We start from the raw sequence: 144,179 nt of genomic DNA on the forward strand, positions 1-144,179 counted from the left end.
GGCGATATGATCACAATTTTTTATATGAATCAAAATGTTGTACTTAAGGAATCGAAATGCTCAATTTATTTGATTAAAAGTACCGCTTTTTGAAAATGCCAATCTTAAAACCAAATTAAGGCGATGACGTCCAAAACTAGACATCATCGCCTTAATTGGGAGGCTACGTTCCTTGGCCGTTAAAATCGATCCACAATTATACTGTCTGTATTAAATTCAAACTCATTGTTCTGCGTTCCGATAAAACAAAACAACAAATAGTCTCACATTTCATGAAATAATTATCACAAACAGCTTCTTTTTGATTTTCAGTATGACAAAAATTAAAGTTTGCGAATAATTTTCTGCCATTTCTCTCTAAATAAGAGTTCAAATAGACAAACAACCGCTTCACGTCTAAAACAAACATGAAATTGCAGGATGTAGACGAGATTAGTTTTCAGGAGACCATTTAGACTGAATAAGCTGAGAAAACTAAATAGAATAATTTGATGGAATTTATATTACAAAATACAAAAGTACGTAATACTTTGTTAGGATTTTTCGATATTGTGATACTCTTACTTTGGTTTCATGAAGAACATTAAACGGCTAAAACAAAAACCAATTATCTATAGGTCTGTAACTAACACCAAGAAAAACATAATAAGACAACGGCTATATTAAATGGGCTTTATTAATTTATTATATTTTTTTGTTTTCGTTTTTGGGCATATTAAATCCAGTCACTTCATGTTGTTTTGCATAGCAACTGTTCTTACTTTTACGACTGTGAAATCTAGGAGAAGAATTAAACTATCCTGAAAAACTAAAAAAAATCACGCAAAAGGTTGGAAATGCGGTAAAGGAAGGCAAAACTGGATTTTTTCTGACAACATTAGTTAGAAAGAAATAATGCACTAATGGTCTGTAAGGCAAATTTACTACCAAGATTCGCGATAATTTTTCCAAAAAAGTAGCCATTGTTGATCCAGTTATTCGCTTTCAGACTATTAGAAATATCATTAGCCTTCATTTGTGAGATTTTGGATTTTTCTCAGCATAATTTTTCATTTATAAACAAATTTGTTCAGAATTAAACTTGAAATACTTTATATTTATGATATCAAGTTGTCTCTGCGAATATTCCAGACATGCTGGATTGACCCTTTGTTTCGGAGGCAACCAGAATTTTGCATAACAGCGCAACAATTTATCGTTCGATTGTATACATAATGGTTTGCAAAAAAAAACATTTTTAAACAAAAAGATGAGAAAAACGATATTGTTTCACTCTTTTAGTGCAAATTCTCAATTCAAATTTAGTTGTTTTTGCCAACCGTTCCATTATTTTAATGTGCTTGGAATTTAAGAAACTTCTGGATGCAAATTTAATTCCATTAGTTTCCAAAGGTAACTTTAATTAGCAATTTGATATGGAGGATTATACAGCAGATAAGATATTCGAAGCGCGCAATTGTAGCAATTTCGAAAAATTGATACAATTCTTTTTTCGTCAAAAAATTATAAATTTGGAATAAACTTTTAACCATCCATTTAGTTTTTATGGAGCTCAAAAATTGTATTAGGTTTCTATCTCGCCGACTAAAATTGACTGCTAGGTTAATATAATATTACATTCAACGGCCAAAACTGACTATTAGGGTATCATATTGTTCCCTTGCCCATTTCGTGGATGTCCGGGATAATAGTTGTCTAATCCGACCACTGTTTGAAAATTAATCTCTATTTCATTGGCTGAATATAGGTGTTATTTGCGAGCCATGGCCAGGCGTTAGCGGCCGGTGAGACTTGATTTGAATATATCACAACCTTACAAAGAATTACAGCCGAAAATATTATAGGCTGTGTAAAAAATGAGTGCTTGAATCTGATTGGCCAATATGCAAGTTGAATAATTTTATTTTCTATTTATTTTCCAAATTTTGGCTTTCGATTTACTGTTTTTTGGATCTATTTATATATTTTTATACTAGATATAAGCGATAATGAAATGTCAGATGTTGACATTACTAGTTATACTATAAATACTTTTGTATAACAACATATAAAGTTATAAGAAAGGCAGAAGAAAGATATATTGCTAACTTTAGCTGTATAAAAACATATAAATAGATGCAAAAAACAATAATAGATCGAAAGCCAAAATTGGGAAAATAGATCAAAAATAAAATAATTCAACTTGCGTATTGGCCAATCAGATTCAAGTGCTCATTTTTTTCAAGCGCTCGTTGGCAGTCCACGAAGTGGAACGGCTAACCCTTTGGATTAAAGATAATGGGGGTGAACGAAAAAGCAAATCTGCATTGTCAAATTTTAACGGATTGAGAAATGATGAAAAGAGTAATATCACAAAGTAGGAAGAATTAGTGACTGAGGTTGCGTGAGAGAGGGGGAGGTGGCTGGTGGGGGAGAGTAAGTTAGTTTAGTAGATGGCACCTATGAAGCGGGCGTGAAGCAGAGGTGGGGTAGTGTTCTTTAGAACATAGAACATGCTCTTTAGAACCCTTTTAGTAGTAGTAGTAGTAGTAGTAGTAGTAGTAGTAGTAGTAGTAGTAGTAGTAGTAGTAGTAGTAGTAGTAGTAGTAGTAGTAGTAGTAGTAGTAGTAGTAGTAGTAGTAGTAGTAGTAGTAGTAGTAGTAGTAGTAGTAGTAGTAGTAGTAGTAGTAGTAGTAGTAGTAGTAGTAGTAGTAGTAGTAGTAGTAGTAGTAGTAGTAGTAGTAGTAGTAGTAGTAGTAGTAGTAGTAGTAGTAGTAGTAGTAGTAGTAGTAGTAGTAGTAGTAGTAGTAGTAGTAGTAGTAGTAGTAGTAGTAGTAGTAGTAGTAGTAGTAGTAGTAGTAGTAGTAGTAGTAGTAGTAGTAGTAGTAGTAGTAGTAGTAGTAGTAGTAGTAGTAGTAGTAGTAGTAGTAGTAGTAGTAGTAGTAGTAGTAGTAGTAGTAGTAGTAGTAGTAGTAGTAGTAGTAGTAGTAGTAGTAGTAGTAGTAGTAGTAGTAGTAGTAGTAGTAGTAGTAGTAGTAGTAGTAGTAGTAGTAGTAGTAGTAGTAGTAGTAGTAGTAGTAGTAGTAGTAGTAGTAGTAGTAGTAGTAGTAGTAGTAGTAGTAGTAGTAGTAGTAGTAGTAGTAGTAGTAGTAGTAGTAGTAGTAGTAGTAGTAGTAGTAGTAGTAGTAGTAGTAGTAGTAGTAGTAGTAGTAGTAGTAGTAGTAGTAGTAGTAGTAGTAGTAGTAGTAGTAGTAGTAGTAGTAGTAGTAGTAGTAGTAGTAGTAGTAGTAGTAGTAGTAGTAGTAGTAGTAGTAGTAGTAGTAGTAGTAGTAGTAGTAGTAGTAGTAGTAGTAGTAGTAGTAGTAGTAGTAGTAGTAGTAGTAGTAGTAGTAGTAGTAGTAGTAGTAGTAGTAGTAGTAGTAGTAGTAGTAGTAGTAGTAGTAGTAGTAGTAGTAGTAGTAGTAGTAGTAGTAGTAGTAGTAGTAGTAGTAGTAGTAGTAGTAGTAGTAGTAGTAGTAGTAGTAGTAGTAGTAGTAGTAGTAGTAGTAGTAGTAGTAGTAGTAGTAGTAGTAGTAGTAGTAGTAGTAGTAGTAGTAGTAGTAGTAGTAGTAGTAGTAGTAGTAGTAGTAGTAGTAGTAGTAGTAGTAGTAGTAGTAGTAGTAGTAGTAGTAGTAGTAGTAGTAGTAGTAGTAGTAGTAGTAGTAGTAGTAGTAGTAGTAGTAGTAGTAGTAGTAGTAGTAGTAGTAGTAGTAGTAGTAGTAGTAGTAGTAGTAGTAGTAGTAGTAGTAGTAGTAGTAGTAGTAGTAGTAGTAGTAGTAGTAGTAGTAGTAGTAGTAGTAGTAGTAGTAGTAGTAGTAGTAGTAGTAGTAGTAGTAGTAGTAGTAGTAGTAGTAGTAGTAGTAGTAGTAGTAGTAGTAGTAGTAGTAGTAGTAGTAGTAGTAGTAGTAGTAGTAGTAGTAGTAGTAGTAGTAGTAGTAGTAGTAGTAGTAGTAGTAGTAGTAGTAGTAGTAGTAGTAGTAGTAGTAGTAGTAGTAGTAGTAGTAGTAGTAGTAGTAGTAGTAGTAGTAGTAGTAGTAGTAGTAGTAGTAGTAGTAGTAGTAGTAGTAGTAGTAGTAGTAGTAGTAGTAGTAGTAGTAGTAGTAGTAGTAGTAGTAGTAGTAGTAGTAGTAGTAGTAGTAGTAGTAGTAGTAGTAGTAGTAGTAGTAGTAGTAGTAGTAGTAGTAGTAGTAGTAGTAGTAGTAGTAGTAGTAGTAGTAGTAGTAGTAGTAGTAGTAGTAGTAGTAGTAGTAGTAGTAGTAGTAGTAGTAGTAGTAGTAGTAGTAGTAGTAGTAGTAGTAGTAGTAGTAGTAGTAGTAGTAGTAGTAGTAGTAGTAGTAGTAGTAGTAGTAGTAGTAGTAGTAGTAGTAGTAGTAGTAGTAGTAGTAGTAGTAGTAGTAGTAGTAGTAGTAGTAGTAGTAGTAGTAGTAGTAGTAGTAGTAGTAGTAGTAGTAGTAGTAGTAGTAGTAGTAGTAGTAGTAGTAGTAGTAGTAGTAGTAGTAGTAGTAGTAGTAGTAGTAGTAGTAGTAGTAGTAGTAGTAGTAGTAGTAGTAGTAGTAGTAGTAGTAGTAGTAGTAGTAGTAGTAGTAGTAGTAGTAGTAGTAGTAGTAGTAGTAGTAGTAGTAGTAGTAGTAGTAGTAGTAGTAGTAGTAGTAGTAGTAGTAGTAGTAGTAGTAGTAGTAGTAGTAGTAGTAGTAGTAGTAGTAGTAGTAGTAGTAGTAGTAGTAGTAGTAGTAGTAGTAGTAGTAGTAGTAGTAGTAGTAGTAGTAGTAGTAGTAGTAGTAGTAGTAGTAGTAGTAGTAGTAGTAGTAGTAGTAGTAGTAGTAGTAGTAGTAGTAGTAGTAGTAGTAGTAGTAGTAGTAGTAGTAGTAGTAGTAGTAGTAGTAGTAGTAGTAGTAGTAGTAGTAGTAGTAGTAGTAGTAGTAGTAGTAGCGAAGTCTTTAGGGATATACCATGGGTTTTCACCCTTTATGTCATTATTGAGTAAGTTTGGAATGTTGGATACAGTTCCTGCATTGGCAGAGTATCCTCCAGGTACCAGACCTCACATGCGTACGATATGACGGGTACCACGTATCCTGTGTATGCGTTTAGTTTGGTTTTAGTCGTTGACTTGAAAAAAATGTTACGCTTGAGGAACCACAATGATTTCAGAGATTTAGTTCGACGCAGATTACAGTTTTCTTTCCAGGAGACAGGAGAGGTCAGTCGAGATTAGGACACCAAGGTCTTTTTGAACTTTAACAGGTTTGACAGCGACTTCGTTCATTTTGACCACTGATTGTTTTTTGAAGTGTATCAGACTACATTTGTCCATTTGTCATCATGGAGTTTCATTTTGTTTGCGACACACCAGTTATGTAAACTTATTAGGTCACTTTCTAGGAGTTCGTGAGATGTGCTTAACAGTTTTTAGTCATCGGCATATCCGAAGCATTCACTTTCACTTGCAACAGTGGGGAGGTCACTTATGTAGATTAAAGAGAGTAGAAGACCCAGTAGGGACCCTTGTGGGACCCCGCTAGTGACATCAAGGAATTCAGATCTTGTGTTGTTTATTTTCACTCATTGTTTTCTATTGTCTAAATAATTGGCAAATAGTTTTAGGGCTGTTCCACCTATTCCCATTTTGTGGATTTTCAAAAGCAGGAGATCGTGAGGAACCTTGTCGAAGGCTTTTTCGAAGTCTAAGTAGAAAACCGTTAGTTCATCAATTGCCAACAAATCGTTGAGCAGGTATACTTTATCGAGGAAGCAGAGAAGTTGTATAATGGCTGAGCGACCCTCTCTAAATCCAAACTGAGAGTCGTGAAGTTTCTGCCTTACTACTGGGTATAACCAGTCAAAGATGACTTTTTCTAGGACCTTTTCTTTCATCACTGTCTTTGTAGATTGGAGTTATTTCGCTTTCTTTCCAGTATTGTGGGTATAGACCTTTGTTGAAGCAGGTTTGAAACATGACAGTTAATGATTTAGCCAGTGTAGTTGCAAGTTGTTTTAGGCTCTCGTTTCCTATTCGATCGTGTCCTTTCGCGTTTTTTGATTTAAGAGAACTGAGTTTTTCCGTGACTTGTTTTTCGCAGCAAGTTATTTTGTTGAATGTATTTGGCCCGAAGTCAACGTTTGTAGTGTTTGTTTTTAAGTTAAAAACACTTTGGAAGTATTGGTTAAACATGTTTGCCTTTCCTTCATCATTTTCTGCTACTTTGTTTTGTAAATGCATTTCATGTGGGTACGGTGGTGCTTTTTTAATGGATCTCAGATAGGCTTGGATCTTACTGAATTCCCTTGTTCCGAAAATCTCGTTTTCGTAGTCGGCTTGGTCGTTACAGGATTCAATTCAATTTTGCTTTCAAGATCAAGAATTTTTTGCAGGTTTAGGGGTTGGGCTTTTCTGGCTTCTTTGCGTTTGAGTGTGTTAAGTTGGTTGATCAGGTGGGAGCCAGGTTTCGAGATCCATGGAGGGAGGTAAGATCGGTGGCTAGTAATTCTTGGTACGTTTTCGGTAAACAGTTTGATGAACCATAGGTACCATTGATTGGTGACTTCGTCTACATAGCTGTAACAGTAAAGTTCGAAGGGATTATCGACAATTGTTCGATTAAAATTCTCCCAGTTAGTTCAAGAGATTGCATATTTGACAATTTTATGGTGTTTCTCCGTTGCATTATTGAAGGTTAACAGGGATGAGAATGCTGAGTGGTTTGAGCACTTTTTTAAACTGATTGAATAGTTATCAGTAAGTGTGGTGTCAATTGTTGAATTAAGCAAATACTCAGGTTCATCTATTAGGAAGACGTCTAACTACGGTTTGCTGCAAAGTATGCATTGGAAGTCAAATTTTTGTTCATAGTTGAAATTCGCTAGTTGATCAGTGACTGTGATTTCATATTCGTCTGTGGACTGCATTGACTCCCAAGATTTATGCACAAAATTAAAATCTTCAGTTATTATAGAGCTTGAGACTTTCAACTGTTTACGTTTGGTTTTGAGACTTGTAAGGAATTGTGCGCATTTCTCAGGTGGCCATCTGTAGGGACTGTTTTTTGGAGGGCTATAGATACAGCTGATCAACAATTTTTATGCTTTGGTTTTGTCAGTGTGTAAAACAGTTATCGCGTCTTCAAATGTATGGTCAAGTGTCAGTTGTTTAGCGTTGATGTCTCTCCGTACCGCAATGAGAGCTCCTCCGTGTCTGGAGACATTTTCAGGTGATGTTCTGTCATTTCTGAATATTTGGAAGTTATTGAGAAAAAGAGACTCATTCGGGACAGATTTTGTTAGCCATGTCTCTCTGAGACATAAGACATCGTATTTTTGGGTTAAAATTGCATTTGCAAGAGTGAAACGTCTTTGCAGGTCGAGGACGCCGTGTACATTGAAAGTGAGTAGAGTAATTTGTTCGGTTCTGTTTTCGTTGGTGTTTAGTCACCATCCGGTAACCAGGGCGGCCTCATCCCAGGTGTTGCTTTGATCATCGTAGTGGAGTAGTTTTAGGATTTGGACCATGATCTTGTTTTTTGATATTCCCGTTTCGATGTATTGTCGTCTTTTTTTAAGTAGATCGTTTTCCAACAGTTGTTCTTCTTTTGATAGTTCTCTGCTAAGGTACACTTTTTATCATAGTTCCGCAATTTGCCAAGAGATAGTAAGAGCAGTTTTCTGTTGCAGTCATTACTGAGTTTGACTATGATTGTTCTGTCCTTGTTTTCGTTGTATGTTCCAATTCGCCTAGTCTTCGATGTTAGAGTCGACATTTAGGAATTTTAGTATTTTTTTATCTCAGCTTTGTCATGTTTAGCACGTTTTCTAGCATTGGTGTCCTTTAGCTCGGGTATTCCACGTACACGTACGCCGCTGGGGTGATCGTTTGTGGGAGTTTCGGTTTTTGGTTTGACTGTTTGGTCAAAATGTCTCCTAGGTCGTTGAGGTTACTTTCAACACCGCTCTTAAAGGATGTTATCTCATTTTTCAGTTGATTACCGACGGTTTCTTTAACAAAAGTTTTCATTTCCTCCTGATTTTTGTTGCTTGATTTTGTATTGGCTGCTGATAGCGTACAGAACATCCCGTTTGTTCGTTAATACGCAGTTGTTGCATAGTAGAAGTACGTTTAAATTTATCTCCTGGAGAGCGTTCATGACGGTGCCAAATAGCTGAGTACATTGGGTGGTCATATGCATAATCTTTTCGCATGATACGCATCGAAAGACTGTATATTTTTTAGTAATGCCAGCCTTGCATGTATTACAGTTGATTGTAAGGCCCATTGCAATTTTCGATTTTAAACTTACTTCTTTGTTTGTTATCGTTTTCGATCGACTTTTCGTTTGAGGCTTTTTCGTATTACTTCGCTACTACTCGAGGGTTGTTAGGATCGTAGCTGTTTCACTAGTTTTTTCTCGCTAGGAGAGATTGTAGTGAAGCAGCGCTTTCTTGCTGTCATCCTTTGTTTCTCGCGAGGAGAGACAGCGGTATAACAACAAACAGTTAAGTAGAAACTAACTATCGTTACCTGGTTGGTTCTCGCTGGGAGAGCCGGAGGAAACGGAGTTAGTAGTTGCAGTTGCAGTTCTTGAATGGGCACTCGAAGTAGTCTAGGTGTCCTTCCTCGTTGCACTTGTTTGAGTAATTCTTGTACAACACTCGTTTCTTCAGGATCGTTTTCACGCCGCTGATCCCGGACTTGCTAGGGTGCACGTCGTCGTCGCCGAGGTGTATCTGACTGAAAATTTCTTCTGTCACACCACGATATTTCCAGTTTCTGCTTGGCCTATTTTTGTTGTCCAATAGTTTATTAGTTCAAAATTTTCTGATTCAATTTATTGTTCGATCGAAGGGGGGGGGGCGTGGAGGTTTGTACGCTGTTCGTCTATTTAATATTCAAGTATCAGTCGCATTAACTCACAATGTTTATTACCAATTTTACGGCAACAAAGTAAAAAATGTTCTCTCACTTGATTTCTTGAATTAAGTATTCTCACTTTGATGTTTTAACCCTATAGTCCGTTTGGTCCATACCGGAGGTTGCGGACCTCATCCTGAGAATTATATATTTTACCATTTGACAATTTTTCACAATTTTTCTTGACGTCTGCTAATCCCCCTGTCGGCCAATACGGCGTCAGCTGGGGCTAGCAGATCCAACCCGAGACCTGGTTGGAACATCATTAAAGTCAAAATAGTGATCGAAAAGGCTGTCAACTGTTTTAAATACCGGTTGAGTAGAAAAATTGCTGTGCTGTAACCCATGGGCGATTACTACGATAGTCAAATAAAAGGGAGTAGGTAAATGAGCAGCTTCCATTTTGATGTGCTATTATTGTTAGATTATTATTATTATTATAAGTTGTCTAGTTATATGTGGTAAAAATTGGCGCTTGGGCTTGTGGGTTGGGTTGGCGCGTCGTGCCCAGGACATGGGTGCTCATTGAGATTACAGCTAGTTGAGACTTGGGGGACCAGAGATCGCTCTCTCAAATCATGAACCAGCTCGCTACTATGCTCCGAACCTGTCGGGAGATCTGAAGGGGACCTACCACCTAACTTCGGCCGAATCGGACAAGAGCACCCAATGCTCACCCTCAACGCATGAAAGTGGCCTAAAACGGATCAAAATTTGAATATATTGGCTCAAAATTAAAACAGGAAATTAATCCACTGCTTTTGGGAACTATTGGTTCTTGTTCAGTACAATTGTTGAATGATTAGACTGGTTGAGGTAAACTGTTAATAAATTCGAATTGATTTCTCCCTTCGCTCGTTTTCAGTCAGTTTTATAAAGCGATAGAACCCTGACTACGTTATACGCAAAAATGTAGCATTTATTATCTGCAGTTACTGCGTGCGTTAAAACGTTATATGTGTTACAGCTGATGTTCGTTCAACTGCGTTGCTGTATACTGTGACTAAGACTGTGGTTGTATTCTCTATTTAAAATAGTCGAGCGCAGTACGCAGAAAGTGCGGTAAGCATAAACTGACATTAAAGAAAATTATTGAATGTTATTATTGTAATCAGATTTGTTACGTCCGGCTAAACTTATTTGGGATATTTTCATCAGTTGCCCCCCCCCCCCCCCCCCCCTCCTCTTACCTAGTGGAAAGTCCCCCTATACGTTACCGCAATATTAATTGGCCTACAATTTAGACGTGATTGCGCACCGCTGTTCACGGCAATGCCTCTCATGAGCTGTGGGATGTAACCCGGTAATCGTGGGTCGGTCAATTGGAAACCACCGGCCCGCCACTCGGAAATTCTTATGGCTTATTATAAATTGCTCGATTAAACTCAATTTAGCAACCTCTTCCCCCCCCCCCCCCCCCTCGCAAGGGGGCGGTTTGTTGAAAATAAAGATCCATCCCTTATCCTTCATTCTTCACGCGAACGAGAACGATTCTTATAGATTTATGAGGGTAAGGTGCCCTGTATTGGGTTGGGAGGGGGTGCTCTGTATTTTGAAACATAAAATGCGGGATAAATTGTCAAAAAACGCTCAGTTTTTGCTTCTAATTTGTTATACCAATACGATGATCTCTTCTCGCTATGATTCTTTTCTTCTCTTCAAACGTTTACTGTTTTCGGCTTTGAACTTTCGGTTTTATGGGTGCACCTCATTCAGAGGGGTACGGTACAGATGAAAAGATGGGAAGTCAGAAAAACATCTCTAAATGTTAATATTTTTTGTCACCTGAGATAATTGTAAAAACAAACCAATGGGAAGAAAATTGGCAGCTGACAGTTAGGTTTGAAGTACATGTACAAAACTGACCATTAAACGGTTGATCGCTTAATCTCTAATTTAAGGGAAAAATCGAAATACCTCTGACTCGACGAGAAATTGTCATAATGGCTTCATAGCTGTATTTTTTTTCAAAAAAAGTTCCAAAACTGCTCAGAAGAACCAATAAAACTTTTTTCACTTTAACGTTTTTAATGGACTGCTTTGATTCGAATGAGCTTCTGATAGGTTGAACGGGCTCCCACATTAAAAAAATTGATTTGAATATATAGTTGAGGAGAATTTTTTCTGTTTTCGTAGGTTTTTGAGAACAATACGCCGAAGTCTCTTTTGACCTGAACAAAGTGTTTTCAACAAATTCTGTCTTTGAAAAAAAAGATCACTTGTTTGTTAGTTTATTATGTTTTGAGAATTTATTAAACCATATTTTATGGATTTTGGCGATAAATTATAAGAAATGTGAAGTCTGTGATATTTGGCCTTTTTTTGTTTTTTGTTCAGTACTCTATGACCCCACCAGAAATTCTTAGCCCTCCTAGCGTCTACAATGGTCAGTTTTGGAAAAAATTCAACTATGAGAAATGCTATTGTATCCTAAAAGCTTCACAGCAGCTCGTTTTGAGGCACTTATAATTAGGAGTTGGTGCTCAACGCTTAACTATTGTTCAAGAAACAATCAAAAATTTAAGAAATCGTCTTGTTATCTGACAAACAACACCTGTTAAATTCAATAGAGTGGGTTATTTTATTCATTTTAATTTTGCATATTGTAAGTCAAACCTTGTAATAGGATTACTGACCCTCGATTGGTAAAAAAAATTTGGGATTTTTTCTTTTTGGGGTTATTTAATTCAGATCCCCGTCATCGATTTGCAAGCCCAACTGCACATGTTTTAACAAATTATTAGGGCCTCATGCAACATCAGTTTTGGCAGTTTGACGATGATTCAACGACTTTAAGGATTGTTTTTAATAACGATTACATTTCGTACATCATATAAGCGTGAATTGAGTAATTCGTGTTTTCATAAAATTGACTTTTGGCTTCTTTCGATTTTACTAATTTATTTGTCTTACAATCAACATTAAAAGCACGTCAAAGCTCCACAGATACCAAAAATTTTCCGCAATCGAAATATAACTGATAAATGATTAAAATCACATTTTTTTGGTAAAAGTACAGGAAAAAATATGGAGTGGTTCAGATTTAAAAAAGTCTTCAGTTCCGCTTTAGAATTGTATTCAACGGCCTGCTTTTCTTTTCAAAAGTCTTGTCGATTATAGAGAAAATCTATTGGAACAGAAAATTAAACGCAGTAGTTTAAAAAATTAAACGCAGTAGGATAGGATTTATTGCAAATGAAATATGCCCGAGTCAAGTGCTACTCGCCTGACTATGGATATAACTTACACCACGATTATTTAACAAAATTTGTGTACAAAGTATACTTGTATGCAATCAAAAATTATCTTTTAACTTCTGTTTTTACTGACCCAATTATGTTTTTGTATTCTTGCACCGTTGATTGTCTCCCTTATTAGTTGATCCAAAATCAAACAAACTGTCAAAAACGATAAAGCAAATGAAATGTGAAAAAAATTTTGACCAGGAAAAGTATTAGAAATGCAGCAAGGCTCAGTGGTTGCAGGAACCATGAAACTAAATTTGTCATCATTTTTTATGAGGTACCATTTTCGTAACCCTCATTTATGGGAGAGACATATATGCAATTTATTAAAATTACTTCACTGGAAAAACGGGTTTGTGGTTTTGATTTAATTCTGTATGAATGATCAAAATAGGAAATGATGCTGAGGAGAGTGCTGATAATACCAAGATCATTCTCCATGCGGTACCTAGCAAGGTTCTGAAGTTAAATCTTTTGATGGGCCTAACTGAAAGCATAAAGGGAAGTCCAACTGAAGAAGGATAAAAGGAGGACACTGAAAAACTTAAGATCATTTTTCATACACCTTTGGTGCATCAGTTACCGATTAGACTAGGCCTTCTTTCAAGCAAACTTCAGAACAAGAAATGTACCCAATGCAATCTACTAGATTGGCTTCTCTTTTTCCTCTGAGTACAATACCAACAGCAGGTGGGAGGCTGCCCCCTGCGAATGAGAAGCAAAAGAACTTGAGAGAACCCAAGAGTAGTGTGAGGCTTATCAGAAGAGCTTGCTCTCGAGAAAGTGTTAGAGCCCGCAATATGCAATCTTACAATCCATGTGGATTTGTCCTCCTGATTAATTTGTTTTCGTTTTTTTAAAAGTAATGAGCTTCTGTTCATAAAATTTTTGATTTTTTTTTCAACTTATCCGTTCTTGCATAGGTTTGGACAATGTTGAATAGCATTTAAGCGATCGCTTTTTAGCCAAGCAGAAAGCACTATTAATTTTTCAATCACATTCATAGTGATTATGAACAAAAAAGAAAAAGTTAAAGCAAGATTTAACGAATTTTTTAATAAAAATGTTTGCCCCTTGGGGAGATTGTTGAAAATAATCTTGTTTTACACTAACAATAATTTGCTCAACCTGATAGGAAATAAGACTAGTCATTCAAAGGTACCGTTATGAAAAATAAAGATTATTTATGTGGCCCATAGACAAGACAACATTCAAGTCCAGCTTTAAGACTATAAAAAGAAAAAAAAATCTGGTTGATTGGCAGAACTATGAATTTAATTTACGGTGAAATCAAAATGTCAGTCTTTGAAATAATTACCAACATTGACCGTGATCATGCTTGAAATTTAGAAAAACGGCTGCTTGAAAAAGCGGAGGTTATAATGCTATAAAAATTGAGGTCAGGTCAACGACTAACTATGCGTGTTAACATTTTTATTTTGAACTCATGTAAGTGCAATTAAACTTACGCAAAATGAAATGCAACAAACATTTTATGCAAAACACTGAAAATTTTATTTGTGAGTTATTCAAAAGTTGCATCAGAGCACATACTTAAAATCAATATAATTTCTAAAGCATTAGTGCAAAGGTGCTCAAGAGGATCAAGCTTATGAGCCGATAAGGGGAAACGCTGAAGATCGTCAGTTGAGTGAAAGCATTTATATGTTACTTTTCTACTCAATGCCAAACGTCGCAGATGATGGATGCAAAGGAGTTGCATTATCATTGATTTACGTAAATAAATACCCAATCACGCTTTTAGGTTGCTCATTAAGCAGCATTCATAACGAATTCACATAAAAACAAATTTTCAAAATCTACAGAAAATAGGAATGAAATAAAAGAGATTTAAAAGAAATTGAAAAACGCGGATAAACAGAAACTGACACACTTTTCCGGAAATGCATTGATGAATTGATCTTCTAGTATTTACAAGAAGGCTTGTGCCAGACTGTACGCATCACGGAAATTTAAAACATATCTCGAGTGGCAAAAAGTTGTCTTACAAAACCTTAAAAACCTTAAACAGGCAAAACTTTAAATTTGAACAACAGCATCTGTCGCAAAAAATTTTTTGGGTAAACAAAAGGAGAGAGTTATTTATAAAAAACGATTTGATGCGACACTTTGAACGCTAGAATGAGCAAAAAATTAACTGACTTGAAATGATTTGGACAAATGTGTTGGATATCCCAAAGAGCATTATTGATTTCAAGCGTCTTGTATGCGGGTGAAATGCGGGTAGAAAATTAAATCAAGCTATAACCGTCGTTTTTGTATATCAATTAACTCAAATAACTAAGTTTCCAAAAATTTTTATTTTTCCAGGTTTTCAGCTGGGAAATTTCATAAATGTAACAAATGCAATTAAATCATCAGCAAATTGTAATGCGTAAATAACTGAAGAACATTGTTTTGGCTTGTTTTTTGCAGTTTTCTGGAGCAAAAATATTTTATTTCAAAAAAATTTCATCTGTTTTTACTGCATGATTTGAAATGTGAAATGATTTTGAAGAATTCTTATTATATCTAACTGCTTATCAGCGAGAAGTTACAAACTGAATAGCACAAGCGTCAAAAATAATTCAGTTGTCTGAACTCAAGATTCTTGAAAAGACTTTATCATTTTTTACAAAAGTTTTAAAAAGTTTTTAAGCTTTGTTTTCCATGTTTTAGAATTTGCCAGGAATTTTGCAGAAGAAAATGGTTTTCTTCTGAAAAACGTGATTGGGTATTTATTTAAGTTTTTTTTTAAAGTTTTCCAGATTCCATTTTAAACATTGTAAATTAAATTTGAAACACACTTGAATCCTCGTGAAAATTTTCATTTTTGTAAAATTGCTGTTCAATAGGAGACCATTGGGAACGTTAGTTTTGAAGGTCACTTGAAACATTAAAAAAATCTCAGCCAAAAACTAAAAATAAAACAATTTTTTTTTCTCATAGAATCAAAAGCTAGGTCAATTATATAAATTTTTATTCAAATATACTAAGATGCGTGATTTTCATTTTAGACGTAAAGTCGTTCAGAAATTGAAGAAAATTTAAAGAAAACATTTAAGGTTTCTCATTTCAAAAAGATAAGAACAAAAATGTTCCTATACTTTCTCCATTGACTCAAGTAGTCTGTTATATGCATACTTTTGCTGTGAAGATGTGTTTTCATAAAGCCAGAGCCAGAGAACTATTAATAGATGAAAGAATTGTTTCAAATTTGTTTGGTCTTTTTTCATTCTTGAGAAAAAAATCTTTAGTTGCCTTGTAGATATTGAGTGTAAACGTTGTTTATTTGAACACAAAACCCCTCAACATGAAATTAAACAAGTTAATTGCAATGTACTAAAAAGATCAAAATCTTGAAAGCGGAATGAAAAAGGAAGATAACTCGAGCATTCATTCTTTTTTCCTTTCGGAAAAGTTATAGCGTCTATTGTAATTACGTTTTAGCGTACCTCTTTTATTAATTATTTAGCTCTGATTGTAAAATTTGGAATAAAAAACTTAAAAAATGACTTCAATTGAAGAGAAATTACCCTTAAAATTTGAAACGAACCCTTTTATTCTATTTTTTTTAAAAAAGGTTTTTATAATATATTCATTTTGCTTTTAGTTTATAAATTTTTATGAATCAAAATAATTTTATTGGAAAAGAGTTCAAACATAATTGACAGTTCTCTGGAAAATTGCTGCATTAGCTTTGTAGATCTGCAATCCCCGAAAACTATTTTTAAAAACCAGACCGAAAAAAAATTTTCTGTGTTTTTTCAAATGATGAGATGGTTTTTTTAAATTTAGAGTTTTTATAAATTATTGCTGCTCTATACGCTGCTCCAAAACAGTTTTGTTGAAATGTGAGAAAGATTGACTTTTCCTCCCTGAATAACAGTAAAGGAAATCAAATTGACCGAATTCAGAATATCATTTTTAAGAGTGTCATAGATCAGGTGTGGCCAAAAAGTAAATGCAAATTGAAATTAAGAAACCTCGGTCTACTAAGAGTAACAATACTGCGGCTCACGCGATTTGTGTAAATTGGCACGAATGAACGGACATAAAGCAAATTCGAACTGATGATGACGTCGGATGGTCTTAATAAAGTTCCTCACGCAGAAATAAAAGATACGATGACGATTCCTATTGTTCATATCTACAGTACCAAAATGTAAAGCTAAAAAGTATGCAAAATTATTTTATCAATCTCAGGAGGTTTACTTGACCACTTAAACTCTAAAACACCAAAACAACTAGAAGGTTCTAAAAATATAACAAAAATTAACAAATCGTTCATAAAATTTTTTACCCAAAGGACTTCCAATCCAAATAAATCATCCCAGAAAAACAAAAAAGCATGTTGCCGTCTCGGGGAAACATTTTGTGGCGTGAACTAGACAAGCAGATGCAAGAAACGACCAGAAAATTTAATGTTTGAAGAAAACTATCAAAGATTTATTAAAAAGTGCAAAAAACTGTCGTGGCAAAAATCCTCAACAAAATTCCTTGTGGCCAAACTCTATCCCGTAGCTGAATTGCAGGCCATAAAAACTTCACTGGTGGCCAGCAGTCAGAACTGAAAACACGACAAAAGATTCCATAAAATCAGAAAACTGAAAAATTGACAACTGTTTCTCGTGTTTCTAGTGAAATGAGTGTTGAACCTGAGTTTACTAATTGAACAAACAACTTCAAGGGCAAATTAAACTGTAGAATTGGTGAGCACCACGACATGCAAAAATTAATGTTGTAGTCTTTTAAAGTCAAATCAGTTGTTTCAATTTTCTAAATTTATTTAGTCAGACAAAACTGTTTCGAAATTAAACTAGTGCAAAAGAGAATGTCACATGAGTAGTTTGCCAATGACTGAAAACTATAGCTGCATTTAAGTTATAGGGTTACAAAACATAGGGACGGAAACTCTTAAATTTGTTTCTTGAAATGAGATATTAATAAACTTTGACTGATCCAACTGAGAATTGTATTTGCTTTGTGTGTGAATGCAATTGATGAACAACACAGCTGAACATTTAGTCATTGCCCCACAGACGAGCTAGAAACTTTATCATAGGCGAGCTAAAGTCTGCACCATACACTTTTCAAATATCTTTTTATAGCAGTATACTGTCGGAAAATTATCACAAGTTGATTGAAAAAACCAACTTTAGAGATTTTCCAGTATGTTCTGTGTGTGTTTCCGTCCTCCTTCTTTCTCAACCGTAGCAATTACTTTACAAAACAGGAATGCGAAGTGAAACTGGCATCCAGAGGCTACAACAAACAAAATGTGAGCGAACAAACAATGCCAGCCCCCAAAAGCAAATCAAAAACCGCAATTCAAAATAGAAAAGCAGTTTAAACCAAGCTAGAAAAGAATAATCAAACAAAAAGTCAGCAGCAATTATGCATTTCGATCAAATCCAGCAGAGATCAGATTCTGTTCATAGTAAACAATGCGACAAGATGTAACAAAATTTGAAGAAGAATGTTAACGGTAACATAAAATTCTCGCTTTAAAAAATTTTATGATTTGGATCAACGCAAAAAATATAAGTCTTCTATCGACAGATTGGTTACATGCTAGATAAGAAAAATCCCGATCATTTAAAGCGCTAAAAAAACTTGTTTATTTTTCAAAACAACTGAAGTAAGCGGTGGAGTGCATAGCGTATTTTGATATTCATTGGCTTGCGTCTTTTAGTAAAATCACGCAATAGGCATGGAAAGCAGACCACGGCAACGTGAGTCAAGCAAAAAAGGAAGCATTGATAACGACAAACATTTAAAAGTCAAACAATTTGCTCAAACGTTACAAAAAAGCGCAGCAGCGAATGTTCAAGATACTTAAAACATTTTGAGAAAAAATTGGACATCGAAAATTAAATACAATTGCTTTTCCAACAAACAGGGTAGAAACGAACGGAGCTAGAGCTGGAAACTATTATATTGAAATGGAGGAACTGAAGAACAATTATCAACGACTGGAAGAAAAGCGTGGAATTGAGCGTAAAATAAATGAAACAGTTTTGGAAAATGATGCTTCTCGTTCTCCTTGAAGATTTTCAGGGGACAAAAAGTCTCTTACTGGATACAAGAAATATGTCTTGGACTGGGCCATTAGAAAAACAACTTTTTGACAACATAGAGATCAATGGCCTGCTCGAAGTAATTCCTCAAGTAACTATATACCTTCAATTCTCACTTTATTGCAATTTAAGCTCGATCACTCAGCAATTGCTGAAAATAATCTTTCATGAATTATCATTGATTATTCAAGAATCAGCATCTTACCAAAACGAATGTTGAAAAAAAAACATTTAATGAAGCCATCTTGAATGGGCATAATAGTCTGTCATGTACGTTGTCAGGGAAGATAACGGAAGAATGCGAGACTGGAGAAACAAATAGAGAAAATTCGGAACACTTTTTGTCATCATAAACACACAGCTGGAATGTTTTTGGAAGGCAAGTCACCTGATCATCTAGAACTCATCAAGTCTTCTCAGATTCTCAATTTTACTATCGAATGCCGTTAACGTGTTCTAATTGTACAAGCAAATTGATTATCTGCAAGCAATACGAACACAGTGTTAAGAATAAGATAAACTGCCATATTTTCTCAAAGAGCACTAATGGTTCGATATTAAAGATAAAGATGAAAGTTGGCCTGATCTGTTAAAAATATCAAAAAATGGTTATAAAAAGATTCATTCTTGCCTGAAAGTTCTCAAGCAATCGAAGTAGAACTAAAGATAAAAACCAGGGAGAAACGATTGGAGGCAAACCTTTGTCGGAGAAATCAATCATTAGCGAGAGTTTGAACGTGAAAATCATAAAGTAAATATAAAACGATCACTATCAGATAGTTGACGGCACTCAGTCCTCTTAAAACTGTCAGCTGTTAATCAGAAAAACGTGTATTGAAAAAAAGATATGCAGCATGGCTTACATTACAGATGATTGTGAAAAAAGCGTAAGAACAACAGTTAAAAATTCAAAAAATTTTGTATATTTGATTGTACCCAGCAGCGCAACAAGTTTTTATATTCAGATAAATGGATGAAAAAGGTTAATTATGCTTTTAGGGCAAGAGCAGCAACAATCAATAACAATCATTCTTCAATTCATCAATCAATGTGTTCAAGAGAAGTTACGAGCCCCGTAAAACGATAATAAAAATAACTGGAATTCAAGAATCAAATGATCTGAAGACTTACACTTTTTTTCCGAAAGTACATTGACTGAATTTAAACATGCTTCCAAACAAAATCCTTGCAAAACCATTAAAAAGAATGGGAAACAAATTTCAGGGTTACAACAAGCAATGAAAAACTCTTTGAGCGTTCTCCCAAGCAAGGGCTTCGTTTTGATGAAAGGTTGTTGTGAATCTTGCTCATAAATTTTATAATCTACAACTTTTTTTGGAATACTCAATAGGAACCCTCAGTGAGCTTTTCACAGCTCTTTATGAGTTGGACTGATTCGTCAGTGGATTCAAGAGTGCCAAAAGAAGCGACAAAATAACTGTCATTCCATTTCCAAGAGAAATCTGAAGGGGCTGAGAAAATCCAAAAATAATGGAATAACGAACTCATGCTTCCAAAATCAATGTCATCACTCATTCAAAAGCAAGCAGAAAAAACTGCAAAATGGGAGAAAATTTATGAGCAAGCTTTAAAATTGAAAATACTGCGGAGAACAGTTTCTTTCCAATGCAAACAATGCGACTAGACGTAGCAAATTTTGAAGAAGAAAGTTAACAGTAACATAAAATTCTCGCTTTAAAAAATATGATTTAGATTAACGCAAAAAATATAGGTCTTCTATCAACAGATTGGTTACATACTAGATAAGAAAAATTCCTGAGTATTTTCAGCGTCAACAAAATTTTTTTCAAAAAAACTGAAGCAAGCGGTGGATTGCATAGCGTTTTTTTATGTTCTTTAGCTTACGCCTTATAGTAAAATTACGCAATAGACAATGAAAGCAGTGCACTGCAACTTTAGTCAAGCAATAAAGGAAGCCTTGATACGACGAATAATTAACAGTGCAAAAATTTGCTCAAACGTTACAAAAAAGAGCAGTTGCGAAAGCTCAAGATACGCTAATCTTTTCACGGAAGATTTGACATCAAAATTTAAATAAAATTGCTTTTCCAACAAACAGGGTTTAAACGAACGGAGTTAGAGCTAGAAAATAATATATTGAAATGAAGGAACTGAAGAACAATTATCAACAACTGGAAGAAAAGGGTAGAATTGACCGTAAAATAAATACAACAGCTTTGGGGAATGATGATTCTTGTTCTCCTTGAAAATTTGCAGGGGACAAATAGTCTTTTACCGGACACAAAAAAAAGATGTTGGACTGTGATACTGGAAAAACACTTTTTATCGACATAGAGATCAATGGCTTGTTCGAAGTAATTCGTCAATGAATTAAATGTACTCAATTCTCAATTTATTTGGATTCAAGCTCAATCAATCAGCAATTGCTAACAGTACTCTTTCATGAATTAACATTGATTATTCAGGAATCAACATCCTACCAAAACTGATGTTGAAAAACTTTTAATGAAAAATCTCGAATGGGTATAATAGTCTGTCATGTACGTTGGTAAGGAGGATAACGTACAAATGCGAGAAGATGAAACATTAAATAGAGGAAATTCGGACGACTTCTTGTCATCATAAACACACAGCTGGAATGTTTTGGGAAGGCAAGTCACCTGATCATCCAGAACTCATCAGGTATTCTCAGATTCTCAATTTTACTATTGAATGCCGTTAACGTGTTCTAATTGTACAAGCAAATTGATTATCTGCAAACAATTTGAACACAGTGTTAAGAATAAGATTAACTGCCATATTTTCTCAATGAGCACCAATGGTTCAATATTAAAGATAAAGATAAAAATTGGCCTGTTCTGTTAAAAATTTTAAAAACTGGTTATCAGAAGATTCATTCTTGCTTGAAGGTTCTTAAGCAACCGAAGTCGAACTAAAGACAAAAACCAGGGAAAAACGATTGGAGACAAACATTTTTTGGAGAAATTGATCATTAGCGAGAGTTTGAACGTGAAAATCATGAAGTAAATGCATAATGATCACCATCAGTTAGTTGATGGCACTCAGTCCTTGTAAAACTGTCAACTTTTATTTAGAAAAATGTGTGTTGAACGAAAGATATGCAGCAGCGCTTACGCTATAGACAATTTTGAAAAAAGCATAAAAACAAGGATTATAAATTCAAAAACTTTGGTATAATTGACTGTAGATTGGAGAAACAAATAGAGAAAATTCGGAACACTTCTTGTCATCATAAACACACAGCTGGAATGTTTTTGGAAGGCAAGTCACCTGATCATCCAGAACTCATCAAGTCTTCTCAGATTCTCAATTTTACTATCGAATGCCGTTAACGTGTTCTAATTGTACAGGCAAATTGATTATCTGCAAGCAATACGAACACAGTGTTAAGAATAAGATAAACTGCCATATTTTCTCAAAGAGCACTAATGGTTCGATATTAAAGATAAAGATAAAAGGTGGCCTGATCTGTTTAAAATATCAAAAAATGGTTATAAAAAGATTCATTCTTGCTTGAAAGTTTTCAAGCGATTGAAGTAGAACTAAAGATAAAAACCAGGGAGAAACGATTGGAGACAAACCTTTTTCGGAGAGATCAATCAAGCGAGAGTTTGAACGTGAAAATCATAAAGTAAACACAAAACGATCACTATCAGATAGTTGACGGCACTCAGTCCTCTTAAAACTGTCAGCTGTTAATCAGAAAAACGTGTATTGAATGAAAAATAAGCAGCAGGGCTTACGCTACAGATTATTGTGAAAAAAGCATAAGAGCAACGATTAAAAATTCAAAAAAATTGGTATATTTGATTGTACCAAGCAGGGCAACAAATTTTTAAACTCAGATAAATGGATGAAAAAGGGTAACTATGCCTTTAAGGCAAGAGCAGCAACAATCATTAACAAAAAGTTTTCAATTCATCAATCAATGTGTTCAAGAGAAGATATGAGCTCCGGAAAAGGATGATAAAAATAACTGGAATTCAATAATCAAAGGATCTGAAGACTTATAATTTTTTCCGAAAGTACATTGACTGAATTTAAACATGCATCCAACCAAAATCCTCGCAAAACCATTAAAAAGAATGGGAAACAATTTCCAGGTTTACAACAGGCAATCAAAAACTCTTTGAGCGTTCTCCCAAGCAAGAGTTTCGTTTTGATGAAAGGTTGTTGTGAACCTTGCTCATGATGGTTATTATCTACAACGTTTTCTGGAATACACAATAGGAAAACTCAGTGAACTTTACACCGCTCTTTTTGAGTTGGACTGATTCGTCAGTGGATTCAAGAGTGCCAAAAGAAACGACAAAATAGCTGTCATTCCATTTCCAATAGAAATCTGAAAGGGCTGAAAAAATCCAAAAATAATGGGATAACGAACTCATGCTTCCAAAATCAATGTTATCACTCATTCAAAAGCAAGCAGAGAAAACTGCAAAATGGGAGAAAATTTATGAGCAAGCTTTAAAATTGAAAATACTGCGGAGAACAGTTTCTGTCCAATGCAAACAATGCGACTAGACGTAGCAAATTTTGAAGAAGAAAGTTAACAGTAACTTAAAAATCTCGCTTTAAGAAAATTACGATTTAGATTAACGCAAAAAATATAGGTCTTCTATCAACAGATTGGTTACCTACTAGATAAGAAAAATCCCGAGTATTTTCAGCGTCAACAAAGTTTTTTTTTCAGAAAAACTGAAGCAAGCGGTGGATTTTATAGCGTGTTTTTATATTCATTAGCTTACGCCTAATAGTAAAATTACGCAATAGACAATGAAAGAAGTGCACTGCAACGTGAGTCAAGCAATAAAGGAAGCCTTGATACGACGAATAATTAACAGTGCAAAAATTTGCTCAAACGTTACAAAAAAGAGCAGTTGCGAAAGCTCAAGATACGCTCATCTTTTCACGGAAAGTTTGACATCAAAACTTAAAAAAAATTTGCTTTTCCAACAAACAGGGTTGAAACAAACGGAGTTAGAGCTAGAAACTAATATATTGAAATGAAGAAACTGAAGAACAATTATCAACGACTGGAAGAAAAGGGTAGAATTGAACGTAAAATAAATACAACAGCTTTGGTAAATGATGATTTTTGTGCTCCTTAAAAATTTGCAGGGGACAAATAGTCTTTTACCGGACACAAAAAAAAGATGTTGGACTGTGATACTGGAAAAACACTTTTTATCGACATAGAGATCAATGGCTTGTTCGAAGTAATTCGTCAATGAATTAAATGTATTCAATTCTCAATTTTTTGGATTCAAGCTCAATCAATCAGCAATTGCTAAAAGTACTCTTTCATGAACTAACATTGATTATTCAGGAATCAACATCCTACCAAAACTGATGTTGAAAAGCTTTTAATGAAAAATCTCGAATGGGCATAATAGTCTGTCATGTACGTTGGTAAGGAGGATAACGGACGAATGCGAGATTGAAACAGTAAATAGAGGAAATTCGGACGACTTCTTGTCATCAAAAACACACAGCTGGAATGTTTTGGGAAGGCAAGTCACCTGATCATCCAGAACTCATCAGGTATTCTCAGATTCTCAATTTTACTATCGAATGCCGCTAACGTGTTCTAATTGTACAAGCAAATTGGTTATCTGCAAACAATTTGAACACAGTGTTAAGAATAAGATTAACTGCCATATTTTCTCAATGAGCACCAATGGTTCAATATTAAAGATAAAGATAAAAATTGGCCTGTTCTGTTAAAAATTTTAAAAATTGGTTATCAGAAGATTTATTTTTGCTTGAAGGTTGTTAAGCAACCGAAGTCGAACTAAAGACAAAAACCAGGGAAAAAGGATTGGAGACAAACATTAGTTGGAGAAATTGATCATTAGCGAGAGTTTGAACGTGAAAATCATGAAGTAAATGCATAATGATCACTATCAGTTAGTTGATGGCACTCAGTCCTTGTAAAACTGTCTGTCAACTTTTATTTAGAAAAAAGTGTGTTGAATGAAAGATATGCAGCAGCGCTTACGCTATAGACAATTTTGAAAAAAGCATAAAAACAACGATTATAAATTCAAAAACTTTGGTATAATTGATTGTAACAAGCAGCGCAACAAATTTCTACACTCAGATAAATGAATGATTAAAGGTATTATGCCTTTAAGGCAAGAGCAGCAACAATCGCTAACAAAAAGTTTTCAATTCATCAATCAATGTGTTCACGAGAAGTTACGAGCCCCGCAAAACGATGATAAAAATAACTGGAATACAAGGATCAAAGGATCTGAAGACTTTCAATTTTTATCCTACAGTAAATTGACTGATTTTAAACACGCATCTAACCAAAATACTTGCAAAACAATTAAAGAGAATGGGAAACAAATTCCAGGGTTACAACAAGCAATCAAAAACTCTTTAAGCGTTCTCCCAAGCAAGAGCTTCGTTTTGATGGAAGGTTGTTGTGAACCTTGCTCATGATGGTTATTATCTACAACGTTTTCTGGAATACACAATAGGAAAACTCAGTGAACTTTACACCGCTCTTTTTGAGTTGGACTGATTTGTCAATGGATCCATGAGCGCCAAACGAAACGACAAAATAACTATCATTCCATTTCCAAAAGAAGTCTGAAAAGGCTGAGAAAATCCAAACATAATGGGATAACGAAGTCATGCTTCCAAAAACAAAAGCAAGCAGAAAAAACTGCAAAATGGGAGAAAGTTTATGAGCAAGTTTTAAAAGTGAGAATACTGCGGAGATCACTTTCTGTCCATAGCAAACAATGCGACTAGCCGTAGCAAAATTTGAAGAATAAAGTTAACAGTAACATAAAGTTCTCGCTTTAAAAAGTTTTGTGATTTAGATCAACGCAAAATATAGGTCTTCTATCAACCCATTGGTTACATGCTAGACAAGAAAAATCCTGAGCATTTACAACGTTAAAAAAATTTTTTTTCAGAAAAACTGAAGCAAGCGGTGGAGTACATAGCGTATTTTGATATTCATTGGCTTGCGTCTAATAGTAAAATCACGCAACAGGTAATGAAAGCAGAGCACGGCAACGCGATTCAAGGATTAAAGGAAGCATTGATTAGACAAATATTTAACAGTCAAACAACTTTCTCAAACGTTACAAAAAAAAACAGCAGCGAATGCTCAAGATAAGCAAAACATTTTGAGAAAAAATAGGACATCGAAATTTAAACACAATTGCTTTTCCAACAAACAGGGTTGAAACGAACGGAGCTAGAGCTAGAAAGTAATATATTGAAATCGAGGAACTGAAGAACAATTATCAACGACTGGAAGAAAAGCGTGGAATGGAGCGCAAAATCAATGAAACAGCTTTGGAAAATGATGATTCTCGTTCTCCTTGAAGATTTGCAGGGGACAAATAGTCTTTTAACCGGACACAAGAAATATGTCTTGGACTGGGTCACTCCAATCATAATGCGAAAACAATCTCATGCTTCCAAAATCAACGTTGTCACTCAGTCAAAGAAACAAAAACAAGCAGAAAAAGGTGCAAATTGGGAGAAAGTTTATGTGCAAGCTTTTAAATTGAGAATTCTGCGGAGTGAACAGCCACCATGCCTATCAAACAACTGAGACATTGGTAATGTTGAAAATGTGTCTGTTCGGATAAAGGACGAATCTGAAGTGAAAAACCAACTTTTGAGAAATTTTCTGCCACACCATCCAGAGCTAAAACAAAACAAACCCTGTCAAGTGCGACGTGTTTGCAATGCAGCATTGAATTCAAAGAAGTATGCTTAAACAGCAAACTATTATCAGGCCCTATTCTACTAAGCATAGCCACATTATTTACGGGCACATGGTATATCATAAGGAAACGGGATTTCAACGAAATTGCTATTTGCTCCAAGCAGCGTATACTGTCATCATTCAGAAAAACCCGTTAGTATGTGAATGTCACATTAGTAGTTTGCTATTGACAGAAAATTAGGTTAACTGAAAAAGGCTGACATTTAAAGCTCCTATAACCATTTTGAAACAACACAAAAACTTATATTATTCAAAAATTGTATTACTCAGCCCAATTTTGCTGATCAGAACAAGGCATTGAGGTGAATATCACGCTGAGCCTTATCTGTATTTGCTTGAGCACACCTGTGTTGATTTTTTTTGTGTACAAAGCAGATGAAAAGCAGCTCGTTCGACAGAATCGTTCTTTAAGTTTTATTCACTACAGTTTAAGCGTTTAGTTTGAAAGAACTGAACTGCTTCCGAGCTTTAAAGACGAAAACTTAGATTTAATCTTCTCTACAGTCATTGTGCAAAGTCTTGAGCGAAGTCAAGAACAACCTTGGATCGGTGGAAGCAGATGGCGGAATTATAAAATCATATCTGTCACAAAATAATAGTACATGCACTGAACAAACAATAATATAACACGTCAGATCAAAGCTGTGAAATCAAAAGCACTAAATCACAGCTCACTATTATTAATGACAACCTTAGAAGAACCAAATTGCTTCCCAATTACATCTGCTAAAGTGTTAAAGTGTTAAAGGAAAATCACTCACGAAAATTGCTGTTCAAAGGAATTATTGAAAATTTTTGAAAAATCGTTCTGCCGAGCAGCTCCGATGCTCTTCGATGATGAGGTAACATACTCAAAAAATTGTAACTGATCTTAAATGAAAATTGGGTGGAAACCCCGAAGATCATTTTCTGACTCCTTTTTGTTCAACTAGTACTCCATCTAAAGTTTTTCAGATCCCTGGCAATTTTCAGGTCCAAGACTCCGTATATCTTTTTAATTTTACATTGAGATTATCAAAAGTCAACAATCTTACTGGTTTATGATTATTTTTGAATCGCCAGGAAATCATCCTTTTGTTCGGACGCTTCACTGAAATGTCTGATGATGAACGAGATTTTTTTCTATGAAAGTTGCCGTAAAATTCGCTAGCTTTAAATCTGCTTACAAGGAAATAAAAACATCTGCGATCGATACTTTTCAACTCTCTTCAAAAGGTATTTAAAAAACGAAAATTGATCAATATTGATTTGGAGTTTCTGAACAGGCAAACCAAAAAATAATAAAAAAATGAGCAACACAGATAATAAAAATCAAATGACGCCTCGACCAATCCACATATAAACAACGGTAATAACGGCAAGAGGACTATTGCAACAAACATCGCAATAGCCTCTTCCCCAGCCCTAGATGTTAACATTGTAAATGACAACAGTCCGTTGAGGACCTGTCGTTTGGTTTTTTCACAGTTTGGAAAACGCTTAAGACAGTCATTGGAAAATCAATATCGAACAGCTTGAATGGTGGGTAGATCAGCAAATTGCGTCCTATATCAATGTGACATATTTTGTTTGAATAACATCAAGTCATTTTTTGTGCGGATTACAAATATAAAGCAGCAAAAAAGGAAGCAAGTGTACTTTTTCGTTGGAGTCGATGCTGGCATTTCAACAATGTTTGACCTAAAAGAGGAATTTGTTAACTACCAAAAATAATGTACACATTTTTACACACTCGCATTCCAGCAGCCCTCAGCAGTCTTCGTACTCTTAGTCCCCTTAGATCATTTTGCGCTGATCAGAAATTTAAAGTTACCTAATTCCCGGGTCGAAGGGTCAGCAGCTGTAAGCTGATATTTTTGCAATAAATCCACTGAATGTGCTGAAATTATGTAAGATTTGTGCTGATTGCGCTGAAAATTGAGAATTTGGTGGTGAATCCACTGAAAAAATATTTCAGCACCTTTCAGCGCATTTCTTACATAAAATCAGTATATGATTAAGCACCTTTCTTACATAATTTCAGCACTTATGAAAGTGTTAAATTCAGCGGATTCAGCACTTTCCTTACATAATTGCAACACTTCTCTAGCAAATTATGTAAAGACTTCAGCACCTTCTCAGCACCTTTCTTACACATTTTCAGCACTTGTTAAAAATTCAAATTCAGTGGATTCAGCGCCTTTCTTGCATAATTTTACATACAATTTTTTTGCTCACTATTGCTTATAACGTAGTCAGCATGTAGGCTCCTTAACATTTGGCACTTCTGAAGAGCCACTAATCAGTCAAAAATCTGCGTGTTTTTTTAAATTGAAAATTCATTTTTTATATACTAACTGAAAAGCGTCACACGTTCATCATATCTAACGGAATGAAGATAATTATACTATTATACTTAAGCTACCTTTCATTCAACCAAGTGATTTGGTTTTGTATCTCAGCTGCAATAACTGCTTTAAGAAGATGCTGAATCAAATTAAGTGCTGATATTGTGTCAGATAAGTATTGGAAATTATGTAAGAAATGCGCTGACAGTCGCTGAAAAACTATATTTTTCAGCAGTTAGATCTTAAATAATTATCCGCTTAATGTGCTGAAAAAAGCTAAAATTATGTAAGAACGGTGATGAAAATTCAGCAGATTAAGTGGAGTAATGTGTAAGATTTATCCCTTGAAAAATATTTTTTTTCAGCGGTTGTCAGCACATTTCTTACATAAATTTTGACGAATTCCTCGACCCGGGTTGAACTAGAAAAACAAGAGGATTGCTAGAAAAAAGAAAGAACGTTAGGGAACCAGGCCCACAAAAACCGATTTCGACTATTTGTCCCCCAATATTATTAAACCTTATCATCTGGCCTCCATACATTAGAAAAGGGAATAAAATCATTAGAGGAAAAATCTCAAACGTAACGGGATTTCTATTCAAACTGCTAAAGGGTAATCGCGAAGCATGAGCAAACTTCTAGAACGCATGACTACAGTGCCATGCAGTACTTCAAAAACAGGTTCTGATTACTTCTCGAAACATACCGTTCATGGGCAGAATGTTGACTAGGTTAAAATGCAAGCTCTTATTTGCATCATATCCATTTCCTTCAATTTTTTCTGGTAACATAAGCAAACTGACTTTCATTAATACAGGATGAGTTTTTGATGGCTATTGTGTATCATTTCCTATGCTTACGCAAAGACACTTATTCATGTCAATCCCTTTAGACAGTGATATGAGCCAATTTTGTACTAAGTTGTGAATGTTTTGACAAAGGACGTTAACGAGAGAAATATGCACATTATAAATGAGTAAAAATTAATTACAAAAGCTTACTTACAAAAAATTGAGTTCTTTTTGGCAATAACAAATTCTTTGCATAACTAAGAAATGGCTAACTATAATCGATAATTTATCGATAGAGAAAACATCAAAGAGCAGACTTACAAAAAATTTTAGGAATGATCGCAACCCAAACTAACAAAATGGAGGCTTTGTAGATATTACTAAACAAAATTTCTGCTTCTGGAGTGGCAGACAACATATAGTATTTATTATGACGTCGGTCGAAGCACAGTTATTAGTGTTTTTCAGTGTAACTTGAATAAAAAAACCACCTTAACTCTTTTATAAGTTTTAAATTTTGATAATATTTATATAAAATAACTCTACTTATGCTTATCTTATACACCAAGGGCAGAGCCCCCTTCAAACCTTAATCAGTAGAACTGCTTCACAGATCAGGGGGAAACTGCTTGGCTTGCCACGAGCGGAGGTTGTTCGCGGATATTATATTTTTAAACATGTTCTCTAAATTGATTTCTAGTATGACCAAATCTATATCTATGAAATTAAATACACAATTTACTTTTTGCATTTCTAAATCTAAAGAAAGAAATATGTTTATTAACTTTACACATATCACAGGTTAAATGTAAATTAGGATTTCTATTGTGTTCCTCTAAACGCGCAATATAAAATTCTTTTCTTTGACTACACTCTCACATATATAACATCTATCTTCTAATTCTTTACATTTATTACAACATTCTTTCCAAGGTCTATTTTTGCAGTTATTGCATTTCATTTTTTTATTTTTGAAAAATTATAAACTTTCCCCTAATAAAATACATCATGTCTCGCTCAACTAATAGTATTGTTCGAAGTGTAAACTTCTGCGAAGTCTGTGATTTAGTATTTTAAACGAAGAAAGAGTTATACAAACAGCAATCATACGATATCAATAAGGAACTAATAGGGAAACTGCTTGGCTTGCCACGAGCGGAGGTTGTTCGCGGATATTATATTTTTAAACATGTTCTCTAAATTGATTTCTAGTATGACCAAATCTATATCTATGAAAGTAAATACACAATTTACTTTTTGCATTTCTAAATCTAAAGAAAGAAATATGTTTATTAACTTTACACATATCACAGGTTAAATGTAAATTAGGATTTCTATTGTGTTCCTCTAAACGCGCAATATAAAATTTTTTTCTTTGACTACACTCTCACATATATAACATCTATCTTCTAATTCTTTACATTTATTACAACATTCTTTCCAAGGTCTATTTTTGCAGTTATTGCATTTCATTTTTTTATTTTTGAAAAATTATAAACTTTCCCCTAATAAAATACATCATGTCTCGCTCAACTAATAGTATTGTTCGAAGTGTAAACTTCTGCGAAGTCTGTGATTTAGTCTTTTAAACGAAGAAAGAGTTATACAAACACCAATCATACGATATCAATAAGGAACTAATAGAGAAAATGTTTAAGTCTGATAATGACGATGAATTGATCTATGTTAGGTCTACAACTGAATCCAAAAACTAAAACTGTATCCAAAGCTAAAACTGAAACCAAAACTGAAACGAAACCTGAACCTAAAACTAAAACTATAACTGAAACTGAAGCTAAAACTTAAACTAACACTAAAACTAAAACCGAACCTATAGTCGTCTGCTGGGTCTGCGCTAATAGGTAATAAATTTCAGAATCAGATTGGTCTGCAAACTCACATGAATAAACACTGGAGAGAAAACCTTGTCTTAAACGATAATTATAATATTAAGTCAAGCTTTAATCAAAGGCAGTTACATGTTACTAAATCTAATAAAAGTTTAATCAAGGATATTAGTGAGCCAGTAGATTACATATTAGACGAGTTTAAAATGCCACCAGGTTTAAGAGATAAAACAAAATCGATTTTGAATATTAGAAGTAATAAATTTAACTGTCTACGATTATGTATTTTAGCTGCATTGCATCCTGTTACTGAACATGCAACTACAGAAAATAAATATATTGCTAACCTAGTCGATGAATGGGAAGCTAACGAATATGTACATAATTTTTTAACAAAAATCCAAAATAAATATAATATTAATATTTGGTTTTACAGGCCTGCTCAAGACGGCAACGTAGCCAAAGTAGAACGCTTAGAGAAATGCTCCAACTTTGTCAAAGGTAGAGACAATGTTAGGATCCTAGTTTGGAAAGAACACCTTGCCCTATTTAAAAATATAGGGGTATTATTAGAAAGACCTAATGCCAAACATGCATAATTCTGCTTTTGTGATAATTGCACCTATTGGTTTAGTTCTCAACATAAATATGAAAATCATAAATGCCGTGTACAAATCAAACCAAGGATTGTTTCTCCTAAAACAAAACAAATCAAATTCAAGAATCAACATAAACAACAAGAAGTGAAGAATGTTATCTTTGCCGATATTGAATGTTACATGAAAGGAACAGGTCAAAAGATTGGAAATAATACATATAAAATATCTGAACATTTACTTATTGCTGTTGGCTATAACTACAATTGTAATCACAGATCATATTTTGGTTCTAACTGTATTAAAGATTTTGTTAAAGATTTATTAGAAACAAAAACACAGCATAGTATTGAATTTAATAAAACAATGGTATTTACAGAAGAAGATAAACTGTATGATAGTACTACTAATACTTGTCATATTTGTAATAAACATTGTAATAATAAACTTAGAGATCACTGTCACCAAATTGGTAGATATAGAGGTCCCTCATGTAATATTTGTAACTTAAATTACAGACAACAAAACTTCATTCCTGTAATATTTCATAATGGCAAAGGCTACGACTTTAATCTATTATTTAATGAGCTAAATAATCAGATTAATAGTATGAGAAGAGTCGATGTATTACCTAGTACAAATGGTAAAGCTAGAATGTTTAGCGTAGGTGTATTAAAATTTTTTAGATAGTTACAGTTTTATGACAATGTCTCTTGATAAAATGGCAAAAGTTTATAATGTTAAAAAGTAATACATTGTATCCTTATGAGTACTTTAAAGATGAAAAAAAATAATAAAAATAAATTGAGCAATCTATCAATACAAGACTTTAGATCATCACAAACAACTAAGTTACCAACCCAAGCAGATGTCGATAGCTTTAATATTTCTAATATTAGGAAAACAGGTAAAGAATTAACATTAGAGTTTATGGAAAATGATATAATTATATTAAAGTATTGCTTTAATCTATTTGTTAAGTTAAACATAGTTACATATAAACTTAATCCTCTACATTATATTAGTCTACCAGGCTACAGCTTTGATTGTTTCCTAAAACTAAATGAATTTTATTTAGATACAATACACGAAGAACAAATGCTGAAAGATTTCATTGGTGCAATGAGAGGTGGTATTTGTGGTGTTATGGGTAATAGGAAAATAAACAAAAACGAAAACAGAAAGTTCGCAGGGGGCATGACCGGAGGTCCTTCAAGGAACCTGCTTCGAAGATGGTGAAACATGACCAAAGGTCTGTACGGTACATCGATGCTAATAACTTATATGGTTATGCACTAATGCAAAAGTTACGATATAAAGATTTTAGCTGGGCTAACGAGTTAACCTTAGACGAAGTGTTAAACACTAGTGATGATAGTGATTATGGCTATTGGCTTATCTGTGATTTAGAATACTCAAATAGCTGTAAAGATAAAACTATCAACTTCCAATTGATACTAGGATACAAACAAAGACTTCAACTTCTTCAAAAAATGAGAATTTAATACTAGATCAGAATAATAAATATGAATTTCCAATACACTATCGAATGTTGAAATTTGTTGTTAAGATGGGTATAAAGGTTACTAAAGTCCATAGAACAATTAAATTTAAATAAGGTTATATCATTAGAGACTATGTTGAACTTAATACTAAAAAGAGCGCTGAAGCTAAAATTGAACCCGAGAAAGGTATATTTAAGTTAATGAATAATTCTCTGTTCGGTAAAAGTTGTGAGAATCCATTAAAGTATCTAGAGGCTAAGATTCTAACTGACAATTATGAAAAACTTAAAGCTGTTAGTAAACCATCATGTTAAGATGTAATTAGATATGACAATTACACTCTAATAAAATTTTATAAAAAGAAATACAATACGATAAACCAATATACCTGGCTCAACTGTATTAGAACTCAGTAAACTTCACTTGTATGAATTCTTTCATAGCGTATTACAACCATCACTTAAAGATCTAATGCTACACTATATGGATACTGATAGTTTTGTACTATGTTAAACTGAAGGTAATGTTGATAATAAATATATGGATCTGAGTAATCTAGATAATCCAATTAAAACTAATAAAAAGATACCAGGTAAATTCAAGCATGAGTTAGGAAGTAAAATAAAAAATAGAAGAATTCATAGTATTAAAACCAAAGACCTATAGCTTTAAGAACTATTCGGCAAAAGAGAAAGGAATAAAGAAAGAGAACAATGGCAAGCATGAAGACTACTATAATGCATTAATGGATAATAAAGAATTGGAGCTGCTATTATACTGTATAATGATTTATTATAAATACATCAAATTTGAAATAATATTATTTTCACAAACAAAATGATTAGTACCAAATGTAATAAAGGTAAAAATAAGGCTTGGAGTTGGAGTTGTGATGAGTGTCAAAGTAAACCATTCCAATGTTTTGTATGTAATAAGATCATAACATATAGAGACAGACATGATCATTTGCAAGTGCACTTTAATAATCCCAATCAGTATTTGGTAAGCAGAATGTGTAAAGTAAATAAACACATCACTCAGTGTAGATTTAAACATTTCCATTGTAGGTTATGCATATATCTTCATAGATATAGGTTTCATCATACAAAAGAAAGTTTAATAGAACATGCAAAGAAATATAATATTGAAGTAAAGCTGTAACTAAATATAATAGGTTTTTCACACCAAATGAAATGTTGCTGATGTTTCCCCTTATTTTTATGTTGCTATTTATTATTATTATTGTTTATTGGAATTATGATAAATATTTGGATTTAAGGGAGAGATTCAAAGGATATAGGAATGTTGTACCAGAACCATTTGAAATGAAAATACATAACTTTCTTATTTATGGTCCATCTAATTCTGGTAAAACAACTTCTATAAAAAATTATTGTGGTTTGTATGATACTGTTAATGTATTCTGTATCGACGGTAGTGAGTGGAAGGGTTATAATGTAAATGGCATTGATGATTTGAAATCATTAGATAATTCAGATAGTTTTGCTAATGGTCTGATTATATTTGATGATATGGGAGAAAACATTAGATTACCAGCCATAGATTCTTTATATTCTAAAGGTAGACATCACAATATTAATATAATATGTGTAGGTCATACTGTAACAGATTTAAATACTAAAGCAAGAGATAGCACCCCAGCTATATATATTACTTTAAATAATTCACAACAATTCTTCGACAGAGTACAAGAGAAGTTTAAAATTGATTCTAATCTATATAGATTTGAACATTATAACTATGGTGTAATAAATTATAATACTATTAGTGACTATTATATTGTATCAGATAAAAATAAAAATGTCGTATATGATTCTAGAATTGGCGATCTTTATATTGAGAAGTATTTTGATTATACAGAATTTAGGGAAAAGGAATATAATATACTAAGTAGTTGTTTAACGGATAGATTGATAGAGCCAACACATATTAAACCAAATTAGTTAATGTTCTATTTTGAAGAATTTTTAGACTTTAAGGAAATAAATAAATCATTTATTTTTTATAAAAAATTTACGAATATAAAAAGTATATTTAATGAGATACAAAGTGGATTTGTTGCTATATTTGGTTTAATTAGTATATTAGGATTTGCATATAGTTACTATCAAAAATGTGGTTATAATAATGATAATAATATTAATAATAATATTAATGGTTTAGATATAATGGATATAGATAAGGCAAAACTTAAATTAAGAAATGGTAAGAAGCTGACAATAGGTTATGGTTTGATTGATAACGACAAAATTGATCTCAATAATCCATTAAGTATGATATATATGTTAGCTATTAGTCTTGTATCTATTTATGCAACCCATAATATTATTAATTCTAAAACCAAAATGATTTGTAAAAAATGTAATTTTCAAATTGATACTAGTGGTGGATATCCAGAACATGAACTAATGAATCATTATAATAATTTAAATAATAAATTAATTGAAAGATATATGAAATGTATGCATAGAAAAAATAGTGGTTTTCACTTTTTGGATAAAGGTAAAGTTAAAAGAACAGGCCTTATAACATCAGTACATAGTTATATTGATTATATCGAAATTAATGATGGTGATAGTAATGATAATACTGATAGCAATAAAGAGAAAGATAAAGATGATTTTAATGAGATTTTAAATGAACTAAAATATAATATTATAGAGAATTTGAAACTACAAAAGATTTTGTGTGATAACATGAGATTACTTGAGATAATTACGAGTGCGGAATTACCTAAACTATATAATTAGTGTAGTTCTATGTAATCTAATGTTATCTCAAGTAATCTCATGTTATCACACAAAATCTTTTGTAGTTTGTAATCATGTGCTTATCCATTGATAGAGTTAGGAGTTTTGGTTATTATGTATCTTTTTCTATGTTTACTAAGAGAAGATCTGTTTAAAACAATATTACATGTGGGACATGAAACTTTGTCTGAACAACAATCTTTACATAAATCATCAGTTTTATAAAAAAATCTCTGTTCTTTTCAATTTCACATAAACAACAAACTCTAGTTGTTCTATTATCAGTTTCATTTTTCTATTTTCTTAATGTAATCTTTCAAATTCTCTATAATATTATATTTTAGTTCATTTAAAATCTTCTTTATCTTTATTTTTATTGTTATCACTATTATCATTATTATCACCATCATTAATTTTGGTATAATCAATATAACTATGTACTGATGTTATAAGGCCTGTTCTATTAACTTTACATTTATCCGAAAAGTGATAACCATTATATTTTCTGTGCATATATTTCATACATCTTTCAATTAATTTACTATGTAAATTATTATAATGATTCATTAGTTCATTTTCTGAATATCCACTACTAGTATCAATTTGAATATTACATTCTCTACATATCATTTTTAGTTTTAGAATTAATAACATTATGGGTTGCATAAATAGATACAAGACTAATAGCTAACATATATATCTTGTTAACTGGATCATCGAGATCAATTTTGCCTTTGTCAACCAAACCATAACCTATTGTCATCTTCTTACCATTTCTTAATTTAGTTTTTGCTTTATCTATATCCATTATATCTATACCATTAATGTTACTATTAAAACTATTATCATTATTATTACCACATTTTTACCACATTATTACTATATCCAATTCCTAATACCCTAATTAAACCAAATATAGCAACATATCCACTTTGTATCTCATTAAATATACTTTTTATATTCGTAAATATTTTATAAAAAATAAATGATTTATTTATTCCCTTAAAGTCTAACAAATCTTCAAAATAGAACATTAACTAATTTGGTTTAATATGTGTTGGCTCTAACAATCTATCCGTTAAACAACTACTTAGTATATTATATTCCTTTTCCTTAAATTCTGTATAATCAAAATAATTCTCAATATAAAGATCGCCAATTCAAGAATCATATACGACATTTTTATTTTTATCTGATACAATATAATAGTCACTAATAGTATTATAATTTATTACACCATAGTTATAATTTTCAAATCTATATAGATTAGAATCAATTTTAAACTTATCTTGTTCTCTGTCAAAGAGTTGTTGTTAATTATTTAAAGTAATATATATAGCTGGGGTGCGATCTCTTGCTTTAGTATTTAAATCTGTTACAGTATGACCTACACATATTATATTAATATTGTGATGTCTACCTTTAGAATATAATGAATCTATAGCTGGTAATCTAATGTTTTCTGCCTTATCATCAATTATAATCAGACTGTTAGCAAAACTATCTAAATTATCTAATAATTTTAAATCATCAATGCCATATACATTACAACCCTTCCTCTCACTACCGTCGATACAAAATACATTAACCGTATCATACAAATCACAATAATTTTTTATAGAAGTTGTTTTACCAGAATTAGATGGACCGTAAATAAAAAAGTTATGTTTTTTTTTTCATTTCAAATGGTTCTGGTATAACATTCCTATATCCTTTGAATCTCTTCCTAAAATCAGAATATTTATCTTAAATCCAATAAACAATTATATTAATAAATAGCAACATAATAATAAGCGGAAACACCAGCAACATTTTATTTGGGGTGAAAAATTTATTATTTTTAGTTACAGCTTTACTTCAATATTATATTTCTTTGCATGTTCTAAGAGTCTTTCTTTTGTATGATGAAACCTATATCTATGAAAATATATGCATAACCTACAATAGAAATGTTTAAATCTATACTGAGTGATGTGTTTATTTACTTTACACATTCTGCATACCAAATATTGATTGGGATTATTAAAGTGCACTTGCAAATGATCATGTCTGTCTCTATATGTTATGATCTTATTACATACAAAACACATACATAAAAAATTTTCTCATCAAAGTTGTTTAGACTTCTTTTATTAGTTTTAATTGTCATCATTTTATCTCCAATTTTTTGTATTCTACTTTCTTCTACACTTCTTTCTTTATTATCCATTAATGCATTATAGTAGTCTTCATGCTTGCTATTGTTCTTTTTCTTTATTCCTTTCTCTTTTGCCGAATAGTTCTTAAAGCTATAGGTCTTTGGTTTTAATACTATGAATTCTTCTATTACTTTACTTCCTAACTCAAATTTGAATTTACCTGTTATTTTATTATTAGTTTTAATTGGATTATCTAGATTACTCAGATCCATATATTTATTATCAACATTACCTTCAGTTTAACATAGTACAAAACTATCGGTATCCATATAGTTTAGCATTAGATCTTTAAGTGATGGTTGTAATACGCTATGAAAGAATTCATACAAGTGAAGTTTACTGAGTTCTAATACAGTTGAGCCAGTTATATTGGTTTATCGTATTGTATTTCTTTTTATAAAATTTTATTAGAGTGTAATTGTCATATCTAATTACATCTTAACATGATGGTTTACTAACAGCTTTAAGTTTTTCATAATCGTCAGTTAGAATCTTAGCCTCTAGATACTTTAATGGATTCTCACAAATTTTACCGAACAGAGAATTATTCATTAACTTAAATATATCTTTCTCGGGTTCAATATTAGCTTCAGCTCTCTTTTTAGTATTAAGTTCAACATAGTCTCTAATGATATAACCTTGTTTAAATTTAATTATTCTATGGACTTTAGTAACCTTTATACCCATCTGAACAACAAGTTTTAACAATCGATAGTGTATTGGATATTCATATTTATTATTCTGATCTAATATTAGTTTCTTACTTTTTGAAGAAGTTGAAGGTCTTTGTTTGTATCCTAGTTCATTATTCTCTACTTCTTTCTATGAGGTAGTAATTGGAAGTTGCTAGTTTTATCTTTAGAGCTATTTGAGTATTCTAAATTACAGATAAGCCAATAGCCATAATCACTATCATCACCAGCGTTTAACACTTCGTCTAAGGTTAACTCGTAAGCCCAGCTAAAATCTTTATATGGTAACTTTTGCATTAGTGCATAACCATATAAGTTATTAGCATCAATGTACCATATAGACCTTTGGTCATGTTTCACAATCTGCGAAGCAGGTTCCCTGATGGACCTCCGGTCATGCCCTGCGAACTTTCTGCTTCCGTTTTTGTTTATTTTCCTATTACCCATAACACCACAAATACCACCTCTCATTGCACCAATGAAATCTTTTAACATTTGTCCATCTTGTATTGTATCTAATTCAACTTCACTGAGTTTTAGGAAACAATCAAAGCTGTAACCTGGTAGACTATTATAATGTGGAGGATTAAGTTTACATGTAACTACGTTTAACTTAACAAATAGATTAAAGCAATACTCTGATATAATTATATCAGTTTCCATAAACTGTAATGTTAATTCTTTACCTGTTTTCCTACTATTAGAAATATTAAAGCTATCGGCATCTGCTTGGGTTGGAACTTAGTTGTTAGTGATGATCTAAAGTCTTGTATTGATAGACTGCCCAATTTATTATTATAGCTATTTTCATCTTTAAAGTGCTCATAAGGATACAATGTTTTATTTTTAACATTATAAATTTTTGCCAGTTTATCAAGAGACATTGTCATAAAACTGTAACTATCAAAAACTTTTAATACACCTACTCTAAACATTCTAGCTTTATAATTTGTACTAGGTAATACATCGACTCTTCTCATAGCCTTTGCCATTATGAAATATTACAGGAATGAAGTTTTGTTGTCTATAATTTAAGTTACAAATATTACATTCAGGACCTCTATATCTACCAGTTTGGTGACAGTGATCTCTAACTTTATTAATACAATGTTTATTACAAATATGATAAGTATTAGTAGTATTATCATACAGTTTATCTTCTTCTGTAAATACCATTGTTTTATTAAACTCAATACTATGCTGTGTTTTTTTTTCGAATAAATCTTTAACAAAATCTTTAATACAGTTAGAACCAAAATATGATCTGTGATTACAATTGTAGTTATAGCCAACAGCAATAAATAAATGTTCAGATATTTTATATGTATTATTTCCAATCTTTTGACCTGTTCTTTTCATGTAACATTCAATATCGGCAAAGATAACATTCTTCACTTCTTGTTGTTTACGTCGATTCTTGAATTTGATTTGTTTTATTTTAGGACAAACAATCTTTGTTTGATTTGTAAACGGCATTCATGAGTTTCATTTTTATGTTGAGAACTAAACTAATAGGTGCAATTATCACAAAACCAGAATTTTGCGTGTTTGGCATTAGGTCTTTCTAATAATACCCCTATATTTTTAATTAGGGCACAGTGTTTTTCCCAGACTAGGATCCTAACATTGTCTCTACCTTTGACAAAGTTGGAGCATTTCTCTAAGCGTTCTACTTTGGCTACGTTGCCGTCTTGAGCAGGCCTGTAAAACCAAATATTAATATTATATTTATTTTGGATTTTTGTTAAAAAATTATGTACATATTCGTTAGCTTCCCATTCATCGACTAGGTTAGCAATATATTTATTTTCTGTAGTTGCATGTTCAGTTACAGGATGCAATGCAGCTAAAATACATAATCGTAGACAGTTAAATTTATTACTTCTAATATTCAAAATCGATTTTGTTTTATCTCTTAAACCTGGTGGCATTTTAAACTCGTCTAATATGTAATCTACTGGCTCACTAATATCCTTGATTAAACTTTTATTAGATTTAGTAACATGTAACTGCCTTTGATTAAGGCTTGATTTAATATTATAATTATCGTTTAAGACAACGTTTTCTCTCTAGTGTTTATTCATGTGTGTTTGCAGACCAATCTGATTCTTAAACTTATTACCGCAGACCCAGCAGACGATTATGGGTTCGGTTTTAGTTTTAGCTTCTGCTTTAGGTACAGGTTTGTTTTCAGTTTTAGTTTCAGTTTTAGCTTTGGATTCATTTTGAGTTTTGGATTCAGTTTTAGACCTAACAACGATCAAGTCGTCTGCGAAGCAGGTTTCCTGATCATCATCATCAGAATCAAACATTTTCTCTAATAGTTCCTTATGGTTGGGATTGTATGATTGATGTTTGTATAACTCTTTCTTCCTTTCAAATACTAAATCACAGACTTCGCAGGGGTTTACACTTCGAACAATACTTTTATTTGAGCGAGACTTGATGTATTTTATTAGGGGAAAATTTATTATTTTTCAAAAATAAAAAATGAAATGCAATAACTAAAATAGACCTTGGAAAGAATGTTGTAATAAATGTAAAGAATTAGAATATAGATTTTATATATGTGAGAGTGTAGTCAAAGTAAAAAATTATATTGCGCATTTAGAGGAACACAATAGAAATCCTAATTTACATTTAACCTGTAATATGTGTAAAGTTAATAAACATATTTCTTTTTTTAGATTTAGAAATGCAAAAAGTAAATTGTGTATTTACTTTCATAGATATAGATTTGGTCATACTAGAAATCAATTTAGAGAACATGTTTAAAAATATAATATCCGCGAACAACCTCCGCTCGTGGCAAGCCAAGCAGTTTCCCCCTGATCTGTGAGGCAGTTCTACTGATTAAGGTTTGAAGGGGGCTCTGCCCTTGGTGTATAAGATAAGCATAAGTAGAGTTATTTTGTATAAATATTATCAAAATTTAAAACTTATAAAAGAGTTAAGCTGGTTTTTTTATTCAACTTACTCTGAAAAACACTAATCACTGTGCTTCCACCGATCTCAGTGTTTTTGACTGTATACCCATCACAGTGGGTCCCATATACAGTCTCACAGCAGGGATCATCCTTTGTGTATTTACATTTATTTGTATGCTATTTAGAGTAGTGGGAAAAAGGGGGTATTTAGTCGTCTTCCGATTAGGAAGTGGCGGAATAGCCCCTTTTTCCCACTACTAACATTTCATTGAAAACAATTAGGATAAAACAATTGTACAAATGCATTTCTTTAATGGTTTCTTGTATACAATTTGGTTGGTGAAAATAACATTAACTACTTACGGAATCATAAGAAAAAACAAATTGGACATCGGTATTGTTCCATATTGTTCAAAAATAGATAGTCTGAACAATAAAAACTTAGCAGTAGAATCTGTCAAAGCTACATGTAGCCTATATCATAATTAATTTTGAAACAACAGATGAATAATTCGTCTTCAACCTTTTATTCAAAACTGAGCACTTGGAATCTCTGCGCTGATATCATATGTAAAAAATTAAATGACCGCGTGAGGTAATAACCTCAAACAAAACTGCGACCAAATTCAAGCAATCTTCATTTTCAGATATTGATTTTTCCAATGTTTCTATTTTGTCGATAAACTTCAACCAATTGCTAACATCATAAATCTAAGCATGCAACAAATTATAAAAATTCATTTGCATCTCGAAAAAATGGAAGAGTTTGTAAAACAGATCTTTTTATTAGTAAGGTCTTTTGACTTTCAGCGAGTTTGAACTTTTCAAGAGATACAATACTGATAGATTTGGTCTAATTACCTGAACTCGTTGGAAAAATTCACATTTATTTTAAATGAGAAGCAAAACATCTCATCGCAAAATTTTTTCATGAAACTAAAGCCATAAAATGTGTCTGATAATTTGTACACGAAACTAAAACATCCATACTGTTCATTAACAGAATTACAGTTTCAAATATATCTCATGTTGGAATAATTACATACAGCTAAAAACTAGCTGGATTTCTTTTATTATACTTTTCTACTGGAGCTTCTTATACGGGCGAAGAACATCTATTTGTTCAGGTGAAACACCCCATCGGAAATTGTTTTCTTTTCGGTACAAAGCAGTGTGGTGAATTCAATCTGCAAAACGGATGAAAACGAAATATGTTTTCAGAGTCCTGAGCAGTTTCTCCCAGCGCTTTTTAGGATATACTGTGCGCCATTACCCCTCATTTACTTTGCATATTCAACCAAAATTTGTGATAACTCTTTCTCCAGCTTTTTGAAAGTTGCAATTTTGAATATATATTCAAAAGTGGTGATCGGTTAAATAATTTGAAATACAGATTTTTTAGTTACTAATGCGTTTTCGTTTTTATAGGAATAAAATGCACAAACAAATACCTGAATATTATTTGAATCATAACATAATCATTCAAGAGCACTCCAAATTTTCCACTAGCGATGTGTCTCTCACTAACCCTGTTAATTGAAAAAATTTGTTTTCAAAGCCATAAGTCATGCTGTAAGATACAAAACTGATAGCTTATATAATGTGATAAACTTATTGAACAGATACGTTTTGATTTTCACGATGTTGATTCACAACGCTTGTCGCTCCTGGACCTGTGGACTTTAGCATCGCAAGACCCAGCTCATCTTTGAAATGTTGTATTGTTGATGATTTTCTTGAAAAACTGAATCGAAATGGTCTTTCGAGCTTTTACTGGAAACTAGAGCTCTGAAATATAAAATTTGTAAGACCCCTAAAGACCAATTTGATAAGATGGAACAATTCAACAAATTTATGGTGACTAAAAAAATTTGAACGCCATCAAGTGTCTCACTGGTGAACTATCATCCAGGATATTATCATCAAAGAATATAATTAACGGAAAAACTGTATAAGAATTGATCAAAGAGAAACGCCCGACTCCATCTCAAATCAACCTCAATTACAAAATTGATAACAACGCGCTTGAGTTAATCTCGTACCACCCTGCTATCTCCGGAAATATAGGCGCATCGGCAGTTGAAAACGCAGATTTGAAAACACGTGGCAGCCACGGACCGTCCCGTTTATACGCAAACGATTGGAGACGAATTTTCACTTGCTTCAAAGTTGGAATTATATGTCGCAGGTAAAACACTGCAGTCTCTAGAGGGCATAAAAAAAGGCCATTGCTATGTCTATATATGGAGTAGCCACCCTCCCCTACTCAGGCTTGTCCAGAATACGAAAGTGTCGCAAAAACGGTTTGCAGACAATGGCATTGCAGTAGGATGTTTTAAGGACATACTCTTGCTCTTGAAACAACTGACTGAACATGGTAGCTGTTTTGGCTACAGCGTGAATGCCGAAGTGTTGATTAGTAGTAAAAGAGGGATAAGAACTCAAAGCTTGAGGGCACGGAAATGGGAAATTTTGACGGCTGCCGCGTTCTAGGATCTGTAATAGGCAATGAAAAAATCCTATGAGAACTTTAATGTAACCACCGCTGGAAAGTATTCCAATTTGCTGAACAAATTTGCGCAGGTAGCAAAAACATCCCCTCAGAACGCTTCCGCACGCCTCGCAAGAGGCATTCAACAAAAATTAATTTTCGTGTCCCGGCAACGCCAAACTCACGGTATATCTTCTAAGACGAAGTAGCCAACATCGAAACGCTCGTCCTACCAGCGTTCTACGTATCTCCCGTGTCTCAGTCCGCACGGTGATTGTTGTCGCTACCAATCCGGGAGGACGAAGTCAACATCAAGGAGCCAATATTTTGCGAAGGGCAATAGATGCTTCGCTTACCGCTTGCGCTCTTCTTCAAGATGAAGATGAAGCAAAGGCTAATCTCACCCAGGAATGCATAGCGCACTACCAAGGAAACGCACGCCTGGATATTATCCAATCGTTTCAGAAAGATCTTATGGAAAGCCTTCAGACCTCGAAAAAAAGCCTTGAAATGGCTCACAGGTCTACTGCTTAAACGTTACGGTTTTACACTAACGGAGTCCGACTTTAGAGATGGGCATTTAATTAGATATAAAATTGAGGCAAAAAATACGCTCATTAATTGTAGTCCAAGTGGTGAAAATTCTACACTATCACATGGACTCCACTGTGCGAAGGAGGTATTCTTACATGGGATACAACGATGTCCGAGACACCTTTTTAAAACTCATGCATGACGTTTGCTATGATGTCGAAGTTGAGCCGACTCATCAGTTTCTTCAAAGGGAGTCCTTTATACACAAAACTACTAGCACTGATGAAAACGCGCGACTGAACATTAAGGTGAGTGGCCTATGGGAATCCGAGTTGAGCCGCTTTTTCTTCGACGTGATGATCCTTAACGCACTTGCAAAGTCAGGCCCGAAAACTCCATAGTGGCGTACAAGTCTCATGAGTGGTTGAAGTGCCTGAAGTATCAGAAACGAATACTTGACGTTGAGAAGTATAGCTTCAGTCCGAGCATGTTTTGTTGCATAGGGTTGCAGGACCGTCTGAAACGCGCACTATAGAACAACTAGCTAGCAAAATTGCTGAAAAGAAACACGAATCATACTCCGACGCAATTACGTACATACGCACGAGAATACTTGTTGCTCTGCGGAGCGCTATCGTATGTCTCAGAGGGTTCCGCGGTTCCAAACAGCCGGCCGACATTGATAGTTCTTGCAGTGACAAAGTGCGGGAGGGGAGACTAGATTCATAATAAATTCGCTCATATAAAAATTCAATTCTTTTGACGCATCTTCAAAAGAGTTAAGTGCCTTTGCTTCGAAACTATTTAGGATGCAGTGATGTTTGTTTTTATTTCTCATGTTGCAGCTCCAAAAGAGCTATAGTGCCTTGTCTTCAAAATATTATACGATGCAGTGATGTCTCATAGTGGGGGTTCACTATTCATCCATTGGACTGTCCTAAGCGGCTTAAGAGCAAACCCCTCTATTTTTTTCCATAAAAAATTAGAAAAAAAAATTAAAATCAATCATTGGGCGGTAAGTTTTACATAAGTAACAGGAAGGATTCAATTCCCAACTAAAAGTTTTGAAACTTTTTAGCTCGGTTGTGTTATGGCGTGGTGAAAATTTTGATCTCATCGATGGAAAGTCTATTAATCTGGGGTTTAAACACAACTTTTTATCAGCAAGCTTTATAGATGTGAGAATCAGCAAAATGTGTTAAGTAGTCAACAACGACTTGGCATCCGCTCAGTTTTTTATTTTTACGATTACATCATCAGTCAGAAACTAGCATTTTAAATTAGCTTAAAGCTTACAAGTGAAAATTATCGCATGCATTGTTACACAAAAAAAATCATCGTCCAGGAACACCGGTTGTCAAATTATCTCAACCTTTTTCCTTGACATAGCTTATAAACGGAACAATCTGCCTTCATTTTTCTGGAATGTAATATTCTGAGTTGAGTGTTCAAATTGCAACAATTTTAGTTGTTGTGAATAGAGAGTTGATAAAAGATTTTTTTCTACGGTGTTTGGCTAAATATGCAAGTGCTTGTATATATTATGCGTTTAGTCAAAATAATAGGTTTTTTCTATTTGATTAGAAAAGCTAGGTGGCTATTCGCAGCCTCATGTTCCAGCGTGTAAGAAAGTTTTAGCACAAGTCCGAGACTTTTTCAGGCAACTCAGTAATACGTAACCGTGTAATTTTTAGTATGTACAAATTTCGGAAAAATTGTTTTCGCTTTGTTGAATTTCTATGGCTATTTTCTTCCATGTAATATAGCAATGTAATATTTCTTTGCGTTTGTGCTGACGCTAAAATCGTGGAATATTGCATGAGGCCACTTTTCATATCAACTATGAGGCCCTTTCCTCTATAAATTATCAGGACATATTTCAAGTTTGTTGCTGTTCGTATCAGGACACATTTCAAGTTCATTTTCAGAGTGCTTCTGTGAATTGCTTAGGCATTAATCTTTGGTCTTTGTGATCTGAAATTTTTCAAATTTCTGACTGTACTCTATTTTTTTCAGAAGCAATGGCTCAACAACTTCCAATTAAGTTTCAGGAGCATCTTCAGCTAACAAATGTTGGCATCAATGTTAGCAATATCGGATTTAGCACTCTTACAATGGAGTCGGATAAGTTCATCTGTGTGAGAGAAAAAGTTGGAGAGGCGAATCATGTTGTCATTATTGACATGACTGATCCTACCAATCCAATTCGACGACCAATTACCGCTGACTCGGCTATCATGAATCCATCGTTCAAGGTCATCGCGTTGAAAGGTGAGAACAAATAAAATTTCCTGCATGGCTTTTAAAGTATTAGCACGCCGTTATTCAGGCTGATTTATAATTTTGTTTACGGTTTGCTTTTCCAAAATAAATATGGGTTCTGTTTGTGACAGCTGGTAAGTGGCCATACTCTACGATTTCTGTTCTCATTTTCTTTGGCTTCCTGGCTTCAATGTGATGAATCAACTGATCATCTGTGTAATTTATTGATGGGAGTAATAAGGATTTTTGAACACTGTTTTAGCTGGAAAAACATTGCAAATCTTCAACATAGAGATGAAAACGAAAATGAAGACGCACGTTATGGTTGAAGACGTGACCTTCTGGAAATGGATTAACGAGAAGACGCTCTCACTGGTTACGGAGGCCTCTGTGTTCCACTGGTCAATGGAAGGTGATTCACAACCGCAGAAGATTTTTGATCGACACGTGAACTTAGCACAGTCGCAGATTATCAACTACCGAGTTGATCATAATCAGAAATGGATGTTGCTAGTCGCTATCCAGGCCCAGGTTAGTTCTCGATTGTGTAAATTACGATTCGAGTTGTATAGTAATTTCGATCATGCGGTTATGTAACCAATTATCCTTCGGACTTCGGAGAAAGTTAATATCTCGAAAGATGCATCTATGCTAAATATTACATCTAGACATTTTCTCTCTTAATGGGATTATGAAGATACACCAGGCTGCTCCTGGGAGAAGCAAAATATAAATCAATTAGTTGTTTATTGTTGCGCACTTATATGAAGAGAGGAGGAACGAACGACATTATGGGAGGAGACATACATAACCTGGTTTAACTGGGCGCAAATTAATTTGAGGCAGAAATTGGCCTGCAGATGAAATTAAAGCTTTAAATATGTTAAAAAAAACTAATGGCGAAAAAAATAAACATGTTTCCTCGAAGCGCTCTAAAAATGAATTATATTCGTTTTTGCGATTATTTTTACGGGGTTGTTATTGGACTCATCCTGCGTTGTTACTACTCGAAGATAAGTGTTAGTTTTGTGTTAGATAAGTGTTAGTTAGTCTTTTTTAAACTCTTCAGGCTCTTTTTGAGCTGAAAGCAAAAGTGAGCAAAATTGCCCACTGAACGATTTTTATTAAGTGAGAGTAGCGTTTTTCATGCACAGCGTTGAATGATTGACTTTGAATATTTTCTTATGACAGACTGGTGCTTCGAACAAACGCTTTTTTGTCCATTTAGGTCACTTGTTTTTGTTTGTTTGTTTTTGTAGAGTTAAATTTTGATTTTGCTGCAGCATCTAACCCTCTACAGTTGATATTACAGTGTTTTTAAGTCCTAATAATAATTTTCATGGCCTAAAATTGGCTAATATTTTAAAATTTGTCGTTGATTTTTTCGTCTTTGGATAATTGGGCGAACTTTCTTGTAATCAGTGGATATGGTAACAGGTTTGTAAAATTTAAATCACGCATTGCGTTATTTTTTTTGAAGTGCAAAAAATTGTTTTTGGATGTTCTGCTATAATTTCTTATGTTATTTCTTATTTTTGTAAATTCAAAATTATGAAGATACCTTTTTCTAATTTTTGTTAAAAAAATGTTGGTAGCCTCATCATTCTTGTTTCTGCCAATTTTTGGCTTTTCGTATGTATCCATGATAATTGTATCCCATAATTTTTGGCTTTTTGGATCTGCCGTAATGAATGGCAGATTTTCTTGAAGAAGATTTCCTTTCCTGGTTTGTTTCTGTTCGTTTTGTTGATTTCGTTTAGTATGCTGGAGTTCTAAGAACATGCTGGAGGTACTGCTTCAAAAAAGTTGGTGTTGTTTTTGAACAGTCTCTTGGTGCTAGGTTGCAATGTTGAATGATCTGTTGCTTTTGTTTTTCAATCTTTCCTTATTTTTTTGCAAGTGGTTGAACTCATTCAATCAAAATTTTACAGGTTAATTTACAGGAGATATCTATCGGTACATTTTGCATTTCCTGTGCCACTAAAATTGGAAAATTTTGTCAGTGGTTATTTTCTTTTTGGATTTTTGATTTCTACTGTTTAAAACTTATACTTTATACTAAATTTTGTCGATGCCTGAGTTTTCTTATGAGTTTTTATAAGTTTAATAACGAACAGAATCTTGTTGATAAGTTCGCCAACTTCCGGCAATTTCTTAGTATCACTCCTACGGAGCATACTTGCACAAAAAGCCTCCACAAAAAGGATTACGACCAAAACTAAGAACATTGTAAATAAAAAACATGAACTATACAAGAGCTCGTGCAAAACTAGGCTTCATGACCAAAGATATATGCAAAAACAACGCAATAAAATAGTGACAGCAATCAGGCAAGCGAATGAAGACTTTCGAGAGTACTTTGAATCAATCTTTGCAGCACCAAAAATTTTTACAGAGTTCTGAATAACCTTTGTGGTCGAGAAAATCAGAAAACGCAAAAACTCATTGTTCAGATCAAACAAATAGAGATGAATTAGAAATAGCCAATGTTATAATGACAAATTCACAGATACAATTGCACTGCCTATTGATCCTTTATTACCAAATGATTGCCTTTCAATTATCTGGATGGGACCACTCAAATTTCCTGTATCCAAAGACCTTGTCTGAATTCGAACATTTCTTATCAAAATTACAAGGACACAGATCTAGATGGACTATCTTCGGAAACGTTATGGTAGCTTCCCTGAAATTTTATTAGAGCTTTGCAATGAATCAATAAGTTTGAGTTTTTCCAGATTGCTTGAAGATTTCGCGAGTTTTTCCTCTATACAGAAAAGGAAAAAAAACCATTATTAACAACTACCGGTCAATTTCTTTCAGTTACCGATGTGGTCTGTTCTGTTGTTGTTATAAACTTTTATATCCCAAGTAGTTCGGATTTCGTTCGCGTCAATCAACAAGTCACGCTCTCCTCGAAATTACAGAGGCTTTGCATCAGTGATTAATATAAACACGTCGATTTTGTTGGATTTGCGAAAAGCTCTCGATTTACTGTAAATCACCAAAGTCTGTTAATAAAGCTTGATCTTTATGGCATTAGGGGGATTGCATGAATGGAACTTTTTTGGATTCGGTTTTCAGACTGGTTTCGGTTTTCAGTTAGTACTACGAGTTCCTGAAGGGTCAATTCTAGGACCATTGTTGTTAATAATTTTCATAAATGATTATTCATGTATTTCGTCACTCTTTGAATCCTTTTGCAGATGATTCAATTAACTTGTATTCAATCGGAAAGATTTACTGCAAGTTATACAGATTGGGTGACCGTACCATGATGTAATATCGGACAATAAGTTTTTAGAAAGGCAAGACATTGTTATTTATCTGGGTATAACCATTGATCATTAGCTAACTTTTATGCATCATATACAGAATGTAGTGACAACGTTTCAAAGCATCTTCAAGACATCTAAGATTGCATCAAATGGTATCAAGAAAGTTTCTCATTCGGTTTTACAATGCTTATATTAAGCCAATTATTTTATATGGTCTTCTCGCGTATGGCTGCACATCAAAAACTCCGTTTATCAATTACTACTTGTTTTCAATATGCATAAAAGTTGATAAAATTTATTCTTTTGAAATCGAAATTAGCTCTTACCCGTGATTTATTTGAGCTGATTGGAGCATCAAATGCTTACGATATGTAAACAGTTGAACTTAAGTGTTGTACACAAGCAGTTAGCAACTGTTGCGCAAATGGTACTCTGAATTCTATGTGTTGCTAAAGATACGGAGTCTGTCTGAACAAGAAGGGTGGGCCGTTGGTCAGAACTATTAAATTACCTTCTCGGCATGAACCTAATAAACATGAGCAACTAGCCCCGAAGCATATTAGGAATTTAGTTTAAAGATGCCAATTCATTGATATTGTTTTTGAAACGGATTTCTAATTAACCGAAAAGTCGAGATTCTGAAGCACTTTCACTTGGGCCCTTACACATAGGGAGGGTACACTTTGATACGAGATTTTAATGGAATTTGTTGGTGTTCTTCAATTGCTCCAGAACGAAGATTGTAGTAATTATATTTGTCTTGTGGTCTTTCTTTTGTTAATTTTTCGCTTAACCAATTTTTCGTCTGGTCCATTTGAGTTTTCATCCTCAGAAACGGGATGAAGATGTAACGCCTGATCATTCGGTTCCCTTAGCCTTTTGGCTCAGTAGTCTCCAAGTATGTGATTCACAGAAAATGTTAATCCCCAACTCTGCACATCGTATAGGCCGTAAGGACGTGGCCCCTTGCAGTCAAAGAACCCGTCTTCCAACGTTGCCCCCATCAATTCCGCCACCTCTGCGCTAACCTCATGGTTTTAAAAAATATTTTTTGACTTAAAATTCTTACTAAAAAATGAGAATCTTTTCTGTTTCGCTCCCCCCCCCCCCCCCCAGCTTAGTGAGCATAAATTTTTTATGACCCCCAGGCGCACGTGCTCTTTTCTTACATAGTAACGTGCTATATAACAACATATAAATTGTAACTGGGGGTCATAAAAAACACTGGGGGGGATAGATCCAAAAATGAGGTTAAATATCAAATTGAAATTAAAACACGGTCAACAAGCCAGCTTAAGGATACAGCAATGAACTAATTGGCATTTGCTGAAATAATGGATCTCAAGACCCTCCAACATATTTTAAAAAATAGGATCTTTTTCGTTTGTGTCCCCAGTTTAGTAGGTGCATATTATTTGCAACCCCCAGACGCACGTGCTATATTTTTACGTAATAAATTTTTATATAATGACACGTACTCTCTAATGGGGGGGGGGGGTGCATAACGTTCTGGGGGCACAAACGGAAAAGAAATAAAAATTAGATGTCGGCAAGCAATTTAGCCTACAGTTTGGGATTTGAATACTACTTGAAAAATTTTTGATAGGTAAAAATCAGAATAAGCAGAAAATCTACAGCAGATTTATAATTAAATATAATTTTCAGACGGGTCGAGTTGTGGGGTCAATGCAATTGTACTCAATGGAGCGCAAGGTGTCGCAACACATTGAGGGACACGCAGCTGCCTTCTGCCAGTTCCGGATGCCAGGCAACCCAGAAGACTCTACCCTATTCTCATTCGCAGTCCGGTCTGCAACTGGTATGTTGTTCTATCTATTATAGTTTATACATCGGGAACGACAAGGTAGAGTGAACATTTATGATAGCAAGGTTTTTGCAGTTACAGTGTGCGACACGGGCTTGTTCACGTAGTATTGTGGAGATTCGATTTCTGCCATGCTGCATTGGTGGACTTTGTTCGGGAACTTAAACAGTGAAATGCCCTAGCGTCATGCTGTATATTTTGTATTGAAGAAAAAGATGAGTCAAAATTATCGTAACTGTAGTTCAAATTATTAATGCAGTTTCTTAAGAACGTCTTCATGTATACAACTTGTCAGAATATGGCCCCTTTTTGGTTATGGTAAGCAGTAAAAATTGAATCAGGAAACCAGCAGGAAACCATAATGGAAAAGTTGCAAATACTTGAGCTATAGAAATTCAGATATTAAGACGCAGATACGAAGCTCTTGTTAGATAGTGACGAAAATGGTTTCTTTCAGGAGGTAAGTTGCACATAATTGAGGTTGGCTCCCCTGCTACTGGGAATCAGCCATTCCAAAAGAAAGCTGTGGACATTTTCTTCCCTCCGGAAGCTGACCAGGACTTCCCAGTTGCAATGCAGGTAAATTCACGTCTTTTTTATGTATGTATCTTATGATCCAACATTGTTCCTAGATTAATCGAAGGTCATAATTTTTCTACCGACTTGAAAGTATCTGGTTCGAGATTCGAGAGCTCTTTTTCTGAAGCGCAGCTCTTCAATGGGGGTGCTCTAACTTTGTAAGATTAGCTTTTTGTTTGCTCCATTGGACTAGTTTTTTTCGGAAAAAATACCATGTTTATTTGTTTTTCAATGTCAAAGCGTCTGTCAACAGAACATCACACAACATTAAGATGCAGTTGGTATCGTATAATGCGGAGACATGAAAGATAAGAAACACTTCAAAGATTAAATTTACGAGGACTGAATTGTCAAAGCTTTTGTCTCTGCCGGCATAGAGAAGCTAGACCATCTTCAGCTGATATTATTCAAGGACGTTTAAATTTGATAGCAAGAGAGACCAATGCTTGCAATGCGTTCCATATTTCTTTAAATGTTTTCTTTATCTGTAACTTTTGTTTTGTAACTTCTGATGTTCTTACCCCAAATACTATTTCTGATGTTTTTACCCCAAATTTTGGAATGTAGCCTTCGGTCTACTGTTTATTGTTAAATCAGAGAAAGAAACAGGAAATATGATTTACTGTAAAACTAAAACAGCGCAGTCATGTTTTGTTTCCGACTAAAGTAGTTTTCTCTTAACTAACTTGAACTCCCTTTTCCAATATTTTCTCATTTTTTATGTAACTTTTTTGTACAAGAGATTATAATTGCCGTATACCTGAAAAGGTAATTCGCGTGTTCTTCTGCTCTTAGGGTGTAAATGTATTTGTGTTGTTAGGTGTCTGACAAGATGCACATGATCTTCATGATCACCAAGTGTGGCTACATCCACATGTATGACCTGGAGAGTGCAGTCTGCATCTACATGAACAGGATCTCGTCTGACACTATTTTTGTCACTGCTCTACACGAACCATCAGGAGGCATCATTGGAGTCAACAGAAAAGGTCACAACTGTCTACGGCAGTATACATTCAATATAAAAACCATGACACCGAATCTCACGTTTAAAAAATCGAAGATACCAAATATTTCATGTTGAATATCGGACAAAAACGACGATACCGACGGGGTTTTGTTGGTGATTTTTGTCCGGAAAACGCCGATATCGACTTTGTTACGCGCAAAAGCCGACGATCTCTTAACTAGGGTAAAGGTCAGATAGTTTTTGGGTGGTACTAATGTTCAAAATTGACCTACAAGCTTGAACCAAACCGCCAGGGAGCCATGATTGGGAAGAAGGTACGCGAATTTAAATCACAGATTAGAAAAACATTAAATGCGTAAAAATGTTACAAATAAATAATAGAAAAAAAAATAACGCAGTATACAGGAACTCGGCTAGCTGAACCAACAGTTCTCATTACAGGAAAGTTTGTTTCTTTTCTTATTCAGTAATATCTTTACCGATCTTTCTATCCCAATTCACAACCTGAAAACAGAAACCTCAAAACAGTCTCTTGCAAATCAAATTCAGTTAGAGATACCAATCTACTTCACATATAGGAATGTGCATGCAATTTATAGTTCTCAGCTAGAAATCTCTTACAGGACAAGTTCTTTCGGTGAGCGTGGATGAGGAGAACTTGGTGCCCTATGTCTCAAACAGCCTCAACAACCCTGAGTTGGCCCTCCGATTGGCGCAGCGTTGCAACCTCTCTGGAGCTGACGATCTGTTTGTGAAGCAATTTAACAATTTATTTTCTCAGGCTAGATACGCAGAGGCGGCCAAGGTTGCGGCAACGGCTCCTAAGGTTGGTAAATGTTTGCTGAAAGTTTTCAAATTTAATTGGCCTTACCAAAACAAATAGATTGACCAATGGTGTTTACTATTTTTAATTGCTCTTGAACGAAGTTCATAGCAATTATTGTATACGTGTGTCTTTTTTATGCAAAATTTTTTTTTGACAATTTTGACTCTTCGAGTGACTTTTACGCCCTTGACTTTTTGCATTTTCGCGTGTTCTAAAATTCTCTCTCAATCACAATTTCAAGCAGCTGAATTCAATTGGCGGTAATTTAATACTAAATGTCAAATGAAAAGTGCGCTGAAACTGGTGCCATTTTTTACTTTAAATCTTAATAGTTGTATATGTTAACCTCTAATGTGGTTATTTGAAGCGCACTATTGAACTTCTTAGTCCCATTGAACTTGGGACTATTGAACTTCTTAGTCCCCCCCCCCCCCCCCCGACTGAAGCAGGCTGCAATTCATTAGAGCTCCCACTAGTCGTTCGAGAGCAATTCTTCTGACTTTTAGTCGGTTGCCTTTACCGAAAATTGTTGCCTTTGATAAAAATAGAATGGGATTATAAATCAGAAAACATGACTACTGGTAAATCTTATGGAGAACAGTTTAGCAAAGGGAGAAAGTCAAATTGAACGAACCACTGAACCACATACTGTTTCCTCTATGCGAGTAAACTATTGGACGGCCAATTTGAAAGTTATTTTACTTTTTCAGGGTATCCTGAGAACGCCTCAAACGATACAGCGCTTCCAGCAGATACCACAGCAGGCTGGACAAACTACAACACCATTGCTACAGTACTTTGGAATCCTCCTGGACAAAGGACAGTTGAACAAATTCGAAGCCTTAGAGCTCTGCAGACCAGTGCTGCAGCAAAACCGAAAGCCACTGCTTGAAAAATGGCTCAAGGAAAACAAACTCGAGTGCTCGGAGGAATTGGGAGATTTAGTGAAACAAATGGACACCACCCTGGCATTGTCCGTATACCTTAGAGCCGATGCCCCGGCTAAAGTTATCCAGTGTTTTGCCGAAACTGGACAATTCAACAAGATCGTGCTCTACGCGAAGAAAGTGAACTACCAACCAGATTGGATATTCTTGCTTCGAGCTGTGATGCGAACGAGTCCAGAACAAGGGTTGCAGTTTGCAAAGATGCTGTTCCAGGATGATGAGAACCTAGCTGATATCCGTCAGGTTGTGAATGTATTCACGGAGATGAACTATGTCCAGCAGTGTACTTCTTTCCTGCTTGAAGTGCTCAAAGGCAACAAACCTGAAGAAGGTACTTCGTTCTTAAATTTACTGGCACTGGTTTTATGTAATAAGCTTGATTTGTTCTGAAAAAGACAAAATCATTATTGGCAACTGAGGTGTTTCGTAAAATTTTTGGGTCCGAAAAGTGACACCCATAGCTAGATTTTGTTCAATTTGTGTTTCAAAGTGTAACGTTATATTTACCGTTGCATCAGAGTAATCCGAACTTCTTATGAACTTTGTCTTTGTATAAGTTATGATTATTAATTGCTCTCAAACGAAGTTTGTATCAATTATATTAGTCCTGCCAGTCGTTTTTTATGGGATTTTTCGCTTCACCAATTTTTCGTCTGACGCATTTGACTTTTCGTCCTCAAAAACGGGATAAACAGGTAGCGCCCAGCGGGCATTAAGTGATCTTAGAGCCTTTCAGCTCATTATTCTTCAAGTATGCTATTCACAGAATCTGTTTTGGAGACTTATACTTATGGTGCGACGGGCGGTTCTTAGAGATTGACTCCACCCCCCCCCCCCCACTGTTGCCACCCCATCAGCCCCCCGGTGCACCCCCCCCCCCCCCCGCTGCGGTCACTTACGCCCTTTCAATTAAGCTAAAGCTAGCCTCACTAAACCGTGCCTAGCTACTGACAAAGCCAACTGCTCGCCGGTCATTTGAGAGCAATTCACCCGACGTTAGTCGGTTATGTTTATTATTTGGTATCTGTTTTTTTAAAAAAGGAATTTTTAAACAGTATCAAAGTAAGTTTTTCATTTTGTGACATTTTTAATGTCTGCATTAAATTGATTTGTTTAAGGTGACCTGCAGACGCGACTTCTGGAGATGAACCTGATGTCTGCACCCCAAGTAGCCGACGCTATTCTAGGCAACCAGATGTTCACGCACTACGACAGAGCTAGTGTGGCCAAATTGTGTGAACAAGTGGGTCTGCTGCAGAGGGCATTGGAACATTACACAGATCTGTTTGACATCAAGAGGGCTGTAGTCCATACCCATCTGCTCAACTCAGAGGTTAATTCTTGATTATTTGATAAATTGATAAAATGATTATTGATAAAATGAAGACCTTGATTATTGATAAAATGAAGAAAGTTATCTGGGAATCATAAGTATTCTTCCTCCACTCAAAATCTCGACTAGTTAATCGACAAATGATCAAGTCGGTTACTTTGGCATAGAAAATAAAAGTTTTAAGGTACGGCGCAGGTTTTTTGAGTTGTTAACAAAAATTGTTAAACGTACGTAAAGCGCTGGATAGAAATTCAGTTGGCAAAGAAGACCAAACTGCTGTTTTGCCTCAGACGTATCAAGTAATTTCAGTTGATGGATTAAGAACATGATGCCAAGATAATTTTGAATGCGAGATGTTTGTTGACGGGACCCCAAAACTGATGTTATTTCATAACTTCCAGAGGAAATAACTGGCCTTGCATGCTGTTATAAAGTTAATGACCAGATATATTAGATGGTTATTTCTAGCTACCAGCATTGAACAATGGCAGGATTATTCAAGCTTAAGTCAATGACATTAGACACCTAAAATATTTTCAGTGGTTGGTGAACTTCTTCGGGACACTGTCTGTGGACGACAGCAAAGAGTGCATCCAGGCCATGCTGGCAGCCAACATTAGACAAAACTTGCAAGTGTGTGTCCAGATTGCGAGCAAGTACCACGAACAGCTGGGAACCCAGTCCCTCATTGAGATATTCGAGTCCTTCAAGTCGTTCGAAGGTTCGTATTAATGTCGCGATTGGATTTCATTTGTTCCAAATCAGTGAAAATTCCTGGTTTCGTCCCTTGTTTTGGTTTCAAAACTTGACTATTTTAATCAGGCAGATTGTCAGTAGAGCATTGATTATAAGATTGTGGTGCGAACTCTTGTCGATCGTTATTGACAAAAGATATTTTCCAATCTTTAATAGCCGAGTCAGCAATTCCAGGTGGCTATTATTGCGCTCCTAATTTTTTACAATTCAAAGAATTTGAATTGTATTAGGGGGCTGTCTTTAAGATCTGTTCACACATTTTCAATGATTTTTGAAGTCAAATTGGAGTATTGATTTTGGTCACGCCGAAACAGGAATTGGAGCGAAAAAGCGAGTGGTTTTGCGGCGTGAATTTGTTTCGCTCTAATTTAAAAGTAGAGGGAGAAAACGGTGTTTGAACGAAAATTCGTTTTCTCGCTAGTGGTTTTTTGCTCACACGCGGCAATTTCACTTTAATTTTTACTGTTTTTTCAATTTTTTGGATCGGTTTTTTTGTAAATGGTTTTCCTAATCAATTCATAGTTCATTCTAGGCCTAGTTTTTTGTTTGAACCAAATTTTCATTTCTCGTTAGTGGTTTTTTGTTCACATGCGGCATTTTGACATTGATTTTCTGTTTTTTATTGATTTTTTTGGAAATGGTTTTCCCAATTCACTCATATTCCGTTCTAGGTCCAGTTTTGTGTTAGTCAATGAAAATTCTTTGAATTGTACGTCGGGACTTGTTCTGCTATGTTTTTTTTTATTTCGTCTAACAGATCTTTGTTTCGTCTTACGCTGACTTCTTGGAATTGACTTTTTTAATAACTTCAGTGACTTCTAAATTAAAATTTGTGTGCGTGAAGTCATTTCTGCTTTTAGGTCAATTGCGTGACTTACCTCACTCAAAAAATGACTTCTGAACTCACTTATGAGACTTTAAATTTTATGAGCATTTACTAATTAAAGGTCAGTATGTGCATCTAAGTAGTGCCAAACTTATATGTCCTAATTCCTGCGTAATAGAGTCTTGAGTTTTAATATCGAATATTAATTTTGAAAAAGCTCCATTAGGGCTTTTTCGTTGTAGAGCAAATGTATCATAAAAATGACAGCCCGAATCTAACCCAAAAAGTCTAGTGGCCTATTAAAAATACGCTGGTGGTCGATCTGTCAATCTTATTTCTTTAGTTTTTTCAATTCATGGTAGGCCACAAGCGTCTATCGCGGCTATTTTCCGGCAATCTGCCGGCTATGTTTAGTATTAAGATGCAATCTTTGAACTTGTAAATGTGGATCCGCTAGAACATCCTTAACTGCAAAACTGAGTTTAAAATGTTGACATTTTCAGAATGGGTTGTCAGTTATAATAATGTATAATAATGTGTAAAGAGATATAATTACCCTTGATAGGACGAACAGTTGCTGTGTTATGAGCGCCTTGCTTATTGTTCCGACCCTCTTGAGGGGGGAGGAACTATATACTCAAATGGGTTTTTTTTTTTTGTTCAGTGAATTTTCGCCGATCGATACATTCATCGTAGAGAGTTGAGAGTGGTATCATTAGAAAGCTCGTCCAGCGTAGAATATGGAATTAAAAAGATTTTTTTAATTTTCGTTTTCTACAGGGAGTTATCGAGGTTTAAAGTTTTGTGAAAATAGTGTGAATTCCGTTGATTTTTATTCACATTTTACGGAATTTTCGCTAATTTTTGACCAAAATTTCGCCAATTTTGCTAAAATTTGTCAACATTTTTTAAAAACTTGTTGTTGATTTTATTTTTAAATATAAAAAATCTTCTCGGCTTTTCTTATTTTGAATTTCTTCTGAGAACTTCAGAGAAGTAGAGTGAATTCCCGTTGTTTTTATTCACATTTTCCGGAATTTTTGCCTAAATTTTCGTCAATTTTGCTAAAATTTGTTATAATTTTTAAGAATAGTGTCGTTGATTTTATTTTTGAAGACGAACAAGCATTGTTCATTGTTTGATTTAATTTTTTTGGTCAAAAAATGTGGATAAATATTTCAAAATTTAGCCTTTTTCAACAAAAACCACGAAATAAGCTACTTTAGTCCGTTTTGATTAAGTTTGCCGACAGTACACCTCCAAACAACACACATACAATCTTTGTAGACTCAGAGGGGGGCTATTTCTACTTCAGAGTACGCTGAGAGTGCTCTGTAGTTAAAACTTTGCCTTTTTTTGCTAACTTTACTCGTTGATTATCAAAAATGCAGAACTTATTTTGAGTTTTCAACTAACAAATTATCTATATCTGCAACATTCGAAAATCAAATGTTCCTAACGGACAATAAGCAATAGCAGGGCTTGTTTTGGGCCATTCTTGGACTGCTACCACCCAAAGAAATCGGGTTGTAATCAGTCGGTCTTTTTTTTTAAAAAAAAAGGACCCTTTCTTTAAAAATAAAGAACAGAACATATCGAATCAATGCTCAGGAGTGATAGGTCCAACCAGTTTGCTTACTAAAAAGCTCCAAGCTAATCCATTTAAATTTTAACTTGAAAGTTTATGGTCGTTTCTTTTAAAAATAATTGACTTTTCAATAAATAATGGCTTAATTAAGTTTTCCTCTATTTTTTTCTTAATTTGTTCAACTTCCAGCTTAGTGTCTGCAAAAAAAGAATGCTTCTTCTTTCTACTGATTTAACATTTCTTCTCGGTTGCAGTTTTAAGCCTGAAGTTATTGTTTTCTGGCTTTGATACTACAAGATTTCAGATTTTTGTTTGTTTCGATATTTGCCAGTTTTTCACGTTTCCGAATTTTGTCACATTATCACATTATTGACAGTTCTCTTGTCACATTATTAGCGTTAAAAATAAAGCACAATTGAACATATTGAAATCCTGAATGATATACATAATCGTTTTAACGGCCTCGACGCCTCTTTCTTGAAGAAATCAATTGAATTTTTTAATTTTGTTTTTAACTGTCATTTATACTTTGTCGTTTCGGTCGTATGAAATTTCCTGCATAGTGATAACTTTCATTGGCTTTTCGTGGAAGAATAGAAGAACCGATATTCTGATATTAGTAAATAGCTGATGGCTTTCATGACTTTGAAAACAATCGTTTTCCAAAATTAAAAAAAAAAAAACTTTTTAACTTCGCAATTTTGTTCTTTTTATGTTTCTTTTTTTTAGCTAATCTCGTTATTTCATTACAGGTCAAATATGACATTATGGGTGTCAAGGGAATAAAAGGGATTGGTGTCCCAAAATCTTTTTTTTTAATGAATTTGTTATGACCTTAGTGGCTTCGACACCGGTTTTTCACAAAAATGTAAATTAATTTGATTTTTTGTCTTATTTGACGTTCTTTTTGTAGATGCGAGAAATATTCTGGGTAACTGCAGGTCTCGAGGGCTTCCTTTTTTTGAATAAACGACCCTATTCAAATAGTTCTGTTTGTAATTAATGCCTTTTATGACATTGAATGTAATTTTTATTCGAAAAAAAAATTGAAATTATTTCATACTTTAGCACTTCGCTTTTTTGTCTACTTGTTACCTAGTCTTACTAATGAATGGCCACGTACTACTTTATAGCTGTTTGATGAAGGCGCAATCGAATATATTTTGAGGGACAAAATATGGCTCGAGGGTTTTGGCAGCGTTTTCTGGCAAGTTTCAATTGAAATTTTGTTTGTTTTTTTTTTGTTGTTCATTTTAGCCGCTTTAAAAAATGAAGAAGGACAGGTCCTAATGCCCTTCTCTAGAAACAGTGGTAATTGTAAATTTGTGGTAATGTTAATTGATTCCTAATGGTATTTATTACTTTGAAGTTAACTGTTTCAAAAAAATAAGTTATATTTTTCACTTTAATGTTTTTGTTCTTTTTTGTATAATTGTTACCAAACCTTTTTATGGACTGGTCGCATATGGTTTCTGGTGATTTATTAGTTATTTTTGTTTAGTTTTAGGTTTATCTGACGGTATGTTGACTTTGTTATTAAATTTAGTTTTTAAGAGGGAAAAAAATTTTTTGATGTAAATAATGTTTGTTGCTGTTGTTGTTGTTTGTTTTTGACGTTCATCTTGACTCGCTTTCTTAATATTGACATATTACATCAAGCTAATGCATCAATTTTTAAATCCACTGAGTTATTTGCTTTGGAGGCTATCTTATCGTTCATACAGAATTTTTTGAAAAAGACTTTTCGCAAAAAATAATTTTTGGGTTTTTCTATCTGTTCCTCATTTGCTAGACAATTATGCCAAAATTGTGGATGGGCGGGGTCGGAACTTTATGTGCCATCGCACATTACCGAGCCGCCTTGTTCTTTTGTAAATACATTGCTGAAAATTGTGAGATATTTTGTAGAAATGATTATTTAATGATCTGTAGCTTTTTTTTCCATATGTTTAGGTCTGTTCTATTTCCTCGGATCCATAGTCAACTTTAGTCAAGATGCAGATGTACATTTCAAGTACATCCAGGCTGCATGCAAAACTGGCCAAATCAAAGAGGTCGAGCGAATCTGCCGTGAGAGCAACTGCTACAACGCTGAAAAAGTAAAGACGTTCCTTAAAGAAGCGAAACTCAATGATCAGCTGCCTTTGATCATTGTGTGCGACCGATTCGACTTTGTTCACGACTTGGTGTTGTACCTGTACCGCAATAACAACCAGAAGTACATTGAGATCTATGTGCAGAAAGTGAACCCGAGTAGATTGCCGGTTGTAGTTGGAGGATTGTTGGATGTTGATTGCTCTGAGGAGATTATCAAGAACATGATTCATTCGGTCAAAGGACAATTTTCAACTGATGAACTTGTAGAGGAAGTGGAAAAGCGAAACAGGTGCGTTAAGCCAGGAAGAATTCCTTGATAAAAATCGCTGTTAAGCAATTTATAGCATTTATATCGGTCCGATTGTCTATTTAAGCAATTTGTCGACTGACTGAAAGAGTGGAGGCTTCACGCCTGTCTTCTTGGTTTTTGAGTACTTAATTCAGTCTTATTCAAAATGCTGCAAGTTTAATTGTCGTATGCAATAATTGGCGCCTAACTCTTGAAAAACATCAGGAACAAGTGCGCCAAATGTTAATTGCTCCCGCACGAAGTTTGAAGCAATTAATTTGTAAATTTTGTGCTTGAACGTTTTGTTCAAGAATACTACTCCGCTCCTTGAGTATTTTAATCCTTTGAGCGCTGAAGTCTTCGCGTGATCTAAATTGCTCTTTCAGAATTTAAGTTGCTAACTTTATTCGTGGCACTTTTCTACTATCAAAAGTGCGCCAAAATTGGTTTATTTTTTACTTCTTGAATCTTAGTTGTGCTCCAAGGAGAGCTCCCAGGATATCTAGGATAGCTTACCACAAGCTACTATAATGAAGCAGGCTAGAATTGAATTGAGCCACCCTGTGGTTCGAGGGCAATTCGTCCAAATTTGGTCGGTTTATATGTTCTTTCGCAGTTCAACTAATTTTGAGTAGTTCATCTGTAGATGTGAATTTTGGTTGCGGTAAATTGCTTTCAATAAGTTTACTAGGGACAGATGTTTAATCATTAATTATTTAAATTTTTTGACGTTTATTTTACTGCTTGTGACAAAATGTTAAAATACCAATTTTCCGGCTTTTGATTTGTAATCTGGAAAAGATTACATGGAAAAGTGTATATTTTAAAAACATTCATTAGTGAAGGTCAAAGTGGTCTAGCGAGGTTATTCTACAGCAATCTCTGTTTGCTATGTTAAAGCTATATTGGTATTCATAGTGCATTGTCTCAGCAAAACAGTGTAAAGTAAACGCAACTAGGACGAAAAACAGGGGATAAATCTTGTTATTTGTTCATTACATAATATTACGTTACTTGAGATTTCCTTCAGGTCTTTGAACTATCTAGTTCTTGATGAATTTTTTCCGGGAGATTTTGAAAACTTTTTTCAGCTAACTAGAGCTGAAATTTTGGTGTTAAATCTAAGACGATTTAACACCAAAATTCTCTTTAAAAATAACGGTTTTGAAGCATTTTTCTGTCGTCTCTGATATCTTTTTTCTGTCGACTTTGCCTCTTTTTGATAGTGGTCTTTTTTGATAGCTTTTAGTTGATGGTATCAATTCCAAAACACCATAAAGTTCTTGCGAAAACAAAATTTTTCGTTTCTTTAGTTTTATTGGTGTCTTAGGGCCAATCAAAGGCTCTGCTGTTCTTTGTTGTGTAAGAGTAGCAGGTTTTCATAATTAGGATATTCCTCTCAAAGTTTTTATAGCTGCGAAGCTGTAAGCTGAGCGTAGCTATATTGCGGTGCTCTTGGTTTTTCACAATTCAAAGAATTTGAATTGTATTGGGCCGCTGTCTTTTTTTTAAGATCTGTTCACACATTTTCATGATTTTTGAAGTCAAATTGGAGAAGTGATTTTGGTCACGCCGAAACAGGAAGTGGAGCGAAAAACCGAGTGGTTTTGCGGCGTGAAATTTTTTCGCTCTAAATATAAAGTAGAGTGAGAAAACGGGGTTTGAACAAAAATTCGCTTTCTCGCTAGTGGTTTTTTGTTCACATGCGGCAATTTCACTTTGATTTTTACAGTTTTTTCGATTTTTTGGATCGGATTTTTTTCTAAATGGTTTTCCCAATCCATTCATAGTCCGTTCTTGGTCTAGTTTTCTGTTTAGTCAATGAAAATTCTTTGAATTGTACGTCAGGACTTGTCCTGCTATGTTTTTTTATTTCGTTTTCTGACGCTCTTTTTTCGTTTTACATTTGTTCACACAGCAAAGCTGAAAAAGTCAAGTTTTCTGAATGACTTCTTCCTCTCACTAACGGCATTGGCGCGCGTGACGTTATTTCTCACTCGCTTTAGCGAAAGTTTTTAGGTTATTTGCGTGATTAGATTTTGATCATACGTGACTTACCTCACTCAATAAAATGACTTTTGCACTTTAAAACTTGAGTTTAAATAAATTTGTTTAAGGTCAAAGGAACTCATTTGTGCATTAAAGGTCCCTAATAAGAGGCTTCTGTGGAATGAATGATAACAAGCTTTATTAATTTATCGCTGAATGTTTTAGCCTAGTTTTTGAGCGGCGTCGATTTTGTTTTCAATTTAGATCTGTATCTGTTTCTATCTCTATTATATGGCACGCAGGTCGATTCTTTCGCAGCTATTCCCCTAATCTGCCGGCTATGTTTATCAATTATATTAATCCTGTTAGCCTTTTGTATGCAATCTTTCGCTTGACCGATTTTTCGTCTGACCCATTTGACTTTTCGTCCTTATAAACGGGATAAACAGCTGGCGCCCAGCGGGCTTTAAGTTTCATTAGAAGCCCTTAGCCGCGTTTAGTTGTCCTTCGAATGCTTAGTGCGGTAAAGCAACTGGGAAGGCCGTAGTTTAAAAGGTCGTTTATAGGAGTTTTTGAGCCCAAAATGTTGCAATTTTTCGTGTTTTTTCGTCATTTTTCGATTTTTTCGTTGGACCAGTCTGAAATTGAGGCTGGTTAAAGTTGGTAAAGGCCTTTTGCATGAAAGTTTCGACCATTTTCAGAGCTATATGATTTGGTAATTCAGACAAAAAGACGCAAATATGTACTAGTTTTCACAATTTTTTTTTCAATCCTTTGAAAATGTTTGTCAGTTTTTGATGGTTTCTAGTGGTAATGGAATAGTTTTCAACATTTTAACATCACGAATTTAAGCTTTTTTTGTTACAAAACTTGCAATTTTTAACATTGTTGTCATTTTTCAAGTTTGTCCAGACCCAGGGGGCCAGAAAACCTCCCTAAGTTACTGAAGAATTTTCTGTCCTTGGGATAGTTTTTAACTTTTTAGTATCACAAATTTTAGCAATTTTTTTGATAAAACTTGCAATTTTTTTGAAAATTTTTGTCATTTCTTAGACTTTTCCAACCTCAAAAGCCAAGGAACCTCCTCTAGGGCTTGATATTAGGTTGCTGTATAGTTTCTAGGAGTAATGGAATATTTTTCAAAATTTGAACATCACGAGTTTTAGCATTTTTTGTCAAATCTTGCAATTTTTGACTTTGTCATAATTCAAGTTTTTCCAGACCCAGGTGCCAGAAAACCCCCTTTAGGGTTTCATAATAAGTTACTGAAAATGTTTTTTAGCCATGTTATGGTTTTCAACCTTTTAGTATCACAATTTTTAGCAATTTTTTCATAAAGCTTGCAGTTTGTTCCAGTTTTTTTGAAAATTTCTGTATTCTCAAGAGCCAAGGAATCTTCTCTAGGGTTTGACAATAGGTTACTGCATAGTTCTTATATGTATTTGAATTTTTTAAAAAGATTTTAGTATCACCAATTTAAGCATTTTTAAAAAAAAATGATTGCAATTTTTTTTAATATTTTCGAATTTTGACCAGGGCCTAGGGCTGCTTGGTTTCTAGAATTAATGTAATGGTTATCAATATTTAATGACTGGAGTTATAGCAATTTTTTATAAAATTTAAATTCTTTTTAAATTTTCGGAAAATTAATATGTTCCAAGTTTATGGATCTTTGAGTAAGTGAAACTATTTAAGGTTTGAAATAGGGATAGTGGATAGTCTCTTGAGACAATGAAATGGTTCTGAAGATATCAATATCACAATTGTTACCAATGTTTTTTATAAAATTTGCTACTTTTCCAAGTTTTTAGCAATTATTTTAATCCTGTTTGTCCTTTTTATGCGATTTTTCGGTTGACCGATTTTTCGTTCCGACCCATTTGACTTTTCGTCCTCAGATACAGGATAAAGAGTTAGCGCACAGTGGGCATTAGGTTCTCTTAGAGCCTTTCAGCTCACTAGTCTCCAAGTATGCGATTTACAGAAACTGTTTTCTAGACCTCATAATTATGGTGTGAAGAGCGGTTCTTAGAAATTGATTTGTTTTTGTTTTATTTTCGTAACATTTGTTAAACTATGTTATGTATGGTGTTTCTTAAACTAATTGGGCATGAGTTTTAAGTTGAACGCGTGATAAGTTTCCTTGGTCATAACTGGCTTATTCCACTCTTTATATGACTTCAAGGTGAATATTGGACTTCTATATAATGATCATGTTAATAATAAAGCATGGCGACCAAATTAAAAGAACGAATTTAATTTTTTTGAAGTAATTTTTTTGTTTGAATACGTTTTGGTCTTTGATAATTTTCTGAATTAACTGAATTAAGTTAAGTCATTTCTGTATCTGCTGCTATCTATATTCTACATCATGTAAGTCTTTTGTAGCTATTTTGGCAATCTGCCGTCTGTATTTTATGAGTTGCGCTACAAAGTTGCGTCCCCGGACGCTCTTTCTCTTCGCTGTACATTTGTTCACGCGGAACAGCTAACAGTCCATTTTTATCGACATTTTCTCTCCTGAACGTCCCTTCTGTGGTTGAAGTAATTTTATTTCTCTTTAGGAGTCGTTTTTGCGTCATATACGTGATGGATTTTTCATCATACTTGACTTATAAACTTGACAAAGTGTGTTATACTTGTTTAACTAAAATTAGTTTAAGGTCAATAAATTAGTTTATTGAACGAGCGGCAAATTCTATCTAAATATTTCTGCTTAGTTTTTTATTATAATGTATTGATAACTTCAACTCATTTTGGGGCGCAGTTGCTAGCTTGGTTTAGTTATATCCATTTTTAATAGCCGCCGTCAGTCTCTCAACGGCTATTATTTAGGCGCTCTGCTTTTTTTTACAATTCAAAGAATTTGAATTGTATTGGGGCGCTATCTTTTTTTAAGATCTGTTCACACATTTTCATGATTTTTGAAGTCGAATTGGAGTAGTGGGCACGCCGAAACAGGAAATGAAGCAAAAAAAGCGAGTAGTTTTGCGGCGTGAAATGTTTTGCTCTAATTTTAAAGTAGAGTGAGAATACGGTGTTGAAACAAAGTTTTTTTTACATGCGGCAATTTCACTTCGATTTTCTGTTTTTTTTTCAATTTTTTGGATCGGATTTTTTAAATAGGTTTTCCAATCCATTCATAGTTCAATCTAGGCCTAGTTTTTTGTCTGAAACAAATTTTCATTTCTCGATAACGTTTTTTTGTTCACATGCGGCAATCTCACTTCGATTTTTACTGAATTTTTTGGATCGGATTTTTTTTCTAAATGGTTTTCCCAATCCATTCATAATTCAATCTAGGCCTAATTATTGTCTGAAACAATTTTTCATTTCTCGATAGTGATTTTTTGTTCACATGCGGATTTTTGACATTGATTTTCTGTTGTTTTTTTTTTTTTAATTTCCATCTGATTTGTTTTAGAAATGGTTCTTCCAATTCACTCATGGTCCAATCTAGGTCTAGTTTTTTCTTAGTCAATTAAAATTCTTTGAATTGTACGTCAGGACTTGTCCTGCTATGTTTTTTAATTCGCTTTAGATTTTGATCACGTTTTTGATTTAACTTGAGTCACAATTTTCACGTTTGTCTCACTTCACTCACTGTTTCAACTGATTGATTTTTAACTTCCTTCACGTATTGAATTACGCAATGCGGTGAATACGGCCAATGTCAAAAAAGGAAAATCAAAAGAGACGGGATAAACGATAAAGACCGGTCATTTACTCACATTGCATTAGGTTATCAAAGTTCATTATATTGTTTGTTAGCTGACACTGGTTTTAATCTTAATAGTTTTCAATTTGGAAGCCCGAATTAAGTATAGTTTTAGAATCTTACTGAAACTGCACGCCAAATTAAAACACTTTTCGACACTAAAAAAATTTAAAGAAAATGCGGCCAATTTGTCTGTTCTTTTTCTGTTTCAATCCCAATGTGCATTAAGCGCGTCAACGGCGGCTAGTTTTGCGGCAATCTTCCGGCGATGCTCTAGGTCTGAGATTGGAGTAAGACATAATCTATGAGCATTTTGTTCAACTTTGGCTAATGATTGTGAGCTTTGTTGCTCTCATTCATGTTGGATTTCTTTTTAGACTTGGCTCCAAAGTTTTGGCGAACGCTCTCAGAGCTTGTTTGAGTAAGTTTTAGCAAATAGATTATATAATGCAGCTACACTACTGTGTCAATGTTCATTTTTTTTAGATCGTTCGTTAGGTCCAATGGTTGAGAAAATTTCAATCAGTCTTAAGCATTTTTTATCCCATTTAGGAAACAAATTTAGCGTGCCCTGCCCTGTTGAACATAAAAAGATCGTTGATTGTTCAGAACAGTATTGAAATCAGTCTTAATAATGATTTAACCAATCAACATTTTATTCTACAGAACATAGCGTTTTCATCTATTTATCAGAAGTTTGTTAAATAAATTTTCAAGGAGCTCTTCAAATAACTCAGCTGTAGTTTAAATAATATTTGTGATAAACAATAAGTGTGATAAATGACGTAACAGATGTAAATCAAAATCAATAGCTCATCATGGAATGCATCAAAGCTCATTTAAAGAGAGCATGATGTCTGGTCGTAACAAAAACGTTGACAGAAAATATAAAAAATTATAGCAGGAATTACTATCTAAAGAGTTGAGAAAACTGAATCTCATCACATTTACAGAACCAGATTTTGATTGTCAAGGACACACACTCGCACGAAAACATTAGAAAAGAAAAACAATGGAAAAAATTTTTTGACGTAAAATTTATTAAAACACGACAATATACTGAAGTTATCAAGTACACAATATCGTTTCCCAGTAAAAAAGAAAAAATCTATTTAATAGAATAAATGTTTCTTACTGTTATTTAAAAACACTGCAAATTTATGCGAAAGCAACTGGTGTCCATGCACAGAAACTGGATGCGAAGAGATAACAATAAATGGATATATTTTTGTTGAGATAGCGGGCAGATGAAATTTGTTTTTATTGAGTCTAAAAAATAAAGAAGAGCAACAAATGTGGCCAAAAAAGAAAACACTAATGTTTCACAGAAATATTGTCAAAGTCGTAGAAAACAAACTGTCAAATGAAAACGTCAAATAGATTTACTTTGGATTTAATCCCAATGGGCCTGGCATCAAAGAGAACAAAAAATATGTGAAAAATTTTGATAAAAAATATTACTAATTATGAAAACAGTTGGTGGGAGAGTAGTAATCTTTGGGCATCAATTGCAACCATTGAATAGATTAAGTTGACTCTCATTAGAAAACCAATTGGACTTGTCATTGAAGCTACTATGTGAGAAGACAACTCAGTTCTGCTGTCGCTGTCGCAGCTGGTTTTTTTTTACAAAAATTCATATCTTTAATGAAACAGGTTGCCAAATATCTGGCTTGGTTGACCTCCATTAAATGTCCATTAGTTTTGTCCACTCTCAGCTCAGATTGCAGAATTCAAAAGCAGAGGTGTTTGCTTAAAAGAAACTGGCACGAAGTTGATCTAAAAATCTTACAGAAGGAAGTAACAAAAGAATATGCAAAAAATTTCCGCCCCGCCGAATAATAGAGGTAACCAAAAAACTCAATCTTTGACTTCTTGGCGCATAATCAGATCAAAAGCCCTGAATTAGGATCTGAAAAACAAAATTTTGTACTTCTTAATTTCATCCTTTATTCCGCAAAAACAGTAAAAAACCAAGGACCGTACACACATTAAAAAACAACAACAAAAGGAATGAAAACCAATGTCTTATCTTAGAAAACCAAAGATTTTTGCCTATAATAACGTGCTGTTCAGAATTAACCAGAGTTTGCCTTAGAAAGCGTACTTTATATTAGCCGAGATGCAATGAGGTAGAACAAACGAAAAGCGCGAAATAACAACTTTTCACTTTCAGAATTATTTTTTGTGTCAGAATGAAACACGTAGCTATAAAGTAAATTTCTCGTACCCTTCATAGCATTCAACGATATCCAGCAAACATAGTTTTCCGTTTCCATGAGGTGGCAGAGTGCCCAAAATAGCAATGAGGCAAGTGAATGAATAACAAAGGTAGTTAAAAAATATTTCGTTGGAATGGTTTGAAATTTTTTTAACTTAATAACATAAGCTGCGTTTTTCAACCACATTCAAAATTATATTTTGAAGTGTTAGTGAGTGTTGAGATCTGTTAATTTCGATACTATTGGACAAGAAACTTTAAACCAACCATAACGGTAGGAACTCAAAAATCCAATTTTTGGTTTTAATCCGCAAATAGTACCGTAAACCATTGGAATAAATCCAATGCCAGCGGTCGGGAGCTTCCACTGATGAGACTAACCTGTCGACAAAAAGCTAATCAGAGGTGCAACGTTATCAAATACAGAAAATTTTTAATTCAATGGTACAGATAAAAATACCTATAAGCTACTACCATTGATAATGTTCAGTAATTTTTCTTAGAAAGCCACCGTCGTGCTAACCATTTACGAGGCTTTATTATAAAACAACAATTAGATCAAAAATATAAGCGAAAAGTGAAACATCGCTAAAGTTACAGGCAAAAGCAGTGTCAAAACCTTTAAAAACCATAGTTTTTAGTGAAAACCTTTTATTGGTTAGTTTGGTGTATATGTGTTCTAATGAGATTTGGGTTGAAAAGACTACAAACGAACATCAATTAAAGGGAAAACTGAAAGTTTTCAGTTATTGGAAAATCTTTAAAATACTTAGTTTGTGAGTAAAAAATATCTGTAGCTGCCCTGGTAATGGTCCAAATAATAGCGTCTATGCACTATTTGAACACTTCTTCTTACCTATGAAGCACTTGCGAAAACAGCAAGAGAAAAGAAGTGCGCTAGGCGAATTTAAATTGTCTCCTGTATAAAAATTTATCTTTAAAAACCGAAAACGTGTGAAAGCGGCAATTTCTGACATTCATGCATAGGCAATATAAAAGAAAGTAGCGCAATCCAAAGAAGAAACGTGAAACCCCTTGATCTGACCAGCAGCTGAACTAAAGATTGAGAGCCACGCAGATAAATATGTTTCCCATTTAGAAAAAAATATGATACATGAAAGATGAGTTTTGGATAAATTTGGATTTTAGTTTGAAAAAATCTTTTCCAGAACACTGCCATGAAGTGAAAGCACAAATAGCCCTCGTTTTAGTGTACGAAAATTAAAACGGAGGTTTTGGGGCCGTTTTGTTGGAGAATTGACTGAACGTGTTAAGAAAAAATTGAGTTGATCCAATTTGTCATGAAACTATTTCAAAGATACGGCAAAAATTTCAACGGAAATAGTCGGACCGCACAACTAACCTGCCCTCTTCTATCTTCAAAGGTAACACCAATAACACTATTCCTAAAAATTTTTGTCATGGTTTACAAAAGTTATTGAACGTTGGAGAAACGTACGGAAAAGTGAACAAATTAGTTCCAATTCGCATGCCGGATTTTTAAAATTAAACCCCAATAACTTTTCTAAAGACAAATTTCGAAAAATTATATCTAATCCACGCTCGACAGGCTTCCTGATGCACTCATGTCCTAGTAGGTCAAATATATATACCCCAAAAGTGACTGAACGAAAAAAAAAACAGTTGAGCATGTAACATCCCACAAATGAGTCGCAACCTCTTAACTGAGAGACAGGTTGACGATATCGGAAGGCGTCTTGCATACTTTGAACGCCCTAACGTGTGCAAAATTTTCTAGGAAATATCATTGATCCCAAGAACATTCGTTTTTAAAGTTGGGTGGTTTTATAAATTATTTATTTTCAGATAGCATATTAATCGTATTATTAAATTCTCTGGAACGAAGTTTGGAGCATTTATTGTAAACGTGTTGCTCTTTTTATGCAAAATTTTTGGTTCCTCGTTTTTGCGCTTTTGTTCCAGAACATTTTGTGACTTCTCAAGTGCCTTTTTCACGCTTCAATTCTTCAGTTATTTCAATTGCTCCCGTTCCGAAATAAAGTTTGTGCTAATATAAAACCGATTGTTTTTACTGGTTGATTCTGTTAGCCGTTGTAGCTTAGTGATTAAGATGTCTGACTGCTTCCCTGGAGGTCTCGGGCGTGACCCTCTATAAGGTCCGAGTTTTTCCAAATTTCTAAGCTACACCCTTAAATTAAATTGCCCCTGCCTGTAGTTCTGGAGCAATTTATCCGACGTTAGTCGGTTTATGTTCAAGTAGTAAAATGTTTTCAGAGACAAACTGCTTTTTCTTTTACTTTTGACAATTTCGTAATGTTATAGAGCAAAGTGAGTTCTACTTCATTTTTTGTTCATTTTTGTTAATTAAATGGGTGAAGCTTATCTATCTGGTCTCGTCAACACCTCGTTTTTCACTCCCTATACTTAACCACCCTAATTTTTAGTTCATCTTTATTAGCATAATTATCATAGTTGACTGATGAATCCTTTCATGTGTACCCTTCAGATACCAGTAATATGGTTAATGGTTTTGGGGTGGTGGTGGTGGCGGTGGTCAAGGTGTTGAATTTAATTAAGATACCTAGGGTCGCGCAATTTTTGATCTAATTCCGTTTGTGCGTCAAAAATGTATGTTCTTGTTGAACGAGTTTATCAAATGACTGATAAAAGTTGTACAGTTTTACAAGTTGGATTTCTGTGTCCGAGTCTTATCAATTGTTGGTGATAATTTCGGACATATTTTTGTTTTGAAAATGATGATTTTTTTTCATAAACTATTCTATAAAGTCTCTACATTTAAACGAAATTAGGAAAACCACTGAAAATGTTCTCAAGTTTGCTGGCTCGTTTTGTATTTACGTCTTCTGTATCCTAAACAGGCTCCGATTTAGTTGATGTAATTTATGCTTTGCTTTGTTAAAAATATGTGATCGTTCATGAAATAGAAGTGTTGTTTCAATTAGATTGAAGCTGCTCTTGCCTTGGCTGGAAACCCGAGTCCACGAAGGCATCGATGAACCAGCGACCCATAATGCTCTGGCTAAGATCTACATCGATAGCAGCAACAATGCCGAGCGATTCCTGCGGGAGAACCAATTCTACGACAGTCTGGTTATTGGTAAATACTGCGAGAAACGGAACCCGCATCTAGCTTGTGTGGCTTATGAGCGAGGGTTTTGTGACCAGGAGCTGATCAAAGTGTGCAATGAGAATTCCTTGTTCAAGAGTGAGGCACGGTACTTGGTGAGGAGGAGAGATGCTGATTTGTGGGCACAGGTGTTGGCCGAGGACAATCAGTACAGGAGACAGTTAATTGACCAGGTACGCAATAGTTCTGCCATGACGCAAAAAAGTTCGTATTTATTTCAGAGATGTAATCATTTTATCGGTTCAAAGAACGCTCGGATGCGTAGCATGTAAAAATATGGGTACTATTATAAAAACCTATAGAAGATCATTATGAACTTCCGCTTACTTTCGTTGAGCAAACACTTCATCTCAACATCTGGTCGATTGTCAAGCTTCTTGACGTTTATTGAAAAAAGCGTCGTTCTCTATTTCCAGGAAATTGGTTTTGTTAGAATCTAGCTCTTCGAAAATTTTGAGGCAGGATGATGCAGCATGAGACCTTTATATAAGCTTGTCTACATCGAGTCTTGACGTGATTTTCAAGACTGCTTGGTTGTCAAAAAATGAAAAATGACTATTTTCTGCTCTAATCGGTCTTTGGGTGATGTGTAGGTGGTGCAGACAGCCCTCTCTGAGACGAAGGACCCAGATGACATCACAGTGACCGTGAAGGCTTTCATGACTGCCGATCTGCCCACTGAACTGATCGAGTTGCTCGAAAAGATCGTTCTAGAATCTTCCACCTTCTCTGACCACAAGTAAACACAACATATCTTTTGAAGGAACTTTGGCTCTATCAGGACGTTAAGCATTAAGCTAAGCTCACAGGTTGCTTGTTGAGAAGCTTAAGAGATCTTTTACTCTTTGCCTTTCGTAATGAGCACACTAAAACCTTTTCGTGCACTAACAGCAAAAGATAGCGTTGTAAAGCGTCAAATTATAAATCACTTTTTCTTTCAGGAATCTACAGAACCTGTTGATTCTGACGGCAATCAAAGCTGACCGCACCAAAGTGATGGAGTACATCAACAGACTGGACAACTACGATGCTCCAGACATTGCAAACATCGCAATCGACAATGAATTGTTCGAGGAGGCCATTGTGATCTTCAACAAGAACCACCAGTATGCAAGAGCCATCTCTGTTCTCATTGACAATGTGAAGAATTTGGACAGAGCTTATGAGTACGCAGAAAAGTTCAATATTCCTGAGGTAAGATTCGTTCAGTTAACCGAGTCTGGAGAATTTCGGAGCTAATCTCTTTGATTCTGCATAGGAAAACTAACTCACTTCATTCAATCTAAGCTCTGACCTTAAATGTTAAAGCATGTTAACGAGAGATCTTAGATTAGTCAAATCGCAGGGGAATTGCTCAATTTACATTCCTTCTATTGTGGGAAGGTATCGGTCAAATATTTTATTGTGACCTTCACATAAAAGTGCATTATTTTGAACTGGTGAATATTGTTCTGCAGATGCACATACAGATGTGAATGTAGTACTTGCTGTTTGCAGGTGTGGAGTCTGTTGGGAGGTGCTCAGTTGAGAGATGGGCTGATGAAAGAGGCAGTGGACAGCTACATCAAGGCACAGGATCCCACCAACTACTTGGGAGTCATTCAAGCTGCACAGACTAATGGTTAGCTAGCTAGCAAGAGTTACATCTATCTGTTTATTGTCCTATTGTATGTCAAAAAATGTGACATTTGAAATTTGAAAAAATAAAACACTTTGTAATAGTAAAGTCTGTTTTTCACGACTTTTCACCCAATCAGTTTCACCGCCTTAAAATTTCTCCCCGATTAATCCTATATTACAGAACATGAATTTGAGTTCTACGAGCCATAACGCATCCAAATTACTTCTTTGGGTGCTCGGTATCTCACTTCGTGGCTGAAAACAATCCTGATTATGATGGCTCTCTACGTATTTCATTGTTGACGACAGAACGAAAATAATAAGAAATAAAATCTTTCATACCTGAAGACGTTCGCAATTGTGAAAGTCACAACAAAATTTCTATTTTCATCAGCCTATGTGAACAAATTAATGCTTATTTTTGCTGATAATGGTTTGTATGGCCTAATATGAGGCAGGGCAGGACATAACAAATATTAAATGCCGTAATAATGCCCAAAGTATCACCAAAGGGGAACATTTACAGATTCTGAATGAATTCTGTTCGTTGGGTTCTATGGTGTATTTGAATGTTATTTTCAGGCATGTACGAAGAACTGGTCAAGTATCTGTCGATGGCGAGGAAGAAAGCGAAGGAACCAGCGATAGAGACTGAGTTGATCTACGCGTATGCCAAGACAGACAGACTCGCAGAGCTAGAAGAGTTCCTAGCAAGTCCCAATCACGCCTCCATTCAACAGGTATGTTGGAAATTACCAACAGATCATTTTTAACAAGCTAAACGTTAAACTTGGGTTAATTTCACCGTTGTACCGATTCTTGAACATCAAGATGTTGTGCTGATATTCCTTCACAATGAGCTTCGAGAGCTTTTATTTATGTAAAAATGCCGTATGCGTTTAACTCAACTGCTTGACGTGCAAATTTTGAAGCTGGTGGTTCTTCGCGACAATTCGTGCCTAGAAATCTTTTATGTGTAAGATTTTCCTCTTCCGTTAGGTCGGCGATCGATGCTTCGACGATGGGCTGTACGAAGCGGCCAAACTTCTCTTCAATAACATCTCCAATTTTGCCAGATTGGCCTCCACTCTCGTCCACTTGGGAGAGTACCAGGCTGCCGTGGACGGGGCCAGAAAAGCAAACTCTACCAGAACATGGAAAGAGGTATGCTATGATTCGATTCCAGTGTTTGAATTTTCTCAAAAATGAATGCTTGCAAATAATTACTTGATTAAAAAGGTTTGCATAGTCAAATGAAAATACTAAATTTGCGATAAACTGAAAAATAACAACCCTGTAGAGAAATTCAAGATGAAATTGATCTTCTCTTAGATATGGCAATGCTGCTTTATCCGGTTAGCATTTTATTGGTACACCATTTAATTGGCACAAAAAGAACGGAGGATAATTTTTAAACTAAAAATATGTGATCGGAAGTAAGATTGAATGCATAATTAATAGCCACCCTCATCTTAGCCGACTATTATAGCGGGCCTATTTTTACTACTCGAAGACGAGTATCGGAGAATCAATTCTATTGGAGTGAATTTTGAAGCAGAAAATGAAACGCCTGAAAAAATTTTGAGCGGGTTGACTGTTGAACAAAATTGAAGAGTGGAGCGAAAAGAGAATGCATCTTTGTTCATATGGCTTTTTTGGAGAGAGTGAAAAATTGAGGTGTGAATTAATTTTTCTAAGTTTTCCAAGCGCACGGTTTTTATTGTTCACTTGCGGCTTTGTCAAGCGGTTTTTTTGTTTTAACTTAGGTCCTTTGCTTAAAAAGTTCCAATAGGTTTTGGTTGTCATATTCAGTCTTTTGAAATAGTATGAAAAGTGTTTAATAGCCGCCCTCATCTTAGCCGGCTATTATTGCGCTCGTATTTTTTTTTACTTCGTCAAGCTTTTTTTCGCTTTACCATTTTGCCGCTTTTTCGACATTTTGCGTGAAATCTTTTTGACTTCTCTAGGCTAGTTTCTCTCTTCTCTCATTCTGCTAAAGTTAATTTGAACATCAGTTGCTAAGCAAAGCAATTCAAAAAGAACAGAGTCGGTATAAAAAATTGAAGTAAGAAATAGAAACGGGATAAACCCATAAAGCCCAATTTTAGATGCCCGCTATTTGAACGTCGTTCCTATAAGTCTTAGTTACCACCTCTAATGCTTATTGGTGTTGATAGTAGCCCCTGTAGCCTCTCTCTAAGAAACAGAAGTATGTTCAACTACGAAATGCCATCAAAATAAATCGGACTTAAAAAATATTTTTGTACAAAAATCTTTTTTTTTTCAATATATTCTATTCGTTCAATCCCAATCATGCTTATTGGAATCAACGGCGGCTATTTTCCGGCAATCTGCCGGGTATGTTTTGATATTTCGAATGAGTTTTAATATAGTTTCGAGTTTTCAATTGCTCTCAAACGAAGTTTGTAGCAATTATATTAGTCCGTTCTTAGAGTCCCCTCACCCCCCCCCCCACCACTGCAGTAAGCGCAGCGGTGGGAGGGCAGCGCAGGACGTGCGGGTAGCGCTGGCCTTTACGGCCTGCGCTAACTGCACGTCCTGCGCTGCCCTCGCACCGCTGCGCTTTTACCGCACGTTCCTTTAATTAAAGCTAGCCTCTCTAAACCGTAGCTAGCCACTGACGAAGCCAAATGCTCTCCGGTCGTTTGAGAGCAATTCGCCCGGCGTCATTCGGTTATATTTTGTGCCTTCAAATGGTGGCCAGGAAATTTGTACCAGTATGACTTTTTTGACAAGCCATTTGTTAGGCGGAGCGTTATTTTCAAGGTATCCAAAAATGGTGGCATTGAAAAGTAACAAGAAACTGAATCGAACGATTCTTAAGTGAACCCCTCACCCCCGCCCCCCACACCAGCCCACCTCCAATCCCTACACCTGCATATCGCTCAGGCCGTAAGGGCCCGTGCACCCTAAGACCCCCCTCCCGCCAATACCCCCTCATTATTGCCCCCCGCCCGCTGAGCTCACCTCACGCCCCTTCAATTAAGCTAAAGCGCCTTACTAGACCGTGACTGGCTAGCTACTGACAAAGCCAGCCGCTCGCCGGTCGTTTGAGAGCCCGACGTTAGTTGGTTATGTTTTGATTTTTTCACCCGTTTTGAGGACGCTTTTTTGCTTGACCGTTTTTGCACCGATTGCTTTTGCACCGAGCGACGTTGACAAGGCTGATAGCCGAAGGGTTAGTACGCCAGTCGATGTGAGGGAATCGGTCTCAGGAGGTCAGGGTTTGAACCCCCTACCTTTGGCTGATGTTTTCCCACCCATAAAAAAAAATTATCTAGGCTACAGCCCCTGAAATAAATTGCCCCTTCTGTCATTCGAAAGGAATTTTTCTGATGTTAGTCGGTCTGTTTTCTGTCTTTTTTATTGCGGTTTTTCTTAAGGTCATGGGAACTAGAGAAGTTTTTGGCACTTAATAAGGCTTCCACAGTATAGTGTGCCCAATCGTTGTTTTGCGTTCACAATCAATTTTCTGTTTCGATCCCAATTCCAATTCGTTTTATGGGAATCAATGGCGGCTGTTTTTTGGCGATCTGCTGGGTACGTTTAATGTTCGCATGGATTTTGTAAAGGAGATACACAAGGTTCTGATTGTTAGTATTCTCAAAATCATTACAGATAACTGGATATAAATGACGGTTAGAAAGTGGTCATATTTTCCCTAGCTGATGATATCGAAGATTTTATTCATGAAAAACAATGTGATGTGATTGCAGGTGTGCTTTGCATGCGTGGAAGGACAAGAGTTCAGACTGGCACAGATGTGTGGGCTTCACATAGTTGTGCACGCGGACGAGTTAGAGGAACTCATCAACTTCTATCAGGACAGAGGTGAGTACAATCATCCTCATTTACGGTCAATGTACGCAAACAATGGTCTCTTCGTATACCACTCGAGCTGGAAAAGAATTTAAGTTGCTATCAAAACAAGTTGGTGTTTTAAATTCTATTTTTCGCTTGATTATTGATTGTTCTCTAATGAAGTTTACAGCAATTATTGGAAACTTGTCTTTTTATGCAAAATTTGTGCTTTATTGTTTTCTTCTAGAGCATTCTTTCAAGTTCATTTCTTGAGTGTCTGTTTCTTGCTTGACTTCTTGATTTTGCTTGACCTAAATTGCTGTTATTGAGAAATTTAATCTGCTACCCGCATCCGCAACTGAGTTCACCTCTCTCTCCCCTCCCCTCAATTGGAGCGTTTGTATAACTGGCTGTATCATGGCTGTTTGAATTCCGATAAAATTTTGTCAGTGTCGTTTATCAACGAAATAATGGTGGTCTTTGTTATCGAATTTGTTCCGATTTTATGAATTTGCAAAGCTAAGAGGACCAGCTTTTGGTCGTAAAACTATGGAAGTGGATAAGAAGTTGAATAACAGTTGAGAGATTGTCCCGGCTTTTGGCAGTTACCCCCAGAATTGCTTACAAACCAGGTTTTTATTGTCCAGTTTTTTCCTAGTACAGTGCATTTGATTTCTGAAAAGAATTGTTCTCAAAAAATTTTAGAAAAATGTATAAAAAAGATTTTTTTAATAGCCGCCCTCATCTTCTCAGCCGGTTATTATAGCGCTCCTATTTTTTACAATTCAAAGAATTTTTACAAGAATTTTCACAAGAATTTGAATTGTATTGGGGCGCTGTCTTTTTTTTATTATCTGTTCACACATTTTCATGGTTTTTGAAGTCAAATTTGAGTAGTGATTTTGGTCACGCCGAAACGGGAAATAGCGAAAAAGCGAGTGGCTATGCGGCGTGAATTTTTCTGCTCTAATTTTAAGGTAGAGTAAGAAAACGGTGTTTGAACAAAAGTTCGCTTTCCCGCTAGTGGTTTTGTGTTCACATGCGGCAATTTCACATTGATTTTTACTGTTTTTTTTCGATTTTTTGGATTGGATTTTTTCCTAAACTGTTTTTCCAATCCATTAGTCCGTTCTAAGTCTAGTTTTTTGTTTAGTCAATAAAAATTCTTTGAATTGTACGTCAGGAATTGTCCTGCTATGTTTTACTTCGTCGAACAAAAAAATGTTTCACTTTACGTCATTTGCTGCTTTTTCAACATTTTGCGTGAAATCTTTTTGACTTCTCTAGGCTAGTTTCTCTCTTCTCTCATTCTGCTAAAAGTGAGAATGAACATCAGTTGCTCAACAAAACAATTCAAATTGAACAGACTCACTATAAAAAATTGAAGTCAGAAATAGAAACAGTATAATCCCATAAAGCCCAATTTTAGATGCCCGCTATTTGAACGTCGTTCCTTATTGGTATTAATAGTAGCCCCTGTAGCCTCTCTCTACGAAACAGAAGTATGTTCAACTACGAAATGTCATCAACATAAATCGGACTTAAAAATATTTTTGTACGAAAATCCTTTTTTTTCAATATCTATTTTTTCAATCCCAATCATGCTTATTGGAATCAACGGCGGCTGTTTTCCGGCATTGTGTCTGCTTTAATATGGGATCTGCTCACAGATCAGATGATTATCACTGTTTCCGGGGAAAAAAATTGCAAATAGTCCGATTCTTACTTTGGCTCAATTTTTGATTATTTTGTTATTATCTTTGGTCATTAAGTCGATTGAGTATTTGAAAGTTTGGATATGCCTGGAGATAAATTTTAAAGTATGGTACATGATAATGCATAATTTTTGTTAACGACTACTTTGTTTGCACTAGGCTACTTTGAGCAGCTCATAACTCTACTAGAGGCAGCCCTTGGTCTGGAGAGGGCGCACATGGGAATGTTCACTGAGTTAGCAATCCTCTACTCCAAGTTCAAGCCTAGCAAGATGCGAGAACATCTGGAACTCTTCTGGTCCAGAGTCAACATTCCCAAGGTAGATAGGCAATTTCATTTCCATTTAAAACTAGATTTTTTCGCATTTATCCTCACGTTGTGATTGATTTGATCCTATGAAAGTTTCGTACAAAATTTTAATTTATTTTAATATCTGGTCAATGCAGTTCAAAGGGTAAGTAAGTAGAGTTGAACTACTTCAAAATTTGAACGTTTCTTTTGGTGCCGCGTAGTTTTTATTGTTCGGAAAAAGTTAACATGGAAAGTTGATACAATCCGCAACTTGGATTAGAGCCGTCTGTAAGGTCTCATTTCAATTAAAAATTTAACCGTCCTTTCGGTTAATCTTTCGCGCGTGACCATCGCTTAATGCCAATGAACACAAATTTCAATCTAAAATGAGAATGTTGGTTTGTGTAGGTGCTGAGGGCAGCAGAAGAGGCGCACTTGTGGGCTGAGCTAGTGTTCCTGTATGACAAGTACGAGGAGTACGACAATGCCATCGTGTCCATGATGAAGCACCCGACTGTCTCATGGAAAGAGTCCCTGTTCAAGGACATTGTCACTAAGGTATGCCACATAGCTGTATCTCAGGGTATCACAGATAACAGGCTAAACATTCTTATCTTGTTAAATACTACACCTACAGCTGGCTACCTTTGACTCGTAAAGTGACAAATTTAAATAAACATTATTGAAAATGTACGATAGTATGAAAATATGTTGAAAAAATACGGCTTATTTTTGACCCTGGACTTTTTAAAAACTGGCAAGGAAACGTTGGTGGTTGCTGTAAAAACGGTAGCGTTCATTAGTTGTTTGCTGGAATTTTTTCGTAAGTTGTTGTGTGCTGCTGAAGGTTTTATTTCAGGGTACTAATGCTAATTCTTTGTTGTAGGTGGCGAATATTGAGCTGTACTATAAGTCTATCCAGTTTTACCTGGACTACAAGCCGATGCTGTTGAATGATCTGTTGCAAGTGCTGGTGCCCAGACTGGACCACACGAGGGCAGTCAGTTTCTTCAGGAAGGCCAACCAAATGCCTCTTGTGATGCCATACCTCAAGAGTGTACAGAATCAGAACAATAAGGTACATGGTTTAATGCAGAAAGAAGTCATTTTAATCACGGGCCAGTAATCAATGCTAATGAAAGATACGGTAAATAATTTTGTTCCCAGAATATTTTCGAGTTTTTTTGAAGCTTGTAAAATTAATGATAAGGTCTTTGGTTTGATGTATATTTAAAAAATTTTGATTTTTACGATTTAAGTTAATTCTTACGAGGTTATCAAGTAAGTTCGAATCTTATTATAACGATTGTTTTGATTATTCAAGAGTTCAAAAGATACATAAGCTCGCCATAGTAATGAGAAATTAATTCCATGCTGTTTCTTTTTAAGGCTATCAACGAAGCAGTGAACGATATTCTGATAGAGCAGGAGGACTACAACAGTCTTCGCACATCTATTGACAACTTTGATAATTTTGACAACATCAGCCTCGCCTTGAGATTGGAGAAGCACGAACTGGTCGAGTTCAGAAGGATCTCAGCCTACCTCTACAAGGGCAACAACCGATGGTTGCAAAGTGTAGAACTGTGCAAGAAGGACATGCTGTTCAAGGTCAGATACTGATTCTATATCAATGAAAGTTTCAAAAAATAGAATGATCGAATGGTGTTACACAGTGTAACATTTCTCTCAGGCGAAATCGATCATTTAGGGCCGGTTCTATTAGTCTTTTACACGATTCGTTGGGCTTGACTTCTTAATTTGTTTCTGACCTAGACGAGTTCATTCTCAATTTTAAGCTGTTAACCCCGCTGCGCTTATAACCACGCATTTTGCCAATATCAAGACCCAATTCTCAAAGTCAGTTTCGGCATTCAATTCAAGTCAACCCTCGATCAATTATAAATTTCAGATCCTTCTTTGGTGGCTCTACTAAAGCCACAGTGCATTCAACCCGGTTACTTAGGCTGGAATCTAAAAAGCTCTCTGTCGGTTGATAAGAATTCTTTGGAAGTGAATTGATTTAGTTGCTCTTGAACGAAGTTTGAAGCTTCTTTACAGGAGCGCTTTATATGCGAAATTTTTCTCTTAACCGTTTTTCATTTTTCTTCTGCCCTGTACGTTCTCGAGATGTGTTTATTTCTATATTATTAATTACTCTCGAAACGAAGTTTGAAGCAATTATTGTCAACGTGCTGTTATTTTTTATGCAAAGGTTTTGCTTGACGGTGTTTCCGCTTTTGTTCTGAACATTTTTTGTACGCAACTAGCTGCAGTTTACTGCTTAAAGTCAAATAAAAATGCGCCGAAATCGGTTTTGTTGTGATTAGCCGCCCTCATCTTCTCGCCAGGCTATTATTGCGCTACTATTTTCTTCAATCCGGGTATTAGGTTGCAATAGAAAACCTTAGTAACCTTTAGTAGCGTTTTAGGTGCTTGATATGCTCAGACTGCTTGATATGCTCAAATAACCTTAATTCAAGCTGAAAAGGTCTGTTTCTGCTGTTTTTGAATATTTCCTTGTTTTTGTCATTTTTTTAGTTGTTAATTTGTTGATTTTATAGGTCGGTCATAGTTTGTATGGGTATTATGCTATACAAAATGTCTTTTTATAGCTGCGAAGCTGTAAGCTGAGCGGAGCTATATTGCGGTGCTCTTGTTTTTTACAATTCAAACAATTTGAATTGTATTGGGGCGCTGTCTTTTTACGACTCGAAGAGGAGTATTGGAGAAGTCCTTTTTTTTAATCAATTTTATTGGAGTGAATTTTGAAGCGGGAAATGAAACACGTGAACAAATTTGGAGTGATTTTGTTGCTGAACAAAATGAAGAGTGGAGCGAAAAGAGAGTGGTTTTTTGTTCATATCTCTGTTTTCTAGAGAGCGAGAAATTGAGGTGTGCAAAAAATTCTGAAAGCGAGCGAAATTTTTTGTTCACATGCGGCATTTCAAAGCAGTTTTTTTCATTTTTTTGTTTAAGAGATTTGCTTTTAATTTTAGGCTGGGTTTGGTATGGTAGTGGTTTGAAGGTTTCTGAAAATTTATATGAATTTTATGCTAATTCGGATGTATTTTGCTGATTTTTGGGCTAATTTTTAACGATTTTTTTTTACTATTGTTTTGTTTTACTGCCTCAAATGGGTATTGAAGATGTCCCTATTACTTGAGCAATTTTAAGTTAACACGTGGTTACAGTTTTGTGGATATAAATGGTTTTTTGTTGAGAATTATGACAAAAAATGTCGAAAATTGGAACTAATTTTCTCAATTTTTTGCAGTTTTTTGGTTTTTTCTGTTCTTTAGACAAGTTTCTTAACCTACTTTGACTTGTTTATTGTTTTGCGAGCATCTGGGTACCCTATTGCTGAAAAGAATTTTAATTTAGACTTGTGTGCTTTTGTAATATTAAAAAATGTATTAACTTTTTCCAGTATTTTAGTCAAAGTGGTTTGTAAGAGCTTATTTTTTCTTGATTTGGCTTTAAGTATTTTTAAAAAAACTCATAAGTGGTTTTAATAGTTACTAGTTGTATTAATGATGTAATTGTAGCAGAGATGGTTTTTTGGGGTATCAATTTATGACAGAATTTGATCAGATTTTTTATCATATTTTATAGATTGGATTTTTTTATTTTTGTTTTATGGTTTTATTTCAAGAGAATCGTAAATCATTGGAGACACGTTTTTTTTCTGATGAGGAGTTGGATGGCATTTAAGTGGATTTCCACTTCCTATCGTTTCCGGAATTCTGCCGGCTATGTTTTTTTCAAGATCTGTTCACACATTTTCATGATTTTTGAAGTCAAATTGGAGTAGTGATTTTGGTCACGCCGAAACAGGAAGTGGAGCGAAAAAGCGAGTGGTTTTGCGGCGTGAATTTTTTTCGCTCTAAATTTAAAGTGGAGTGAGAAAACGGTGTTTGAACAAAAATTTGCTTTCTTGCTAGTGGTTTTTTGTTCACATGCGGCAGTTTCACTTTGATTTTTACTGTTTTTTTTTCAATTTTTGATAGGATTTTTTTCTAAATGGTTTTCCCAATCCATTCATAGTCCGTTCTAGGTCTATCTTTCTGTTTAGTCAATGAAAATTCTTTGAATTGTACAGCAGGACTTGTCCTGCTATGTTTTTTTTTGTTTCGTCGTCTGACGCTCTTTTTTCGTTTTACATTTGTTCACACCTCAAAGCTGAAAAGTCAAATTTTCTGAATGATTTTTTCCTCTCTCTAACGGAATTTGCGCGCGTGACGTCATTTCTCACTCGCTTTAGCGAAAGTTTTTAGGTTATTTGCGTGATTAGGTTTTGATCATAAGTGACTTACCTCACTCAATAAAATGACTTTTGCGCTTTTAAGTTTATTTTGAATTACTTTAAGATCAAAGGAACTAATGTGTATTAAGGGTCCCTTATGAAAAGGCTTCTGTGTAATGAATTTTAACAAGCTTTATTAATTTATCGTTTAATTTTTTTACCTAGCTTTTTGAGCGGCGTCGATAACTTTTTCAACTTATATCTGTATCTGTTTCTATCTTTATCATACGGCACGCAAGTCCATTTTTTCACAGCTATTCCGGCAATCTGCCGGCTATGTTTTGCTATTGTGCCTTTTCCGTTTTAATAGCCCACTTCAGCCTCTCAACGGCTATTATTTAGGGCCTTTCCTTTTTTTAATTTGCCTTACTTTTTGTTCCTGTTTTGCGTTTTACATAAGTCACGGTTTTCACGTTTGACTTCTGATTTAGTTCACTCACTGTTTCAACGGAATGGATTTTAATTTTTTTCACGCATTCCATTACGCAATGTGCTGAATTCTGTCAATGTCAGAAGATCAAAATCGAAAGAGACGGGATAAAGCCCGGTTAATAAGAATTAGGTTATCAAAACACATTTTCACAAAAAATTGATCAATTTATCTTTTTTTTCTGTTTCAATGCTGATATGCATCAAGCGCGTCAACGGCCGCTATTTTTCGACAATCTGCCGGCTATGTTTCGTGTGCACGCCAACTTTCACCAGTATCAAAATCTTTTTCGCTGATAGTTTTTAAAACCTTGTCTTTTATTCATATCCGCCGTTTTTATTAACGCTTAGATTTTAATCACACTGGAGTAGCAAAGGTAGACAAAAAACGAGTAGGTTTTGGAATGTGATTTTTTGTCTAATTATGTTTAAAGTAGAGTGAGAAGTTGATATTTGAATAAGTTTTAGGTTTTGTAAGCGATTTTTTTTCATGTGCGGCAATTTGACCGCTGTTTTCATTGCTTCTTCACTTGAATGATATTAATACATATGTACCCTAATGCTTCCTATTTGAAATTGATTGAACTCTTTGACGGGCAGCTAATGCTTTTTCAATTCTACACAATTTGTTGTCCTAAAATGTTATTAAAACTTCGATGTTTGCACTTTTTTTATCTTTGTTACCTAGTATTAATAATGAAAGTATCATTGGTTGCTAATGAGGCATAAATGAAACTAATTAGGTGGTTGAGTTTACGGCCAGTGGTTTTGAGGACTTTGACACTAATTGCTCACATATTTAGATGCTCTCGAACAAAGTTTGTATCAATTATGTCAATCCTGTCCGTCTTCTTTGTGCGGTTTTTCGCTTGACCGATTTTTTGTGACCCATTTGCTTTTTTTTTCTCAAAAACAGGATAAACAGGTAGCGCTCAGCGGAATTAAGTGCTCTTAGAGCCTTTCAGCTCCTTAGTCTCCAAGTCTGCGGTTCACAGAAACTTTTGCAGACGTATACTTATGGCGTGAAGGGCGGTTCTTAGAGGTTGACCCCCTCCACAACGCCCCCGCCCACAGCCGCATTTCACTTCACCCGTCCCCACCAATCCCCACCCCTGCACATCTTTCAGACCGTAAGGCCCCCTTGCACCCAACCCCCCTCCCCACTTGCCCCCATCAGCCCCCCGGTGAACACCCCACCGTTCCGCTCACCTCACGGACTTCAATCAAGCTAAAGCTAGCCTCACTAAAACGTGGCTAGCTACTGATAAAGCCAACCGCTCCCCAGTCGTTTGAGAGCAATTCGCCCGACGTTAGAGGGTTATATTTAATTTTATATTTTTTTTCGTTTTGAGAATATTTGTACCTTTTGTTGTCTTATCGTTTCATCTGCTTAAGGACGGGTCTGATAGGTTTAAAATAATATCAATGATTTTAATCGATTTAATTGTTTCAGTTCAAAAGTAATTATTTGTGTGACTTTGACTTTCATTCATCTCAGGAAATGTTATCGAATTTTTGAGGTTTTGCGAGTTTTTGTTGCTTAATTTATTTAGTCTTCTTAAAGACAAGTCTCATCGGTTGCTAAGGATGCCTGAATTAATCGTTTCACGATTGAATTGTTTCTTCCTTGACTTTTGCGCTTTTCTTTAATTTTTTTTGATTTTTTGAGGTTCATTAGTTTTTGTTATATTCATTACTGATTCATCACTTAATCTCATTAAAATCAGTTGTTATCGGTTGCTACTGAGTAATAGGTGAATCTGATTAGTAGCTTGAGTTCACAGCAATCGTTTTTAAGATTATGACACCTGCTTTTTGGAAGATAAAAGTGATTTTTTTTCTGAAATGTTTGTTGTGATATTTTCACTTAGTCTTAAGAACAATAATTAATGATTGTTGACATTCTAGTGTCTTGTAATTTTAGTCCCCGCGAAAAGTATTTTTTCACTTTTAAAGTTTTGTGATATGATTTGCTTAAGGTTTTGGGTTGTAGTTATGAGGTTCTCTTGGTTTGCGCTGGTTTCCAAAGTTTGATTTCTGCCAAATTTCCGTAGATTTACCTCTTTTTTGCCTTGTCTGCCAATGATTGCCACAAGATTACTCATGAAGCGTACTCAATGCTTTGGACGCATGGAGTCATTTTATCAGTAATTTTTAGGGGGTTTTAAAGCACTAAGTCTTGGAAAAAGCAATTGTCTATATGTTTTTGGGGTTATTCGTTTTTGCGCATATGGGGTCAGGGGCTTTGTTGACTCTCTTAGATTGTCTTTGCTGTAAAATAATCTTCATGTTTTTTTAGTTCAGTCAATTCTTTAGCGCTGGTCCTGCTGTTTCATTTCGCTTTACCTTTTGATCACGTTTTTCGTTTTACATTTTCACGTTTGACTTCTGACTTACCTCACTCACTAGTTCAACTGAATGGACTTTAATTTTTTACGCATTGAGTTACCTAATTTAGTGGTCAAGGTCAATGTGAAAAGAGCGAAATCAAAAGAAACAGGATAAACTTATAAAGCGTGGTCATTAAGTCAGTGTATTAGGTTATCAAAGCTCATTAAAGCGATCTCTAGCATTAATATTACGCTTAATGGCGTTCAGCATAGAAGTTGAATTGTGTGTAATTTTAGAATGTAAACTAACATGCAAAATTTGCAAACCAAATGAGAACACTTTGACACTTTCTGACGATTTCTACTTTTAATTTTTTCTTCTGCTTCAATCCCAATGCGGGTCAAGCGGCTCAACGGCGGCTATTTTCCGGCAATTTGCTGGGTATGTTTTGTTTTTAATTGCTCTCAAACTAAGTTTGAGCATTTATATAGTCCTGTGGTTTTTCTCATTTAATTTTAAACGGGATTAACAGGTAGCGCTTGGAGGGAATGAAGTGGACGAGTAGCTCATAGATTATTGTTAGTCTCTAAGAGTTGGTTTCACGGAAACTGTTTTGTAGAGACAATTCCGGGGTGTGAGAGGGTGGTGCTTTGTCTTAGAAGTTTGACCCCCAATCAGCCCATTGCTTAACCCCCTATACTATTACCTCTATGCCCTAGCTAGTACTATCTAAACCAACCGCTGGCCTGTCTTTTGAGTGCAACTCGCCCCACGTTAGTAGGTTATGTTAAGTAGCCACCGTCAGCCTCTCAACGGCTTCTATTTTTGCGCTCTCCGTTTAATTCGCTTTACCTTTTGATCACGTTTTTCGTTTTACATAAGTCACAATTTTCACGTTTGACTTCTGACTCTCTCACTCACTATTTTAACTGAATGGATTGTAATTTTTTTCAAGCATTAATTTACGTAATTTAGTCAATACGGTCAATGTCAAAAGAGCGAAATCAAAAGAAACGGGATGAACCGCTAAAGCCCTGTCATTAAATCCTTTTGAATTAGGTTATCAAAGTTTATTAGTGTTTCTTAGCTACCATTGGTAATAAGCTTATTAGCTTTTAGTTTAGAGGTTGAGTTGAAGTATAATTTTTGAATCTAACTGAAGCTGCAACTTGATTCGGTCAACTTGATTTTTACCGCGCAGGACTGATTTTGAAGATCTGGATGTCATCAGTACCATAATTTTCTGCCTATTTTTAAAGTTTTTAAAATTTGGAAAAGTTTTACAGGCTTTACGTAGTTTTAGGGACAAATGAAACTTTTTCAGGCTTAAATTTCAATGGATAATTTTTAATGACCCAGAAGAGTTTTTGAGGATATTAATTATTCCAGCTACATTTTAATTATTTTTACCAGTTTTTAAAGTTGCTGCTACTTTTTGTTCTTTTTCAATTTTTTAATTTAAGGGGGCAACAAAACTTTTTAAGCTATACATTTTTTTCTAAGATTTTCTGCGCCTTGTAATTTTGATTTTTCCCCGGATTTGGATTAGTTTCGGCCCTCTGTTTGGCTCGTATATAACGCGAAATTTTATTGTAGCCTGCAGGTTTGCTGGTTTGTAGCTGTGACAAGAAATTGTCTTGTTTGCGCAAATTAGTGTCTTAATTTCAAATTCAAATGTAAATTTTTTGTTTTATAGTTTTTTAAAATGGCGAGTCAATCGGTAGCTTTTTTTCTGTTGAGTTCTGAAAAAGTTTTGACCATGCAAAAATGAGTCTGAAGACATTATTAAGAATTTTGAGATTTTATTGGAAAACTGCTTTCACAAGAATGTTCACTTTTTGTGGTTTTTGCTTCTGCTTTAAAAAACTCTGAATTTTTTGTACATCAATTATATTTTTCCATTCCTTCTGTTTTGGCAATCCTATTCTGGGTTATTGGGATCGATAATGGGTTTTTCCGGCAATCCGGTATGTTTTTGTTTCAATTCGTCATTGTCTACATCAATATGACTATCACTTGTCATTTTATTAATTGCTCTCAGACGAAGTTTGTAGCAATTATATTAGTCCTGTCGGTCTTTTTTATGCGATTTTCGCTTGACCGATTTTTCGTCTGACGCTTTTGACTTTTCGTCCTCAAAAACGGGATAAACAGGTAGCGCCCAGCGGGCATTAAGCGCTCTTAGAGCCTTTCAGGTCTGTTTCAGATGAAACTGTTTTGCAGACTTATACTTATACTTATGGTGTGAAGGGCGGTTCTTAGAGGTTGAAGACACCCCCACTGTTGACCCCCCCCCCCCTATTGCCGCACCCCCCGCACCGCGCTGTTGCCCCCCACCCCAGTGTGGCCCCGCCCCCAATCTGCCCCCGGTTCTACCCCCCCCCCCCCCCCCCCTCCCTCCCCTCCGTGGCTAGCTACTGACGATCAACCGCTTGCTAAAAACGCAAATTTATTCTTTTTTGCAATTTTTTTCAAGCTTTTTGAAAATTTTTGACATTTTTTGTCTTTTATCAGCCCTAGGTGTCAAAGAACCTCCTCTAGGTTTTGATATCAGGTTACTGCGTTGTTTCTAGTGGTAATTGAAAGGTTTCAACATTTTTAACATCACGAATTTTAAGCAATTTTTTGACAAAACGTGCAATTTTTTTCAATTTTTTTGACATTTGTTTTCCTTATTCAGGTCTTTCTAGACCCAGGGGCCAGAAAACATCTTAAGGGGGATGATAATAAGTTACTGACAAATTTTTATTGGCAATGGAATTGTTTTTGAACTTCTTAATGTCACAAATTTTAGCAATCTTTTGATAAAACTTGCTTTTTCAAGTTTTTTTTTGAAACTTTGTAGTTTTTTAGATTTTTTCAGCCTCAAGAGCCAAGGAACTTCCTCTAGGGTTTGAAAATGGGTTACTGAATAGTTTTTACAATAAATGGAATGTCTTGCAAGATTTTAACATCTCGAATTTTAGCATATTTTTGATACTTTTAGCCATTTTTTTTTCCAATTTTTGGACATTTATACTAATTATTCAGATTTTTTTGAACCTCAAAGGTCAGAAAGCCTTCGTAAGGGTTTGATAATAAGTTACTGGAAAATTTTTGTTAGTCATGGATTAATTTTCATCTTTTTAATATCACAAAATGTTGCAATTTTTTTTTATAAAACTTCCAATTTTTTTAAAGTTTTTTAAATTTCTTATGTTTTTCTAGCCTCAAGTGCCACGGAACTTCCTCTAGGGTTTGAAAATGGGTTACTGAATAGTTTTTACAATAAATGGAATGTCTTGCAAGATTTTAACATCTCGAATTTTGGCATATTTTTGATACTTTTAGCCATTTTTTTTCCAATTTTTGGACATTTATACTAATTATTCAGATTTTTTTGAACCTCAAAGGTCAGAAAGCCTTCGTAAGGGTTTGATAATAAGTTACTGGAAAATTTTTGTTAGTCATGGATTAATTTTCATCTTTTTAATATCACAAGTTGTTGCAATTTTTTTTATAAAACTTGCAATTTTTTTAAAGTTTTTTAAATTTCTTATGTTTTTCTAGCCTCAAGTGCCACGGAACTTCCTCTAGGGTTTGATAATATATTACTGCATAGTTTGGTGATGTAATGGAATATTCTTCAAGATTTTAATATCACGAGTTTAAGCCTTTTTTAAATAATATTGGCAATTTTTCATGTTTTTGATATTTTTCCGGCAACTTATGCCCTCGAACCTCCTCCCCGGTTTGATAATAAGCTGATGCATAGTTTCTGGAGTTAATGGGATGGTGATCAACTTTTTTTGATGACTCCAGTGTTAGTAATTTTTGGATAAAATTTAAACTTTTCAAATTTTTGGAAAATTTGTATGTTCCAAGTGTATTGATCTTTGAGCCTGTGAAACTATTTCTGGCTTGAAACAGGGATACCGGATAGTCACTTGAGACAATGAATTGGCTCTTAAGATATTAATGTCTTGCGTAATGTTATCTTTGCGTAATGTCATCATCTCTGATCCTCAATATCAATGAGTTACAGTTGAAATGTTTTTTATCATAACTTATCTGACAGGCACTTTTTAGGATGCACTCAAAAGCAATTTGTAGCAAATTTATTACCCTGTTTGTTTTTTATGCAATTTATCGCTTGGCCGATTTTTCCTCTGACCCATTTAACTTTCGTCTTCAGAAACGGGATAAAGATCTAGTGCCCTGAGGTCACTAAACCGTGGCTAGCTGTTGACGAAGCCAACCGCTCGCCGGTCGTTTGAGAGCAATTCGCCCGACGTTAGTCGGTTATGTTTGACGTTTACCTCTCAGACAGTCGATTTGCATGTACGTGACATCATGTCTCACTTCTCTTGGCGTAATTAATTGCTCTCGAACAACGTTTGAAGCAGTTTTTGTAAACGTGCCTTTTCTATGCAAAATTTTCGCTTGACTGTTTTGCGCTTTTGTTCTAGAACATTGTGACTGCTAGAGTGACTTTTTAAAACTTTATCTCTAATGTTTTGAGAGATCTAAGTTGCTCGCGTTCTGAAATAAATTTCGTTGGTAAAAGCGATTGTGAGCTAAAGAAAATCAAAGGCAATGTGACTGAGTGGTTTAGATGTAATTGTGCCAACCTGGAGGTCAGTGATTCGAACCCCTGTTAGTTCGGATTTTTTCGCGCATAAAACTTTTCGTAGCTACACCCACCTTCAAATTAAGCTGCCCCCACCTTCAGTTCGAGAGCAATTCATCTGACGTTTTTTTAAAGTCAATCGCGCCTAATTTTCATATGTGACCTAGTCTCACTGTAAAATTACCTTTACATTTCCCGTTTTTATTTTAAAAAAATAAGAAAAATAAATCACTTCAAGGAGTTCGCCTATCTCAGGAGACCCTCTATTAAAAGAAGGACTAAGAACTGTTTAAGTGGATGAAATTGTTCGAAAATCTTGTCACAGGTAAAAGTGAAAAAAAAACTCGAAAGATACTCTCGTAAGCTCCATTTGTTCCAAGTATTTGGTTGCTGTTATGAATGGTTTCACTTGTCTGTTTTGTGGCTATTATTGTAAAATGGATCTTTTCTGCTAGGGCCCGCTCTCATTTTTGCACCATCTATTTATACTTGTTTAATCATACTGTTAAAGTTAAGTAAGTTAATAGGAAAAATATATATATGAACAATATGCATTTCTTAAAAGCTAGCACACCTAAGTTGTGTGTGTGTGTGTCTTCCTGTCCATGATTGTGTTTGCGTGTCTGACACGCAAATTCAACGCGAAGAATTCTTTCCGATTTTTTAATTGCTCTCAAACGAAGTTTGAAGCAATTATTGTAAACGTCTTTTATATGCAAAATTTTTGCTTGACTCTTTTGTTCTATTCTTTTCTTTCGATTTCTTTTCTGGATTGAATTTTCAAGCTTGATTTTTGGGTGACCTAAATTGATCTCCTTTAGAAATTAAGTGTGTCGCTAAAATATATCGGGTTCGTTTGCGTTTGTGCTAAATCCACCCCCCCCCCCCCCCCTAATGCGTTATGCAACGCCAGTTACAGAGCACGTGCCCTTTCATGGTAAATCAATATGCAAACGTCAGGGGTGCAAATAATATGCACCCACCAAGCTTGGGGGCAAACGAAAAAGGTCCCAAAATCGGTTGTAATATCTATCTGTCGTTCGAGAGTAACTTGTCCGACGTTAGTTGTTCCCTTGGTGGAAACATCCGGGTTTATCCAATTGATGTCCTTTGGCTTTTTTGGGATTTGGATTTTTGAAACATTCGTATTATTATCGTATTTCTTGGAATTTCACGTATTTTTTGCTGTTATATAATGCTAAGATGTTTATTGTTCTCAGGATAGAGAATGGATCGCCCTAGTAATGTTGACCATGTTTTCGTTGTGTAATGCTCTTGGCTTACAAATGGTGGACTGTGTAGTGCTCTTGGCTTACAAATAGTGGACTTTCTATCGAATGGCTGCAGGATAGTCGCAGGGTTTTTTGCTTGACAACTTGAGTGGATAGCTGAGCTTTTTTGGTATTGTGAAAATAATTGGCCGAGATTAAAATTTCTTGTTGTAGAACTTTTGGTTGCGTTGTTACTGATTTTTCTTTTGAAAAAAACCCGGATTATTTATAATGATTAATTGATATGGAAATCTGCTATTATATAGTATATCTAAAGTAGATATGCCATATAATGACAGTTGGAGTAGAAGTAGAATTTTGACCTTCAGTTATTGCACACGTATTTGCCGGCTTTGAAGTTGTTCCATAGAGGTGAATAAAGAGGTGGTGTCGCGACACATACATGTCTATTTGAAAGATGATACATTGTCTAAACGGGAGAAGGATTAACATAATCTGGGTACTAATTAGGGTCCGTTTTGTCATTGATATCCGTCCACTTCAGGCATACCCTTTAAATCATGTAGTATTAACCTAAAAAGGTAAAAACTGCTAAAGGCTTGTTTTTTAATGTTTGTCTAGATCTGTGCTGAACGACAATCTGTCCATAATGAATGCTCATCTGCAGCAGTTGACATGTTGTATGCCGGTTTATTTTGATAAAGTAAAATTTTATAAGTCATATTTTAAGTCAAGTCATATTTGCCATCTCTTTCGGCAGGTGTTATTGAGCAGGGAAAATCTTGGCAGCTATCAAATGGCATTTAACATCTGCAAAGTTTTGATCTTCGTTTGTCTCCCGAGTACGTTATACATTGTTCACCCCCTCCCCTCCCCAGTAACAGAGGATGTGTCATTACATAGTAAATCAGTATGTAAAAATATGGCACGTGTGTCTGGGGGCACAATCAGAAAAAAACCCAAATTTTGTGAAAACTTTAAAAACTTCATTTGGGACTTAATCTATCATGTTGCCAGGACGCGATGCAATACGCGTGTGAGTCTCGCAACACGGAGATAGCAGAGGAGTTGTTGGCATGGTTTCTGTCCGAGAAGAACTACGAGTGTTTCTCTGCATGTCTCTACTCCTGCTACGACCTGCTCAGACCAGATGTGATCATGGAACTGGCCTGGAAACACAGAATCATGGACTATGCAATGCCATTCTTCATCCAAGTCATGCGAGAATACCTTTCGAAGGTTCGTTTTCAGTCTCTTAACGGTTCACTGGTCATTTTGCGGGAAAGCATTTTAACAAAAAAAAACTCGGAGGACGACATGTGCGCTCTTAGTCAACTAAATTTGGATAGGGCTATAATGGGGGCAAAATCAAGTCACTTAGCTCATGAAAACAAAGCTAAAATTAAATCTTTAATCTTGGGATAGGGAGAGAGGGTAAACATATCAAAAATTAAGATATATGGGCGAGGAAATTTATCGCCATGACTTTATAGTATTGCACTGACCTTCACGTAATACCTTTGTTACCGAAGCCCAGTGGCCAGTTAGAGAAAAATAGTAACTAGTCAATGGTACAATTCAATCAGAGCTATTGAATGGAAGCGTGTTTATGATCATGTGTTCAATTTTCTTTTTTTGTTATCATTGTTTTGCTGTGGCGGGAGTTCAATAATGAAGTTCATGCTGGTTAAAGCCTTATTTCTTGATATTGTTTAAAACATGTTGATAGAAATACTTGATTTCTCGACTTTCTCTTCAATTCTGCCTAGGCTCCTTTCATAGCGTTCTTTCGTAATGGATTTGTTCCACCTCAAGTGGAGTAATTTCAAGTAACATTGCTGCTTTTAAGTTTTCCTCGCCAGTTGTGAAGGAAAAACAAAAAGCATGGAAGTGCAGATTGGGAAACGTATTAATATTTTAATAGCACATATTTTTGATAGGAGAATTGCATTTAAGTAATCGTTGTTTGGTTCCGCAGAGTGTATGAGTTTGCTAATAAAGCATGTCTCAGTTTTGCAAGTTGATTTCAAAATCACCAAGTTGATTCTATACTGTACAAAAAATAGGTTTAACCTCGATGTTGGAGAATGCAGGATTATCAAAATTAGTCTCTGCAGACATTAAGAGCATTTGAATTGTGATAGTGAAGTTTACTCTATAGCTAATTTCTCAAAATATGTCTGAGCACAGATTTAACTCAACTCAGTGAAAGTTGTCAAACGGATATGAATAAATGTGTATGGACAAAAGAGTGCAAATTACATGGAGAACTGTTTGTCCCAATTCCCCTTTAATCTTTTTCCTCAGTCTAGTTTTCCATATGTGACTGAATGAGCAAGAGAGAGAAAGAGTATGCGATTGGGAGAAAGTGAGACAGAGTGTAGTAGATTTAAAAGCAGAACTAACCTCGACTAGTACTAGACTGCGGTTCTATGTTCCTTATCGGCTCTGCGCACGGTATTTGAAAAGAGTAAGCGCATCGGAGATTCTGATTACATGCACGCTTCATCGAAGTAATACTGCTGGTAGAGAGCCATTTGTTAGATTGTTTCCTTGGCCGACACAGGAAAATTATATAAAAAAAAGGGGAAGAGAGATTGAAATAAATTTTAAAATAACGAAATTTGAAATTAAGTTTAGCATATAATTCAATTCAAATCTGATTTGAATACTGATTTGAAATTAGAATTTACTTGATTCATCTTCAAAAAAGTCGTTTAAGTATTAAATCGAAGCTCTAAATCAAACATTTTGTGCCTGAAAAAATACTTGGCAAAGTATCTCCTAATCTTTCGTAGTTTGAATATACAACTTTCAAATATTTACGAAAAAGGTCGAAAATTCAATTCTTAGGCTGATCAATTATTTCGATGAAACGAACCTAGCCTTTGAGGGAAAAATTATACAGCCTAGCCTATTAAATGTATATGCAGGCTACATACGTCATAGGCCCAAAATAGACTCGGTGCTTTTGTATTACTGAAGCAGCAACAGTGGTATTTGCACTGTGTTAAATTTGATGGCGCTTAGTGTTGTGGTAGTAGTGGTGTTAGTTTAGGTCAATATGAAGGAAATGTGAAATCATTTGTTGTCTGAAAAGAACGCGTCTGATCGGATTTTCATGCATCTAATACTACAGTGTTATTATTAGTATGCAAGTGACCGCTTCGGCATTTTATGAACCTAGCTCTAAGGGGTCACATTTGAGCAAACTATAGAATTCGGAGTTTGAAAACCGTCAACATGAAAATAAATGTTATGTACAACAACTGCATACGTCATTTACAGATTTGACATTTAAAAAGAGGTTCTGTTTGGTTCCATTTTGTTTTTTTTTTCGATATTCTTCCAATTTCATTTGGACGGCGAAACTGAGAAATATGGCGACGATCAAGCGCAGCATATGACTTTCAGAGATCTAAGAAAGTGCATCTGCAATTTGACATACGGAAATCTTTATTGTGGTAATTAGGAGACAATTTTTGTTAGGAATCCTATAGATAGGTATGTATGTACGTTATAATTACTGAACAAATATATCAATGTCTCTATGAGAAACACGATTGGAATAGTATGGTGTTTAATTGCTCTCGAAAGAAGTTTTAAGCTAATATTGTAAACGTGTTAGTTTTTTATATGCAATTTTCGCTTGACTGTTTTGACTTTTCGAGTGACTTTTTCGTTCTTGACTTTTTCGTTTTACGTGATCTGAATTTCTCTCTAATAAACAAATGCCAGCAGCTGAACTCAAGGGGAGAAAGTTCGCCACTAAAAGTCAAATGAAAATTGCGCGGAAATTGGTGTCATTTTTTTCAGTTTAAATTTTTTTTTTGTGTAGTTGTATTGCACTGCCGCGGTATTTGTATCTTCGGAAAAACTTAATGAATGACTGAATGCTCACAAAAACTAAAGTCAAAGTCAAGTAGTCAATTACTCGATGTTAGGAGTATGACCGGTGTTAGAGAGCTTTCCTCAAAAAGTGATTCCAACTAATGAGAAATTATTTTTGATATCACGCCACTGAACACAATTTAATCACACTGAGTTAATGTTAAAGTTAATAGTTAAGGGCATGACATTACAATTTTTTTAGCGATTATGGTGGTATATAATAACCTCTAATAGCGTCATTTGAAGCCTGACCACCGTCCCCCTTAGTGAACCAAAGCAGGCTGCAATAGGTTCGCGCTCCCGCTAATCGTTCGAGAGCATTTTTTCCGATGTTAGTTGGCTATCTTTCAAAATGTGATCAACAACACCCCTTCCTCAATAGCATCTGAGCCTTATTTGTCAACCAATCCGAGTAATTTATTAAATTTCCACGTATAGGAATAGCATGCTACATTTCATAGATTAAGCCACTTGATGATATGTACGAAAAAAGCAAAAAAAAAAATGGATCGATATTTTCGGATGGCATCCAACAGCGCATGAGAACCCCGTTATGAACAACAGAGTCCTCTTTGATGATCTTGAAAATATCCATTAGACAATTGCTTTCTTGATTACTTGCTCTCTAATAAGATTTTGTTGAAATTAGTTTGGGTTCTGGTGGTCATTTTGAATTCGTGTTTGTTGTGCTTGATCGATTTTTTTTCTGAATATTTTAACTTTGAGTCCTCAGAAACAAGATAAACTGGTAAACCTGAAGAGCATTAAGTTGCTGAGCAGTTCTCTTAAGAAGTTAGGCAGTCTGTAAGTTTCAGTCAGACTGCGCACCGGTTTTAACCCCCTGCCCCATTAACCCCCACTCCACCGCATCAGCTTATTCGAGCCCGAACTGCGCTCATCGACGCCCCTCCGTTTGAGTCCCCGAGCTCCAGTCCCTCCTCCCCCCCCCCCCCCTCTAATAAGCTCCACGCCTAATACACCCATTTTTTAGTTAACCTTAATATAGCCTCACTAAGCCCCAGGTGGCTACTGGCGATGTGATTGCCAGTCGTTTGAGAGGAATTAGCCTGACATTGTCGTTTAAATTAATAGAGTGAAGGGCGCTTATTAAAGTTTGAACCTTAACTGTCACGCCCCTATTTCGTCCCTCATAGTTACGTTATGATATTCCTTAAAATATCCATAATTAAGTGCTTTATATTAATTAATATTCAGTTAGTTTCAAGGCCATATATAGCCAGTATTGCCATCTAGGCCTGTAACCTCTAATTTGTTTATGTTTACGAAAAACAACCGCAGAGTGACAGTTTAATAGCAAACATATCAAGTGCCTAAAAGCCTCAATATTTACTTTTTTGAGTTTCTTGAAGATAAATTCACATAATCAGTAAATAACTTTGTGAGAGATTATGTACTTGGTGAAGTAATTATTCTGATAAAGTAGGTGCTAATACGGAACTTGTATATGTACTTAACAAACATCAGGAGACGTACAAAAGCCGGAAATTGCCCAACTTGAAAATCAGTAAATATTTGCGAAGGACCAATACAACTCAAGGCACAGTCCTGCGGAACCCACTATCACCAGAACACCGGAGAACCAGCCTGACAATCAGTTGCTTAACATCTTATAAAACTTGATAAAACTCGAGAAACTACTTGTTAAAGTTATTAAATAATTATTGCTTAAATAATTAAAGATTGAACTGGATTTTCTCTTGAAACTTCTAAGTTTGACAGACTTTGTTAGAGTAGAAATTGAGACTGACAAAACTCTAAATACCCAAGGTAAATAGTGGATATATCACGCATCTGAACCGCTCAATAAAAGGCTGTTACTAGCTATTTTTATTAAAATATATCCGCTAAAAAATCGCACTGTGAAACATCAAAATAAGACCTTGGAAAATGGCAATAATTATTCTAAATTATCTCCACAATTTACATCAATAACACCTCGGATAAATACTTTAAAAATCAGTGCGTAACATTAACTTTTTATACCACCAACTCAACAGACAAGATACGCTTCGTACGCATAAGCTAGAAAAGATCAAATCCAACAACTCGTCTGTCATTTGAGAGCAATTCATACGACCGACGTTAGTCTGATATCTTTATTGAACTGTTGTCCTCGATTAACCAGCCTTGCGTACAGCTTTGATGTCGGATGGAAATCTCTTGCACGTAATTTTGTTTTAGATTGACCGACTTGAGAACGCAGAAGCAGTTAGGAAAGAAGCAGACCAGGAGAAAGAATACAACCAACAGCCACTTGTTTTCGGTCAGTTCCTATTAAGCTCATTGCGAATTCTTTCCATTACCTAGAACTTATAGAACTGTTTTCTATTACCCCGGAAAATTATATGGAACAATTAAATGAAAGCTTTTTTGCACTATAACGGTTTGCATTTCCTGATAGATAGGACTAGCCATAACAATTAATAAATACCAATATAACGATGCAAAAATGATTATTGTAGATAATTATGTTCAACAGGGCAATAGAAAATGGTTCCACTTCAATGCAGCACTTACACTGAAGTAGTAAATCTAGCACTATTAAATGTATTTATTATCTGTTCGTGCTCTAAGATGTCAAATACCTACTTGGGCATGTGACAAGATTTTTGTGTTATTTGCTGCACTTTGAAAACCTTAAACAAAAGATTCTTAGTTAATTTATGGCTAACCATTGTTCAGGCTGATTAAATATTGAAATATTTGGGAAAAATCAATAGTGAAGTATGTGCTTGATTTGTTCAAGATCCGAATGCAGGTAAAATAAACAAACAAATTGAATGATCAGAAAGTACCCCTTAATGAATGGTGTCTCACATCCACACGAACGGACAAATTATTCACTGTACCTAATCTTTCTATCAGTGGAACAGAAAATGATCCCAATGTTCCAAATTGTATAATTATCCGAACAAACAGACCACTACATTGAGTGTGCCCTTGTTGCATAACTGTACTTTAATGTGTTTTATTGCTCTCAAACGAGGTTTTGAGCAATTATTTGGGTGTTACTGGTCTTTTGTGTAACTAATTTGACTTAACTTGAATATATCCCAGTTGTGCAACTTCTTGGCCTCGGCTCGTTTAAACATCTGAACTGCGCGGGCTAGTCGAAGGCAGTTAATAATCAAAGTCTAATCCAACCTATCAAATAAATATCACGTGCGTTTTTACCGAATTAGGAGGCTGTTAATGACCTTCATGTAATTTTGCGACCTGAATCTTCGTCTGTTAATAGTTTTTTCCTATATTTGTCTTAGTATCATTTTGCATAAAAAATGAAAAATCAGACGTCGTTTGAGAGCAATTGCTATGACGTCAGTCGGTTATGTTCTGCTTTGCGCTGCCTTGTCACCTGTAGTCCATATGAACTCAAATGTCATCGAGAAAGAGTTACGGGAGAGGTTGCTTACTAAGAATAAAACCTGCTTTTGTGCTCGTCAACTAACAATCACATCACAATTTAGCAATCGGAATAATATGAGCATCGGTTCCACAGTTCAAAAGTCTTGGAACAAAAAGATAATTTTATGGGTCCAAGTGCATTTTGCGTTGAAATTGTTTAACGTCATTGTACTAGTGGTATTCTAGAAATTCTCTGTGGAAATGCTCCGATTGTATTTTTTGGACCTTGCATCTCCTTGAGATTTTCTATTACTCGCTTTTATGATTTTTTTTCCTTGAAATGGTGGTCAGGAGATTTATACCAGCTGAAATTTTTTTGATAAGCCATTTGTTAGGCCGATCGTTTTTTTTTTTCACGGAGGTATGCAAAAGTGACGTCATTGAAAAGTCTAGAAAAACTGAATCGAACGCGTTCAAATTATAGTTTCCAAAAAATATTCAGGTTCTATCCGAAGTTTTTTTGAGCTTTACTTACGTTTGCACGTTAAGTCTATTCTAGAAGCTGGATTCTAAAATATGAATTGGACAGATTTTTATCTGGATTTCTAGCAGATGCAACGAAAATTGGTTTGAAAATAGGTCAATTAGCATTAATTCAAACAAAAAAAAATTGAATTAATGGTCTTAAACGCATTTCAAGAAAGTGTTTAAAATTGTAAAAGCAGACTATCAGCAGTGTTTTGCCAAATTTGCGTTTCGTTCTGCCTTCTTACTGACAGTAGACGTTTATGTTTAGGCTGATGGAGAGGTTTCAGTTTTTATAGTTGATGTTATTAATTGCTCTCAAACGAAGTTTGTAGCAATTATATTAGTCCTGTCGGTCTTTTTTTTATGCGATTTTTCGCTTGACCAATTTTTCGTCTGACGCTTTTGACTTTTCGTCCTCAAAAACGGGATAAACAGGTAGCGCACAGCGGGCATTATGTGCTCTTAGAGCCTTTCAGGTCTGTTTCAGCTCAAACTGTCTTGGAGACTTATACTTATGGCGGTTCTTAGAGGTTGACACCCCCCCCCCCTTTGTTGACCCCCCACCCCCACTATTGGCTCCACACCCCCCCCCCCCCACCGCGCTCCCCCCCCCACCCAGTGCTGCCCCCATCAGCCCCCGGTGCACCCCCCCCCCCCGTGTCTAGCTACTGACCAAGCCAACCGCTCGCCGGTCGTTTGAGAGCAATTCGCCCGACGTTAGTCGGTTATGTTCTTCTATTATAGCGCTCCATGATTAAATTACAATCCAAGATTTGGATTGCTTTGGTGCTTTCTTTTTTGTAAGATGTGTCTACTCATTTTTTGTTGACTTTGAGTTTTCAAAACGGAATAACCTGGTAAAGCCCATGGCGCGTTGTTAAATTCACTTAGCTGGCGTAAGTAGGCTGTCAATAATGAAGCAATTTTTCCATATTTTTGTCAATTTTCTCTTTATACTTCTGGTTTTTGATGTTGGTCAGGCTTAGTTTATTTGTATTATATGCTATAAAAAACTAGTTGTATGTTATTTCTCAGTTTTTTGTATATCTATTGTCATTGCCGACTTTCACATGACAGTTACGTATTTTGAGTAAAATTGAGTGATTTTCGTCTGACCTTTTTAACTTTTCGTGCTCAAAAAGGGGATAAACAGTTTAACCCGGGAGGCATTAAGTGCCTGAGCAGTTTTTTGGAGCCTTACGCTTTATTAGTCTCTAAGTATGCTGTTCACGAAACTTTTGGGGTGACAATTTTTGAAACAATCTTAATAGTTTGACACCCAAATCAACACTACCCTCCCTTAACACTCCCTCGTCCACATGGCGATTTGATCATCCCTCGCTTGACCCCACTCCAGCCCTCTCCCCCAATACTGCGTCCATAAAACCCAGCTGGCTACCAAAGCCAACCGCTTGCCGGTTGTTTGAGAGTATTTCGCCCGACGTTAGTCGATTTTGTTAAAAAAAATTTCAGTTTTTTGGTAATTCAGTGATCGTTCTTAAAGCTTGCGGATAGGGTAATAAACAAGTAGACTTTCGCAAAACAGGAAATACTGTGAAGATATAAACCTTAAGAGTTTGAGCAAATTGTTGCTATTTTGCTGAATTGTTGATTGTTGTCAACTGGTTGTCTTTTTTTGCCTTTTGTCTCATATGACCAGCCATGTTTTTGTAATAGCCTTAGAAAGTAGTTTTTTTAGTTTTCAATAAGAACGCTTTGGTTTTGAAGACGTTTTTACCTCATAATCTGAACGTTTAGTAATTAGTTTTCCACATTTTACCAAGTTTTCATTGTGATTTTTGAGCTCAAGGGACAATTTTTTGAGGGTTGCATATCCTTCAAAAAATTTCCAGTATATGAAAAAGTTTCTGTTTTTCAATTTTTTGAGGTTTCTTTTCCAGTGCTCTTATTTTCCCCCTTACTCCTATTTGTCCGGCGAGATTTATCACAAAGTTTGTAAACTTTTTTTTCTGTTTGCCTCCTAATTGTCAATCAATCAACTTGCCAAGTCATTGAATTTCAGGTTTTCCATTTAGTTCTTTCGCTCGTAGTTCCGGACTTGCCATGCTATGTAATTTTACTTTATCAAACAAAAATATGTTTCGCTCTATCTTTGTTCAGATCATGTTCAAATCTTTGACTTCCCTAGGTTAGTTTTACTCTCGTTCTGCTCAAGACGCTTTTGAACAGCAGTTGTTTAGCCGAGTCAATGTAGAAAAATGAATTGAAGAATAGAAACGTGATTAACTCCGAAGTTTTCGATGCCTGGTATTTGAGCTGGCATTTGATGCCGGTGTTTTAATTATACTTAGTTGTCAGGTCTAATGTTAATCGGTATTATTAACAGTCGCTGTTTTCTCTGATTAAGGTACAAGAGTATGTCTATCTGCAAATCCAACGAAAGTATTTTGCATTTCAAAAATGTTTCTAGCTAATAATTTGAGGCTATTCTCCGTCAGTCTGCGGGGTATATTGTGCAGGCAACCTAAGGTTTTATCAGTTTTGTTTTCAAAAATGTTTTGTTATTAAACTGCTTTCAAATTAATAATTTAGGCGACGAATTCCAATTTTGGCCATAATTTCAGAGAAGAAAACTGTTTGCAACTGATTGAGACGAAGTGATATTAAAATCAGGGAAAAAAGACATTTTAATATAAATTATTAATCCAGATTAGTAGTGATCTTTTAGTAGCCGCCGTCAGCCTCCTTTTAGGTGCTTGATATGCTGAAACTGTGGGATAACCTGAATTCAAGCTGAAAAGGTCAGTTTTTGCCGTTTTTGGGCCCTGAAGGAAGCCATATTTCATTGTTTTTGTCAATTTGTTTATTGTAAAGGTCGGTCATAGTTTATATGGCTATTTTGCTACCGGAGTCAAAACTTTTTTTCTTATGGTTATATTACCGGAGTCAAAGCCTTTTTTTCGCTTGTTTTTTGAAAACTTTTGTCATTTTTTATTAATAGCCACCGTCAGTCTCTCAATGACTAAATTTAGGCGCTCTTTTTTTTAAAAAAAAATTCGCTTTACCTTTTGATCATGTTTTTCGTTTTACATAAGTCACGATATTCACGCTTGACTCCTGACTCACCTCGCTCACTGTTTCAAATTGGATTTTAAATTCTTTCAACTCATTGAATAACGCAATGTGGTGAATACGTTCAATGTTAAAAAATGTCAACCTAAATTAAGTATGATTTTAGAATCAAACTGAAACTACACACGAAATTAGAACACTCTTTGACACTTAGAAAAATATTTTTTATCTCCAGTTTTTTTTCTCTTTCAATTGCCATGTATTTCAAGGTGGATCATCGGCAGCTTTTTTATGGCAAAGTGGTGGTTATGTTCGAATTTTGTTCTAAGTGGTTTTCCCACTCTATTTAATGTCCGTTCTGTCTAGTTTTTTTGGTTTAGTCAAAAATTCTTTGAATTGTAGGTCAAGACGTGTCCTGCTGTTTTTTTATTTGCTTTACCTTTCGCTTCACATTTTTCGTTTTACATAAGTCACGACTACAACGCTTGGCGCCTGACTTACCCCAGTCACTGCTTCAACTGAATGGATTTAATTTCTTTTACTCATTGAATTAGCAATGCACTGAATAAAGTCAATGTCAAAAGCTCAAAACAACGGATAAACCGATAAAAACCTGTCATTAAGTCATAGTGCATACATAGGCTATCAGAGTTTATTAGAGCGATTGCTGGCTGGCAACAACTTCTGTCAGCTTTCATACGTTCTGTTTTTTATTATCTCTTGAACGAAGTTTGACGCATTAATTGTATCGTGTTTTTTGCAAAATTTTCGCTTGATTTTTTTAGCCTTTCTTTTGCAGTATTCTTTGACTTCTCAAGTGACTGTCTGTTAACGATTCTCTGCTTTTGAGTGATCTCATTTGCTCTCGCACACTCAGTTTGTTGGTAAACTAAAAAAGACTAAAAGGAGATTACAAGTGCTTGATATTCGAGTGATGAAAGTTTCTTTCGAGGACTCAAGAGGTCACCGTTTCCAATGAAACCCTGGTCCCATATTTTTGAAACATCAACAACAATTTATCTAGGCGTTGAATTAAATTGCTCCGCCTGACGTTCGAGAGCAATTTGTCCGACGTTAGTCGGTTTATTATGTTTCTATTTCGAGCCCGATTTGCGTCAACGGCGGCTATTTGCCAGCATCTTGCAGGCTATTTTTCAGCATCTTGCAGGTTGATGTGAGCGTGTAACGTACAGTAACTAGTAAAGTTTTCAGTGAATTTTCTCTGCTACTGTTGTTTTTTACTTGACTTCTTAGGAGCTAAAATGCCTTAACAATTGAGGGTTGTTATGTGTCGTGCAATTTTTCGAATTTCTGATTGTCTTGATAGAGCTGATGCATTTTCAAGTTTTGTTGTTCAACCAATGTGAGAACTTGTCCCACTTTAAAATTAGTGGCAATTTTTTCACTAATTACGGTCAACAATTTCCGCTACTCGTTTCAAAATTTTTTCATCTACCAATTTGTTTCATTGTATTTAATAATTTATATCTTTTGCCCAAATTTTATATTTTCAGAAAAAAATAGTTAGTCAAAATGGTTTTCTGATTTTGGCTCAGCAGCTGTCATCTTTAATATATTGGAGTTGTTTTGCGATAACTAATTTCGCTTGAAGTCCTCAAAATCCTATATGTAATTTGCGAGGGTTAAAATTGGATTACCTAAGAGTGTTTTTAGGATCGCATTACTTGGGAATTGGAATTGCGATCTAGAACTTGTTCAAACTCCTTTTCGGTGTAGCGAGTTATATTTTTGGATCGAAACGAGGCTTTCAGGCCGAATAAAACCATCGACTGTTGAAAAGCATTTACCCAATGCGTTTGATTTACAAGTGTGCGTGATTTTAGTGTTCGATTTTAGTTTTGTTATTGGACAGCGTTATCGGACACTTGAGTTATATTGGACATACTGGACTGTTTTGCTCGTACTGCTTTATTAAAAATATACAAAATTTACCTCCGTCTGTAAATCAATTTAAATGAAAATCTTGGAGACATATCCGAACAAGACTGTGAGAATGTGATTTTATATTAGATACTATAAAACAAGGTGTGTGCATGTAAAATGTACGCGAAATCAACACCCAAAACTGTTTTTAATGCTGTGAATGTGTTCGAAAAGCAACTGTATTATGAACATGGACAGGCATAGCAAAGTTGAATTAAGAACAAAACGTTGTGACTGATTTCTTTCCAAGTATAGATATATAGTCGTAAGAACTGCTTCCCTCCTCCCCATGCCCCCCCCCCCCCCCGAGAATACTTAACGAGAAAAGCCTAAAACTTTTACTCTCTTGACCCCCCCCCCTCCTCGCAGCCCCAGCTTAGTGGGCATAGAGCTTTTACCGCCCCAGGCGCACGGTCTCTTTTTTACACGATAGCGTGCTACAAAACACGTAGTTTGTAAATATGTGCCATAAACAGCACTGGGGTCCGAAAAAGAACATCCAGAAATTTTGTTTTCATAACCATGTGTGAACAAACTAATGCTCGTTTTTGCGCGCTGATAATGGTTTGTATAGCCTAATAAAATGGACTATTGAATACAATTTATATTACACAGTACTATTAATTAAACACTATTAATGTGTAAAATATCAATTATGGGTTCCCAGAGCGAAACGAAACAGTTACCAAAAATGCAGTAAGTTGGCAAAGAAGTTGTTCCAAGTGGATACCTTTCCGATCACACCCTGGGAAAATTACGCATTAAAGCAGCAAGATTACGTATTATCGTCTTCATTTAAACCTTTGAGTAACTTGGTATAGAACTTAGACTTAGACGTTCAAACCGAGCGTTCAGAGTTTTAGTGGATATTTTGAATCGTGTGAAAAACTTGACCTAACTCATTGGCTAAAACTAAGACCAAAGATTTAATCGCTCAATGGAAAATTTTCTCCAGTGGGCTCATTTTACAGGAAGTCTAGTTGAATAATTAGCCAAGTTGTGAAATGTCGGATATTTTGATAAAAAAATTCACGTTCCTCTAACATTGAAGAATTCTGTTTTTCACGCCTTGTGTTTCCCAATGCACGATGAAAAGTTTGATATGCATAGACGAGCTTTATTAATTGCTCTCAGACGAATTTCGTGGCAATTATATTACTCCTGTTGGTCTTCTCATGCAATTTTTTTTACTGCCGACTTATCGCCTAGTTATTTTACTCTGATTGTTTCACTTTTCGTCCTCAAAAACGAGATGTACAGGTAAAGCATTAAGATGTTAAGTGAGTGAGCAGCTCTCTTAGAACTTTACTAGTCTCTAAGCGTACATTTCAATGAGGCTGCTGAGATCACCTAAATAACGATGAGGGGGAGGGGCGCCTCATGGTTTAGACACCTACTCCCTCGCCCCATCTCCTTACACCCTTAACCCTGGCACTTTCGACCCTTCTAGAGATTCCCCCACCTCCCCTTATGCTCCCACCGCTCCATTTTTCTACTCCCTCCACCATCTGAGTTGAGCAATGCAACCGGTCTCCCTAAGCACCTGGTTAGCCACTAACGAAGCCAACTGCTAGCTAGTCGTTTGGAGCATTTCGCCCCCAAGTTAGTTATGTTTTGTAGCCGCACTCATCTTGTCAGCCGGCTGTTATTGAGTTCATTTTTTTTACAATACAAAGAATTTAAATTGTATTGACGGCGCTGTCTTATCTTTTTTAGATTTGCGAACAAATTTTGATGATTTTTGAAGATTGAGTGTGGATTTTGGTGACGGCGAAACAGGGAGTGGAGCGAGAAAGCAAGCAGTTCTGCGGTGTGAAATTTTTTCGCTTTAATTTTCAAGTAGAATGAGAAAACTGCTTGAATAAAACTTTGCTTTCTAGCTAGTGGTCTTTTGTGTACATGAGGCTATTTGACTTTGACTTTTACCGATTTTTCGATTTTAAAAATTGGATTTTCTGAATGGCTTTGCAACCCATTGTCCATTTAGGTCTCGTTTTTTCTTAAGTCTAGGACAAGACTTTGAAATATATGCCAAGACTTGTCCTGCTATGTTTTTTACTTCATCGAATGTTTTTTACAATTTGTTTCGCTTTACCTCATTTTGCCGCTTTTTCGACATTTTGCTTAAAATCCTTCCGACTTCTCGAGGCTAGTTTCTTTCTTCGCTCATTCTGCTGAAAGTGCTTTTAAATAGCAGTTGCCCATTAAATCAATCTAAAATGAACGGAGTCGAAAATGAAATCAAAAATAGAAATGGGATAAGCCTCAATTTTAGATGCCCGCTACTTAAAACTTTGTTTTTATGAGTCTTAGTTACCATCCCTGATTCTTATTGGTATTGATGCTGGCCCTTGTATGCTCTCATTGAGGAACAGGACTATCTTTAACTTAGAAATGAAATAAACGAGTTCACACTTTAAAAATGTTTTTGAGCAAAAATCAATTTTCATTTTCTATTTTTCGATCGCAATCGGGGGTATCAACGGCGGCTATTTTCCGGTAATCTGACGGGTATGTTTCAAGTCATTATCTTTGAAGTGTTCGCTTTAATGTGCTTTAAGCTTTGAGCAAATTTATTGTCGATTGATTTCACCGACGCGTAGTATTGTATTCAAAATTTTAAACTCAGTACGATGTTACAGATGCAGCTCCTCAGTTGATGTTGACAGCGGGCCCAGCTGCCTACGGAGGAGCAGGAGCACCTATGCCTGGTGGTGCACCTTACGGGGCTATGCCCGGAGCACAACCACCCTTCGGATCAGGTGCTCCTGGCTCATTGCCACCCTACATGAACTCAATGCCCAACTCTGCGGGATACGGCAGCATGTGAATGACGTGACAGAAAAAATTGCTTGAGTGAATTGATAATAAAGTTCTTGGTCATTGGTGACATTCAATAGTTTCTGGTGGCGTTGTGAAGAAATGAAAATTTGTGGAGGTGGGAAAATGATCGCAAAAGAACATTATTGTTACGATGGAAAACTAAGTTTTAAAGTTGCAAGTGGAATTTAAATGAGCACTTGTAATGAAATGATAGAATTCGTTCAAATTGTGTCAATTAGAATTTGAAGCTAAAGATGGTGTGAACAGACAAAAAGTTTCAACTCTTTCTATAGGAGTATCAAATTTGATGTTAAATATTTTCATAAAACTTACTTTGTTGTATGATTTGAGATTCTGAAATTCAGAGTTGAGATATGTGTAATTTGTGTAATTATTCAATGAACAAACTTCTCACTCGATTATCAATATTTGTTTCACAAGCCAGAAAAAACTCCCATGCCCATTTGACCTTTTATCAAATTTATTTGTCAATTCAATTCACTTATTCGTTGTGTTAATCTCATTATTAATACATTAGTTGATTTGTTGTCTCAATTTGTTTATATAGCTCCGGATTTGACCGTGATTTTCAACAAATACCACTATGATTGCTGTTGTAATGTATTAATATTATAATTTATTGTAGCTTTTGTCACTTAATTCACAAAATATCACATAGTGTACTCCTAAGCAAACAATCGCATTTTTTGAATTTTTCTAGTTTTACTCCCCCAAACCCATTCAATCCCTACCTCTCATGCCTCTTCCCTTTTACTTAACAGTAACTACCGCCCTTATTTTTCATCCGTTGCACATAATGTAAACTTGTATGAGGCTTTCTTAAAATTCGATTTACATGTAATTCAAACCATTCGGTACGCTTTTATGCTTTGTATTAATGTATCAAACAGTTTTTCCAAGTTTCCAACTTTTTAGAAGTGGTTTGAACTAATCTTGATTCCTCAATATTAGCCATTTGTCATCTTTATTTCGAAACTGGGCCATTTATGGGTTACTTAATTTTCCATATGCCTGTTTTTTTCTCCGATATTTCAAAATTACGATGCTATTAAAAATTAAAGTTGCTTTGCCCTTGTGTAATTTCGCCGTAGTGGATTATAATTATACATGTATTTGTCATAATATCTGCATTTTAGTTGGTATAAGGTTCTCTTTTTGTCCCTGTTGTTAATTATTTTTCAAGCTTATTAAAATACGTGTAATCTACGTAAAAATGTTATCAGTTTAACCTCTGATTTGCGTGTACGTCTAACAATGCGTGCTCGCTTGCCCCCGACTCGTTCCTTTCATATGAAGAAATAAGTTGTCAACATCCTAAAATAAATTGTAGAATTGCTGTAAATTATATAGTTGATGATCATTGTACCAATATGACAATTCTTTGATAAATGATGATATAATAATTGATCTATATGCGTCCAATAAATTCAAGTTTTTGTATTTCCCAATTTTTTTTTCATCCTGGCAGCAGATTTTGAAGCACATTTTTTGCTTATGAAAGAAAAATTTTTTAATTGCTCTCGAACGAAGGTTTAAGCAAGTAATGTGAAGGTGTTGGTCTTTTTACGACTCGAAGAGGATGATTGGTATTCTACAGGTTTTTACGACTCGGAGTAGTATTGAGAATCTATAGGTTTTTTTTTAGCTGACGCAAGTTTGTTCAGGACTTTGCACTTTTGACTTGTTTTTGAGCGTTGACATCTGTTTTAGAACTCTGGCTTTTTAGAACGAGAATTTTTATCCCTTATAAGACCTTCCTACCTATCTGACCTAACGCCGCCCCCACCAACCTCACCCCCCCCCCCGCCCCATTTACCCCCACCAGTCCCCCACTTACCCCCAGCATCTAACCTCATCCCCGAACTTAAAAATTGTGTCTGCATTCTCGAAAACACTTAATTTGTTATTGGGATACTGTTTTTCTCGCATCTATTGGATGATCTGATTTCGGTTTAGGTTAGGCTGGACATTATAATGCGCGACGCTTGGAGTCGTATCCTGTAATCTAAGGCATAGAAAAATGGGTCTGCTGGTAATACTCAAGGTGAACCGGTCATGAGAAGTAATCCCATAACATCTTGCTATTCAAATTACAGACACCGCACCACAAACCCTACACTACCCCTTCACCTACCCCTCAAACCAACTATCCGCCCAACCCTATAAACCCCCTACCAACATAATTCATCAGAAGCTGTTTTCTTGAATACTAGCCATCAGTTTGCTGATGCCTAGCACAATTTTTGGCAAGTAAAAAACCCTGGAACATAAGCACCACTTGGTAGCTGCAAAATTATAATATCAATTCTCAGCAATAATTGGTCGGGCGTTTCAGGAGCTGATTTTTGTCACAATAACGAAAACATTAGGCCACTTCTTTATATCTAAGATGAGCATAAAAATGTTGCTGCACTCGTTTTTTATTGCTATCGAACAAAACAATTGCAAATATGTCTGCTTCTTATGTACAATTTTAACAGGGCCTATTTTGCAAAATTTTTGGAAAATCTTAACTTTCAAATGACTTTCATGCGTCTTCTTAAGTTTTGCGTGATCTCAACTCTGCGCATTCTGAAATAAAGATTGTTGCTCATACGAGATTGCGAAAAGGTGGATTATCAAAGCCGTTAGTAGTATAGTAATTTACCTAATGACTTTGGGGGGGGGGGGTCCGAACCCCCCCTACAAGAACTCAAGTCGACCAAAATCCTGATTTCTTTCGAAATGAAAGTTTTTCAAGTTTCAGCAGTCTCGTGTAGACTCTTGGTGCTATACTGACTGCTGAAACTTGAACAAACTTTCAATTCGAAAGAAATCAGGATTTTGGTCGACTTGAATTCTTGTAGGGAGGGGGTCCTGACCCCAACCCTACAGTCACTAGGCAGCTTTCGCTTGTTGAAGTTGTTACTGTAGAGAGAAAAACGACTTCTGAGTTGGTTGGACGCCCCGGCTATATCACTTTAGTGGTAATAGGAAAAATTGCGCATTGCATATCCTAAAAGCCCTGAACTTGGAAAAAATTTCAAAAATTTTTTCCAAAATTTTTCAGTTTTTCGATGCCCTAAAATGGTCTGAATTGGATTTTGCGCTATGAAAAAGCAATCAAACGTGATTTTTTTGTTGACTTCACTTTTTCAAGCTATAGGCAACTCCAAGGTATAGACAACTCGTCGTTAGACACTTACCTTAAGTCTTATAAATTCCTTCGATTACATGCAAAACTTCAAGATGCTTCAGGGTTTTTTGCAGAACAAAGTCAGAAAGGCCCTGGATATTCATATGTTTTGCCTTGTCGAATCACAAACGCTTATATTGGTCAATTGACTGTTCTAACGTTGTGCTTGTTTGTGAAAACGTTTCAAAGGAATTTGTTTATTTTGCAGGTATGTTGAATTCCGAAATTGTCTTAGATTTTGAAGGTTTTTGTCACAAAAAGACCGGTTTTATAATTAAAGAGTTATCGATTTGCTCAAACAATTATTTAGACACAATCCTATTCCTACCACCACTGCCATACAATTCACTTTCCAGTAGTGAGAGGAAATCTCATCAGTGGGTTAGTAGGTTCTTACACGGTTTATCTTGGAGCACTGGCAGTTATACTTACTGGTTTCTATCCCAAATCTTTATCGCAATTTAACTTTGTTTTCCATCCGGAAAGTTTTATGCAAAGGGAAAAAAGAAATCGGAATCACTGCAAACCCTATTGGGTAGAAGGAAGTTGTAGATTTGGACACATTTTTATGCCCTAAAGTTGAAGACATTTCTCATCCGATTAAACATTTTACTTGTGCTTTACATCTTTCAACTTACCCGAGAAACAAAAGAAAAAACAATAAGAAAATCACAGTGGTATTTCTATTGGCTAAAACTGCCCACCAATGAGCCGACGAGTGAAGAAGGTAGCTCCTTCAGTTCTTCAAGTGAATTTATCTCCAAGTTTGACAGTATGCAGTTGCGTAACGAATGATAATGAAATAACTCTATCTTTGGTCAGAGAGGAAAAAAATAGAATAACGGGGGCAATCTATTCTGAGGAAACAACAAATTCTTTGCAACATAGCTGAGGCTTAGCTGTTAACGAAATATCGTTCACTGCTCGAATTTTTTCAAATGTACCATGTCTTTGCAAGAGAAAATGAAAGGACTGAAACTAACCACTTTACCTATTCACAAGTCGCAAGCACCGGTTCAAGTGACCCTGGACCACGAAAGTCTGCCTGATGAGATCAAACAGGTTGTGAGCAAAGGAAACGTGGAATCAATTGTCTACTACTCAACAGATTATGGCATTCAATCGAACTACAAAGTGACTTACAAGAAGGAAGACAGACTCTGATATACTACATATGAATTTTTTTATGGTTGAGAGAGTTACTAACAAAATAATGAGCTAACACAAAATTTGAAGTTTTAGTTCATTTTTGATCAAAAACTTCTTTTCAAATGAGTCATAAAGAAGATGAGATAGATTCCGCCGGTGGAGTGGGTTTGAATGACTTAGTTTTTGATGAAGAAAATCATGAGCGACGGTCCTGGAAACTTTGTAATTCTAGATTACCACGATCGGAAGTCGTCTATTTTACTCAAATTGCAATCCAACTGTTTCTAAGTGGGGTTTCTTTGACCAAGTTTGTTTTTTCATCGTGATTGTGAAGAGCCAACAATTTGGTTTTTATTGCTTTCATGCACAGTTGGCTACGCGCTTCCTAATCCGAAGCTATGAATAAGATAAATTCAACAAGCGATAGACTATCCATGGCTGTTTTTGAGCCGTCATGCTGTGGTAAACCTGCGCTCAAATTCCAATTGTTATGAGAAACACATTTTACACAAAATTTAAATCTTTTTACTACTTCTATCACCATGAGCAACCAAAATTCAGCTCTATAGAGCGTAACTTTAACACTTTTTTCACAAAGTTTTCTAGATTTGAGTTCATTTCACAGCTGGAAACTGTCTGCTTGTTTTTGACGATTCCTGTAAAAAAATTTTCAATGACAAAGAGTTTTCAAAACTTGCTGGACGTCATAGAAATATTAGCGTCGTTTACGTTAAGCATAAAATATTCCAACAGAGTAAATGGGCAATTGATCTCAACACAACCCAGATCATTTTGTTCAAATCACCTAGAGACATACAACAGCTCACCTATATTGGCAAACAGTTAAGCAACACAAGTTTTTTTAAAAGAAAGCTGTGAACTAGCAACAAAATTACACTTTGGACTTTTACTCATCAACTTGGTTCCAAAAAATTCAGACCCTTTGCGTTAGTGTTCAAATATTGTACAACCAGGTCCAACATTTTTTTATCTGCCTTCCTCCAAAGCGGTTATAACTAATTTGACAGATGAGAGAGAAAGAGTTATTTATGCTAAAGCAAATGCTCAAGCTCTTTGATAGTAAATTCAGAAAGTTCCTCAAAGAAGCACCCAATAGTTTTATAAAGTTTCTGTGTGAGTGTTTGCTCAATGTAATCAATGGCAATGTTCCAGTCAGCAAGCACTTACTTAAAAATCCAGATAATTCATTTCAGCAGTTATTATAAAAAAAAAGTCTGAAGAAAAAGCGATATATTTCGACGAGAAAATCAGAACTCATCAAGGCAATAGGATTCTCATGCTTTACCTAAAAGTTACATAATGCACGCAGAAGTATTTGTTTTGATCCCCAAGAGGATGTTTTTATCAAAAAATCCAACCAAAGAAGAAATTTTCGATAATCCAATATATCAGCAAAAGGCCACTCAGGTATCACTCCTACAAAGATCTAATCCAAATTTTGAGCAGAGCATAGGAAAAAAGTTACCAGATGCTGACACAAGCACTGATAGACTGATCCCGAGAACAAGGAGTACCGGTGATGAGACATGTGATCCAGATGACTTAAAACCAAAATTATTCGTTAGTGATAACAGTGAAATCGAGCCCGTAGTGAAAAAATGGAAAGACTAAGCGTTTGACTCAATAATGCTTAACTGAAATAAATGGATAAAAATAAAACAAAAAGAGCGGCAATTATTCTCAAAAAGTTTTTTTTGCTTCGGATACTGTTTCTATTAGTGAAGAGAATATTGTTCTCCATTTTGAAGATGAACCTCAAGGAGTGAAGGTAACAAATTTCTTGTACAATTTACAACAACCTACCAAAACAATTGACGTGCAAAAATATTCCAAAATTTTGACTGAACTTGATTTAGCAGCCCACTTGGTTTACAATTCTCATGCAAAAAAAGTTCTTGGTGAATTTTACAGCGAAGAACAACCGATTCGGAAAGAGAAAAAGACAGCAGCAGCAACAACAAAAACAAGAGGAAGATCTGAGACAAAAGAAAATTGTTTCGAAGCCATAAATTCGATGAGAGCAAAAAGAAGACAGAGGAAGACACGAGTAGAAAAGACTGAGTTTTCTATAGATGATGTGAAGAAATTTGATAACTTCTATTTAAAAAGACCTGCGTCATTTGGAAACGCAAAAAGACCTTAAAATTTGAGTAAATTATCAATGAAAAAGTAAAAATGTATCTCGAAACGAAACCGTCCTTCACCAAATACCGTTCACGTCGTCTCAGATTTCCAAGGCTTAAAGTAATTGTTAACCATCTAAATGAGATCTGGTCCGTAGATCTAGCATTTGTTGTTGAACTTGCAAAATACAACCGTGCAGTAAAATACCTTCTTTGTGCAGTTGACTGTCTGTCAAGATATCTCAGGGTTGAGCCACTGAAAACAAAATATGCTACAGAAACCGCAGAGGCTTTCAAAAGGATGATCAAATATAAGCAACCTAAAAAAGTTTGGGTTAATAATGGCACGGAGTTCCTCGATGCTTTCAAAGCCCTCTGCAATATACGCGGAATTTATTTATACTCTACGTTCGGTGAGGAACGGTCTGCTTTTGCTGAAAGAAATATTCGTTCCCTTACGATTATAATATACATACAGAGAAGAAAAATAGACTTATTCTTATTTAGATAAACTGGATTCATTTGTTAAAACTATCAATTCTAGAGTTAATCGAACAATCAAACTCGCTCCAAACAAAGCAACAAAAAAGACGTTCCGCGACTGGTATCGTTGATTGCAAATATAACATTTTTTCAAAAAGCAAAATTTTTTGTTGGTGATCTTGTACGAATACAGAAAAAAGAGGAGACGTTTGGAAAAGGGTACAAACAGTCTTTTACAGAGGAGCATTTTGAAATTTTGTCTATCCCAACATTTAACCCTCCAACGCGTTCTCTTATCGATACCGTTAAGGAAAATATTCAGGGTAAATTCTATCAACCCGAACTCCAATTAGTACGAGAATTTCCTGTGCCAATTGGCAAGTAAACGTTTTGAAGATGAATTTACGGTACAGGTAATCTCCTCCGCTTCGATGGAGATCTTCGATGAAAACACATTGGCTTCATTCAGAGTTTTTCTCAATGATGAAATACAACTGTCGGGAGACTGGAGAGTGGCTTTGAGTGAAATTATTTTTCCAACTAAAATGTAACACATCCCAAACGGGGTCCTGACTTTTTACAGTTTAGGTGGTTTAGAAGATCACCAACGGAACAGCTCTGGAGCCAATGCCATACCACGTCCATACAACGGTGAGCGATTAGGTTTCTTGCCAGGAAATGTTGATACTGTTCCACAGTTGTTAGCTGCCATTAAAAGAACTGTTGGTTTACCAAAATTTTCATTCAGAGAAATTAAAAGTTCCGGTAAATTTGAAATTGTCTTTGGAAAGTATGAAGGAATTACGTTTCCAAGCGATGAAATTCTAATGATTATCGGTTTCAAGGGCTTCCGTGATGGACGAGGAACACACATTGGGTACAAAATGGACACAATTGCAAACGAACTGATGCAAAAAGTTGATACCAAGGTTTTTATGGGTAAATTTTCGGCTGATTTGTGCGCCGGGAAACACTTGTTATTCTTTTATACAAACATTATTGAGCATCAATACGTTGGCGATGCAAAAGCACCTTTATTACGAGACGTTGATTCAAAACAATGGTTGAAAAGCGGTAGCGTCTGCGAGCTTGAACCAACACGCAGAACACTTTTTTCGAATTTGGACTACAAAAAACTTCTTTCAAATACAATTCAGTCTATTTCTATAGAACTACGCACCAAAACAGGACAAATAATTCCCTTTTCAGGGACCGGTAAAGTCATTCTGACGTTACAGTTGAAAGATTTGGAGATTAAAAGCAATGGAGTCATACTACACAAATCAAGCAACTGCATTGCCTTATTTTTCGGGGCACTATAGGCAAAGAGGTAGCGGATTTGGAGCTTTCGCAAGTGGTTTTGCAAGAAAATTTATTTTACCAGCAGCAAAGCGCGTTGGAAAAGAACTTCTGTTAAAGAGCGTACCAGAGTTTATGGACGTTGTCAGCAAAAAAATCTCCAAAACAAGCGCTGAAAAACACGATATCACATACAATCAAAAAGCAAACAGGAGGCTCATTGGCACTGCGAATGAGACAGAGACGATTGAATCGTAGACGATCTAGACGTTCAGGTTCAAAAGCGAGAAGAGGTATCAAAAAAAGAAAGGTGGTCATTTCGAAATACAAACAGCCAAAAAGAACTCGGTCGGATTTCTTTGCCAATGTTAAAGACGATCTGTAATATGTTACCAACAGAGGCGACCCTTAGTTCCTTAGATTTATTCCAAAAACAAGCGCTTCTTGTAATTTTTGATGGGAGTTTTTGTCAGAAAAAAAGGCCCGTTTACAATCCTAACGGACCTATGGTTGAGTTTGAGATTGCTGAAGACAGAAACAATTTTAATGATCTGCAAAAAATTTTCCTGGAAATCAAATGCAAGATAGTTCAGGTTTTTGAAGCTGATTTGAAATATGTTTCTGGAGCTGCAACAGATGTAACCAAAACAGACGCTCCTTACTTTTGTAATAATGTTTTACCTTCACTCTTTTCTGACTGTACAGTATCAGCCAACGGATTGAATATTTTAAATGCATATGGAAATTATGATCACAAAAATTCCATTGAAACCGAATTTTCTCACAACAAACATGCAGAGGCTACTTGTCTGGCCTGCCAATGTTATTCGAGCTGGAGCGCTGGCAGGAGCTGAAGTTAACAGACGAAAAGCTTTGGTTAGCCAATCTGCTGAATGTAGTGTTATGGAAAATTGGCAGTAGATTGTTTGCAGGCGATCGACATCTTTTGAGTGGAGTTACTCTGCGAATTCCACTTCGATTATAAATAGATGGTTTTGTTATAATCTCCGACGATGCAGGAAAATCATACACAGTAAAAATTGTAGAAGCTAATTTTTATTTGAGGAAAAATGGCATTGAACGACGATGCCATTGACGAATCATTTCTGCCATTAAAAAACTTTACTTTCAAGTCCAGCGTCCTATCGTTACTTGGAAACTATTGCGAAAACTTTTCTGGCTTTTACTGGTTTGCAAAGTTGGAAACAGGAAGATGTTTTTAGCAGGGAGCCTATTCGACGTCTTGCCATTTGTCTTTACGCAAATGAAGCTTTCTTTTGAAGCAAACAACTCAATCCTTTTCCCTTTCGTAAATTTAGTCAGCAGCAAACTTTTGTTTCTCTAAATGGCTTCCCCGTTGCTGACAGCCCCATAAATACAGCTGACGTAAAACGCGTGTATTTCAACACAATGTCAGATTTAGCCTATATTGACAGTGGACTTAGAATAAGTTTGTCTGAATACCCTAACCACTTTGTTATGGTGTTTAAGGTCACCAGCACTCAGCAGGCATCACATGATTTTATTCATCCTGTACTTACCAATTGTTCAATTTCAATTGAACTCAAGTTTTCAGCGGCCTTACCAGGTAATACACAAATTTTCATTATTGGTGAAAAACTAGCACTATTTTCATTGACTCTGCTCGGAGAGCTTCAGAAAATCGTATTCTTACAAAGTGATGGATGAAAGCGAAATAAAAACAATCTGGTTCAAGCAGGCAATCTTTTGAAGTACAATTTTGTGGGTATTCCCAGCAGACAACTTCCCTGTTAATCTAACTCATAACAGCTTCATTTTTGTGACTGTATCTACCTCTCAATCAATTGGAACAAATTGGACCCTTATTTGTCAAAAAATTGGAATTATAATTTTGCGGATCTCTTGGGACAAAATGTAACTTCTATAAACTTTTGCACAATAGACTTTTTCATCTGCTGGTATTATTCAAACGGTGTATGAATTGCCTAGAAACCAGCCATTTCAAAAACCAAACTCAATATTTTGTGGCTTAATTTGTATTTATATTGCTCATTACCTTTTTGGTGAAAAAGAAGTTGTAAAGATGAGTGATGTTGATTCGTTACGTTTTGCGCTTCATATGGTGTTCTAACACTACTAACATGATTTGATGAAAAAAATTTTTTTTCAAACCTTTATTTTTCCTTCAAAAACTAAGCGTGTAAACAAAACATCATTGTCAATATCTAATTTTCAATAGCCACTCACAAAAAGATCCATTATTTGGCAAAAACCACCAGAATGAGGATCATACAAAATGCTCTCTTTAGAGTTTGAATTGATAACCAGTCAGTTTGCGATTGCTGATTCAATGTTTTTTCAGCTTTATCCAGAGATTTATAAGCAACAGTTCCGCTTTGACGGTGTTTTTTGCTGAGGGTTATGGCATTGCTCAAATTTGGACAGCGCTTATGAATGGCGGTTGCTTCTCCTTTTGTCGGCAGTGCTGAACCGTTGTACTCCACAGCTAGTTTTTCGAAAATCTCTCCAATTGTCTCCACTGTGGCCCCGTTTGAAAAAAAGTTTTGAAGGTTGTATACAAACAAGGAACTGCATAAAGCTTATTTCGTTTCAATATTTCCGTAGAACGTCAGACACATCAAACAACACATGATAATGGTTAGAGGAAAACACTTCACAATAGCCGTTTTCAAATTGCATGCATACAGCGTAATTCCTGGCAAATAATGAAGATGGTTTCTCATCTGAAACAAAAAACCTGAATTTTTTTGAAATTTTTCAAATAATGCAGTTGAGCGCTCATACATAGCTTTCACCACGCTGTCCAAGCGGTTCTTTTATTCAGATATTTTGTGCTCGTCGTCTTTTTGCTTCAACTTTTGTTTCTTTGCTGGCGTTGCTTAATCTGTTATATCAGTATCATTAGAATTGTTAGCGATGGATGGAATCTTTGAAGATTTTAACATCAGCGTTTCAAACTTCTAATGTTAGTGTTATTCTTTGTTGAAATTCATAGTCATGTTCAGCTTTTTAGAAGAATTTTAAAAAGACGTAACATTCAGTCTGTTCATAAGACTTAATTGTTGCTCTGGTCAAACGTTTTTCATTTTTAGAAACGTAGAAATTAGCCTCTCCAAATTCGGCATCCTTCTCAGCTGTAAATGGCATTGTACAATTCTTTTCTCAATTTACTGAGTCAAACTGGTTTACTTTGAAAATGAAATACAATGAATTCTCTTGGAATGAAATTTGAACACACCCACACACAAATGTGTGAGCTAAATATAAAGTTCTTCAACTGGTAAGAATAATGTGTAAAATATAACGTTTACCAACATGTTTGCTGTATTTTTAGCTACATGGTTAACAACCAAAAATAGTAATTGCAAACTGCAATGTGACCAACACATGTATCTGTACATTATTTCCAACAAACAACGAGATTGATTTGAACACACGCACACACACATACACACTTATAAATGTGTGCAAAAAACAGAATTCTTTAACTGTTAAGAAAAATGTTTAAAAAACAACGTTTACCTAAATGATAGCTACATGTTTAGCTACATGTTTAGCCACCAAGAACAGTAATTGCAAACTGCAATGTGTCAAACACATATATCTCCAACCAAACAACGAGGTTGTCAGTGCATTCCGTGTTATATTCTATCTTGAAAGTAATGCCTGAAACCCATAGTTTTACTATTGTTGAATACATAAAAGTTTATTAGAATGTAGAGTTATTTGTGACCCTGGGTGTGTTGATAGACATTTGTTTATAAAAGGATGCTACACTGTGAACCAAACCCTTTCCAGTTTTTTTTTTGAACAACGTACCTACTTGTTGAAGTAGAATTGTATATTCAAGATCATATTTTATCAGAAAGAGAAAACTCATTTGAACGCTTAATCGTTTACCAAACAATGCATTTAAAGTTTGTTGTCTTTGTACAACAAAAACGGTTAAGCGAAAAAGAGGACTGGACCACAAAAGATCATTTTATGCTTCCGAAATTTTTTATAAATCTACTTCCTCAGATGCCAGACAAACGTCAATCAACCAGTGGGGGTTTCATCACTTCAGGGGGTATTGTACCACTTTCACCACTCTTTGACCCTCCTCTGCATGCTTACGATATATCAAATTTACCAGTGGGGACAAAGAAAATTTTTTACAAATACGATTGCGACTGTGTTCCTTTCTATGAAAACCAGCTCGGTGTTTTTCAAGAGTGTGACAACTTAGCGGATTTTTGGGGGCTTCCAAAATCTCTACAATCACCCATCAATCTGTCTCCACTTTGCACTCCTACTGCAGACCCCAGCCCCAAGTTGAGCCCAGACAGCACACAGCCAAGCCCATCTCTTTCCTCAATACAAGAAACAAAAATTTGTGGATCAACTTTGACAGCTCACAAACTGTGAGCAATAATCTACTGCACAAACTGTCTGGCGACAATTTTGAAACTTCTCCACAGGTCACTGGAAACCGAGGGCATGAAGTCACTCTGACCAAAAATTTCTCAAAAACACAGAAACTCGTTTTGTTATCAATGCTCCGAAAAAGAGGAAAATTTCATCAATACGAGAACTCTTTGACAAATCTGAATAACTGTTTTTTATTGAAGTGAATGGAAAAATTTTGTAAAAGCAGTCCTTCAACAGTGCTTTTTACCTTTCGCTGCATGTTTCTAACAATTGAGTTTCTAAAGATGATTTCATTTTTTTACAATTCATACATTTTTATATTGTCTTTTTGACTGAGATAACATGAAAAGAAACGAGAAACAAATTTTTCATTGGAAGCACTGACAAACTTTGCTAAAATCATCTCAACTTTTGAAGCATACAATGGAAGCAGTTGAACCAAATGTAAGGATTCAAGCGGAAAAAACGAAGGTACCGCTAAAACATTTCGAAGTTATCATATATTTTTAAACATCATTTTTTTTAAGCAGATTCTTGTCCTAAACTCTAAAACCTGATTAACGGTTTTGGATTTTTAGCTCAAATTTAAGGAAGAAGTGCAGCAAGCGCAAATCATTCTTTCTTTAATCAAGACTAAAATTGGGCTTGTTTTTTTAAATTTCAGCCTGGTAATCAATTGAACTACGCGTACAGTATGAAACTTGCACACTATAACATTTGCGCGAGCAAATCTTGACTTTCTATTTTCTGCATTTCGAAAATTTTTTGTCAAACCCGTGCTCGGTCATTCTTTAGGCTTTAACTGAAGCAAACTGTCAAAATCATTTTTTACAACACACACAACAATTACATTGCTTTTCCTCATACCTCCTCTGATATTTTTAGAAAATTTTTGTCTAATTGACCCTACATTTTTTTTTGTTTCTTTCAATCGTGCGCTCCTTGAATTTCTTCCAACCTTAATCAATTTTGCCATTTTCAAGAAATTTAGTTGTTGAACTTTTCACGAGTTTGAAAACGCATTCAAGATCCAACGGGTAGCTTGTCTCAACATGGCGATACAATGCCCTCACTGTTCAACAAAACTCTGTAATCGACGGTCTCCTAATAAAAATTTGAAGAACTTCCATAATATATTTCCAGATACACCAACGTTTTGCTGTGTTCATGGCTGTAGATTTGCTGTAGTTTTGCTGTAGATTTTCAAACAAAACTAGATTACGCGCAACATGATAAAAAAACAAACATGTCATGCCAATATTGGACATGGAAGAAGATCAGATTGACTTGACAAGACCCACTGTCATTTCTATCAGCGGTTGTGTAAACTTCTATGAGTTTCAACCGGGAGAGAAAGATTTGGAGATAATGGATTACATTTTCAGAAAGCGTGATGAAGTGTCAAGAGTTATTCAAAAACACATACATAAATTTCCCCCAAAAACTTTAAGTAAACGTTGAAATGACTCTTCAGAAGCTTTTAGAGGAAGAAATTGAAAACGTGAGCGTGTACTTCAACACAGAAACAGTGACTGTTTATCATTCAGGGATTTCAGATAAAAGCTACGAAACTATCATTGACAACATAGTGTCTATGCTTGTAATCTTTTCAAGCTATGGAATTGGCTGGCAGCTGCTCTCACAAGTTTACACTGAAACTGACTAGATGCGTTACAGTGCGCGGTAGCACCTTCATACCGTTTCATGAGGGACATCCGTTGAGAAGGGATACGATGTTTCTGAATATACACATTTGAAGCGACAACAACTGCATTCTATATTGCTACACAGCTGGATATCACCTAGTTTACATAAAAGAAAAATTGGAACCGCCAGCCCCGTGCTTCAGACCTAGGACAAATGTTCTTACAAACATTAGAGAGAACCAATCAGCCAAGATGCCGAAGGGAAACATTGAAATGATAATGAGTCTTCATGACATATCAAAGTTCGAAGATCTCAATGAAGTGGAAGTCAGTGTTTTCAGGTAATGAGATATTTAAGTTTCACTTTTGTCTACTATAGAATTGCCTTTCGATGTTAAAAAAACTTGAACTTTTGTGAAAAACTCCCTTATCTATTATTAATTTCTTTGTTTGATATTCTCCCCTGAAAATTGGAAAAGATTCTGTTTTAGTTACGACAAGAAACAGCTACTGCCCCTGAGGTTGTCAAAAGAAAACCATTTCCCTTTGTTCTGCACTTGTTGCTCCTACAAAACGAACAGACCTACCACTACGTTCTCATATCAATTTAATAAAACCTGTTGCCAATGTCAAAGGAAAGGAGTATCATGATAGGAGCGAGCTGTGTCGAAATTGTTTCCATGTATGTTCATCAGTAAGGTTAGCCACTTCCCATCAAAGAGTATGTCTGGAAAACGACTCAGTACAATTAACAATGCCCACATTCGACAAAAACAACTTAACATTCGAGAACTATGTGGCAACGCGGTTTTCACCTTTTGTTGTGTACCTGGATCAGTACTCTCTGATGGTGCCCGTTGCAACGGCAAGAGAACCCAACTATTTCACGACCTTCTACATTAGAACAACATCGTCCATGCAGTTATTGCATGATTGTTGTTAAACGTGATAACCCTGAGCCCCTGCATTTTCATATATACATTGGAACTGATTGTATGGAACACTTTGTTACAAAAATAGAGAAACTTCCAAATTTTTTCTATCAGCAAAAGCAGAAATTCCCGTGTTTTCTCGCCACAACATCTCCAAGAGAAACGTGGTCAAAGTGTTGGACTTGCAATGTTGATTTCAACTATGATAACGAAAAGGTATTAGACCACTGTCACTTCAACGGATAATTTATTGGGCATGCGCACAGTGTGTGTAAGCTAAACCGAATAACGCTAAACTACACTCCAGTGATCGCCCACAATATGATGAATTATGATTTACATCATATTGTGAAGTCCTTACACTCGGCTTCGCAATCGACAAAAATTGAAGTCATACCAATCAATGATGAGAAGTTTATTGCACTCAATTTCGGCATTTTCATCGAAACGCGAAAAAGCAAGCATGATGCGCTTGCAGTGTATGAGTACTTTCGTTTTATCGATTACTTCAAGTTAATGCCTTGTAGCTTAGACAAAATAGTACAGGGTTTACCCGAGACAAAATTTTGTCTCCTAGACCACTTCTATCAGGGCTATACAGACAAGCAACGAAAACTGTTGAAGAAGAAAGGAAACTTTCCTTACTCATTTGTTGACTCATTCAGTAAGCTAAATAATCTGTCTCTTCCAAGTCTAAAGAACTGGAAGAAAAGTCACCAATGAGGTACTCGTTCAGTTGAATAATGTGTTCAAAGTGTTTAACTGTGAAAACCTTAAACAGTTTCTCGAACTTTACCTTACAGGATATGTTCTCCAGTTAGCATGCTGGTTGAAGGAGCGACGGTCCGTGTGTTATAACACATACGGATTGGACTGCTCGGAATTCTATACGGCCTCAAACCTTTCAGGAAGTGCCTGCTTGAAAGTTTTTGAACCAGAACTTGAGCTACTGACTGATCGACAAATACTTGACATGACGGAGAAGATGATGCGTGGAGGGTCGTCCTTTGTCTTTAGCTCAAGACAAGAGGTTGCCAACAACAACATGTTGCCGGAATTTGATGAGTCGAAAGATGTTTCATCAATAATCTACATTGATAATATTTACGGTGGCATCATGCTCCAATACCCATTGGAGCATGATTATGACCTTGATGAAGACATTTTTTAGACAAAATATTACAAACTGAAGATGAGGGGATATTGGCTTCCTGGTTGAAGTCAGTTTGGAGTACCCTGACGAACTACATGATCAAATTGCAGACTATCCACTCGTACCAGACAAGGAATCAATTGATCCTCTAGAATTGAGTGACTTTCAAACTTCTCCAAGAAACACCCTTAAAATGACTGTATTAAAAATTAAAGAGCTGAGACACACCTTCCATCCCAAGAAAAACTATGTGGTTCACCATCGTAAGCTGAAATTCTACGTTAACAACAGCATCAAAATTACCAAGTTTCATCACGCTGTAAAATTCCGACAACCGAAATGGCTTCCAAGCTGCATTGCTCTCAACACGCAAAAGCGACAAGAAGCGACCACCAATTTTGATGAGAATTTCTATAAACTAATATCAATTTCAGCCTTTGAAAAGTTTTTGCGAAAGTCTGCGAAACTGAGTAACAGTTTCGTTTGTTAGAACAGAAGAGGAACTTCTGAAAGCAACATCTGACGGCAAAGTTTCATTAATCAAAATTATAGACGAAAACTTGACTCTGATCACTAAGAAAAAGCAGTTTATCCTGTGGAACAAATCAACAATAGTTGGTGCTAGCATTGTAGAGCTTTTAAAGCTCTGCATGCTAGAGTTCCACAACAATATAATGAAAGAACAAACCGAGTGTGTGTGCTGTTGCATTCAGATACAGACTCTTTCATTTACAAGCTTAAAAACAAAAAATTTTATGACGACTGGGCAAAAAATTTGGATCTCAAAAATCATTTCGACCTCTCTAATTTTCCAACAGATCACAAACTCTACGATAGATCAAACGAAAAGATGAACTTGCGGGAATATCAATACAGGAGTTTTGCGCCTTTAAACCAAAACTGTATTCTATTCTCGTTGTCAACGAACAAAACAAAAATGACTGCAAATGGAACCAAAAAATTGCTCAAGCCAAATTGAACCATGGGATGTTTAAAAAGACATCAGAAACCGGTGATTTAGTGAGATTGGAAAACTTCAAGTTCAACACGACAAACACCAATTACAAACTGTTTGTGTCAATTAAATTGCGCTGAGCGCATATGATGACCAAAGATATATCAGCTGGGATCCAAAAACTACGCTACCATTTGGACATTATTCGTTAATGGATGAGTACATTGCGAAGAAAATATGCGTCGAAACTGATTGGGATACGGAATTGAATGAACCGTATATTGTATTGGGAAAGCATTGGGCTGGGAAAAAACTGATCCCGGCTTTCATCAGCCATCATATTCGAATGAGGAATTAAAAGATGTTGTCGACCTTTCAAACCAGTCTGATCTTTTTGATGACTCTAATCATGAAAACAGTAACCCTTTCATTCTCAACGAAGCCGAGGAAAGCCCGAATAACTCTACCAGCAGCAGTGACAGTGATACTTTTTTTAGCAAACATTAGCAAACAAAGAAAAAACTGCAAATGTTAACAGAAACTTATTCAATGAAAGCAAAAGTCTCGATCGATTCTAGAAACTCTGACACTGATTGAATTGATATTTTTTGTATTTTGAACTATGACATCTCAAATGGACAGTTTCAGAGTTACAAAGAATAAAAAATTGCTAATGAAATAGTTCTTTTCGAGAAATTTTTTATAGTAGACCTTATCTGAGCAAATTTTCAAGTCAACAAAAAATCACTTTTGAGTGCTCTTTCATAGCGCAAAATCTATTTCAGACCATTTTAGGACTCCAAAAAACTTTGGACATTTTTTCTCAAGAATTTGAAGTTTTGTACGTTTCAACCCCTATACTGCATAGGTGAAAAAAAAAACGAAGTCAACAAAAAATCATTTTTGAGTGCTCTTTCATGGCGCAAAATCCATTTCATACCACATTTTGGTACTCCAAAATAGTTTGGAATTTTTTCGTCGAAAATTTTGAAATTTCTTAGTGTTTCAACCCCCCTACTACACAGGTGAACAAAAGTGAAGTCAACAAAAACTCACTATTGAGTGCTCTTTCGTAGTGCAAAATCCATTTCACTTCATTTTAGGACATCGAAAAATTTTGAAAAATTTTCGAAAAAATCTTTTTAAAATTTTTGAAATTTTTTCCAAGTTTGGGGCCTTTAGCATATGTAATGCGAAATTTTTCCTATTACCACTCGTGTAGACTCTTGGTGCTATACTGACTGCTGAAACTTGAAAAAACTTTCATTTCGAAAGAAATCAGGTTTTTGGTCGACTTGAGTTCTTGTAGGGGGGGGGGGGTTCGGACCCCTCACCCTACAGTTACTAGGCAAATTACTATACTACTGCTGTTATAGGGCAGTAGTTAACATGTCGGACTTCTTTCCGGGGACACGGGTGCGTTCGCTTCTGAGGTTGGGGATTTTTAAGCCCATAAATAATTTCTTTACTAATGAATCCTTTATTTTATGAGTAGCCTCGTTTTTATGGATTGCAAGATTCGGAAAACAAGAATCAGATATGGCAGTGGAAGAAAAATTTATTAATGGTGAAGTTGGGTCTTTAAAGAACATTTCTCAATTTCTTTTTTGTTTAGATGTAATTCTATTCATTTGACGAATTCTTTGCCTGGACGCAGAAATTCGGAGCACTTTCTTCTAGCAAACTTTTTTGTCAATTTTTCTTTCAGATGAAAATATGCTTCCTATCTAATTCTTTTCAAAAAATGCTCTCAAGTGAATTTAGTGGCAGGCACTTGTGTTCGGATTGCGCTGTTGATCTAATATTTTTAAATAATCACGTTGTACTCTGAGGAAATATTCCTGAACATGGCGCAGTTCTTCAAATTTCCTGGGCAATGTGAATCGATAAATTTGAAGCAACAGAAACACTCTGAATTCAATTTTTTACGCCCAAAACCCACTGAGTTGTTAAGCTACAACTTTTTTATAAAAAAAACAGCAAAGTCAGCTGTCATGTGTAATTGCTCTCGAACGAAGTTTGAAGCAGATTGTAAACTTTTTATTCCATGACCATTTTGCATGACCATTTTTGCGCTTTCGTTCTAAAATTTCCTGTGACTTTCCAAGTGACTTTATCAAGCTTCGCTTCTTCAATTTGAATGATTTCCATTGCTCTCATTTTGAGATGAATTTTTTGCTAATAAGAAAGTGATTGTTAGCGGTTGAGTAATAACGCCGTATTAGCTTAAAGGTTAAGTTCTCTGACTACTATACAGGGGGTCGCGGGTTGGATAAAACGCCTATCATGTACAAATATGAGAAGACTGGCAAGAATGGTGTAGCTTGCTTTATTTAAGAGAGAATAGAGACTTCGCAGTCTGCGATTGGTGGAAAATCTACATTATGGTTTTTAATCTGCTCAATGAGCAATGGAATTTGGCCAATAAGAAAAACCTGTCATGAATCAATTTTTATTCCTTTGTTGACTTTTGAAGCAGCAGCAACACCAGGATGAGGAACTTTTAGCTTTTGAAGCTTTATTCCGGGAACTACGAGGCAATGCTGGAACATCATTGGCTGCATTGGCAGATTCGGAAGAGAGTTCAGATGTGGGAACCACTGTTGATCTTCGAGAGGCCAGATCTCGTTCAATTTTCTCAACTTCGTCCTCAAATCTCACTGAAAAATTCCCTCTATGTGGACTTCCGTCATCTTTTCCTAAAACAGAACTTTCACTAATTTAAGGATCATTAGTTGCAGCAAAAATTTGCCCAAGCGTCTGAGCGTGCGTGTGAACAGGGTAATCTCCAAATTCATGTTTACTCACCTTATTAAAGCTTTAAATGTTGCTTGAGTTGTCTGATTAATACATAGATCGAATATCTTTATAGAGTTGACCGCTTTTAGAATGGATCATTCGTTGTTTCAATGATCAGTGACAAGATTTATTCAAGGCCCACTTCCATGTTTCTCAGATTATTTTTAAACATCGATAAAATGAGGCGAGATTCTACAAGATTTTCCAGAATTGTAAAGTTGGAATATTTTGCTAGTAGGGTTAGTTCCAAGTATATGACTGGATTAGACCCAAAGATGAAAGCATTGTGTTTGCTCAATACTCTTAAAAAGTAGCCAACAATCACCTTCTCCCCTTAATTCGTCCTCTCATTCTCCCCTTCCCTACTCCCCTTCTCCTCCTTTCTCCGTCTCTCCCCTCCGCCTTCCCCTCCCTCTCTCCCTACCCCCTTAAAAAGAAACCAAAACATCATCTCAACACCGAAACAGATCCTTCACGACTGACCTTGTGCAGATGAGACGTGATCGAGTTCTGCCTCTATCTTGATTTGCGGGCTGAAATTGGGCAGACTTTTTGATCCCTCCCGAGGCGAGAGCCGCAAAATGGATGGTGCTGGTGTTTTGCTACAACATCAAAAACAGTTTTTTACTTCGCTTCCTATTTTCCCAGTCCCAAAAAGTTCATTTCAAAACTACTTAAGAGCTTTATTTTCAACCCTACTTAACCCTTTGGGACTAAAAATTACCCAAGATCTGTTATGAATCATTAATATTTTAGATAAAGTTCTAGGATAACGATTGTCTCAATCTTTAACTTTAAAGGAAAGATCTGTGTTTACAGCTTTTTGATCAATCAAAATAGGCAAGATAGCTCGATGCCCCGCCTCCTTGTCTGTGTTAGGATGAACTCTTGGTTATCAATAATTTAGGCTCACCATAGCTTGAACAATCTTGTCGGAAAATATGGCACCACGTGAAAATTTCAGACAAAAAATAGTCATGTTCACCAATAAAGAGCAACGCTGCTTGAAAAAAAGAACAGTCCGAAATGTTGGCTGCAACAAGAAAAAAGACAGCAGAGCAGACGGCTGCAGCCTAATGCCTTTTAGGTGCGGTTGCGCAGAAATCACAATCGTTTTTACTATTTATTCCGTGATTAAATTGCCCTCATGTAAATTTCAAATACCATTTTGCGCATCCAAGACAATAGATAGCACTGCTTTCGTTGTAAAACACAACTTAGAAAGACAAAACGTTTAATTTTTTGGGCGAACGCAAAGTAAGCCGATGGGCAAGCAAGCCGACAGAAAAGCAAGCAGAAAGTTATGTAATAGTTATGTAATCTATTAGAAATAATACATTGTCAGCCGTTACAATCAATACTGCGCGTAGTATTATAGTGCATAATGTATTCCAATGCACCAAAGAAACAAAAATGCGTCAATTTTTAGACATCTAGTGGGTACGGGCCTCAGCAGACCGCTGTCCATGGCCATGCCTCTCATCCGCTGTGGGATGTAATCCGGAAATATCGGGCCGGTTATCGCGGCGAAGCCGCGAAGCGCGCCCACCGGCCCGCCAGGGGCAACTTAAAATACGGGTATCCGAAAATTTTTCGGCTTACTTACCTCATTTTCAAAATTCGGCTTGCTTGCCTATCGGCTTGCTTGACCGCCACCATTTTTTTATGTTTTTATATTAAGTTTTCTGCATTATTAGGCAAGAACGAACTGGTATTTGAAATGTACATAAGGGAAATAAAAATAAATACGCATAATGAATTCACGCAACAATTAGTCACTGAAGACAAGCTTGAACACAAACTTGAAAACTAAATTTCATAAAAATGTCTCAATTTTTAATCTCATCACGTAAAATACAGATAACAGATGTTTTGTTTCTGAAATAGATTTTAATGAGCTGCCGTTTCTTATTACTGTAGAAAGAACAACTTTCAAAAGTTACAGCTCTTTTAAAAATTAATTCTTCCATTTCGTCGTTTTCTCCTAAAATTAGTTGTCGAAACTTTTCACATCTTATGCTCATGCTTGACAAAATATCAAGTGAGGAGACTACACGTTATTTAACAGCTACAGTTTTAGCTGTTTGGTTCAAGCCAAAAAAAACATTATAAACCATTTGATGCCTTTTGGCGGCGCGAGATATCAAAATTTCAAGAAGAGCGAAGTCCTACAGAGCAACAGATGGTTTGTTTTCTAAGTGTAAAAATTTTGGATCTTTCCGTTTGTGCCCCCTCCCCCCCCCCCACCCCAGCTGAGTGGGTGCATATTATTTGCATCCCCCAGACGCACGTGCAATAACTTTACATAATGATTTACTATGTAATGACACGTGCTCTGTAACTGGGGGGCGCATAACGTACTGGGGGGGGGGGGGGGGGGGGCACGCACAAACGGAAAAGATCCAAAATTTTTATTCAAAATCACCCAAGGGTTACCTTAGATCAGGTTCTTGTGGTGATAGTTGTCGAAACTGAAGTGGCGGCGAGTTGTTAGGTTCTTCCAAGTTGCCTTCTGCCAACGTGTTGCCGTAATTTGTGGTGCGCTGCCTTCTGTGTTGATTCTTTGGAGAGTCGTTTCCTTGTTTGGGCACTTTTCGTGTGGCCATAGGTCATTGATGAGCCACTCATTGCTTGAATATTCCGATTTTGACTAATTGCCATAATTTGAGACTTTTAAACAATTTATGGTTACTGAATAAAAACTGGAATACAAACATGAAACTTCCTCGTATATCTCCTATTTTGGTCTCAAAAATTGTGAGGCATTGTTTTTGCATCAATTTGTTTGTTTTGTAGGCATATTTTCTAGAGGAAGATTCAATTAATTTGTTTGCTTCATGGTAGCAGCAAAATTCTAATATCAAGTATCAGCAAATTTTGGTCTGCGTTTCCAAGAGCTGATTTTTGTCGCAATAACTGAAAACAGTAGGTCGTTTCTTTAAATTTGCTTTTTAAAATTGCAAATATTATTATTACTGTTTCTTCTATGACTAAATTTTCCTCGCGTACATTTCAAATAATAGTTTAGTTTTGCCTAATAATGTGAAAAAATTTATAAAAAACATATCAAGAAATTAAGAACAAACTTTTTGTCTTTACGTAGTATTTTACAACGAAAGCCGTGCTACCTAGTGTCTTGGTGTCGCAAAATGGCTATCAATTCTCATGGTCACCCTCAGTTTTTATCCAGATTACTCTAATTTACCGGATCATTTCGTAAAAATGCTAGCGCAAAAAATCAATTTGTCAAAGTCAAAGTCAAAGTGTCAATTTTAGCTTGAAGAAAAGGTATAAGTTTTCAACTTTTTTGCGTTTAATTAAATTATCAATAAAACAGAAAATTCGGGTCTTTCCCATTATAGCCCCCCCCCCCCCAGCTTAGTGGTCAGATAACCTATAGCCCCCCCAAACATGGTAATTATACCATAATGGGGGGCTATAATTTCATGGGGGGGCTATAATGGGAAAGACCCGAAAATTCAGACAAATAGGACGATTCGGGTCTTATTTTTGTGTATAGGAACGAAAAGCTTAATAGGTAACATCAAACAATAACTGGAAGATCCTTGCTGACATTATCCATTGAGCTGTTCGTTTCTATGCATAAAATTAAAACCCAAATGATCTTGTTTGTCTGTCTATTGGTATGTTTTCATGCTGACATTGCAACAACTCTTGCAACAACTTTCAAAAGTTACAGCTCTTTTAAAAATTGGGGTTGGACCCATTTGACTGTTCTTCCCTATTGGGCTATGTCATATCTTTTGTTTTTAAAGGTAAATCTATTCCTTTTCTCTTTCCTTCGTTGGGTGCGTTTTGGGTAAAGGCAGAGTGTTCAAGCATCCTTTTAATTCAATCCCCTTTTCAACTGAGTCTTATTCTCAACTATTTTTCACTGCTCTTATTTTTCACAATCGCTATTATTCACTGCACTGATTGGCTCTCCTCTGGTATAATACTTTCATATATGCCATATATGACACTACCACTCTAGATGAAAAGAAGCACCTCTGATGCAAATCTAAACACACACGTACAAAGTTGGTATCATCGGTATCAGATGTTGTTTTATAATTCTTTTATATTGAATAAAATTAAAATTTCCGCTCTGTTTTGGTATTAACGCTGAATAGAAAATTTCAAGTGTATTTAATATACGTTGTTAGGTTACACTTTGGATCATTTTTCAACCACTTCACACTTCCAAACTTATAACTTTTCAAGCTATTTTCTTTACACTTCAGCATTATTAATTTTTTTGTTTACAAAACTTAAAAACTTTTAATCTGGAATAGCAAAAACTACTACAAAATTTCAAAGGGGGTTGCAATTGCTCTATGAGAATTAAAGTGAAAATGAGAGGCTGTAGTTATGTGTAGTCATTCCGATTACAGCAAAATCTACATTGATATACAGCAAAATCTGCTTTGAAACACACAATAGCAATAAACTAGGAAAGTGTGAAGTCAAGTGATTTGATTTCTCTATTTCTCTTCGAGAAATTGTTTTTGCGTAGCGGTTATTGTAGTTTCTATTGGTCTTCTTTATTTTTATTCTGATTTTTTCCGTTTTCGGAATCTTTGAGTCTTTGAATATACTTCCGCAATTGTTTGAACGAAGTTGCGTTTTCCAGTTCGGCCGAATCAGGTGCAGACGCTTGCGCAGCTGAACGATCCATCGATTGGAAAAACACACGTTTTCCGCATAAGAGGATGCTCTGGGTTCGCTCGTAGAAATTCATAGTCACCTTCGTTGACTGCAACAACAGGACGAGATCTAATCTCACGTCCATTTTTTTTAACTCTGAAGGGATGCATTCTATGTACTTTTGCTCGAAGTTTAACCCAATAAGATATTGCAGTGTGCAGGAGAACGTTCAGTATAAAAGTGATTATCCCAATTTTCACTGACATTTGCCAGTTTATCGTGCCCGCGAACTGCTGCTCGTAAATTGGCTTAAGTTGTTGCAGTTTTGTTATGATAGGTTGGGCAATTTGCTCCACTTCAATGTCACTTTTTGGCATGTCGGAATTTTTCATCACCTCCAAACGAAAGTTTGAGACGAGTTCCTCTTTAGCCGGTTTTGAATTATCGTAGTTCACTAAGTTGCGAAGGGGTGGTAACGCTTTGAATAAGTGGTCAATAGCTGTGGGCAGCTTCACATCAATTCGCAATGCAGGCATCTCCGCACAAGATTTTGCGTCACTTCTCATCAAGACGTTTGGTCCCTCTACTTGTTCTCCACAATTCAATGATATAATGCATGCCTTGCAACCTTGAAAAATAATACTGTTGAGAGGGTTCGAGTTGCTGTGGTTCGACTTAATGAGTTGGTAGCTGGAGGATGCTGCTAGTATTAGCCATCGGCTATACCCAATATTGATCGCCTTCTCTTGAACTGGTAGGGGCTGAAAATCAACGTCGCAGTATTTGAAAGCTGTGTTCGAGTCATGATATACAAGTAATGTTGCGAGACAACTGCTCCTTGTTTTCAGCATGGGAGACGCTTGATCACAGATAGCATAAACACTCGACCCAATGCAATGATTTAGATCCTCATCATTAAGTAGAGCTATTTTGGATTTGTCTTTGGAGATCCCAATATACTTTGATTCCGTCCGCCACATCATGGCCAGATTGTCGTCGGATTCTGACTGTGGCATAGGCAGTAAGATTGCTTCGTAAACTTTGAGAACGGTCTCCCGTGATGCTAGTGGTATTGCCGTTTTGAAAACTAGTCCCAGATCATTGGTTGTGACTTCACGCAGCAATTTTGACTCATAGTACGTGAGAATTTTGTTTATTGGTATTGCCAAGCTCAACATTTGGTCGTCGTTTCCCAATGATCGTTGAACAGAGACAAGGACTTTCTCAAGGTGTTCACGTGGGACAAGCGAGATAGGAAGAAACTCATTAGTCATTGTCATGAACGCCGTCAACAAAGTTGAGCGGAATGTGTAAGTTGCTGTCCTGAAGTTCTTTATTTCTGTTTGTAGCATCAGTAACCAGGCAAGAATTTCACTGAACTGTAGATTTTCTTTCCCTCGCAGCTGTAGACGTCGAACGCAACTGGTTAGACCCTTCATCTCCCTTTTGATGCTATCGAATTCTTCCTCAATTTTTTGTGAATTGAGTTTTTGAAGTTCTGTTAGGCGTTTTGTCACTGCATTCAATGAATTCAGTTGTTTTCCGACCAAGAAAAACTTTTTGTTAGATGATGTCGTCAGTTGTTGGAATCCATCCTGAATTTATCTTATTCTTTGAATGCCTTTTCGGATGTTTTCCTTGTCACTCCTGGAAAACTCTGTACAACTACCAAAAATTCCTTTGATAGCACATCCGATCTTGCTGCCTAGTCAAACTCCAGCGCCAAGAACTGTGGCGGCTCCACCAGCTAAAAGGAGGGGAGCAATGCGCTTCTGCCTTGATAATTCCGATTGACTTGATGCATAGTTGTGTAGGGCGAGAGTCTTTTCCATGTCCTTTTTGATTGAATGCAGGTCAGTATGTGCGTTTCCATGTTCTTCGATGATTTTCGTCACTAACCAGGTGAAATTGAGGTGATCTGTAGCGTCCAGTTGTTCTAGGACTGGAAATGCTAGATCGTGACAAAGTCCCGCTCGTGTTTTCCAAGAGTCGTGGAATTTTTCTACTAACGCAGTTAAGTTCTCAGGTAGCTGTATTTCGATAACAGGATAGGGAACTATAAACTGGACATTTATGAACTTGTCCGCAAGTAGTACTCTCTGGTGAAAATTAAAAACAATTCCTTCGTTTGTAATTGTGTTAGCGCTTGGTGTTGCTGGAGAGATAACAAGGAAAAGGAAGAAGTAATCTATAGAAATAAATTAAACATGCCAGTTCATTAAATTGAGCCAAAAACATAACACTTCTGATGGCGCCTTCAGTTGAGTTAAGTCTTCAGAACAATAACAATGGAACGAAAATGATGGTGATAGAAAATAATGCAAGGAAACATCATATGGATAAGATTAAAGAAGAGAAATTTGTTGCTGGCAATTAGGATAACATTTTTTTTCTAAGATGATGAAATAATTTTCAAAACGAATTTTGAAATGCTGGTGTAATCTGTTTCTTTTTTCGCAAAGCTAATTTTGTTTTTTTTCTGGAAGTATCAGGAGCTCATCTCATCTAAGTTTATCAAATTTATTGCTCTAGTTTTGCCTGTCCCCTTGCGTGGGAGGTCTCAGTTTTGGTTTTTATCATTAGTTCTCCGCGGGTAATATCAATTCTTTTAAATAATAAGTCCCATAACTCAGGGAGGTCTCAGCTGAAATTTTGATTCTTTTCATCAAAATCAGATGGTAATTTCAAAATCAAATTTGTTTTAAATCAGAATTTGAGGGTAACTTTGAAAAACAAATTTGCTTTAATCAAGATCAGGTGGTAATTATATGGTTTGTTACTGGGTCTTAGATTGTTCTGAGAGGTCTACTTGATTTAATTTAGATGGCCATAATTTGTGGTTCTCCGTTGTTTTGAAAAAAAATTGATTTTTTTGTGAAGTAATTCAATTTTGGTTTCAACCTGGGACATTTTGATGACGTTGGTAAACTGCGTCATAGGAAAACTGTTGTGACGTTGGTAAACTGCGTCATAGGAAAACTGTTGTGCCGTTGGTAAATTGCGTCATCGGAATGTTTTGTGACGTTGATAAATTATGTCAGAGTGAAACAATCAACAAAATAATGCAATGGATGAAGTAATCTGCAATTTCCACTATATGTAACCCTTATAATGATTACATAATTACTTAATGAACTATCGCGACTTCCTTTTGTGGAGAAATGGAACAAATAACATTACAAAGTAACTTGGAATGGATGCAAGAATCGTATATATCTCTAGAAAGTGGTAACTTTCCTTTTCATGCATCTTGGAAAGAACAGAAACTAAATGTGGTAAATTTTGGGGGCAAAACAGCGTCTCAGCTATCTCCTCCCTCTCAGCCCAGTTTAGCCTTCAATTTAAAGACATTCACTCCAAGTTCGGAATTTTTAAAAAAATTTGACAAACATGCATCTGTGGAAGATAATTTGTTGAATTTCGAAAATTATGTCAAATACAATGGGAATGAATTTGCGCATGGACTCGTGGGAAATTCAATGTGGTCGGGCAAATTAAATTATTCATCCAGCTGCTCACTATTCAAAGGACTGAACAAAATTCATGAGAATGTTGTAATGACGAATCAAGAATGGTTTACGCTTCCTCACGTGGAGTATGGGGGTGCCTATTCAATTGCTTATTTATTCAGTGGGAAAAAATTGTGGCTAATCGCAAAAACTAAAAGGAGTGGGCAACAAATGAAAACGTTAATAAAGAACATAAAGGACCTGAAGTTTTATTTAGAAAATGAGTGCACCGGCGTCTGAAAAAAAAGGGCTTGGCACTATGTTCAGCCTGGGGACGTTATTATTCAGCCAGAATTAGCAGTGTATACAGTTCTCACTTTTAATACAGGTGAAACGGAGATCCAATTCGAAGTAAAAACACAATATAGTATTTTAATGATGTTAATTATAAGGAAATTGAATATGTTTTATTCTGTTTAGGTGTTATAACAATTGTGGGTGGTTGGGAAGCGGGTCGGAAGTACACAAAAACGCATATATCAGCGCTATTTAATGTTTTTGGGGAGAAGGATAGAAATAAATGGAATCAAAAACTGGGTAAGCTGGGCCCAAAAGAGTACCTAAAGCAGCTGGAAAAAGAGGATGAAAATGTGTACAGGAGCAGGCAGCAAATAATGAGTTATAGGGAAAATGAAACCACTGGACACCTCAGAACACAAATTGAAATGGATGCTGACTTCAGTAACATTGATATGGAGGCAAATAAAGGAAAAGTCAGCAAAAAGAAGAAAAAGTGTTTGAATTTTTGTGCCGGCCCTTCTTCATCATAAGGTTAGTCATTTTTTTTTGCTTCTTGCTGTTTTTTGGAAATCAAAATTTTTCTTTCAACACATTTCAGCATAAGTAATTGCAACTCCCTTTGTTACCACAATCGCAATAAAATAAAATACCGTGTCTTCAATATTACAAATTCACTTATTACAAATTATTTTAACTGCTAATTACAAATTATATATGGATAATGGAGCAGACGTCACAACAAAAGGTAAGAATTTTCACAATTTCATTGTCAGTTAAGGACTCTATGCCTCTTGTTTTGTTGCTTTTTGTTTTTGTCTGTTTTTTTTTGTTTTTTTTTAAGTAAATAACAAGTCTGATCGAAAAAATAGGTCCGCGAAAGTACGGGGGGTAACTAAGAGGACCTTGGAAATGTAAAATTTTCAATGTAAGTTAAACTCTGATAAAAGCGGATCACTTTGAGTGTAAGTAATTTGTATAGGCTATGGTAAATATAATAGCATTTTAGTGAATTATTTCGTCTTCAAAGTTTTTCCGGACGTATTTCGGAGAACCGGTCCCAACAAAGGTTGAAAGGGCGTTAGATGGGGATGGGCGAAATAAAATACGTTTTCATTTGGAAAAGTTAAATTATAACTGATCACTTGAATAAAGAAGAAGTGAGAAATTGCGGATGTTTGGTATAGGTAATGAGAAAAATCACACTCTTTTGAAACTTAATCTAAATTCTGGCTCCAAGAAGCTCTAGCAGACTCTTTTTGGGAACCCTTGAGAGTAATTTTTGTTTTACTTGGTTAAAAATCATAAAAGCGGATCACTTAGAATATGAAGGATATGAACAATTTTGTGAGCCAAATCTAAACTTTTTGTCAATTTTGATATTTTTGAGATCCAATGAGAAAATTAGGCTCCAACAAATCAAAGAATGCACATAAGGGGACGTTTTGCGCATAATTTTTGTTTCCTGACAGAAAAATTATAAAAAGCGGATCACTTTGAATGCTATAAAATTAACAAAATTTCTAAATCAAATAAAGTAATTTCAAAATTATTCGTTTTAATTGTAAGGAATCGCAGTTCTGGCTCCGAGGAAGTGTAGTGGCTATATTTTGGCAACCTACCATAACAAGTTTTCCTCAATTGTATAATATATTTCAAAAACGGATCACTTAGGATAATAAAGAGAGATAAGAAAAACTAATTCGTCTTCAAAACTGATAACTGCGGTAGAGTTGTTGTGGTGGGGCAGGGTTCAACCTCAAGTTGTAAGGTCCAGCTCCTCTGCTGTTTTCGCTAGTTGCTGCAGGAGTTCTGTAGGGGAAAGGCGGTATTGCCCTATCATTATTGTCTGATGGTTGATTTGGTGCATGGATTGTGACTGGTAGTTGATTTGTATTCTCGGCTATGTCATGAGCAGGAGTAATCAGAAAAGGTAGTGCGGGTTCCACGTTGTTGGCAGGAATCATTGGTTGATGAACAACGTGTGCAGGTTGTGTATGAGGCTGTTGGTTATTTTGTTGTTGGACCGTATCTCTGGGGTTGAAAATAGTAACATACTTGACGTCATTCCATGTACAGTTCTTGTCAACTGTCTGCTGTGGTGGCTTCAGCAATTGCGGTAGGAGGTTGTCGAATAGTTCGGGTTCAGCGCCATATAAATTTAGCATTGGGTCTGGTTTAAAGTTTTTTGGGTTGACGTAGCTAATATCTTGCACTGTGTACTTGGGTTTAATTGGACGGAGTCGAACTCTATTCATGCATTGGGTGTCGTTAGTTCCCACTTTCCGTATTAGATAGTTTGAATGAGTGTAGACAGCCTCAATCCGATAAAGAGGAATCCAGCTCGGTTTGCTGAAGCCGTGTAGGGTCGACGGCAGATGGGTGATTTTCGGGTCGAGTAGTAGGCAGTAACTGTGTAAGGTTAGAGGTGACGCTTTGGCCTTCCGATCGAAATAAGATCGGTATTTCTGGTAGGCGTTGACTATAGTGTCTTTCTGCAGTTGATAGTACTGCAGCATCTGGTCTTGTATTTCTTGGCTAGTTGAACATCGTGGCGTTTTTTCGATAGTTTTCCCGACATTAAATCTTCGTTCAAGTGCTGACATTGGTTGACGGCCGTGGAACAGTAGGGCTGGTGTGCAACTTGACTCGCTGTTTAAACTTGTGTTATGTGCGAAACATGCGATTTCTATTTGATTATGCCAAATTACACCCGGTGAGTTGATGTTCACCTTCAGGTTTTTCTTAAGTACTGCATGGCTTCGTTCCAAAAGGCCAATAGTCTGGGGGTGCTTTAGTGTTGCTTGATTCAATTGAATCTGAAGAATGACTGTCAGTTCCTTGAACAATTTTGATGTGAACACTGATCCAAGGTCTGATAAAATTGTATCTGGAATGTAACAGTGTTGATGAAATATAGATACTAGTTTCTGGGCCACACTTTTGGCATCTGGGTGTTTCAGTGGGACAGCAAACAGGTATTTGCTGAAGACGTCGATTGCTGTTGGAATGTATTTGAATCCACCAGAATTAGGGAGTGCTCCAACAATATCAATCTGTAGAAGTTCTTCAGGGAAATTCGGTAAACTGGTAATTGGCAAAAGTGGAGGAGTTAGATGAGACTTTTGGATTGGCTTAATTTGAAGACAGGTCAAGCAATTTTCAATGTAGTCGATGAGGAACTCTTGAAATCCGGGAAAATAGAAGTGTTTCCGAAATAGGTAAACAGTTTGGGTAATGCCTCGATGACTGGCTTCGGGGCTGTTATGTATGCGATAAATTAGTTCATGCCGAAGATGTTTTAGGACCAAGATCTGTTTGTGAGAAACGTGACCGGCATAGTTGAAAAATTTCCGATACACAATATCGTTGTTGACACAAAGTCTATCTAGTTGTTTTATGTATTTTCGTTGAGAAACAGTCAAGTAATTCGTTCTCGGCAACGATTTCCGGTTATGAATCCAGGATCGAACTTGTTGTATTTCGCTGTCTTTTTTTTGTTCCTCGGAAATGTTGAGGTGTTTAGTGCACTCCGGGACATCAAAATTGTTTAGTGGGTCTGGAGAAGCAATTGCTGATACTTGCAGGTTGACCCTGTTTGTTTCCACTACTTGATAAAATTCAATTTGGCTGTTATTTCCTGTTGTTCTTTGGAGGCAACTTACCACACTTTGTGAGTTTCCCGTGCCTTGAACACTTGGTAAAATTGGAGTTTAACTGAAATGGGCTGAATCGTTGGTTTCGGGTGGTAAGTTTGTTTTGACTTCAATCTCTATCTGTTGGATTGGAATTGTGTTTCTGATCATTAGCTCGATTGCTTCGTTTGGTTTTTGAGGAATTCGTGAAAGAAAGTCAGCTGCTGCATTTGCCTTCCCTGGAATATGCCCCAATATGAAATCGTATGACATGAGGCGGTCCACCATTAACCAAAGATTACGTGGGATGTGTTTTGCTTGAAAGAAATGAACCAAGCTTCGGTTGTCAGTAGGAACAACAACTTTCTTTGAGCATCTCCAAATGAGATGACAAAAGTTTTCGAAGGCATAGTAGACAGCTAAAAATTCTTTACAGTAAATACTCATTTTCAATTGAGCTTCGTTGAACGCGTGGGATCCGAACATAACGGGTGCGTATTGGCGATTTTCCCCTGCATTTCCTTCCTTTTGAATGTAGTCTTCGATAAGCAAGACGTATCCTGCTGCGTGCATACTGGCATCAGTCATTATCACGAACTGTTTGTCTTTCAGAGGGAACCGCAGTGACATTTTGGTTGCATCGACTAACGATTGCTTCAGAATATTGAGACATTCGTGATGCTTTTGCGTTATAATGAATTTCTGGTTGTTTTTCAGTAGTTTGTAAAATGGTAGCAGATGCTGTTGCAGCTTCGGAATGAAGGCGCGGAAGAACTGCAAAAACCCGATAATCCTTTTCACTTGTTTAGTGGTCTTGGGCATTTCTAGATTGTTCAGAAATTTTGTCACCTTATTTTTATCTGGGGTTAGACCGTTTGCCGTAATTAGATTGCCCAAGAATTGAAGAGATTTAACACCGAACTCACATTTAGCGGGGGAGAGTTTTAATCCGGTTTTGTTGACGAACTGAAAAATTTCATCAAGTTTCTCCAAAAGGTCTTTCACTGAGCTTTCTCCGCAACCAATATCGTCCATGTACTGGTAGCAGATATCTTTTGCAATGCATGGGTCTAAATGTTGTCGAGCAAAGCTGCAGAAAGCCGTTGGGGCTCGACTTAGTCCCTGGGTTAGTCGACCAAAATTAAATGCTAAGAAGTGAATGGACAGTTCATCAGCCATTGGTATGCAGTAGTAGGCTTGTCTACAATCCAGTTTAGCGAAAAATGTTTTTCCTGCTAGATGATTTCCAGCGTCTGCTAGTGCTGAAATAAGAAAATTATGACTTTCGTAGTCGTGCCGAATTAAATTGTTTATCTTTCTGAGATCGATCAACATGCGAAGTTTGCCGGAAGGTTTGCGTTGGCAGAATATTGGACTGCTATATTTCGAGTATGTTAAGGGTTTTACAATTCCAAAGTATGTCATCAAGTGTAACTCTACTAGAATATCATCTCGGAAGTGTGTTGGTGCTGGAGGGAAAGCTGAGTAGACGGGACGATCATGTTCAGGTTTCAATCTAACACTAAAGTTCGAGGCCAAGCCTACATCAAATCTATGTTTACCGAAAATGTGATGGTAGCTGACAAGAAGCTTTTCTACTGATTTCCTTGCAGGTTCATATAGAACTGAGTCTTTCCAAGAAAACTGAGAAAGAAATTCAGTGCGATCTGCCTCATTATTCAAAGGGTTCTCTGCTGCTTGTCTTTTACACTCGAGGATTTCATCATATATTCTTTTTTCGATTCCAGTTAAAAATTCTGGGTTTTCGCATGATTCTGGCGTTTCAAACCAAAAGGCTTCTGCATACTTTTTCCCTTCAATTGGAGCAAGTTTGTTTTCATCCGAAGAATTTGGATTGGTTTGAATGAGGGCTGCTATTTGTGGATCAATAGGAGTAATGAAATTTGCTTGTTTTGGCGTAAGAACTGTGAAGACTGCTACTTTTGTACCTGCTGGTATGGTCGCTTCGTGAGAATTAGTGTTCAGAAAAGAAATCTGAACCTGATTTTTGTCATCAACGCGGTTCAATGACGATGTAACGAACACTCCGGAATTTTGTTCGAAGAAATCGAAGGGCTCTATAATACCAATAATGTTTGCCAATTCGAATGTTTTGGACGCACAAAGACAAATAACGAGGTCCTGTTTACAAGGGCATAATGTTGTTTTTGTTTTTGTGTAAATGTTGAAGGTTTGTTCTTCGTGTCGAACAGATTTTTTTCCATCCGTTTGTTGTATTTCGTTAATTATAAAAGTTAGATCGGGCATTAGAAGTAACTTTTGTTTCATGTCAACCATAAGATTGTTCTCTGACAAAAATGGGGCTCCTAATATGGGTGTATTCAATCGTTGGATTACAAGGAATTTTGATTTGAATTCTTGTAGGCCGACTCTGAATGGTATTTCTGCGCTGAATAGACATCGTTCCTTTTGGTCAGTTGCTGTGTAAATTTCGGTTGTTGGCGGTGAGTTTTTGGATACAATACTGTCTGCAATTTGGTTAAAAATTCTCATCGGCAAGGCATTAGTGAAAGAACCAGTGTCGACGAAAGCGTCAAACTTTAGGTTTCCAATCACAATTTGAGTATAGAACAGTGGGTTTTGCTCCTTTGGTTTATTCATGGTTGGGTAAAATAATTTTTTTTTCTTCAATTTTGCGTAGAATTAGAATAATGATTGACCGCACTAGAGGATTGTTGTTGCTGTTCGAAAGGTATTTGT

General features: G+C 35.6%; 2 protein-coding genes across 5 annotated transcripts in view; one reads left to right on the forward strand and one right to left on the reverse strand.

Moving 5' to 3' along the window:
• Window positions 1–46,706: 46,706 nt before the first annotated feature.
• LOC142337801 (clathrin heavy chain 1-like) lies at window positions 46,707–110,730 on the forward strand. Its single transcript, XM_075387323.1, has 24 exons — window positions 46,707–46,957; window positions 47,211–47,479; window positions 51,892–52,045; window positions 52,509–52,630; window positions 53,451–53,619; window positions 54,224–54,426; window positions 55,137–55,704; window positions 56,492–56,706; window positions 57,247–57,427; window positions 61,830–62,262; window positions 73,136–73,493; window positions 73,914–74,059; window positions 74,262–74,514; window positions 74,818–74,941; window positions 75,523–75,680; window positions 75,940–76,104; window positions 78,678–78,792; window positions 80,637–80,797; window positions 81,178–81,327; window positions 81,656–81,847; window positions 82,159–82,380; window positions 94,694–94,915; window positions 99,770–99,851; window positions 109,081–110,730. Exons 1-24 carry the CDS (start codon window positions 46,708–46,710, stop codon window positions 109,266–109,268), a joined length of 5,100 nt encoding a protein of 1,699 aa, XP_075243438.1. The 5' UTR covers window position 46,707; the 3' UTR covers window positions 109,269–110,730.
• Window positions 110,731–129,069: 18,339 nt separating this feature from the next.
• The window catches only part of LOC142338583 (uncharacterized), a 21,014-nt gene continuing 5,904 nt past the window's right edge, over window positions 129,070–144,179 (reverse strand). For 2 of the 4 annotated variants that reach the window (XM_075388391.1, XM_075388392.1), the window contains exons 3-4: window positions 129,914–130,032; window positions 129,070–129,330 (exon numbers count right to left, since the gene is read on the reverse strand). In XM_075388391.1, the coding sequence (XP_075244506.1) occupies window positions 129,077–129,330; window positions 129,914–130,032 (373 nt within the window). In that variant the 3' untranslated portion in view covers window positions 129,070–129,076. Of the gene's footprint in view, window positions 129,331–129,913; window positions 130,033–131,866; window positions 132,081–144,179 lie in introns of all 4 variants that reach the window. The other 2 variants (XM_075388389.1, XM_075388390.1) reach the window with 2 other exon arrangements.

This window comes from Convolutriloba macropyga, chromosome 4 (genome assembly GCF_964194025.1).
Source record: "Convolutriloba macropyga chromosome 4, txConMacr16.3, whole genome shotgun sequence".
Taxonomy (NCBI): Eukaryota; Metazoa; Xenacoelomorpha; order Acoela; family Convolutidae; genus Convolutriloba; species Convolutriloba macropyga.

Coding starts and splice junctions, on each gene's coding strand:
- LOC142337801 (XM_075387323.1), top strand. CDS start 46,708: ATGGCTCAACAACTTCCAATTAAGTTTCAGGAGCATCTTCAGCTAACA. Junction 81,328..81,655: donor TCAAGGACATTGTCACTAAG/GTATGCCACATA, acceptor TCTTTGTTGTAG/GTGGCGAATATTGAGCTGTA. Junction 99,852..109,080: donor CCAACAGCCACTTGTTTTCG/GTCAGTTCCTAT, acceptor ACGATGTTACAG/ATGCAGCTCCTCAGTTGATG.